The sequence below is a fragment of the Gordionus sp. m RMFG-2023 genome, chromosome 2 (assembly GCF_954871325.1).
Source record: "Gordionus sp. m RMFG-2023 chromosome 2, tfGorSpeb1-WG-v2, whole genome shotgun sequence".
NCBI lineage: Eukaryota > Metazoa > Nematomorpha > Gordioida > Chordodea > Parachordodidae > Gordionus > Gordionus sp. m RMFG-2023.
In genome coordinates, this window is record NC_088776.1 from 42,985,938 (window position 1) to 43,130,116 (window position 144,179).

The following is a 144,179-nucleotide window of genomic DNA, read 5'->3' on the forward strand; positions in this document are numbered from 1 at the left end:
ATATTTCTCTTTAAAATTAGCTAAAAAAATAAGTTTACTAAATGGAAAAAGGATCTTCCTAGTCAAAGAATAAGAACTCATCAACAAAATTAAGTTATTCATCTGCCAGGAGTAAAAGAATAATGGAAAGAAGTTGACACTTCAGAAAAATGTTTTGACTTGTCCATAACACCAAAAATGATTGATGAGATTATTTAACATACCAATAAAAAAATTAAAATGATATGTAAAAACTATGACCAATATGAAAGTTGTACTAAAGAAGTTGAAATTCAAGACATTATTGGGAAATCTTTATTTCGCTGGAATATTTAAATATAAACATCAAAATAAAAAAACTAAATATTTTTTCTCAAATATGTAAAATAAATTTATGTTTAGAACACATTAATATTTTATGTAATAAATGTTTTGCATGTCAAATTTAACATACTTCAATATTCTATTTTTTTTTATATTTGAATGTATTAGTGTAATTTTTTTTATATTGAAGAATAAAGATCCATATTATGAATCATCATGATTATATGATAGATAAGTTATTTTTTAATTTAATATTTGAAATTTAAAAAAAATAAGCTTTTTTTTAGAAAATTTTGACACAAATTATAATTATCCTCATCATCTTTATAAGCTTAAGAAATAAAAATAAATAAATATTGTATCAAGCTTAAGGTTAGTTCTAATTTATATCCAAATATTAAATAAAAATAATGAATATAACTAAAGATATATACATTTGAAATTGGGGTCCATTTACCCGTTTTGAATACTAACGTCATTTTTTTCACCAGAGTATTAAAAGGTTAATAGAAGATTCTTAAGGATCTTATTTTAATCAAAAATTTATTTACAATATTTTAAATTTTTAAGAAAATTATTAATTATTTCCGAATTCTCTTGAAGAGTTTTATATGATTCTTATTTTATTTTTTATATTTGAGGCTTTTTAATAAGGGTTTCTTATTTTAGTAATAAAATAGTGTTTTTCCATATCCTATTAATTTAATATTAATTTTTTAAATTATTTTTATTTTTATATTTTCTGAATCACATTAAAGAAATAAACTTGAATCTTATTTATAATTAATTCTTAGAAACATATTTTACACACGAAAATATAATGCTTTTTCTTTTTATACTAAGTTATCTGTTTTTTAAATTAAAAAAAAACATTTCCTAAATCATAATGAAGAGTTGAACAAGAATACACAAAATTTTTATATATTATAAGCTTGCTTCATAGAGAATTCCTAACTTTGTGGGGATTCATATTTAAATCATGCCCTAAAAAGCTGGTTTCGCTTGGAATCAAAGAAGGGCTTTAGTGGGCTTGAATCAACTTTCTAATCATCTATGCCATAGATGATATTCAAGTAGAAAAGTTTATAGACCTGTTATGTATTTTATAAGTAATAATCAATGGATTTGACGGGAATTATCATTATTCTTAAAAATCATATTATTGATAACCAATCATGTCATTATTTATTGTTAAGTGATGTGTTTGATTTCAATTTTTAAAATTTTCTGAAGTACAGATGGTATTGTTATTTGAGTTGTGTTTTGAAATTGTATTGTATTAAATCAAAGCTTCAATGTGTGACATTGTTTTTTTTGTAATTAGTATATATAATTATGAAAAGAGATATCAATAATACAAATCAAGATGTAAATATTACTTATTCTATTAATAATGATTCAGGTTATATAGGCTCCCCAAGTATGAAAATTTTCATAATATATTAATAATTAAGATAATTTTTTAATATTTTTAGTACAAAAATTACAAACCTTATGTCACGGGGAAGATATAAACTCTAGCATAAATAATATTTCACCTAGCAATATTCATAAGTCCATAAAAGAAGGTGAGATTTGGTTATATTATCAATATATTAAATTTATTAATTATATTTTGAATTTTTTATGTAATTTTATTAGAAGAATCAATTCAGGGAGCTGAATGGTACTGGGATAATATTAGTCGAGAATTTACTGATGAGTTACTTCAAGGTAAACCGGATGGCACCTTTTTAGTTAGAGATTCACTTAACTCAAAGGACAAAGGAGGAGAATATACATTAACTTTGAAGTTTGATCATTATAAATAGTATTATATTATTCATTAAATTTGGTTTGATTATATATTTATGTAAATTATGCAAAATGCAACAGAAGTAAGGAACATTATTTAAAAAAATATAAGTTACTATCATAACCATATCCAGAATTTCCTCTTAGGAATTTAAGTCCATATGTTATATTTTTTTAAAAAATAATTTTAGGTTTTCACTTTTTTTATTAAAATGCTTTTTTTTCTAAAAATTTTCAATTATATTCATACTTATAAAAATGATTAACTTTTACTTATTTTTCTTTTAAATTTTTGTTTAAAGTGATGTATTATATTAATTTTTTAGGATCTTGGGGTATATAAGGGAAATTAGCTTAAAATGATATTTATGAGACAAGGTTGGGAAATTTCCCACCCCTAGGTTATGTCTATAATAAAAACTAGTTTTTTAATTTTTTTATTAAAAATAAAGATTTATGTTAAATATATAAAAAATATATAATAACATAACAATCAAAATTTTTTATTTTGAACACTTGATATAGGAGCTAATTTTCCAAATAGTGATTTATTTGTCTACTGTATAATCTATTAATTAAATTTGCAAACAAAAATAAGTCCAGAGGAAAGTAAATTTGTCTTATAAAGCATAAATCATAAATTTTTTTTTAAAAAAAAATAGAGTTAAAATGTGTGTTAGTCTCCAAAAGATGTTTTAAAAATTGTTCATTAAATCCATAAAATTTTACAGATACATAGCTTAACATTAAATAGGAAACTATAGGTCAAAATATTGATAGTTTTTTTTATTTAATACAGTTAAATGAGTGTCATTATTAAATATACAATAAAAGGGAGTAAACAAGGTAAGATTTTATTTAATTTAATATATTGAAATTAAATATGGACAAGCAATTAATTAAGATTAAACTTCATGTTTAAATAATAAAAAGAAATTATGTTGTAAATATATAATTTGTAAAACGGAATTTTATTTTTATTTTTGAGAATGCTCAAGTAAGATATTGATTAAATTTCATCTAAAGTTCAATATTTTAACACATTTTTTTATTTTAAAAATATGACGTTTTATCTTCACTTATTACTTATCCATATTTATGTATTAAATTAAAATAAAATCTTACTTTGTTTGCCCCTTTTATTTATATTTTATAATGACACTCGTTTCACTGTAACAATGTAAAAAAATTTGGGGTGTCTCATACCCTAAACCTCTCCCTTAATCCTATGATTTAAGCCCATGAATAAAATATTCATTCTTTTACTCTAGTATATCGAAAAATAATAAGACATTAATTAGTTAAGCTAGTGTAAATAAAATTTGTTTCTTATTTAATAAATATTGCAAATTAACAAAATAAATATTTTTTTTAAGGAAAGATGGAACAAATAAATTGATAAAAATTTATCGAGATGCAGAAACAAATAAATTTGGTTTTGCAAAACCTCTAAATTTCAATAGTGTCAGGGATTTGATAAATTTTTACAAGGAACATTCACTCGTGGAATACAATAGAACTCTCAATATCAAACTCATCACTCCCCTCTCTAAAATCGAATCGTTTTCCAGTTCCACATCAAAATTTTTTGGCCAAGATGATATCTTAGATGACATTCTAGATTCTCAAGTATTTACTTCATCGTTTTTTAGTTTAGATAATTTTCGTGTACATATTTACACTGTCCACTATTACATGAATTTGAATCATACTTTTTTTCTGTTTATTCAATCATTCCATTTTTATTTCATATAATAAGTATATTTATTTCTTTACAAACGTCTTTATATTATTATTATATTATAAATATGTACTAAAGCCATTAAGAGTACAATTGGATATAACAATATCAAATTGATATTAGTTCATTACCAATTCGATATCACTAATCTAATTGTATTTTTAATACACATTTAATATCTTTTATTCAGTATCGTACTTTTTTAAAATATGTATGGTCATATAATTATACCCAGTGCTCCTAACAAATATTCGATTACTCATTTTAATATTATGAATATCATTTGAATACTAAAGAAATATTCAAATATTATTCGTACAATTATTTTTAAATACTAATTAGGAATGGGAAAAAAATTTTTTTTTCAACGAAAAATATATTTAAAAAACGAAAAAAAAAACAATGCAGCCAAATATTATTAAATATTTCGGTAATGGCTGGGTGTAATAATTCCTTATTTGTATTCGTACGAATAATAAAAACATTATTCAATTTAAGTCGAATATTCGATTTGAAAATTAAATATTTCCAAAAATTAACAAACCAAAGTATAAATGAATCTTAAAATTTTTTGAATGAATTTTTGAATTTTTTTTTAAAAAGATTTAATAGATTTCCTATGCATGAAAAATATAAAAGGTTTACTTATAAAAGATTTTATTTTAAACATATTTGGTTAGGTAAAATTTGATCAAAAATCTTTCTTCTTTAAAAATATATTCAAAGATTTTTGCTTAAAAGATTTTTTTTCAAACTCTGGAAAATTACATTGATTGAATAATTTTTTTTCTCTTTAGCTTTCACTATTTCTGGTGGTAAGCTCCTTCAATATCTCTCTCCATTTTATGTTATTCATACTATCTCTTATATCTAATTTATACTTCTTCATATTGGCTCTAACTTTATGGCCCCATTGAAGTTTTGGCCTTCCTATTTTACATTTGCTCATTACTTCCAAACTCTCAACCTTATTTCCTATGTAGTTCATAGGCCTTCTCATTGTGTGCCTATACCACCTAAATCTGTTTACCATTATTTTAGTCTTAAAAGGCACTACCTAAATTTTCTAGTATTCTTGTACTATGCACCTTATCCTTTCTTGTTACCCCAGCAATCATCCTAAGCATTCTATCTCCATAGTTTGTAGACTTATCTCGTCTGATTCTTTGGTTGGCCATGTTTCCGAACTATATAGATAGTTGGTTATACTATGGAACTGTAAATTCCACCCTTCAATTTGTGTGGGATTCTTTTGTCAAAGAGCAGTTCAGATAAAGATCTCCAATTTAACTACTTGATTAATTTTACTCTTCATCTCTTTCTCTATTGTGCCTTTTGTTTGTATAATGGAGCCCAAATATTTGCAGCTTTCAATTGCCGATATTTGCTATTCATTTATATCAATGCTCTCTGTTTCATCTCCTATCACCATATACTCCCTCTTTTCTCTATTTACTTTTAGTCCGTCTAGGATATTTATTATCCAACTCACTAATCTTTCTTTTATTTTATCCTTGGATTCGGCAAGTATCACAATATCATCTGCAAATATCATATTCCACGGGACTGTTTGTGGTAAAACGGTGCTAATACATCTATTACTATTATGAAGAGAAGTGGGCTGAGAGCCGACCCTTGATGAACTTCCTCGGCTATTGTGACTGTTGAAGTACCAGTTGTGCTACGGACCATTGTTGTATGGCCCATATACATATTCTGTATTATTCTTATATATTTTTCAAGAACCTTTTTGTGGCTTAGCCCTCACCTAAGTTTTCTTGGGATTCTATCAAAGGCCTTTTCTAGATCGAGAAAGACCATGTGTAGCTTTTTGTTCTTTTTCCTGTATTTTTCGCTCATTTCCTAATTGTGTGGATTGCATCAGTCGTTGATCTTCCAGGCATAAAGCCAAACTGAGTCTCTCCTATTTTGATTATGTCTCTTAACCTTTTTTTCTATTATTTTTTCGTAAAGTTTAAGACAGTGTGCCATTAGTTTTATGCCACTGTAATTTTGACTATTGTGTGGATCCTTTCTATTTTTGAAGATAGGAACTAGATAGCTCTGCCTCCATTTTTGAGGAATCTCTTTATTTCCCAGTATTTTATTTTACAGATTTGTGAGAAGATGTATTCCATCATCAAGTGCTTTAAGGTTTTCTATTGGAATATCATTTGGACCCCTAGCTTTGTTGTTTTTCATATGCTTGAGGCATGTGATTATTTCTTGTTCTGTTATTTGTTGTATAAGGTTTTGACCATGGGGAGTGTTCATCTAGATGTAGTATGTGGGGATTAAAGTTGAGAAGCTCATGAAAATATTCTTTCCATCTATTCATTATTTCTTTTTCCTTTATTATCAATTTCCCATCTTTATTTTTGATTACTTTCGTAGCTCCGTTTATATCCCTAGAATTTTTTTCTCGCTGTTTGGCAATTCTGTATATTTTATTTTGCCCTTCTTTATCATGTAGTTCTTCATACATGTCATCGTATGCCATAGCTTTGGCCCTAGCCACCTCCGTTATAGCCATTCTCTTGGATTTTTTGTAATTTGTCTTGTTATCAGGATTTTTGGATTTGTACCTTATTTTTTATAGGTTTTTTTTTCTGTATAGTGGTTTGTACCTCTTCATTCCACCACCATAGTTCTTTGACTTGTTGCCTCCCCTTGTCAAGCCTATTGTCGATTTGGCAGTGTCTATTTATCTGGATATTTATAGCCAGGCCCGGCCTAGACTTTAAAAAAAAATTTTTTAAAGCCCGGCTCGGAATTTTTAAATATATATTCGACCTGGTGTATACAAAAAATTCATCTATTTGGTATTTTATCATATTTTCCGGCGAGTATTATCATTTAATAAGCAAGCATATTAGCTAATGTTGTTAAATGGCTCGTTCTGAGCCGATTTTTAAAAACGGTTAACTCAATATTCTCGCCAGAAAAATATTGACTAAGCCTCGAAATTTCGATACTATTCTATGAGCAAAATTTTCAGGCTTGCATAATATTTTTCTGGATAAAAAACTGAGTTAACCGTTTTTAAAAATCGGCTCAAAACGAGCCGTTTAACAACACTACTACATATTTTTTTTATTCTAAACAGATATTTAGTATATTACAAATTGATACTATAAAAAATTTGTGTAAATAATACTATATTAATATAAAAAAAATAAAACTGATATTTTAATTAATAAAAAATATATAATGTATTTAATCCTTTGCGTATTTATTCCATGGTAGGAAAACTATAATTATATTATGTAATAGATACAATGAGTGTTAGTGTTAACTTTCACCAAACATTATATTAATCATAACTATATATAATCATTATAACCATCTAATTGACGAATATAATAATTTATGTTGTATAAATTTTTTAAAAAAATACGGCCCGGCCAGGTTATTTAAAAAAAAATTTTAAAGCCTATGCTGGCCCGGGTTTTCTAAAAAAAATGTTCAAGCCCGGTCCGCTCATATTTTAAAAATTTAAAATGCCGGACTGGGCTTAGCCGGGCCTGCAGGTCTCTGAGTTTTATCTTGTTTTGAGTGGATATATTTGTATATTTAAATCCATGACTAGTAGCTTGTGTTGCGCGGCAATATCTTCTCCTGGGATGACTTTGCAGTCTATTCCATCTTTCAATCTTCTACGAGAGATTAGCATGTAATCTATCTGGGTTTTCCTTGTACCCCTTTCATATGTAATTATGACTGTCTTTTTTCCTACAATATGTGTTGGTTAAGGCAAGGTCAAGGCTTCCACAAATTTCAGGCTCTCCTTCATCATTTCTTTCTCCATATCCAAACCACCATGATGCCTTTTGTAGCTGTCTCTTGCTTTTCCCACATGCGCATTTAAATATCTACCTAGGATGACTAGATCATCCTTAGGGATTTCCATTACAGCTTCATCAAGGATAGCTCTAAAGTCATCTTTCTCTTCTTCTTTGCAACCCGTTTGAGGAGCATATACTGAAAGAATGTGTAGTATTGATTGACCAATGCAGAATTTTATTTTCATTAGTCTATCAGATATCCTGTTGACTTCTGCCACTGAGGAGGTTAGATCATGACTGAGGATGATGCCAACACCGTTCCTATTGCTAACAATTCCATTATAGTACAATTTATACACATCTCCAATCATTAAAGTCATCTGACCTTTTTTCGTCTCTTATGCACGCTATATTAACTTTTCTCTTGTTCAACATTGATGCCAATTCTCTCGTCTTACCTTTAAGTGTACCAATATTCAAACTTGCTAACCTTGTCTACTTTGCTTTGACCTTTATTTTACTTTTCACAGGATGGAGGTCTATACCCTGCGCATCGCTTGGAGGGAACGCCCTAGCTTTCATATTCATATTTTCTTTTGTTTCCTTCATTTTTGTTTATTGGACAAGTATCCTTAGCACCCGGCTCTTCAAGCCTGTCGGTGACCGGGGTGTCATCTCTAAGCTCCGAAATTCATCTTACCATATGTTTTTATACATCAGTCATCGAAGAAAAACCTGAAAATTTTTACTTTCCTTACCAGGATTGAACCTGGGACCTTCTGTTTCCAAGCATACATCATAACCCACTAGGCCACCCCGGCGATCAATTTGATCGAATAATGATAAAAAATTATTCGACGAATAATATATTTTAATTATTCGTATTCGATTCGAATTATAGTTTTGCTATTCTTAAAATACGAATCGAATAACGAATAAATCTTTTTAGGTAAAGTTGGGTGAAAATGTTTAATAAACAATGGAAATTATTTTTCAAAATTAGCAATTATTTTTATTAATAAAATTCTATTAATTTTTTTTAAAATGACAAATATAATAGTTAATTTATTATATTTCCTAATTTTTTTATTTTTAATTTAAAATATCATCTACACATATCTCATCATGTGTACAGCAACTTTTTATTGCAATAGAAAAGGGGAAATATTGGAATTTAATTTATGAATGGGAATTTTGTTCAGAACACATTTATCCTCTAAATAGCAAGATTGATAAATGCTCGAGCAGGAAATAATATTATTTTACTTATAACATTGACATGAACTTGCACCATCCCCCTTCAATACTAATTAAAAAATTTTCTCGTTTATTATTTGTATCAATAACCTGTGTCATTCTTGACTGGTTATCAGCTAGTAATATATAAAATTATTATATATTAACCAATTAAGCGTTCATGAACATTCTTTGATTTGTATATAATTTTGTGATCAAGATAGTAGGATATAGGGCATGCTAATTGTTGATGTGTTGATACATTGTTGTGCAGATTTAATTCAAAACATTTCCATATTTTTTTGATTCGTTTGTAAGCAAAATTATTTAGCTTGTAAAATGATAAGAATATATAAATATGTTATTTTAACAATTTTTTATAAGTCAAATATTTTATCTTCAAATAAAAAAAAAATGGATGTTTTCCATCAAATCTGGTCAACACTGTAAACTAGACGTCTGCATTGGGCGGGTTTTTGGCCCATCCAATGTTTTCAAAAAATTTAACCCGCCCGCCCAGCCCGCCCATAGTTTTTAAAAAATATATACCCGCTCATTTGTCTAAAATTCCTTACCCGCCCGGCCATTAGTTTAAAATTTTTTACCTGCCCTCCCATTATTTATAAAAATTTTTTAACCCAAGCCCGCTTATAAAATTTAATTATGGTCATTCTTTCATTTTTTTAAGCATCTAATAATAATATTTCATTACTCCTCTACAAAAAGTTTCTAATTTAGGAAATTAATATAAGTATAAAAATAATCAATGTAAATTATGGACAATTTATTTGATCAAATTGAATATTTATTAAAAAAATATAAATGTAAAATTAATATTATATGTAAATATAATGCAAAAATAATAATGAATCGACATTTTCTGGATTCAAACACGTTCTTCTTTGTTCTAAAAATCTTCCAGCAATGCTAAATCCGCTTTCAGAAGAAGCACTAGTTGCAGGAATTGCCAATATTTTTCTTGTTAATCTTGATAGCTTTGGCAAATCTCTTTCTTGTCGTTTCCACCAAAGTAGGATATCCGTTTGAAGTATATCCTCTTCCTCAATTGAGATCTTTAAATAAAAGTGAAACCAATAATTTTTTTTCTAATTTCCAATTTTGTATATAATGGATTGATAAAGATATATAATCGGTTTTTGTAAAATCCTCTCACCACATATCTGTAGTTTTATCATTTCTTCAATTTTAGGAAATAATATTTCCTTAAGATCCTCAGTAACTTTGGATATGTGCCTGCTAACGGTTGTGGGGCAAGGAATAATTTTTTCGGCTTCCAATTTTCCATATGTGGCCCCTAAGTCTAAAAATCTTTGTAAAATATTTACAAATCCTGGTCCTTGAACGGCTTGAAATGGCCTAAATAAAGATAAAAGAATAATTTAATAAAAATTAAAATACCTAATATCTAGCGCAATATTCTACAAAATTGGCGATTAGACCCGATTTTATCGTTTTGTTTAATTGAGAATTGTCTTTTTATAAATATCCGGATAATTTTTTATTATCTATCAAATCTTCACAATTTGCAGATGAACATTGATGACGAAGGAAGAAGAATGTGCCACTTTTGTTATTATATTTATAGATAGACTCGCAATAATTGCAGCGAATCCAATCTAGCTTTTTGTCATTTTCATCGAAAATGAATTTAAATTGTTTCCACATTGAAGATTTTAGTTTATTATTATCTGAATTTTCTTTTAATTTATATAATTTATTTTTTATTTTTTAATAAAATTTTAAAATAAAAATTAAATTAAAATATATTTTTTTATTAAAAATTATGTTATAAAAAATAAAATTTATATATTATATAATAAAATAAAATAAAAATGACAAGGGCAATTATAAAGATAAACAATTATTACTAAAATAAAATAATACAATGCAGATTGCAAACCCAAAAAAAGGAAATTTTAAGAAAAAAGTTTTATTACATTCCCATAAAAGGAAATTTTTAATAGACAAAAATGTTTATTTATTCTAAGAAAAAAGTTTTATTGTTGTGTTTATTACATAATATAGTTGGGTAAATGTTCTCCACTTAAAAAAACACGATTGGTACAATAAAAAAAGAAATATTGTTATAGTTCATTTAAACAATTATTTTTTTTTAGTTTATTTTAAATTTCCTTAACCCGCCCGCCCATGGTTCAAATTTCTTAACCCGCCCGCCCATAGTTTCAAATTTTTTTTAACCCGCCCGCCTGCCTGCCCGTTTTTGAAAAATTTTTCACCCACCCATCCGCCTGCTTACTTTGATCTAGGGCGTGGGCGGGCTGGCCGAAACCCCGCCCAATGCAGACCTCTACTGTAAACCTCAACATGCCTTAATAGTTAATACGTAGTCAGCTATTACAGTGAAACGCGTGTTAAAAATCAACTAACAATAAAAGGGGATAAATATAATAAAATTTTATTTTAATTTAATACATATTGAAATTGAATATGGACAAGCAATTAATTAACAAGATTAATCGTTTTTAAGTTAATAAAAAGAAATTATGTTGTAAATATATAATTTGTGATAAAAAATGGAAATTTTTTTTTGATCTTTTAGAATGTTCAAGTAAGATTTTTGTAAAAAGTGTTTTTGATATTTGAAAATATTTTAGAATTTCTTAAATGTAATCTATTTTGAAATTTCGCACCCATTTATTTCGATAAAAATATGATAATATTATAAATTTTTATGATAACTTCGATAAAATAATTAATACATAAAAAATATAATTATAATTTATCAAAATATTCTATTGTTCCACGAATTTGATGATGGTACCTTTTTAGAAATTAAAAGAGTTAATATAATAATTATTAATACAAATCAATTAAAAGGATTACTTAATTAATCAGTTGCCCGCGATAACCCAACTCCAAATAGCGAATAGTCATTCTTTATAAATATGGATATTATATATGTTCATGTGATTGTAAAAGTTAGTAAAATCATAAGAAATAAATCCGTCTAAGAGCTGAATAATATTCCCAATAATCTCATTTCTTGAATTAGGGTGGGGGTTTATTGCTCGATATTTATTTTTAAAGACTCCAAAGAAATTTTCGATGGGATTTTGAGGTGAATATGGTGGTAGATATTCAATCCTATCTTTATATGCATCGATAAGATGGCTTCTATGGATAGATGCATTATCGATTACAATAATTGCATCTGGTGGTAAGACACTGATAAGCTCTGTCATAAAATCACGGAATAACAACCCATTATAAGTTCCTTCGATTATTTTATAATGGATTACCCTTCCAATTCCAATTGTACAAAGTATGCTTACATTTTTACCCTTAGAGGATGGAATTTTTATTATTGGACGGTTGTATGATGCCCAGGCGTAGATTGGTGCAACGTGTAAGTTTATTCCAGTTTCATCTAAGAAATATAATTTTTCTCTTGGGGTATTTAAGATCTTTACACAATAGATTTGACGAATATTGATTGCCCCAGGAGTATTCCTTCTATCAGGCTCCTTGACAGCTCTTTTTTTCGACCAACCTATATTTTTTATATATTTGCTAATTGTTGTTTTCGTTTTTGGACTACCAGGAGGTAAATTTTCTATTATCTCCTGGATAATAAGAGTATTATTATCCATCAATAAATTTATGATGCGTCTTTCAATTATGGAAGTATCTTTTTTTTACTTCCTCTTTTTTAAATATTATATTCTTTTAAAGGATCTGTTTATATCTGAGAATGTGTCCCGTCTATTAACTGATACTGTAGACATTTCGACGTATTTTGCAATATCTTTAATTTTCATCTGTTCTCTTTCAGGCATTGATAACATTTTTGCAACTATATCTATTTTTTCTTTATTCCAATATTTGTGTATTCTTTTTGGTCTTTGAATTCTCGACGAAGACTGGGAGTTTTCATTTAAATTGGAAAAATTAATATTACTATTGGATAATAAAGATTCTATAAAACCCATTTTTTTATTATTTAAGAAAAATTTAAAAAATTAATAAATATTTTTTGGTTCGGGTCCGCTCTATATACTCTTAAAAATATCAAAAAGGCAAATAAGCTAAAATGGACCCTATAAGTTTGAAACGAGAGATTTAAAAAAATATTAAAAATTTAACTTTTACAGATTAGATAGTTTTTCCTATTTAAGTATTTAATATTAAATTAATATCATTATAAATTTTAGTAAATACATCAAATATTTAATATAATTATATAATTAATATTAAAATCATTGAATATAAATTTTAATAAATATATAATTGTAATATTTAACATAATATATTATTAATATATATTTATAGTATCTAAATTAATTTGATATAAAGAAAAATATATAAATTGTATTAATATAAATTTTAATAAGTATATAATTGTAATATTTAACATAATATATTATTAATATAATATTTAAAGTAATATAAAGAAAAATATATAAATTGTATTAATATAAATTTTAGTAATATATAATTATAATTATGATTTAATTATAATATAGTAATTAATATTATTAACATAATTAATATATAATTTAGTATAATTTATATTATTATATTTATAATATTATTTAATATTTTATATATTTATAATATTATTTACCTATTTAATATAATTTATTTATAATTTAGTATAATTTATATTATTATATTTATAATATTATTTAATATTTTATATATTTATAATATTATTTACCTATTTAATATAATTTATTTATAATTCAATATTATATATAATACAATATGGTTAATATTACTAGGAACTCCATTAATAAAATTTTTATCGTAGAGACTTATACTTATTATTCCTATAAATATCAGATTTACTCATATTTTAATTTTTTTAAGATTTCTATTGATTAATGGGAATATGTTAATCTCTTTTCCTACTAGGAACTCCATTAATAAGTATCATAGGGATTTATACTTGTTATTCCTATAAATATGAGATTTACTCATATATGTTAATCTCTTTTCCTGCTAGGAACTCCATTAATAAAATTTTTATCATAGGGATTTATACTTATTATTCCTATAAATATCAGATTTACTCATATTTTAATTTTTTAATGGGAATATGTTAATCTCTTTTCCTACTAGGAACTCCATTAATAAAATTTTTATCATAGGGATTTATGCTTGTTATTCCTATAAATATGAGATTTATTTTGTTAGAGGTTTCTAGTCACTTATCTTACTAGGAAATCTATTTATCATACGTGTTTATTCATATAAATATCTGATTACTTAGATATTACTTAAAAATATTGTTAAAAGGCTCGATTTGAGTCGAGTTTTTAAAAACGGCTAACTCGAATTTTCGCTAGCAAAATATTGAATAATCCTCGAGATTTAGCTAATAGATGCCAAACCTTTATGTAACCTCTGAGCAAGGTCTGCTAGCTTGCCTAATATTTTTTCGGATAAAATATTGAGTTAGCCGTTTTTAAAAATCGGCTTAAATCGAGCCGTTTAACAAAATTACTTATAAATAATATGTAAGAATAATGAAATATAAGCCTAACAATTTTATTATTACTTTTGCAATTATATCAATAGTATTATAAATATTTATTGTGATTGATAAATATAAAATAATGATTGCAATTGTATAATAATGCTATATAAAATAATGATTGCAATTTATATATCAATACTATATAAATTTATATTTATTGAGACTATATATTGATGAAGGTATATAAAATAAAGATTGCAATTTGCATATCAATTATAAAATTATATTTATTAAGACTGTATATTGATGGTGGTGTATAAAAATTTGTATATATTGCAATTGAATATTAATTGTATATAAAATGATGATTAAAATTTGTATATCAATAGGTGGTATATAAAATAATGATTGCAATTTGTATTTCAATAGTAATATATAAAATTATGGTAATTACTTTTTGCATATCAATATCATATAAAATGGTGTAAATTTGAAAAAGCATTAAAAAATGAAAATTTTGACAGCATGATCACAATATTGATAGAGTGATGTGAATTTTTAGGTAAAAACCTAATAATTAATAAATATCTATGTATGCATATAATAGTTTTCTCTATTTTGAGAATATAAATAATTATTAGAAAATAGTAGATTTTTATTAAATTTAGATTTTATAAATTTATATTAGGCATTTTGCTTTAAAAAAATTAATTGATTTATTAAATAATCTTCAATGGCTATAAAAGATAATTTCCAGATAAAACTAGTAGCATATTTTAATTTATCTTGATTGGTTGGAGTTCCTGAATGGATTATAAATGATGCTAAGATTAAAATTTCCAGGTTAACAAGATAGCATATTTTAAATTTTCTTTGGTTGGTTGGAGTTCCTGAATGGATTATATCAAGTGATGCTAAGATTAAAATTTCCAGGTAAAGATAGCATATTTTAAATTACTTTGGTTGGTTGGAGTTCCTGAATGGATTATATCAAGTGATGCTAAGATTAAAATTTCCAGGTTAACAAGATAGCATATTTTAAATTTACCTTGATTAGTTGGAGTTCCTGAATGGATTATATCAAGTGATGCTAAGATTTTCCAGGTTAACAAGATAGCATATTTTAAATTTACTTTGGTTGGTTGGAGTTCCTGAATGGATTATATCAAGTGATGCTAAGATTAAAATTTCCAGGTTAACATGATAACATATTTTAAATATACCTTGATTAGTTGGAGTTCCTGAATGGATTATATCAATTGATGCTAAGAAGAAAATTTTCAGGTTAACAAGATAGCATATTAGTAATATATTCTAAGAAGAAAATTTCCAGGTTAACAAGATAGCATAATAGTAATATATTCTATAATTTACCTGGGTTGGTTATGGTCTTAAATGATGCTGGAGAAAATATTTTAGATAAACTTTCTAAGCAGGCAAGAGCTATAATATGATTATTTTATATAAGATTAACAAAAAATATACCAGTGCATTGTTTGGATATATGAAAGATATTGTTTTTAAATATCCCTTTACCCACACATGATGGCCTGGTGCATTTGTAATACATAGTAATATTATAACTATCATATTTTCTAAAATGTGAATGAATCATATAACACATTTTTTTATTTTTAATTAAATTTCCAACACATTTCTTTTCAACGATTAATCTTGTTTTAATTACTTGTCCATATTTAATTTCAATATGTATTAAATTAAAATAAAACTTTATTATATTTACACCTTTTTATTGTTGATTTTTAACACTCATTTCACTGTATTATTTATTCCGTTGGTTATTATTAATAAACATTTAATGATTACATTGTATAAATTGATTTTGCTATTTTTATACGCCTAAAGTAGAACAGTATATTAATCTAGATTGTTTTTCAAACATATATAATGGAAAAACGACTATAAAAAGAAAAATATTGTTAAATTTCTTATTTTATATTGAAACATTAATAAAAATCTTATTATATACTTAAAACTCTTAAAATTAATGATGTTTGAGTAAAATATCATCGCTTTCTGCTCGAGCATTTATCATTCTTACAAAATTTATCGCGGCATATTTTAATTTGATATTTGTTATTTAAAAAAAATGAATAATATTTTAGTTATAAAAATAGCTAATTGAAAAATAATCTTCATTGTTTATTATACATTCTTACCCAACCCTTATCGAAATGCTAGTTTTAAAAATTTACATTCTTTCCTCGATGTTAGGACATTTCTATTTTTCGTATTTTTTCTGTTGTTTTTATATATTTTTTTTCTCATGATTTTGCTGAAAAAAATATTTTTTAGTTTTGTTTTTTCGTATAATTATTACTTTGCTTATAATTTTTTAATTAATGACTAGCTTATTTATTTAAATTACAAAGCTTATATTGTAAGTTTAATTGTTTATAATCATTAATGATGCTTATTTATATGTAAATGTATAGACATAAAAAAAATACTAGCTTAATTTTTTACTTTATTGATATTTGCAATGTCTATATTATAATTTGGGTTTAATTTATTTTTGTATAGATTTTGTAAAATATATGTTTGTTTGTTTTGAGAATCTATATATCGTCAATAAAATTTTTGATCCCTTTGTCAATTTTCTTCTAAAGGTATTAGAACTAAATGTTTCATATAGTTTACACAAATGACGGGGAATCATAAATGATGATGAATTACAAAGAGTTATGATCAATAGTGATGATAGTGTTGTTAAACGGCTTGTTTTGAGCCGATTTTTAAAAATGGCTAACTAAGTTTTTTATCCAGAAAAATATTATGCAAACCTGAAAATTTTGCTCATAGAAGGAGCAAAGGTCTAGACATATAGTATCGAAATTTCGAGACTTAGTCAATATTTTTTTGGCGAAAATATTGAGTTAGCCGTTTTTAAAAATCGGCTCAAAACGAGCCGTTTAACAACATTAGTGATGAATGACAAATGATCAATGATGGCGAATCTGAGTTCAAAAATAAAAATTATTATATTAAAAAAAAATATATTATATATTCCATTTTAATTTTGAAATTGTACTATATTATTTAACTCTGATTCCGCATCAATTATTATTCACAACTATTAGTGATGTCCTGTCATTTGTATAAATTAAAAATCTTAAAAAAAGGTTTATAAACTACTATTGTTTTATAATAAAAACCAAAAATTAGGCTTAACTTCTACACTCGTTTTATTAATTTTTTGTTTGCTTTTATGATAGAACAGGAGTAACATCCTTTTCACACAAGTATTTTTAAGTTATATATTTCTAGGTCTCATTGCAGAATTCCATATCACCACCTTCCCAAACATTTTTGCGATCGGCTTTAAGCCGAATAACCAAAGATCACACAATAAAAGCGCGGGCTTTTGATTATGCGTATGCAGAATTTGCGGCGCACCGTAACGCACTTTCAAAAGAGCGCACTGCCCTGACTTGCCTTCTGGATGTGGCAGAGGCTTTCAAAAGACAGGCATGCCGCCTAGACCGAAATTTGGAAGCCTTCTATAATGGTACCAGTAAGAAGACGGAGTTTAACGAGAGGGATAAGGAGATGTAAGTTTAGAAACGATATACTTTTATAGGCAAAACAATCGGTATATTTATTTTAAATTCTGTACTATAGTGTTTTATAATTATGTAATTTAACTTCTAATATTATGCAATTATATTGACCTCCATAATATAATATCAAATATCTTCAAAATATATAAGATATTATAATATAACATAATCTTCTTTCCCACCAAGTTAAGATCGTCTATCAATCTTTTTATTTACCAAGTTCAAGTTCATCTATTCTTGTTCTAAAAGCTTGTAATTTTGGTGCTTGATTTTATATATTTGTACCATTTATTAATATTTTTACTTTTCTTAAAATTGGATCTTTCGCGGTTTCATCTCTAAGTTCTTTTCTTGATAGAGTTAATGTGTCATAAGTAAGATTTCTTATATATTTCACTGTTTTAGTTATTTTATCATCATTTTTCTCTATTGGGTTTCGCGATAAAGCATCTGCAAATATTATTAGGGGCATTCTATTATATCATAATCATATGCAAATAATTTATAAGCCCAACGTAATAATCTTTGGGTTGTTAATGAGCTTAAATCTCTATTACCATATATCTTTATTAAAGATTTGTCAACCGTTCGTATTTTAAAATTTTCGTCCATACAAATAGTTATAATTTTTCTACGCCGTTTATTTTTGCTTTGGCTTCTTTGTCGATTGTTGAATAATTCTTTTCAGCATCTTGTAAAGTTCTCGAGGTGTAAGCTATTGGGAATTCGTTACCATTATTATATTTTTGCATGAGTACAGCTCCAAATCCTTGGTGTTTCTATTATTAACTCAAGGTCCGGTTTATAAAACTGTTTAGTATTTTGTTCTGTTACTATTATCAAACACCGTAGCGAATTATATATATAATTTGCCAATATTACGTTACCATTACCATTATTATTATATTTATTGTTGATAATATTGATTTTTACATTTGTTGGTAACGATAAATCAAATTCTATAGTCCATGGAAATTTAAATAGTGCTGCAACATCTTTTACATAAGCTTCGCCCATAATTCTTATTGTATTGTTTCCATATGTAGGTGGAGCTCTAGCCATTCTAAGTTTTGGCCTCCCAATTTTATTCCATATTGTTGCATTAATAATAGTTACTGCTGAACCTGTATCATATTCCATTTTAATTTCGTGGTTATTTATTAATACCGAAATTGTTGGGTGCTGTCCATATTTGTAGACTTTTCTTATTGAGAAATCTAAATCGTCGTCGTTATTATTGTAATTTGTACCTTCTTCTAGTTTTACAACACATGGCAAAGTGGTTTGATTACTGCACGTTTTTCCTTATGGTTGACAATTTCTAATAGCATGAAAACGATTACAAAAATAGCACGAGTTTCTTGTATTATTATTGTGTGGTAGTTATTATAACCTTGTATTGGTTCTCTTTTTAAGTATGTTTTATTATCATTTTGATAGTGCCGATTATCATTATCATGTCGATTATCATTAACATTATACTGTCGATTATTATCATTTTGATTTAATCGTTTATTATTATCATTATATTTGGTCATGTCTTTGTTTTATAAACCATTTTAGTTGTACGTTCCATCGTTAAAGCCATTTCAATAACTCTGTTTAAGCTTAACGGTTGGTTTTCGTCCCTAGTATCTGGGTATCTTAAATGTTGTTCTTTATCTAGTTGTGACATCTTTAGTCCAGCGATTAATTTATCGCGAATTCTTAGTTCTACATTATCTTCAAATTCGCATCTTCGGGCTAGCTCCTTTATAGTTTTTAAATGACTCAAAACGGATTCTGTAGGCCCGCGACTTAATCTAATGATATCACTTCTAGATGCCAGAACAGTTCTTTCATCTTTATAATGTTGTTTTGCAATTTTGAATATATCTGCCCATATTACATCATCAATTTTTCTTGGGAAGAGTAATTTTTTTTATATCAGTTATAATATTTATTCCTCCATAAGCTATAAATAATTTTTTCAAAGTGGCGTCGAGGAATATTTTTAACGTTCAGTATGTATTTTATGTAGTCAAAATAATCGTCAATAGAACACTCATCTTTTTTAAATTATTATTATTATTATTTTATCCATAATTTCTAAACAGATCTATTTTTTTTTATAAACAAAAAAATTATAATTCTATATAATATTTAATTTGACCGAAGACCGCATTTTTTATTTCGTCATCATATTAGTCAAAACAATCGTTATATTTATTTTAAATTCTGTTCTATATATAGTGTTTTATAATTATGCAAATTAACTTCTAATATTATGGAATTATATTGACCTCCATAATATAAAATTAAATGTAGGAAAGTTATAATGATATAATATTCAAATAACTTAACTTTAAAATATATAAGATATTAAAATATAACATATACTATTCGAATATTTACGAGATAAGTTTTATGGGAGGGGCATAGAATTAGTCTTTTCCCGAAACATAACAAAAATCCTACGGTCTCTGGAAAACAATCTTTTAGTGGTCCTCTGACTCTGGAAAATGTATTGGGTCCTCCACTTGCCAATTTAAGCTTCTGGTCATTTCTTTTATGAGGTTTATACTTGAGTGAAGTTTTTGTTTAAAGTTTAATTTCGTTTCTTTTTCCCTTTTAGATAAGTAAAAAGCTATTTTTATGATATAAACAATTCTCGAATGTTATTAAAATGATTTATCATTTTTTGCTTAGAATAAGACAAAACAAACAATTCCTATCCCATAAGCTTGAATCAATATTGGAATCTAAGCATAAGCTCGAAGCTCAAATTATTGGAGTAATGACTAGATGCAATGATTTGGAAAAAGAGTTTAACGGCATAAAACCAGAAATTTTAGATTTACACAAGAGAAGAGAAATTTTGCACGGGTTATAAATAGTTTAATATTTGAAAGGTATCTTGAGAAATCTAAATTTTATTTGTTACATTGAGAAAGAGATGTATCATTTTGAGTATTATTTTACAGGCTCTTTCATTTAAACATAACATTTTATTTGGATTAATAATATATATATCTATAAAAATACATTATCTTTCTTATGTTTAAAAGTTTAAAAATTAAAACAAAAAACTGGGTAAATTTATAGCGTATTTTTTTAGTAATCCAATATTTTAATTTAAATTAATTCAGCATATTTTAAGGTGTTTATATTTTATTGTATTTGGCGGAGGGGGGGTCTTATATAACCTTTTTTAAATTATAACGAGAGAGGGTATAAACTAAAATGTACCGAATCCTCAAAAGGCGTAATGTAATTCTTGTTCAAGAATAGGTTAAAACAAAATTGACATGTTTGATTGCTCAAATATTTTTATTGAAATAATTATTTTACTATAACATTTTTTAATGAAAATCTTAAATATATTAGAGTCTAATTTCATTTTAGTTCTCGAGTACTAATAATAAAATAAAATATTTCTTTTTTAAATATTGTAATTAAGGTATTTATTAAATCGGGGCTTCAACCAAGCTACCATAGAAAAGTGGATAGCCGAAGATGAAGATGATAGTACTTTACTCAATAACCTGAATATTTCGAATAACGACACTTTTGGTACTCCAAATTCCAAAAATCATGACACCTCAATCTTAAATAATCCTAACAATATCACTCTAAAAATTGACGATGACATTAAAATGGCATCTGAAAAGTTGTCTAAGATTATTGTGCGTTTAAAACCAGATGTAAAAATGACTCCTATAGAAACATTTTACGAAATCCAAGATCCCATTGACCCTTGTGATATTAAATTTAATGGTAATGAACAAAGTAAAGAATCCGCTAATCAATTTTCTCGAAAACATTTTGATACACATCTAAATAATGGGAACAATAATAATTTCAAAATCAAAACCAGCATTGATAATTATAATCAGAGCATCGATGAAATAAGTGATGACGATTTTATGAAGTGTAAAAATAAAGTTGTGACAACCAATTTCAATAAAAAGAATATTCAAAATATCGTAAATGATCAAAATAACACTAACTTAATAAAAGACTGGGATCCGATGGAAGAAAGACTTTGGTTTGTTGGCAGTTGTGATAGAGTTACAGCTGAACACCTGTTAAAGGATAAACCACCTGGAACTTTCTTGGTGCGCACATCTAGCAAAGCTTTTCACGCTTTATCTATAAGGTTGCTTTGCTAATAATTGTTTTAAAACATTTTATTCTTATTGGGTCAGGAAATTAGAGTTTATTTTCTAATTACAAAATATTTTAAAATGTAGTATTTATTTTAAGAAAGAATGGGATGACCTGACGGTTTGTTTTTTTAGGAATTTTTTTACTATTTTCTTCTGCATCAATTTATTTAATATACAATTTGGCTCTAGGAGTGCTTTTCGGTAAACTGGACAGAGTTGTTAAAATAGAGAGCTATCTTTTTTAGTTGCGATATCTAATAGCGTGCTCCTTTTTTGGCGCTACTTAGCTACTTTTTAATGTAACTATAAACATGAAATGTAAATATAATATCATAATTAATTATAATTTTTATAATTTATTATTTAATTTTAAATTTTTTTTATATAATAAATATTTATTGATATTAAAAACTTTTTTATAAAAATTAAAACATGAACATTTATATATTGAATTAAAAATATATATTAAAAAAACAAATAAAGATATATTAAAAATTAAATATATATAAAAAAAATATATATAATCTATAAAAAACATAAAAAAGAACCAAGAAAAAAAATATATGAAAAAAGGGTACATATCACCCTAGAGAAGAGTGAATGCTTGAAATATTGGACCGGCAGATTTCAAGGGAAATCTGTGAAATCTGCTGACGAAGGTAAAATCCTTCATTGAGGTCCCCTGAGATCTGTCTCATTTTTTCCCTATGATTTTAATGAAATTGATGGCCTCACTTTCAAACATGGCGGGGGACCAAGTCCAGGGAATGAGGGTTATACCATCGGGGCGTTTTCGTTTGAGAGACCCACTGGTTCGAGGGTGGATGGAATATTAACTTTTTTAAGGGCAGCTAGGAGAATGTTGTTGATAGATTATAGATGAGGTTGTCGTTCACGAGAGAACTTGCTGTGCAAGAGATGGTAAACTTTTGATTTAATGGGATGGCCACAATCGATGCAAATGGAGGGAACTACAGCCAAGGAGGAGGTCTATGGATATACGTAACTGTTCGCCAGTCACGAGGAGGCCAAGATTAGAACTGGAGATGGCTTCGAACCATTCATAGCCTGAGTTTGCTTATAATACTATGTTATTGGCAGGGATTTGAACCGAACCCAGAGAAGAAAGCCCGGGTTTTTGAAAAAAAATCTGAACCCAAACCGAATTTGAACTCTGTTTATAAAATTTTCAAAACCTCGAACCGAACTCAGGAATTTCCAGGGTTCAACCGGGTTTAGTGTATTGCTTAAAATCATATAAAGATATTTGTTTTGTATATTGTAAATACAAATATTAATAATTTAATTGAGATTTTATAATATTTTCAAATTTCCAATAAAGTGAAGTGTTAATATATTTTAAACAGCTAATTCATTTACGCCAATTTTAATTTTTTTTTAGTTTATTCTCAAGTTTCTTATTGGAATGTTAATAAATTAACAATTAAATTCATTTATGCCATTTATTTTTAATTTTTTACTTTTTCTCAAAGATAAAGTGAACATGTCAAAGTTAAAATTACTATATTAGATATTGTTAATTTAAAAAAATCTAACTTAAAAATCGTTAAACCAAGATATAAGACAGTTTTTGTAAACTTTTGTATTTTTAACTATATTTTGTCTATAAATAAAATAAAAAATCAATTTTTTATAGCATCAATTCAAAAATTCTTAAACCCGAGCTGAACCCGAAACCTAACCCGGGTTCAAAAATATTTCCCTGAACCGAACCCACCTATTTTTTTAAACTTTAAACCAACCCGAACCGAACCCGGGCTAAAATTTTGACGGGTTCGCATCCCTGGTTATTGGGATTGTCCTCAAAGGGCTTGTTCGAAATTAGGTATTCAACGGAACGGGCGATCAGAGGAGGAGCATTCCATTCTTTTTGAATGCTGGAGGCAGGACGGCAGGGGGTGGATGAGCAATTGCTGTCCCAAAAGTGAGGGTCTGGGAAAGGTCAGGATCTAAAGGAGTGGATCCATTATTGATAATAGATTGAGTAGCCAGGCGAGATGAGATAAAGGCTGATAGGGAAAGTTGTATCGAGTATTGAATATCAATACCACCAGACTTGCTGGAAAGGGTTGCCTGAAGCCAAAACGAATTGGAAAATTTTAAGTTTAATATATTTTTAAGGACGCCCTTGATTTGGGTTTCATGGGAAACTAGCAAATCGCTGCATTTAAAGATTGGTTAGGATCTCAGGGCATAAAGGATTTTGGTATATTAAAATAGTTTTTGATTAAATATAAGGATTGATGGGCGTGAAGGTATTAATATATTTAATTTAGATAAATTGTTAGGGGATGTTTAAAAAGTTTCGTTGGCCTTTTTACCCCCTATCGGTGATCCAAGATGTGTCATCTCGTGGTATGTGGTGTCTAAAGGAATGGATGTAGGATTTAGGAATTAAATTTCACATTTGGGGAGATTGAGTGATGGTCCTGTAACATATGAGAGATTCGCAATGATGGGAGGAATGGACAAGATTGAGGAGAGGTTCTCCGAGACAATGTCATCATCGAGGTACCAGGAATTTAAGGTAAGGATAGATTAGATTGAATTTCCTGGATTATTTTATGGATCCCAATGCAAAAAAGGGCAGGGCATAATAGGTCTTCCTGTTTAATTACCTCTTCAGATTTGATTATGTTATTATTGTATTTTAGAAAAGTAGAACTTGAATAACTGTGGAGAATGTATGAAGTATTCAGGATATTTGTTGCAAAACAAAGGAACGAAAACGAAGTGTTGACGTTTATTGTATTAAAGGCATTATTGAAATCGAGTTTTAAGACAGTCGTCAGGAATACTGTTTGCGATAGTCATACGGTCAAGATGAGCACAAATTTCAGTGCCTCCGGAACACCAAACCCTAATTGGAGTTGCCATGAATGAGGAAAGAGATTCCTTGATCCGTGAAGCAATGATCTTATAGACGGCTCTTCGTAAGAATAGGCGAATACCTCCATCCATTTTTTTTGAGAGCTATTAGACGGGCGTCAAAGAGGATAGGATGGGTGATGGAAAGGACCCATTGAGAATTATATTTAATAGTAAAGAGCTTTACATGAAACGTTATTTTCAAAATGTCTTGTATGAAGATAGCACGAATTCCATCAAGGCCTCCAGAAGAGTCTTTTTTAAAAGATCTTAAGGCTTTAATTGTCTCTTCAATGTTAATTTCGGGACATGTATGATTGTTTTGGTTTGAATAGACAAATTCTGAGTCACATCTAGGGTGTTTTTGAAACAAAGCTTCTAGGGTGGACTCGTTGTTGGGAGATAAGGGGTCTTCAGAAGTCATGGAACGAAGGGCTGAGTTTATGTTAAAGCTATTTATTTTATTTGAAACTATTTTGGCCTTACGGGCAATAGGGAGTGGATTTGATTTGTAAGTGTGGGGTATAGAGGTTGGTATTATATCTGGATTGCAGAGGGATATTGAAGTTTAGTATATTTGGATAAGATATTTTTATTTTCGGGAGTTTTAAGAGTGAAATTAGGAAGCTTAATAAATTTTTCCAATTTGAAAGGTTTCCAGTAGGGGTGTACCGTACCGATACCACTTTTTGGAGGCCAATCCGATATTCCAGTATTAAATGGATATTGACCGATTACCGATCCGATATCATATCTAATTTTGTATTCTATAAAGATACCATTGGTTTTAATTTTTAATATACTTTTTATTAGTATAACATCTATATTTTAACTATACCATAACATATATCATTTAAATATATTATAATGATCAGTTATAGTTTATATTCAATTCAATTGCAATTCTTATTTTTATTGATAAATCACTAATATATTTACATAATTAGAAATAAACAAATATATTATGAAATTTGAAATTAATATTTAAAATTAATATATCGAAATTTATTTTTTTAGAAATACCAAAATTTCCAATTTATCAAAGATCAGTCTGCGGTAATGGGGAGTGTCAATATCACTAGCATCACTAAAAACAGATTTTGAAGAGATTATTGCACACTTTTTTAAACAGAATGCGTAAAAAAATAACAATATGGCAGAATATTTATTAACTAATTATTACTATTAAAAAAAATAAATATAGAAATGGATTTCGATTTTATTTATAAAAATAAATGGTTTTTTTAGATATAACTTTTTTAAAAAATTTTATAATATTTTTTTTTTGTTAAAAGTGTCATTTTTTATCGGATCGGAAAATTTTATAATATTTACCGATAACCGATATTTTAAAATGTGTGAATATCGGCCCGATGTCCCTTATAAAATATCGGCCTAGTTTTCGTCTACAGTTAAATGGATTAATTTGTTGAAGGAATCCGTGAAAGAATTACTTGCACCCCGAGGTATACGGGATTTGGTGGGATAGTTGGGTAGTGATAAAAATTTATTGGCCCATGATTGTAGGTTAGGTGTTTGTTGACTTGGAGGTGAGTCAGTAGCAAAAGTTGAGGAGGGAGGGCTTACTAAATTTTATAAACTGAATGAAGGAGGATCTGTAGGTGTTATACTTGGTACCCCTGAACCTCAGTATTGTGGGAAAATTTTTTGAATTATAAACCTAAATCATCTGGTGTAAATTATTTAAAATATCATCGCAAATGGATATCCAAATCGATGTAAGTGAGTCAGACAATTATAATATTAGTGAAATGAAAGGTACTCTGTAAGAAAATGTTCTTGATAAAAATAATACACATTTTTCATTTTCAAAATTTGACAAATATTTTCAAATTAATGTAAAAACAAAAGGTGGCTACAAATTTATTTGTTTAAAATGTAAAAAAAATAAATCTAGTAGCTATAACTTCAAAAAACACCTATAGGTAATTGTCATTTTTAATTCTAATAGTATTTATTTTATAAGAATGTTCATACAAACAGTTTTAAAGAGATAGAAAAACAATAATTTTAGTATAGGGGAGTCTACATCCAAAAAGACCAATTCATTTCAAGCTAAATTTATAATATTGCTCATGCCAATATTTCTCAGAAACTGTTTGATAAAGTTATTGTCGATTTCATAATTGATATAGTTCAACCAATGTTATTGGTCGATAATCCATCATTTACTATAATAATTAAAACTCTATTCCCTGGTACAACAATATGTCGCCAGAATCTAATGATTGAGATATTAGAAGATGCCCTAGTTTGAACCATAAAAACGACTTACACTGATAATTTTTTTTGATATAAAGGATACTAATTTAATAGAAAATCCCTAGACGCGTTTTTTAAATCTAAAAATAATCAAATGAGTATTTTTTATAATTTTTCTTATATTTAAAATATGTAATAAAATTAAATACTGCCTTGCCCTCAAGTGCTAGTGTTTGGAAATTATTTAGTAAGGCGAAACTTAGGTCTTCTGATCGTCGCTTTAGACTTGGGGGTGATATAGAAATGATTTTATTATTAAAATACAATAAAATTAATAAAAAATGAATAGTACCATAAATAGTTATTTTTATTACATAAATTATACTTTTTACATAAATTTTTTTATAATAGATTTTTATGTATTATATACTATGCAATTACATTATAAGCAAAAAATGAAATAAATATATTTCTAAATTTTTTTTATAAAAAGTGGCCTAAGCTACTTTTAATAAATAGTAGCTAATGACACGCTACTTTTTTTTTGATGGTTAGAGATAGTGGTAGCGTGCTACTTTTAAAAGTAGGGTTTAACAACTCTGTTTGTGGGGTTAATTTTTGTTAAAATGAGTTCCTTTATGCCTTTTTGTTAGATTCAATTTGCACATATCCCATTCTTTGTGCAAACTAGCTTAATATATATTTAACTTATATAAAAGTGCCAGTTTTACTTTATTTAGACTTGTATTTTATTTCTACACTTATTCTAATCCGAACTCTTTTATGTTAGTTCCTTTATATATAAACACTAGAATAATTAAATTTATTTTTTATACTTAAATAAAAAATTCATCTAGAATACCTAACAACAGAGTCAGACATTGTCTTATAATCTACAACTCAGACATTTTGTGTTATGGCTTTGCAGAACCTCGCATTATATTTCCTAATCTGGCAAAATTAGTGGCATTTTATCGTACCCATTCACTCGAAGAGCATAACCCAGAACTAAAAACAACTTTACTATATCCAGTATTTTATTCAGATAAATAATGAATCATTTCAGCATTATGTTAAATAGTGTAGATAATACTTGTATATAAATGTCAGTGTAAAATATTTTAGAAATTTGCTCAAAAAGTTTATTCATTTAAATATTTTATATTTTTAATATTACAAATATAGTAGAAGATGAAAGATAATAAAATACTTTTTTATTATATGTTTTATTGTTAAATATAATTCGATTAATTATTCATTAAATTTAAATATTAAATATTATTTACATTACATTTAAATTATGATAATAGGTTGGATTAAAATTTTAAAAATTGCATATATCATTTTCAATAAACTTATTAATAAATCATTACTTTCTGGCGAATTTTCAGAATCCATGGCTTTATTTGCCTCTTGGTATTTACTTTATCTATTGGAACTGTCTTGAGCCTCGCTTAATTTAGAAAATATAATAGATTTATGGATAGAAATTTTGATCGAATTTTATTTTTAACATTAACCTCCACAGAGTACCTTTTAAGTTTTAATCTCTACCGGTCCTCAAAAAATGTTGTCACTTCCCTTCAGGGGTTCGAAACGAACCGCAAAACCGGAATGAACTGTTATGATTTTCTGAACCTTAACCGAACCGTTATGAAGAAAATATTAAAAGAGCGAACCGAACCGTTATAAATATTTTGAACCGGTTCAAAACGGTTTTAAAAATAATTAATTTTAAATTATTAACCTAAATTTAAAATTTTAATTTTCCTTGGGCATTTTTTAAATTGGTGATTTCTTTTCAAATTAAATATTTCTATATTATCAACATTATATATCAAATTAAATATTTTTATATTATCAACATTATATATCAAATAATACCAGGTTTGTTGTTTTTTCTTTAAATACTTAATTTATAAGAGATTAGACAATTTATCTGTTAATTAGATAAGATATCTTAAAATCAGACATAATTATTCTTGGCTAAATTAACAAATTTATATATAAGATATTAATAAGCTTTTAGAATAATACCTGCTAATAATTAGGAAAAAATTATATAAATCTATTATTAATAAATAACATCTAATAGAAATCAAGTACCTTTTACATTCATTTTTATATTTTATGGTTTATTTTTTATCTCATTATAAAAACTTGGATCATAGAATTTAAATGACAATAAATAAAATAGTCAGCAATACTTTAATGATATAATAATTTTTTATTTATAATAATTGTTTTTTTAAATTCAGAATTCTAATATTATAAATTATTTATTATTATATGTTAGTTAGCATTTACCATTATCTTATATGCGAAATAAAAAAATATGATTAAAGAATGGTATTTGTAATGAATATTTTTCTAAATCTGTATTTTTAAATAATAAAAATCTTACTATAAATCTTCTGTTTAAATAAGTTAATTAACATTGCATTAAATTATTTTTACACTTTTATTTATTTATTAATGTGTTTTATATTTAAATAAACTTACAGTGAATTAAAAATAGGAATTACATTTTGATGTTAAACTAAATATAAATACTATAGTTTAACTTAAATTACCTATTCTTTCATATTATATTAACATCTAATAGAAATAAAGTACTGACCAATTTTTATATAATATTGTTTTACAATAATTTCTTAATTGATATATTCAAAAAAAGTTTATATAGAATATATCAGAGTGGGTAATTTGAATTAAACTATACTAGTTATATTTAGTTTAACATCAGAATGTAAGTCTATTTAATATAAAACACAAATAAATAAAAGTATAAAATAATTTAATGCAATGTTAGTTAACTTATTTAAACTGAAGATTTATAGTAAGATTTTTATTATTTAAAAATACAGATTTAGAAAAATATTCATTACAAATGTTTTTTTTTATTTTGCATATATGATAATGGTAAATGCTGACTAACATATTATTTTAATAATAAATATTAGAATTCTGAATTTAAAAAAATATGATTTTTATAAATAAAAAATTATTATATCATTAAAATATTTATTGCTGACCATTTTATTTTGTCATTTAAATTCTATAATCCAAGTTATTTAAAAAAATAAAAATGAAGGTAAAATTGTTTCTATTAAGCTTTTTTATTTATTCTATTTATATAATAAAAGATTTTCATCTATCATCATATAGCTTTTTAGTTATCCATTAAATGGTTCGTGAAAAGTCAAATCCTGTGCGTTCCTATTTTAAATTAGATATCAGAAAAAATCAATCTATTTGTAAAATAGAAGATTGTGGTAAGGTCTTAACTGGGGACCATGCTGCAAATCTTGAACGACATATAGAAAGATTCCACAATAGGGAATTCAAATTATTAAGAAAAAAGAAAGAAAATTTGACTATTAAAAAAATTCAAATAACGAAAACTGCAAACCAGTATAATACAATCCAAGATGCTTTTAAGTCCAACACTACTACAATACAAATCAATATAAATAAAGAAACTTTAATCCGCTCCTGCACCGAGCTAATAACAGTTCACGGTAGTAATGTTGTTAAACGGCTCGTTTTTAGCCGATTTTTAAAAACGGCTAACTCAATCTTTTAGCCAGAAAAATATTGCTTAAGCCTCAAGATTTTGATAATATATGTCTAGACCTTTGTTCTTTCTATGAGCGGAATCTTCAGACATACGTAATATTTTTCTGGATGAAGTAGTGAGTTAGCCGTTTTTAAAAATCGGCTCAAAACGAGCCGTTTAGCAACACTACACGGTAGGCCAATAAAATCAATTGACGACAAAGCATTTCGAAATATTATAGATCCAATAATTATAGGATTGGGTGGAAATTTAACTATCAATTCGGAAAATATACGCAATAATATTTAAAAAATGGCGTTAGATTTTTCGGAAAATATAAAAAAGGAAGTATATCAAAAACTTATTTCGTTAAAATTAGATATAGCAACTAGATATGATAGGTCCATATTGGGAATCAATATTCAATTTATAAATAACGGAAAAATAAAATTAAGGACTCTATGCATGAAAGTGATTAAAGAACGACACACATCAGAATATCTTAAAAAAATTATTCTAGATGTTCTAAAAGAATATGAAATAAAAATTGAGCAGATTTACACAATAACCACCGATAATGCAGCAAATATGATTAAGTTAATTAAGCTATTAATACTACACGATGAAGAAGATGATGACCTTAACGATTATTTAATTAATGATGATTTAAATAATAATGATATAGATAATGATGATTTAAATAATAATGATATAATTCATGATGTAAATAAAGAACCTTTTAATATTGAAAATATTAATCTTGCATCAAATGCCAGATCCATATTAATAGGTATTAGATGTGATTCACATACATTTCAATTAGCAATTAATGATTGATTAAAAATTCAAATGAAATTGTCATTATAAATAAAGCAACATCTGCAAAAAAATAAGAAATCAGACAACAATGGCTATTCTGTCAAAATTAAATTTGAAAAAACCACTAATAGATTGTTGCACAAGATGGAACTCTATCTATTTAATGTTGGAGAGATTACTAGAGTTAAAAAGCTTTTGCCAAGAAATATCGCTCCAAAGCGATCGCGAAAAATGTTTATCAGAGAATGAATGGAAAATAATTAGTGACATATTAAAAGCTTTATATCAAGCTTATGTTTTGACAAAATATTTACAAAGTGAACAATTGACAATGGGCGATTTTTATGCTGCGTGGATCAAATGTCTCATGCAAACGAGTAAAGTAGACACTCCATTTGCCAGACTTTTAGTTTCTACGATGAAAGCACGAGAAATAAATTTCAAAATGAAGTTTCTTGCTCTGCTATTTATCTCGACCCTAGATACAATGTATTTTTAACTTTTGAAGAAAGAGAGATCGCCAGAAAACATCTTTGTAAAACTTGGAACTTGATACAAAATCTAAATAATCAGAATATTGAAATTCTAAATACTATGCCTACGTGTTCGTATTCGAATGATAATTTAGATGATGATTTTGAAGATTTATTAAAGTCGCATGAAAGTCTTAATAAGAATAATTCTCAGGGCATCGAAAATTATAATAAATGTATAGAAATAGTATATATAATTCGGTCATTTGATAATATAGAGAGATTAGAAAAAGATACTAATCTTTTGAATTATTGGGAAAATGTAAAGAATAGTATGCCAGAACTTTATAAGTTAGCTATAACTGTGCTAGCAGTTTCAGCTACGCAGGTCTCCGTAGAAAGAGCATTTTCAAGCCTTAAGTTTATACTCTCTGCGCAGAAAACTAAATTAAATCCTGAAATATTAGAAAATATTCTTTTTAAACCTAAATAGTATAGTATACATATTATTTTATTCATTATTGTATTTACGCATGTTTGTTTTTATTAGTGAAGGTCACGGTCCGGTCTTTGGTCCGGACTGGACCGATACCCTCGGACCGGACCGGACCACGGTCCTTAAGAAAAAGATCGATCCAGGCCGTGGTCCTAAATAAAAAGACCCGTCCTGGATTGGTCTTTTTATTTGTTTAAAAAACATATTTTTTTAACCTAATTCGATTTGTTTTATCATTTTATTAAATATAAGAGTATTATATAAACAATAAAATTTATCAATGATATTGAAAAAAATGATTTTGTGCTTGTAGAGGGCATATTAAAATTAAGAGTAGATTGTGTTTTTTGAGATATTTTCATCATTAGAAGTATATATTTTATGTTTTATCAGATGTCTGCTTAAGGTACCTAATTATTTTATTAAGAATAAGGTTAAGTAATTTTTACAATAAATTATACAGACAGTTTCTTTAAAAAAAATAGAACTATATAATAACTAAAATATTTTAATAATATTATTGCTTATTTTGATTAATTTATTGCTTAAAAAATTATAAAGTAAAGCAAACTTAAACAATAATAAAAGACCGGCCCGGACCGCGGTCTGGACCGTTAAAAATAAAAAGACCGGCCCGGACCACGGTCCTCAAGAAAAAAATCGGTCCAACAATCGGTTCGGTCCGATCCCGGTCTAAGACCGGACCGTTGACCTTCACTAGTTTTTATCTTATTAATTTATGAAATAAAAAAAAACTAATTTGTCTAATTTATATTTCCTAAATTTAATAAAAATATCTATTAGATTATCATGGATAAATTAAATAAGAAATTATAAACTAAAAAGATTTTTCTCTAAAATCTTTATATATACATGGTTAATGATTAATTTTTTTTTAAATTAAATTTATAAAAACTGGAACAAACCTAAAAGAACCGTTATAAATTATAAACCGAACCGAACCGTTATGATTTTTTTTTAAAAAACCGAAATGGAACAAAACCTTTATAAAATTTTAAACTAAAAACCGGAACGAACCGAACCGTTATACTAAACGGTTCGAAACCCTGCTTCCCTTCCAGCATTGGGAGTGATTATACTCCTATTTTTTTAATACTTGGACATATAGATATCGCCGGGGTGGCCTAATGGGTAAGATGTACGCTTGGAAACACGAGTATGAACAAGGACGCAGGTTCAATCCTGGTAAGAACCATAAAAACTTTTAAGTTTTTCTTCGATGACTGATGTGTAAAGACATATGGTATGATAAATTTCGGAGCTTAGAGATGACACCCCGGTCACCGACAGGCCTGGACAGCCGGGTGCTAAGGATACCTGTCCAATAAACAAAATGAAGAAAACAAATGGAAATATGAATATGAAAGATAGGGCGTTCCCTCCAAGCGACGCGCAGGGTGTAGACCTCCATCCTGTGAAAGTAAAGGTCAAAGCAAAGAAAACAAGATTAGCAAGTTTGAATATTGGGACCTTAAAGGTAAGACGAGAGAATTGGCATCAATGTTGAACAAGAGAAAAGTTAATATAGCGTGCATAAGAGACGAAAAAAGGTCAGAAGACTTTAATGATTGGAGATGGGTAGAAATTGTACTATAATGAACTTGTTAGCAATAGGAACTGTGTCGGCATCATCCTCAGTCAAGATCTAACCTCCTCATTTGTAGAAGTCAACAGGATCTCTGATAGACTAATGAAGATAAAACTCTGCATTGGTCAATCAATACTACACATCCTTTCATTATATGCTCCTCAAACGGGTTGCAAGGAAGAAGAGAAAGATGATTTTAGAGCTATCCTCGGACCTAGTCATAATTGGTGGTGACTTAAATGGAAAGCAAGAGATAGCTACAAAAGGCATCATGGTGGTTTTGGATATGGGGAAAGGAATGATGAAGGAGAGCATATAATGAAATTTGCTCAAGCCTTCGACCTTGCCTTAACCAACACCTACTATAGGAAAAAGGATAGTCATTTAATAACATACGAAAGTGGTACAAGGAAAACACAGATAGATTACATACTAATCTCTCGCAGAAGATTAAAAGATGTAATAGACTGCAAAGTTATCCCAGGAGAAGATATCGCCGCACAACACTAGCTACAGTCATGGATTTACACATCTCAAATAAATCCACTCAAAACAAGATAAAACTGGAACCATGCATCAAATGGGGCAAATTAAAAACAATGACAGATGCCTTTGCAATCAATGCAAACATTGAAACAATAGATTCCTCAAAAGTCAGTGAAAAAATGTGGACAGACCTTTCATCTAGATTAATAGACACTGCCAAATCGACACTAGGCTTGACAAGAGGAGGCAACAAATCATACAAAGAACTATGGCGGTGGAATGAAGAGGTACAAACCACTATAAAGGAGAAAAAAGCCCTTTATAAAATATGGTACAAATCCAAAAACGCAGATGACAAGACAAGATACAAAAAATCCAAGAGATTAGCTACAAAGGTGGTGGCTAGAACCAAATCTATGGCATACGATGACATGTACGAAGATCTACATACCAAAGAAGGGCAAAATAAAATATACAGATTAGCCAAACAGCGAGAAAAGAACTCTAGAGATATAAACGGAGCTCCGAAAGTAATCAAAAATAAAGATGGGAAATTGATAATAAAGGAAAAAGAAATAATGAATAGATGGAGAGAATATTTTCAGGAGCTTCTCAACTTTAATCCGCACATACTGCCGAACACTCCCCTTGTCAAAACCTTGTACAACCTATAACAACAAGAAATAGTCACATGCCTCAAGCATAAAACAACAAAGCTAGGGGTCCAGACGATATTCCAATAGAAAGCCTTAAAACACTAGGAGATGATGGAATACATCTCCTCACAAATCTATGCAATAAGATACTTGGAAATGAAGAGGTTCCCCAAAAATGGAGACAGAGCTATCTAGTTCCTATCTTCAAAAATAAAGGGGATCCACATAATTGTCAAAATTACAGGGGCATAATACTAATGTCACACTGTCTAAAACTATACGAAAAAATAATAGAAAAAAGATTAAGAGATATAATCGAAATAGGAGAGATTCAGTTTGGCTTTATGCCTGGAAGATCAACAACCGATGCTATCCACGCAATTAAGCAAATGAGTGAAAAATACAGGGAAAAGAACAAAAAGCTACACATGGTCTTTCTCGATCTAGAAAAGGCCTTTGATAGAATCCCAAGAAAACTTATCTGGTGGGCGCTACGTCACAAAAATGTTCCCGAAAAATATATAAGAATAATACAGGATATGTATATGGGCCATACAACAATGGTCCGTAGCACAACAGGTACTTCAGCAGGCTTCACAATAGCCGAAGGAGTTCATCAAGGGTCGGCTCTCAGCCCACTTCTCTTCATTACAGTAATAGATGTATTAGCACAGTCTATACCTCAAACAGACCCGTGGAATATGATATTTGCAGATGATATTGTGATACTTGCCGAATCTAAGGATGAAATGAAAGAAAGACTAATGAGTTGGATAAATATCCTAGAAACGCACGGATTAAAAGTAAATAGAGAAAAGACGGAGTATTGGTGATAGGAGGAGACGAAACAGAGAGTATTGATATAAATGAATGGCAGATATCGGCAATTGAAAGCTGCAAATATTTGGGCTCCACTATACAAACAAACGGCACAATAGAAAAAGAGATAAAGAGTAAGATTAATCAAGGGTGGCTAAAGTGGAGATCTTTATCTGGAGTGCTATTTGATAAAAGAATCCCACACAAATTAAAGGGAAAAATTTACAGTTCCATAATACAACCAACTATTCTATATAGTTCGGAAACATGGCCAACCAAAGAATCAGACGAGAGAAGTCTACAAACCATGGAGATGAGAATGCTGAGGATGATTGCTGGGTTAACAAGAAAGGATAAAGTGCGTAGTACAAGAATACTAAGTAGTTTAAAGGTAGTGCCCATTAAGACTAAGTTAATGGTAAACAGACTTAGGTGGTATGGGCACACAATGAGAAGGTCTATGAACTACATAGGAAATAAAGTTAAGAGTTTGGAAGTGATGGGCAAACGTAAAAGAGGAAGGCCAAAACTTCAATGGGGCAATAAAGTTAGAGCCAATATAAAGAAGTATAAATTAGATAAAAGAGATTGTATTAATAACATAAAGTGGAGAGAGATGTTGAAGGAGCTTATCACCAGAAAAGGTGAAAGCTAAAGAGAAAAAAAAAACTTGGACATATAGATCTCCAGATGGAAATTATTATTTTTTTAATTTTTAAGATAGGCTGGGAAATTAATTTCGGTTGGGGAAATATTGATATGCAATTTTAAATTTAATCAGTGATGTTGTCAGAGAAAAAATTTAAGAGAGTGGTATGGAAAATATTATCCACAACTTTTGGTCAGGTTGCAAGTATTTGCAGGGGCGTCACTAGCTAGGTGCTTTGGGTGTTAATGCACCCCCTTTTTGAAAATTAGCACAAATTTTGAAAAATCGATTATTGCGAATATCATAGGCTCTGCGATTAAGAGACATATTTTAGAGGAGGGTACCTCAAATAATGGAAATTCCAAAGCATTCCCAATAATTCTGCGCTTTTCTAATAAAGAAACAATAGTTTCAATTTCAAGTAAACTTCTAAAAATCATCGAACTTGGAGAAATTGAAGGATATTCTTGATTTTAAAACAAAAATTAATTAGCAATTTAATTAATAATATAAAATATTCTAAAAAATATGAATGATTTATTTGATGTATTTATTTTTACAATATTGTATGCATATTTTTTTATATAAAAGTGAATAAAATAATTTTTAGAATTATGGTTAAATTCTCCCCCTTTTTATTGGAAAAATCTGGCAACCCTGCTTAGCATCTATTTTTTTTTAAAATAAGCACGCAATTTTTAAATAATTAACACCATTTAAACAAAGACATTAGTATTTATCTAAATAACTTTTTACAAAATATTCAAACGAGTGGGAGGAGGGTATAAGGCAAAATTATCATGAAATTAGTGGGAAGCAGGTACTTATAATTTAGCTATCATTATCTGAACAAAATTGGAGAGAGGTACGTTTGATTTGGATTTCCTTTTTGTCGATTTTTGACTTTTTTTGCTAACTTTATTTTGATAGGGAGAGGGGAGGGTAAAATTAGCATTAGCTATGGGGAGGGGGGGGGGGTAGTATAAAGGTCCCCGCTTGAAGTTGGAAATTTGATGGTCTATATAAAACATATCCTTATGGGTGCACATCAAAATGACATATTTATTTCAAGAAAAATGAAACCTTTTGTTTTATACGAATTTATGTCTTTTTAATAAGGCAAATAAATAATAAAATTTAGAACTATGAAATAATAATGACGGGTCTAGACTATGTCATAAAATATTTTTTAAAGATCTGGCATTTATTTTAAAACATTTTTCATTGAACCAAGACATGCCCTAAGGCTTTTATCTAAGACTTTCTTTTTCCATAACTTACAAATTTTAGAGTTTTAACAAATGCTACATTTTAAAATTTTCTAAAAATATGTTTTGTAGAGATGTTTTCTTCAATTGAAGCAAGCTTATTTATTATTTTTATTTGAGTTTTAGATGTAAATTCATTTTTCTTCAATTTTGGACATTTCTTAAATAAAATAGTTAATGAAAAAAGAAATATAATTGCGAAATATCTAACAAGCTAAATTTTCAAAAAAAAAATCCTGTTTTCTATCAAATGTAATTAATGTATACTATCTATACTAATAAGTGTATATTAATGCCATTTAATCGAATTGCAAACCATAAAATGATCTACCGTTGTTGATGCTATAGACATTTCTAAATGCATCTAATAAAAATCGCCAATTTAGTAGTAAATATATACATCATTCATTGATTCGAATATTAATACAAATACTTTTAAAATAAAATATTTTTAAGTAAATTCCATACAATTTATTTTAAAGAAAATACTTAAATACAAATACTTTTTATGAATAGTCTTATAATACCAATAACAATTTTTTCATTTAAAGACATTTTATTAACCATTTTTAAAAATTATTTTATAATGATATCGTATTTATCCACCTTTTACCAGTGTTGTTAAACGCTACTTTTAAAAGTAGCGCGCTATCGCTACCGCTATTTTATAAAAAAAGTAGCGCGCTATTGCTACCGCTATCGTTTTCAAATGAGTAGCGCGCTATTAGCTACTTTTTACGCTACTTTGATTTTTTTTTAAAATATTTTTTTTACGTAACTTTATTTCCACAAATAAAATATTGATATAAAAACATGACTATAATTTGTTACATATATATATAATTTATTTATTATTGCACTTTAATAATAATAACATTTCGGTACTGTCATCCCCAAGTCTAGAGCGACGATTAGAAAGTATAAGCTTTGCCATACTAAATAATCGTTCAGCACTAGCACTTGAGGGCAACGCAGTATTAAATTTAATAAACAAACTTTTTATATGAAAAAAATCATCAAAAATATTTAAATTAGTATTTTTAGATTTAAAAAAAGCATTTAGAGGTTAATTAAAAATACTTCAGTATATTCTTTAATAAAGGTATGCTACTCCACATTAAAATACTGTATTCCCATTTGATCCAATATATAATTCATTTCCATTTTTTTCTCATCTAGAAACAATGCTAAAAGTTTCATAGCATTGTAAACACTATTCCATCTAGTAGTGTTTGGTGTCAATAAATAACGTCCTAATTTTTTTTTTTGAAAATATCAGACGTCTTTGATGACTTATTTTGTTTATTCCAAAGAGCTTGGCATTTAGAAAATGTAGATCTTGATACTCCTTTAAAATCCTCATTTAATAATGCTTCTTCAGCATCCACTGTCGCAACTAAATTTAGGTAGGTTGTGGCAGGAAGAACGATGATGGCTAGGTAACGTAGAAGACTTTATTGAAGATCCTAAATATTATAAATTTTAAATTTTATTTTATATTGGTGAAAAATTAAATATAAAATAATTTAAAACCAAGGATGTCATGAACATCAATTATCTCAAACTCCATTTCATCATCCTCTTCTTGTTCTCCATCTTCAATATTTTTTTCAGGAATATTACTAGTATTGTTATTATTATTATCCTCCCCAAATATTCCATATTATTTATATCATATTATAAAAAAATTATAATAAATTTAAAACTTGAAGGCCTTTAGGAAATTAGACCCATTATCCGTAATCATCTTACAAACCTTGTTTTGAATTTTGTAAGGCCTATGGATTTCTGCAATAATATTGGCTAGAATGTCATAAGTCTGACAGCCAATTATTCTCTTTAGAGCTTTCAGATTTTCGTTTAAGATTTTTAGGATCAATTCAATGTGCAGAGCTCTAAAAATATGACATATTATAAATCAGAAAATAAACATTTTTACCTTTTATTGTGAGTCCAGCAATCTGCCATTGTACAGACGTAGGAGACATCTGATAGATTTAATATCAAAGATTCTTTCATTTCCTTAAAGCTCTCCAAAATTCTTGCCATCAATGTCTGCCGGCAAAATATCTTGGTCCGTGGAGAAAAATTGTTTGTCATCTTTATAAAAGAATCATTATCCACCAAGGATAATAGTTGAACTGTATCTATTATAAAGTTTATAATGACTTTGTCAGCCAATTTTTGGGATACACCAGGTGTTGATGAATCCAAATTGGTTAATTTTGTTTGTATTAAATTTGATTTGGAAGTGGGTTTATCTTCTTCCATTACCCCAAAACTTTTGAGATATTTTTCAATCTCTTAATAATTTGAAGTGTGCACAGTCTAAAATTATAAAATACTTAGAATAAAAATTATGTAGGAGATAAGTACATAAAAATGATTGAAATAACTATTTTTAAAATGTTTTAAATAATTTAGATAAAATTTATGAATATATAAAAAAAATAATTGGTTTTTGATTTTAATTTTTAAAAATTAAAGATTAGCCTACACATTGATATTAAATTTGTTTAATATATTACCTTTAAATGTTTTTTCAAACTAAAGCTGCTCGTATGATTTGAAGAGATAATTTTGCGGCACATCTTGCACCGAAACCGATATCCAGTTATAATTTTTTCTTCAAGGTTAAAGTATTTCTTGAATTTTGGGAAAGGATCATCTATATTTTGCTCATTTTCCAAAGAAATTTCAATATCTTCAACAATCTCACACATAACAAGATTTATAATGCTTAATATAAAATGTAAAATAAAATAAGATAAAAGCAAGGACATACAATAACGGAATTTCAAAAATATATAATTTAATGAATGCGCGAAATATAAATTAAATACAGATTGCTATTTAACAACTGTTTATATCTAATATATAACAATAATGTATATTTTTAAATATAAATATAAATTTCAAAATTAAATTAAATAAAAGGATTATAATTTTAGATTTTATAAAAAATATATTTTAATAATTTTTAGATGTATTTATTATGTAAAATTGAACTTTCTAAATTAGTAGCGAGCTACCGCTATCGCTATTTTTTTTAAAAAGTAGCGCGCTATAGCTACCGCTACTGAAAAAGGTAGCGCGCTAAACACTGCCTTTTACTTCATTATTGATGTTAGAAGGTATTTTGAATCACCTTCAGTCTAATATGAGTTGTCAACCCGTATAGAATGTGGAGGTACTTGAGGATCTGCTGTTAAAAATACCTTATATATAGATATAATATTTTAATTCGGTGGAACATGCATCTACAACTTCTAATTCTATATCTTCAAAAAAAAATTTCTTCAGTTTTATTTTCAGTATGAACATTGCTCATTTAATAAAATTGGATGGACCAGATAAAATTTTTATAACTTTCATTTATTCGGAAATTAATAATTGTGGATTTGCATAAATAAATTAAAATATATTTTAATTATTCTTCGCAAAATAGCCCCTTCATTTAAATATATACTTTCAAGAGAGTCATCTTTGAATATGAACAGCCTCGAATTCGTAAAAAACAAACACGTATATGAATGGCTGAAAGCCCTACCATGAAAACTTGAACCTTGTTTATCCCCAGAAGCACTGGGGATAACTATAGGACTACAAACAAATTTTACTGCATGCTCCTTCACAATACATGCTTTGTAATTGTAATTTATAAGTTGCATCTAACAGACAGAACCCATTCATTATAAATGCTAAAGGGCAACAATTAAACCTAAAATTATAACATTCGCCAGACCTTAAGAGACAAACTTCAACTCTAGAACAATAGGGGTGAACTTAAGGAATAATAAACGTATTCATGGAATATCTCTCAACCTTTGTTAATTGTGTTGGCTTCTCGCTTGGGAATTCTCACGTATAGATATAGTTGTAACATCTAATAATAACAATCAATCCACAGAAATTACAGATAAAATACTATTTATATATTTTTTTAGTTTATAAATTATTATACTTTATATTTATATATATTTTTAATATTTTGACTTTTAAACTAACTAAATTTTTAATAAAAAAAATATTATTAATTTTTATTTTCTATCACCTCTCTCATACCTCTTTATATAATCTATATCAAATTTTTTAAAGAATAATAAGTTATATACTTTATACTTTTAATCTATATAATATTAAATTTTATTTATTAAGGAATTATTTTTATTTAAATTCCTCTTGGATATAAAAATTTTAATTTAAATTTCTGAAATACATATGAAAATTTTAAAATATCGCAAATATTTGCATATGCAAATTTTTTAAATCTAGGCTAAATTATGATGAATTATTATTTATAATATATTTATCTAGGTAATAATATCCAAAATTATGGCTGTTATTTGTCCTGAACCAATTAATATTGATCATGATTATCAAATTTTTAAATACGATATTGTTCAATTAAAATCAGGCTTAGTTCAGAATCTTCGCAATAAATTTATGGCTATCATCGAATTGGAAAAAAATACCCAAAAATTAGATGACAAAAATAAAATAAGAAAATTTAAAAGTTTAGAAAATATTGATAAAAAAGATAGAAACAAAGATCAAAAATTTGTTCATCAAAGTCTAGAAAATTTATGTAATTCAGAGCAATTGAATTCCAATATTTCCATGGATACAAACTATAAAACTTCATATCAACCCATTGAGTATTCACATAAATTGCAATCTCATGAATTTAAGTTAGTTGACCCAACTTTTTTTGATTTTGCATCTATACAAAGTAAATTTGGTGAGCCCATATGCACTATTAAAAAACGACAATTTATTAAACCTGATATAAGACTTAATGAAAATGAAGATGATAACCAAAATGATTCTCTATCTAAAGTTCAACAAATTAAAAAACTATTTTCAAAAAAATTCAAAAATCTTGAAAACAATTCCAACCTCCTAAAAACTATTCCCAGGATTTCATCAAATCAAGAAATATTAAAATCAGTTGTTAACTCAACTCATGAATCTCATAAAGTTATAACAGAGTTTAAAGTAATAAAAAATGGGTATATAACTAATAATAGTGCAATATTAGCTAATCCATCCTTACCTGGAAAATCAATTCGAAAGTCTGCTGCAGGAGTATATTTTTATTACAATAACTCTGATAATAGTTTTACTAATAATAAAAATGATTTAAATCATAGACTAGTCAATATTAAGCACAATAATGATGATTTTAAATACAAGTCAACAATAGAATCTCATACCAGCAAACATATTAAACTTGGCATGCCCACAGCAGATTTAAAGTTAGTTATACCTCAAAATACAATGGTATATCATCACAAACCCCCAAACATTATCCTTAATAACACCTTAAATGTTATCAAACCTACTGCTGATCCAGATGGATATTGGAGGGTTACAAGAGACCTTGTTCACAAAATCAGAGCAAAGGGACGTTCTTACAGGTTTGAAAATGGCAAAAAACAAGAATTACCTACAACTATATTTCTTTCCAAAATAACAGATCCATATGAGAATTATAACAATTCACATCAATCTTTACAAGAAAAATCTCCAGAGGCTGATTTACAATGCTGGGATAACATTGTTCCTCTTCCTTCATTTATCAAGCCCTCATTTAATGAATTTGAAGAGAAAACTAAAAAATCCTACCTTCGCCAAAGTTGTCTTTCTATTGTATCACCCTTAGCTCACAAAAACAAAGACAAAACTGATTCAAATATAATGAGCAGCATAGCAAAATCATCAAATAATAATAAAGTTTTGAACACCTTTTTTGCTACATTTTTACCAAACTCTACTGAAAATAACTCCCACTCAGATGGTGATTTTACTAATGATGCCAAGCGCTGCAAAATCCATCAAAATAATCATGGTTCAATTTGCCTTAATGAAACCACAAATAACCAAAATACATTGTCCAGCCAAGAGAATGATGATAGATGTTCATACTTCCCTAACAAACAACAGGCAGCCCAAATTTATCATTTTAATGATAATGGCAATAGTAATTTGATGGAAAATGACATTTGCTTAAGTGAAGGAAACTCATGTGGGGATGATGAGGGGAGTGATCAAGATGATGACAAAGATGAAACACTAACTGAGATGGAATTCATTGACTTGTCAAAGCGAATCCACCTGATTGGGGCTTATGTCAAGTTGGACAAAAATAGCTTTTTGAGTCTTGACCGAAAAAAAAGCGTAAAAAATTATTTGTCCATTCTTTTCAATATTTATATAATATTGTTTATGGATCTTCAAACTTATGAGGCTTACACTGCCAAGGAGTGGAAAAGCTCATTAAAATAATATTTGGTCAGAGCGTTTTTAAGCCATTGAAACTTATGACTAGTGTTGTTAAACGGCTCGTTTTGAGCCGATTTTTTAAAACGGCTAACTCAATATTTTAGGCAGAAAAATATTGCCTAAGCCTCGAGATTTCGATAATATATGTCTAAACCTTTGTTCCTTCTGTGAGCAAAATCTTCAGGCCTGCGTAATATTTTTCTGGATATAATATTGAATTAGCCGTTTTTAAAAATCGGCTCAAAACGAGCCGTTTAACAACACTACTTATGACTAATAGATATTATTTATTTGGTCAGAGCGTTTTTAAACCACTGAAACTTATAACTAATAAATATTATACTTTAAATTAGTAATATAAGTGAACTGTGACTAAAGATTTGCAATCACGGCTCGTTCGAGCCGGGATTATTTAAAAAATATAATTTTGGACTGCGTCAGGCCTAATATTTTTTTAAAAATTTCAGGCCGGGTTGGGCTTAAATTTTTAAATATGATATCATTATTTTGTCAAATAAATTGATATATTTTAAAATTCTTGCCATAAACTAGGCGTTAATATTTTTTATTTATAGAATATTTTTTTTATAATTTAAAAAAGATTAAATTTTTCTGTATTTAAATAAATTCGGGTCGCACTTTTCGGGACAAATAAAACAAAATTCATTCGAGATCGGGGCGGGCCAGACAAACTTTTTAAAAAAAATTTCTGGCCGGGTTTGAAAATTAGGCCCGATGCAGATCTCTAACATGGGCTAATAATAAATTTGATGGATCGACCTAAAACATGCTTATTTTCACCCAAGTTATAATATTGGCTATTTAATTGATTCTCATTTAGAAAATTTGATCTCTTCTTTTCGCCTTCTATGAATACAAATAGAACTTGTATCATTTATTATCTAATTACGATAATTATCCATGCGATACCATGATAATTATTCGTTTCCGATTTTACTAATCGAATAATTATCTGACGAATAAAATATTTGATCGGATGTACCATATTTCGTACATATTCATATTTCATAAAATTCGGAATTATTTAATTTTAAGACTTTTACTTTTTTCAATTTTCACAATATCAATGTTGTATTCTGCGATGAAAATATTAAATTCAATAAACTTATTATTTGTATTTGAACTCTAGTGGATTCAATTATTTTATTGAAATTAGAGGAATCATATCACATATCTTTTGCATAATTTATATCAGAGACCTGCGGGTTAACCATTTGCATGGCCTGGCCCAAATTCGAAATTTTTTTTTGGCCCAGCCCTGGTTTTATATTTTAATACCCGTTATTTTTAAAAATGCATATTTACACACATATTTTTTTAACAAAAAAATTCCACACAGTTTTCGTCAAAAAAAAATTTTCAGGCAGGGTATATAAATTTTTTCTATGGGTTTAAGAAAAATATTAAAATATACCTATTCAGCATTTTACCGATCGTTTTTCAACAAATATGAATTTCAAATATAATAACTTTTCAAATTATCTTATCTCCCCGCTTGTCGTAAAAGGAGTGAGTTTGAATCACCACACTTTCTATTCGACTGGTCGATGGTGATTTCTCTATTTCCTTTTCTTCTTATAATTTAATATATTTTATATAAGTATCAGTCATTTTGCCCTCTCTCCCTGGCACCATAATTGCCTGAATCTGAATTTGTACAGAGAAAAAGAGAGATAAAATGATACTTAACTAAAATAAATTTTGCCCTTAAAAAGTGTATTATATTTTGAATATTGAGCTATTTTTGTTGCTTTTAATTTGATAGAATATTACCTAAAATAATGATTAGTTGAAATTCGAAAAATATTTTACTAGAAATATTTTCTAAGAATCGAAAAAATGGAAATTGGAAATATGTTATGAATGAATGTGATATACAATTTTTAAAAACTTTTTATTTATTTTTAATTTTTATAGATTAATGGCTATACTTAAAATTTTCGGATAATTAGTTCTGCCCGGTCTGGTTATTTTAACAATATTCGGCTTGTGTACATTTAAAATAAAAAATATTGGCCAGGCCCAGGCCTGCAGGCCTCTTATTTATTTATAAAATTAAAATAATCTATTTTTTCATTTTTAAAAACATTAATTGAAATAAATATTCTATGAATCGAATAATGATTATATAATTCTTGTGAATATGAATAAATTATTTGATTCTTATTTTGGTTGGCCTAGCTAAAAATATTCAAAATATTGCGTAATATTTATGTTATATATACCAAAAATTATCTTAGATTAATAAAAGTTAGTTTGGGGGCATTATATTATTATTTCAAAATGTCAAAATTTTGAAACAATGTTTCATATTAAGTATAAATCTCGGAGACCATAGATGCGTTTGTAAGGATTAATGATGGAATTAAAAAGATTAATTATGCACATCAAATAATTTTTTATTGATAAGAAATCATACTGATAACTAGCTTTTTTACAATTAAATGAATACATTGTCTACCTTAGTTTACACTATATAGAAATGTTATTGGTCACATGATTTCGATTCATAAATTCCTCCTCTCGTTAATGTCCATAATTATAAAAACTATAATCCACATATTTGCATTAGCTTACTAGCATATAACTTACGCACATAGTAATGTTATAAGACGTAATATTGTGGTTACACTTGTTGCGATAATAATTTACATAATAATAACTATTGGTTTCTATTTTTTATAAAATGCCTTTCTCTCCTCGTTTCGATACATCAAATGATATAATTAGTAGTATTATTTGCGGTATGTGTTCAAAAACCTGGAATGCTCTTCTCCTTTTTATGTATATATTATCATTGGACGAGAAATATTTGATCTCATAAATTAATATAACTTATTTTTTTTTGTTTTATATTATATTTTTAAGATATATACCTCCAAATGGGAATTTAGATAAGTATTCCAGTTTTTTAAAATCTTTATTTAAAAAATATAGTGCAACTTTTTTTAAAAAAAAAACTAATTTGCTTCGCGCTTTTAAAATTCTGATTGTAAATAGTCGCCTACGTCGCAAGCTACATGTATTTTTTTTGGTGCACTAATTATTTTTTTGATTTAAAAATTTGCACTAGTCACCCTCTGCAACACCCCCCCCCCCCCAAATTTCTCCTGAAACTTTTAGATTTATTTATAATATCCATAAGACCAGCTTATAACTGCATTCATAGTTCGCGCGAATTCGCGACGAAGTATACAAAAATACAGCATATTCTGAATACTTCGCCGCGAATTCGCGCTAGCTGTGATGAAGGGTAAAGAGGACTATCACCTTAAATTATAGTTGTAAATAATAAAAAAGAAACAAGATGTTGATTGTTGGAATATAAGATGATAAAATAAAATCACTTAAATTAATTCACGGTGTTTTCTATTTTTTTTGTTAACTCAACTTTTAAAAACGGCTAACCCAATATTTTCGCCAAAAAATTATATGCAAGCCTGGAGATTTTGCTCATAGATGACAGAAAGATTTGGGCATCAATTAACTAAATCTTAAGACTTGAGTAATATTATTTGACTAACTTATTTTTAATATGCCAAATTGAGCCGTTTAACAACAGTACTATTTTTATTAGAATTATTTTTTTAGTTTATTCAAATAATTACTTTGTCACAACAAAATATTCAAATTAAAATTTTTTTTTATTAGGTGATTTAAATTATAAAAAAAATTAATTTCTATTTTTGTTTTGTATCATAAATTGTCCTAATTTTATCATTTTATTTAAAATATTTAAAGAATATTTATTGTTTGATGAATTATAAACCAGATTCATTGTTTTTTATGAAAAAAGGAAATGTATTCTATAATTATCATATTAAGGTATAATACTCCTTAGACAATATAGTTTATTTATTTCAACATAAGTATTTAATAATTTATAAGGGAAATTATAATGAAACATTACTTACCAAAAAAGTTTTTCTTTCCTCTAAAAAAAATAAACAATGCTTTAAATCATTGACAAAAAAAATCTTTTTTTACAAATACAAATAAAGTTATTTGAAAAGGTTTTTCAACTTTAGGGAAAAGATAAGTGATACTATTTAAAAAAAATAATTTATTACTGATTTTTTTTAACACAAATAAATTTACACGTAATTTTTCATAATTAGATAGAATATTTACAATTTATTAATTTATAAATCTTGGTGAGAATGAACGTTTATAAGACTTGAAAATTGATGGATTAAAAGATCTGACCGGACACAGTGATCCTAAATACACTAACCAATATTAACCGTATTCTCTTTATAATGATTGGCATCGTCCTCAGCTTAGTTCGATTTATTTTAGGTTCCAAAACAGATTTGTATCTATCTGCTTATGATTAAAACTTAATATATTTTTTCTAATATAATCTAATACTGAGATTTTTTAACATCATATTGATAGTAGAATAACTCAAAGACTGAGCATCTAAGGGACATTTTTTTTAATTAGATGATATATATATGTAGGATTAAAGGTTAGAGAAATATGGGGATCCTAACTATGATCGTAAAGTCATTTGATTATAATTCGTCCACATTTCTAATTGGTTTATTAATCATTGTTAAAAATTAAATAATGATAGCATCCAATTTGACCGAAAAGAGGCCAAAATTCTTACGATCAAAGGAGGCCCTCTTATGAGTGAGGGTTAATAGTTTGAGAGATGTGAGTTAGGGTAAAGATATATTTTAAATGGTTTATAAAAAATTTTAATCATTTTTTTAAATTATTAATTTGTCAAATCGGACAGATCATATTATTAAAAATCTTTGATTTGAACCATAATCATTTAAATTTAATAATATTAACAAAATTTATCCTTATTTGATTCTCAATATTATAATTATGATGTAGAAAGAAAACCCTTTTTTAGATATTCTATTACTCGTGATCCAACTATACAACATATGGTGTTGTTAAACGGCTCCATTTGAGCCGATTTAAAAAAATGATTTTAACCAGAAAAATATTTCATAAGCCTCGAGATTTGGCTGATAGATGTCCAGACCTTTGTACCATCCATGACCTAAATCTTCAGGCTTGCTTAATATTTTTCTGGATAAAACATTGAGTTAGCTGCTTTTAATCAAATCGAGCCGTTTAGCAAAAGATTGTTATCTTGTTTGAATTTGATAAATCTATGCTTTTTTTGAACTGTTACTGGCTTTAGATAATAAATGAAAACTTGATTATGATTAAAAAAAGAAAATCAAACGGTTCAGAGATATGGATTAAACAAATTGGCCATGGTTCTAATTTCTAATACCGAACCGAATTGAATAATCATTTACCTTTATTATCTTAAAATAATTATAAATCCTGCTAGTGGGGTAAAGTATGGTAAGATTTATATACCTTGATATATATAATATTAATTTTTTTAAATACTGTTTGAAGTTCTTTGTCTATCCAAGAAATGCAAGACTTTTAGTAGGATTAGAACTTCTTAGTAGAATGGATAATATATAAACAACTTAAAAACGTACAAGAATCCTATTATTTAATATCATTTATAAGAATAAAATATTTAAATTTGTAAATTCGAGAAATATTTAATTTTTTGGTTAATGAAAATTATTTCATAACGAAAATTGTTGATGCATCAACTGGCACTTTTCAAAAAAACTAACAAAAAGTTCTGCTATTTGTCTCTTTCTTACAACATTCATGAAATGTTAATTACCCCTCAAAACAAACCATTATTAATCAAAATCATTAAATTTATAAAATAAGTAGATATTCAAAGGCTTATTTAAAAAATCAGTAAATTTATTAGACCTATCTAATACTGATATTAATATCTCTGCAGACCAATAGCCGGACTGAAAAATTATTATAAATACACTACCACTCTTACTTTAAGACGTTATATCATTCTATAATTTTATTTAATATTAGAGGTGACAATTAATTTATTTAAAGATAAACTATTCATTTATTTTTTTTTGTATTATTAAAATTAAAATATGCGTGACAGTTAAATCCGCGATACAAGTTATATTAAATTATACAATAAAATTTAAAAAAAAATGTTATAATAGGGTTGTCGAACCATTAAGTATACCGGTTCAGTTCTATTCCGGTTCAGTTCTATTCCGGTTCTTATTTTAAAATTTTAAAAAGTTCAGATATTTTATCGGTTCTTTCGGGTTTTTATATTTTTCGGATTTTTTAAAATGAATCATATAATATATATTTTTTTAATAATCTGATAAAAATATTTTAAAAATTAAAATGAAATAAAATTAGTTGAATTTATTTTATTTTATTATAAAGCGATTAATTAAGTAACATAGAATAAATCAACATAATAAATTTGTACTATTTTATTTATATATTAAAAATTGAATTAAAATAAAACTAGAACGAATTAATGGAGTATATACTCTATTAAAATAAATAAATATGGAATATATTATCAAATATTATTTTTATAGCCCTTTAAACTTAATTTCCGTTAAGGCTATTTAATGTTAGTATTATTAAAATTTTAAAGATATTAAATAACTTATATTTCGAATATATTTCAATGGACCAGATTAAATGTTAAACCCGAGAAATACTATAATTATCTGGGATCCGATATTTCAAAAAAGCTTAAATACTGGAAAATGTTTGGGATGTTATGGATTCAGTAAAAAGAGTCAAAATAAGGACTTAAGCTATTTACTAACTTATAATGCATTATAGTCATAATGAAAATTGATATTTTTTTAATTCAATTTGACGCCTGTTTTTTATCCATAATTTTTTTTTAAAAAGGAATATGAAAACCAAACCATTACAAACTTACATTAAATTTTTCCACTTAAAAATCACGTAATTTGAAGTTAAACAATTGTTAGTTTTAAAGCACTACATCGTTATTTATTATTTTTTATCATTTATATAATAAGGCATCACATGAAAAGGGGATGTAGAAGATTTTATATTAATTTTATCATTATGAACAATTATTTATTTTATAATAAGTATTTTATTGAAAGTAAAAAAAAATAACTCGGTAATTATTAAAATAAAATGATTTAAAAAAAAAAAATTATGGCAGGCAAATGAAGCTGCCTGCCTGCCCCCTTATCTTGGTTGGTATTAGTATGTAATATATTATAATAAATTCGTTCTTAAATAAATACCTATAATTTATTATTACTTTTTAACGTTTATGTAATAATTTTTTTTTTAAAAAAAATACTAATTCACTTACCTATTGAATTTCCATAAAAATTCATTGATCTTTGCTTTTTTCCCCCACAATTAACTAATTGTTTAAGTATGCAAAATAAATATTTGTAATATGGCAAAATTAATTTTTTTTATATACTCAATTTAAAGTATATAATGATTTGTGAGCTAGCTGTTAATAATTAGCATGAACCTATTTTTAGCACCCATAAATAATAAATGTTGATGAAGGGTCATGCTAAGGCTTATGGGAGTCCCTAAGAGAAAATGAATTTGGTGCCCTCAGATTAGGAGCTATGGTAAAATAAAATAAATAATAAATTTAAAGTGTTAAATAAATATTGTATTGAATAAAAAGTAATTATAAAATTATAAATATTTGACAATTTATACATAAAAACTAGAATTAAAATGAATATTTGTATAATAAACTGCAACTCTTATTAGTGTCAAAAAAGTGAATATTAATAACAAAGGCAGAATGAGATAATCATAAATTTTTTTTTGTTACCTTAAATTGAAACAATATTATAATAATTTTTTTTATAGGAGAAATATATTATAACAAAAAATTAACTTCAGAAAAACATTATTTTGAAGAAGTTTTGCGTTAATAAATTAGATAAAATTAAATTACGAATTTTATAAATCAGGGCTTGATAGGGGTTCGGAAAAAAATGCTTAGATTTGGGCTTCACTTGTCGAAATTTATTTAGGCTCAAGATATTATCCAGTACATCTCTTTTTTTTTAACACCCCAGTGGGGCTATAACCATTAATAAAAATTTAATTATTGGTTTAGATAATTTTAATAAATTTAACATTTGTTGTACAGTTATAATAATTATGATATAATCCATTTTGATATATTTTTTATTAATTTAGGGAACACAATATGTGATTATTATCTAAGTCATATAGTGTAGTAATAATTAATCTAATCCAGATGAACATAATAAAAAAAATATAAATGAACTTTCTTTAATAATTATGTTTAATTAATTCTATATTTTGAGAATTAATTGAATTTTTTTAAATATAAAAATTGAAGGTCCTCTAAAATATCATAAGAATGATTATTTCTCAAAACAGCTCTCGTGCCCTAGAGCCCTGTATACAACTTTTTTTCAGGTTTGGACCGATCCGAAAAAAAGTTTTTGAAGATTCGGCTAGTTAGATATCTGAACTAAACTATTATCTTAGAAATAGGTCGGTTAGATTCCCCCCTTTCCCAAAATGAAAAATATTGGATAGGAATACAATTTTTCAAGGTGAAGCGATAGAGGAAAATAATGAAAAAAGTTTATTTTTATTGAAGAGAGAAAATAGCCTAAAAGAGCATTCGGTAAAAAAATAATATAAAATTTTCTTAGATTCTAGCCTTGCGCGAATTGATCTGTTAAAATGGAGGTCCGGCGAGATCAATCGGATCGGACTTGAAGAATTTTATTAAATTTTTGTTGTCAATTTGAACGGTATTATATTGAAAGAGTAATTTCTCAAATATTTTTGATATTTTTTACAAACATCCTTTTAATTTTATAACCATTATAGAAGAAAATAAAATATCACTCCTTTATAAACCATAGTTTTCATTTAGAACATAATAATCTAATATAGTATATTGATCAACGATACACATAGATGATATTTTCCTAAAAGTCTATCTATCTTTAATTGTTTTGGCCCTAATGTTATATTTTTTTTCAAACATACAATTTTTGAATAAACAAATCTAGTGTATTATGTAATGTATATCTTATTAATATGCCTTTATTATTTTTTTAAAGCTTTTTTTACCCTTTATTATTTATATTTTCATTTTTCCTCTTTTTTTCCCTTGCTCTTCTCTTTGCCTCTTTTACCTCAAAAAAGGTAAAATAATATATTTTTCACATATAAAAAAATATAAAAAAGAAGACACAAAATTTTTGCCGTCAGAGAAATTGTCTATTTTAGAAAAAATAAAATGAAAATTAATTATACTAAAAAAATATTATTTTTATTTTTTGTCTTTACCATTAGGATGTTATTTTTTTTTTATTTTGTCATTTTTAACAAAATACTATTTTTTTAATATCACCTATTTTTTTCCTTCTCATTTTTTTAGCTTTTTAAAATTAAAAATTTTCTTTTTATGTACGATATTTTATTATTTTAAAAAAATATGTTTTTGATGTGATTGTGATGTGACATAAATAATTTGCAAATTTTTTAAATATTTTGAACGATAAATCAGGTATCTTGTAAAAAAATTTTTTTTTTTGATTTATGTGAGTGGAGGTTGCTGGTATTTTCAAATTTTAAATAAAAGTATCCATTATTCTATTTCGCATCGATATTTTAGATGTCTTGCTGTTTTTAAAAAATCTTGAGAATACATTTTTATATAACGATCAATTTAATTCGTTTATGAATCCGGAAATAGTGATAATTTGATATTGTGAAAACCAAATTAAAAGGCCGACCGAAAGTTCTATTTTTATTGTTAAAATTACGTATCTCTCAATTGTGAAAGCTTTTTTAAAAAAATAAACCTTGTCTATTATTTCATAATGGTTCATTATAATGAACTGGCCTCAATGTCAAGGTATAAGTAGTAATGACCAGAAACCCGCTGAGATCGGTTCAGATCTAAAAATAGAACCTTTAGATCGACTCGGGTTTTTTATTTTTAAGCTCGGTCCAAATTTTTAAAGTTTTCACAATGATAAAAAGGTTTTATCTAAGAAGATATTTCTGAAAGGAGAGGACTATAAAAGTGACCAAAAAATATTAAATAATATTTAAAAAAATTAAGTAAGAAAGGATTACCAGTAATTATATTTATTATATGAAGATATGTTGTTGGATCATCCAAAAATAGAACATTAGCTTAAAAAAGTATTCATATTCAATTATAAAAGTGTAGGTATTAAAAATATATTTATCAACTATTTTAAATTTCCTATTAAGGCTTCAATATATAATAGTTGTCAAGATTGGTTTTATAATATTAAATTTTTAATGTTTAAATATTATTTCAAATTTTAATATTATTGTAAGTAGAGCTGTGCCGATCCACATATTTTTCACCAATCCGATATTTTCCGATATTGCTTCAAACCCCATCCGATACCGATCCGATATTTTACTGATTTTTAATCACCCCCTTTTGAACCAAATGTAATTAAGAAATCAATATTTTTTATGCAAAAAATCGAATTATGAATTATGAATTTAATTTTAATTTTTTTATTTCTACAATTAAGACTATAATAAAAAAAATATATATTTAATAATATATCCATTTTATGTTGGATTTATAAAATTGTAATATTTAATATATAAAATTGTTACAAATCCTTATATGAATTGTAATCAAACTGTCGAAGGCTCGTGGGAGAGACTTGAAATTATATGAACCTAGTATTAATAAAAAAGAATATATATAAAAATTAAATAATTCGGTAAAGTCTTACGCGAAATTTATACCACAAAAATAAGTTTCTTGAGTTATAAAACCATTCACTGACTTTTATTTTAAAATTTTTTCATTTATATACATTTTTTTAATATGCAAAATTACAATTATATTAAAAATTCATAAAAATAATAAAAATTACAAGTATTCATAAAAATAATTAAAATTACAAGTCTATTCAAGTTCATAAAAAAAATAAATTCCTAGACTGCATATTCAAATTAATATTTAACAATCGTCGATCATATATTCACAAACTAACAAATTATATAAAAATATAATTTATATTCAAATTAATACTTAACAATCGTCGATCACATATTCACAAAGCGAATATAACAAAAATTATAATATATTAGATTTTTTTAATAAATATGAGAGCCTTTACATTTTATGGGAATAAGCTTATACGATATGGACTATATATCTCCTGCCGTACTGAAGTCAGACTCAGATGATTCCGCAGATAACGCATTTTGCAAAATTATCTTTGTATTTTGTAAATATTTCCATAATTCAGATATCATATTTAAAAAAATTCTTTTATTAAAAGTATAAATAAAAAAATTGGCGTTATTTAAAAAGATTTAAAATAAATAAAACTTTGGGTGTTCCTTTCTATTTTTATAAAAAAATACTTTTAAAATACTATTATAAAGCTATTTTAAAAAAGTAAAAAAATTATTTAGAAAATATTATAATAATGTAAAATAAATGTACATAACATAAAATAAAATAACAAAAAAAAGAAAAGTAAAAAGATCGGATCGGATCGGGTTTTTACAGATATCGGCCAGATCCGATATTTTTAGGAAACGCTAAATATCGGTACCGATCCGATCAGATATTTAATATCGGCACAGCCCTAATTGTAAGTATACACCTTATAAAGGATATTACGAAGGGTCATTTAATAAAATGCCGCCTTATAAAATCTTGCATTAGAAAGTGTCCCATTACAAGGTGACGAGTTATCAAATGACAAATTAGCCATATCAAGTGTCGCATTGTAGAAGTGACCAATGACCCCTACACTTTCTGAGCGAAAGAAGCAGAATACCCCCTAAAATCCCCCCCTTTAAAAAATTATTTATTATTTTTTGACGCCCATTTCAAAAATAATTTAAATCCATCTGAATTTTCGTGATGGGAGGGGGGGTTGAGTTCTTGAGAACCCGGATTTAATGGGAGTGTTTTAACCATCTTCTAGAAGGAAACTATAAATACTAACTAGGGGAATACGGGAGTTACCCACAAGGCGCTACCAAGGCCACATCAAAATGCAACCCATGTCTATTAAGATAATCATCAATATAAATAAAATGTAAAAAAATTTATACTTAAAAAATATTATTTTTAAATTAATTATTTAGACAAATTAGGGGAAGAGAAAGCGATAATTTTATCAATATTTAATTGTTTAAATAAAAAAATTTCCATTGATAAAATGGTTAAATTATTAAGAAATGGATCTTTCATGGTACTACAAAGTCTTGTTTTAATTAATTTAATTTTACTTATGACCCTTTCGGCAGTACTTGAGGTAGTAAGAATGGTTAATAAATATTTATATAAAATTGCTAAATTAGGGAAAGCAGAAAAATTTTAAAGTAGAAGATAAGGTAAAATAAACGAATAGTTTTTCCAGTCTGAATCATAAGTCTCAGAATCATCAGAAAAAGATGCTAAATAATGTATAAATATTTTTATTAAATAAATTTACAAATCTCAAATTCTGACAAATCTTTAGATTCTTTAACCTTTAGGTCACGTGTACTAATTGCATCCTCGTTTTAGCCATCTTATAAATATTTCGAAACTTCAAAATTTCTTCAAAAATTTGAAATTTAAATGGTAAAATTCACAAATATCCTATCTTTAACGATTAACTTTTCTACCATCCTTTGGTGTAAAAAAATGATGTTTGATTAAAAAGTTTCATCCATTCATTATTAAAAATTACTTTGCTAATCATCAAGTTTTGAGAAATATTCTTAAAAGCTACCATTTCAAAGCTTTTCTTTTATCATATTATATGTGCAATTATTAATTAAGCATTTGTATTTTTTGGTTAATAATATCTTTGAGCATATTTTGAAATTGGAAAAATATATTTATGACAAGAAATCTCGGATAACAACCTAATTTACTAAACATCGACCAAAATTTATTAAAATGTAATAATAAGATCCCCCCCCCTCCCCTCCCCTACTTATTATTTAATTTAATACTAACGGAATCAAGAGGTAGAGTCTGATATCACGAACCAGAAATTACTTGGTTATGTATGAGTGTAGTAAAACAATAAAAGAATTAAATTTTAAAAAATAAAAATTAAAAAAAAAATTTGTTTTTTAAAAAAAGTACCTCCACTCAAATTTTAGAAGCAGTTGCTTCGGACTCCGACCCCTTTTTCCCCTGTTGTAGGGGCTACTGGAAGGGACATCAAAGCTAATTTTAAAATTATTTTATTAAAATAATCAAGTACGGACAGTTGTATCTTAACGCATTAGGGGGAAAAACAAAATATTAAATTTGGACATAGCTTAATACATTGGTTCTTTTAAGACGGACGCGTCCATCTGACCATTATCCAGAACATGTTCATAATAAATAAGCCATTTTGGAGGACTGGGCAGGACCAATAACATATAATAACCTTGACCCACGATTCATAAATTTACATCAATTCAAATAAGCGGGTGGCACACCATTTTGATCTCCCGTATAAAAAATCTTCATTTAAATAAAAAAAACAGTATGATTTATAATAGAAAAATTGTAAAGGAGACCTAAATGGCGTGTCACCAACTGATTTTTATTCAACGACGCTTCAGAATGCATTTTATATGTAATATCGTTAGTCTAGGTAGTGTCATTGGGCCAGATGGACTTTTGAGGAATAGTTCACATAACAATATTTTTTATTATTTTTATCGAATATATATATAACAGTTGCGCATATCGTTTGATCAAACCGAACCCACAACTTATGAGTACCCTTCTGAACAGTCGTTGTTTGATTTTCATTTAGAAAACGAGGATGTCAAATCACGTATAGAAGCTTTTAATATCAAAGCTGCAACAGCAACCATTTCTCTCACACCTTATAATAACAAAAAGGGGAGCAGTAAAAACAAGCAGTCTAAATTAGGTGGTAAAATTAAAAGTTGTGACTTTAATAATAATACAGATGAAGGGAAAAGCGAAGATGTTTATAGTGATATTGGTAAATGAAACATTCTTTTTTTTTTCCAATTTCACAAATAATCATTAAATGAATGAAAGAAATGTCAATAAATTTTTCATATATATTAATTTACTAGCCATTAACTCAATACTAGACTTAAAGTTGATGTTTTTTATATTATCATTTTGAATTTGGGATTTAGAGCTTACAAAATGGGTATGTAGTTTATCATTTATTCATAAGATGTAATTATACTTGCCAGCTATTAAAAATTAATTAAGTTAATGCGTTCTCATTTTTAAACTAAATAAATCAAATAAATTTTTCCCACGGCTTCATGTCACTTAGATGCGATTGTTGATTGTTATTTAATTTCAAATTCCTCTTATTTCTTATTATTATGTGGTAGTATAATAATTTATCTAAATTTTTTATTTATTTTTTAACAAGTTACCATGATTTTAAAAATGACGCCTTTCCTCTTATATGTATAACAGATTATAATCCAGTAAATCAAAACGATCCTTCTTCAGAATCAAAACTTAGTTGCACTTCACCCACATCTCTTACATCGATATCTTCTTTATCAATGATAACAACGAACCAATCTTCTCCTAAACCAAATAGCCTAAGCCTTTCGCCCACGCATATAGCCACCAAATCTATATATTTGCAAAATTCCCATAATCTAGTTAATTCGAATGATCGAAATCCCTTATTTAGCCATGAGGAATTTAAATCTTCAGCCCATACCCCTAGTTATTTTTACGAAAAGCTTTCTCGATTCACTCCCAAACACCTTAAACTGAACCGAGATTTATTAGTTAATTGCTTTACACATGAGGAATATTCTATGACATCACCCATCCCTCAAGCGAGTCCTACTTATGAAAAAGATTATCTTAAACCACTATCCATCGAGGAAGAAGCAACTGCCAAATGGTCTCAAACCGTTCAACATTCCGATTTATTGTTTTAATTACTATCTAAATATGCAACTTTGGGCAATGAAGAAACTATATTATTTTAAAAATATTCACCTTTTAATTGATGATTTATCGAAACGGTTAACGTTTAAATTTTGTATAAATGTGACTAAGTATTACCGCAATTTTGTTCATTTATTAGCTAAAAGATTTCTTCTTTTTAATTACACCTTTAAATAAGGATTAATTAGATTAAAAAAATAATTATCCGGTTTTAGTCAAAATTATATCTCTATTATATTTTAATGATCATTTATAGAAAATGATAATATTCAATCTTTTTTAATATATAGTTACATTAATTATCAAATTTTTGTAATTTCCATTTACACTTTATATGAAATAATGCATTTATTAATATTTAAATGCACCTCGGTAGGTTTTTAAAATATAACGTGTTCAAAACTTTATAAGTGCATTTACTAGGGAGAGTTTGACCTTACTTAATTTTTTTCCCCACCTGATTTTTATAAGCTCATTTTAATTGTCTACCTTTCATTATTCTATTGTAATTTTGTTAATCGTGATTACTTTTAATTTTTTTTCCCTCTAAATTACACATATTTATATATATTATACAATATATCACAACAATAATATATTATATCGATTTTTTTTAAAATCTTACATTAGCTAGCTTTTATAACATTAAATAATTAAAGTAGATGGATAAATAATAATATACATTGAATTAGTATAAAAAAAAATTTCATGGTATATTAGCATATATAATCATTTTTTATTTTTTCTCTAAAAAAATTCATTATAGGGTGGCGCATATTATTATGTTATTTGAAACATTTAATAGGTAGTAAAAAAAGTATTATTGATTTTTTCAAAAATTGTGTCATTTGCGAATCAGCTATTTAAAGGTTTAAATATACTTTTTAATATAGTGAAATGTTCTAATTAGTGATCTGCATCGGGCCTAATTTTTCAAGTCCCGGCCCGAAAATTTTTTTAAAAATGTTTTGCCGGCCCGGCCCGAATTTATTTAAATATAGAAATTAATTTTTATAATTATTTAATATGTTATATGTCGTTTAGTTTCAATAAATAAAATCAAATATTTTTATTTTACATAAAAAATTCAATATAAAATTGATAAATTTAGATATATTTAAAAAAATTCCAAAATCCGACCCGAGCCTGCCCGAATTTTTTTTTAAAATATTAGGCCCGGCCCCGATTATTTTAAATAGAATTAGGACCGGGTACGGGCCGGGCCTAACTTTGCCGATCTCTAGTTCTAATACCCAAAAAATTGTGTAGAAAAGAGGTTAAGGTAAAAAATGTTACTTTTGTCTTTCTTTTTAGAGTTAAATAATATGAAATATTCACATGTCATTTTGGTCAATTTTTTTTAGAAAATTATATTTAAAATAACTAAACATGGTTTAAAAACAATTGTATCATGAAATATACACTTAAATATAATGTGTGCTGTGACTTAATCACCGATCGCTAATTATGAATGATACTATTAAAATATCGTGATTCATTAGCATATATCATAACTTTAAATCTTGTAATAAATTTCTCAAATTATATATATAATCTAATCACCTTAATCAAGAAATGAACGTTTTCTTATAATCTTAACGTTAATTTTTATTTTTCCTATCAACTATCCTATCATCTTAATGTTAAACAAGAAATGAACGTTTTCGTATAATCTTAATGTTATATTTATTTTTTCTATCAACTTTCCTATCATCTTAATGTTAAATAAATCGATGGAGACTATATAGCTCTAATGTTAAATTTTAAGAAAATTTTTGTACATCACGGGATTCGAACCTATGACTTAACGTTTTAAAGGCAAACGTTCTTCCACTCAGCCACCTTCTATATTAAAATTTGTAATATAATCTTTCTTATATATATTATTATTTTGCTATTAACATATTTTTCAATTAATTTATATAATTTACATCTTATTGTGTTATATTAAAAAGAATACTAACCTCACCTCAAATTATGGTAAGAATAAATATTATCAAATTTAAAATAGCAAATTAAATTATATTTAGCCAATTGAAAAATAAACATTTATCTCATATTACCACCCCAAAATATGCCAGTATAAAAATTTTATCTCAACAACAATATTTGATCTCTGAAAATGACATATAATACCAATTTATCAATATCTACCCTACATTTTTGATTAAAATTTCATATATTTTACGCTAAATTTAATAAAATGAATAAATAATCATTAAAATTTGTCATTTATTTTATATAAACTATGTATTTAAAAAAAATTTCATATAATAGTTCAAGATTTTATTATTCTCGTCATTCTTGACGGGTTATCAACTAGCTTAATAAATATAAATGTGTCTTTTTAAAACTATAAAATATTTATCCATTTTTTCGAAATAATGCACCGCAATTAAATATTTAATAATAAAAGCAATTAACTTATAAATTTATATAATAACCAGAGTTGGGCAGTACCGCGAATACGTGTATCTAAGATACAAGATCCTTTTGTATCTTGTACTCAGTATCTTATTGACATTTTTAATAAGATACTAGTATATCCAGAGTTGGGCAGGTCCTCCGGAAAAAGAATCTAGATACATATACAGATTCTTTATAAAAAAATGAATCTTAGATACAGATACTAGTATCTTGTTCAAAATATCAAAAAGATACAAGATAAAAGATACTTGTATCTTTTACTAAATTAGAGTATCTTAAATACTAGATACTTTTAAATTATCATTACCAATTAAATTAGAATAGTTTATAAAATATACAATTTTTATTATTTATATGTGAAGAACATAATATTACACATATAAATAATGAATATTTGCAATAATTAATAAAATATTTATTGAAGAATTAATTATAATAACCAGGGATTTTAATATTAATTTTTGTTCATTAATAGCTTAAACAGGGAAGTGGAGAGTAGTATATTTAATGGGAGTTGAAAATGTGCAAATAAGAAAAAAAATTAAATCAAATGATTTATTAGAATTTGCAGTTTATTTTTTGTGTTGTTTTAAATATAGCTTATATTCGAAGTATATGGCTAAATAGAATCTTTAAAAAAAAATAATACTAGTTTTATTTTATTCATTATCTTTAATAAGTATTTTTCATTACTTGTTTGTGATATTTATGTATTTATTAAATTAGTTTTATTTTCTAGTATGACTTTATAAATCTTGCATTTGTAATATCATATATATACATTTAAATCTCTTTTCAAATTTTTTTAACATATTTCTTGCAAGATCATTAATTATAAATAAAAAATATGAAAATAATGTGCAACATTATATTATTTAATTATTAAATATATAACAATTTTCTTTAATGCATTTTAAATTGATTAGAGTTTATAGATAAATACTGTAATATAATTTTACTTATATCATAAATAAATAAAAGTAACTAATAAAGTTAAATTCTACCTTATTATAATTATTTTATTAAGAGCCTTTTAAAATTATCTAATATTATATATCAATTGTAGCTTAAATATTTCCTCTAATAAGAACTTGCTAAAATAATTAAATATAAAATATAATAGGGATGTTCCGATATTTTTTATCGAACCGATATTTCACCCATTTTAAAATATCAATTATCGGTCAATATTATAAAATTTGATCCTATATAAAAATGGCTTCTTTAACAAAAATAAAATGTTATAAAATTTAAAAAAATAGTTATATCTAAAATCATTTATTTTTATAAATAAAATCGAAATCCATTTTTATGTATATTTTTTTAATAATAATATTTAATTAATAAACATTCTACCATATTGTTATTTTTTTGCGCATTCTGTTTATAAAAGTGTGCGATAATCTCTTCAGAATCTGTTTTTAGTTAAGCTGGTGATATTGATAGTTACTATCGCCGCAAGCTGACCTCTGATAAATTGGAAATATTGGTATTACTAAAAAGAAATCTTTGCTATATTAATGTTAAATATTATTTTAAATATTTATTTAAAATTTCATAATATAATTGTTTATTAATTAATATGTATATAGATTATTGTTATTACTTGTTATATAAAAGTGATTTAACAATTAAAATATTTTATATACTTTTAGAATTGCAATTGAATTGAATATAAACTATAACTGATCATAAGTTATGGTATTGTTAAATTATAGATGTTATACTAATAAAAAGTATATTAAAAATTAAAACCATTGGTATCTTTACAGAATACAAAACTATATATGATATCGGATCGACCTCCAAAAAGTGGTATCGGTACACCTCTAAAAATTATATATCCAAAATAATAGTTCTATAAAAAATTTTAATAACAATTATCTAGGAGGGACTTAGGTATAGGTATTATTATGTTAATAATAAAATTAAAATGTATAATATACTTTAATATGTTTAACAAAGTTTGTAGAGGAGTTTGTTCAACCTTTAATAACTTTTTTACTTGTGCAATTTTGACATTCGGCTTGTACCTTGTCCTTTTTCACATGAATTACTTTATAAAATTTTCCATCTAGAATTTTAAGATTCAGATTTGATTCAGGAGAACCTATCTCCATAATTTCATCTTCACCACTATAAATGTTATACATTCTACAAATTAAAAAATATTACATATAAAATTTAACCTATACTTATTTAGTTTTGGTGTTGTTATTTTTAATCTATCTATCTTTGTGATCTGTAAAATTTCCAACTAATCTTGGTTATCAATATATTTAAAATATAGCAGGAAATATTAAAGAAAATAATACAAGATTTCACGAAGAAAATAAAGTTAGATTGTGTGATATTTAAATGTTTTAAACATGAATATTAAAAAGAATCTTGTATCTTTTTAAAGAAAATAAAAAAGATACAAGATTCTTTTTAAAATAAAGGATCCTAGATACAGATACTAGTATCTTATTAAAAATGTCAATAAGATACTGAGTACAAGACACAAAAGGATCTTGTATCTTAGATACAAGTATTCGCGGTACTGCCCAACTCTGTCTGTATCTAAGATCCTTTATTTTGAAAAGAATCTTTTTCATTTTCTTTAAAAAGATACAGATACAGATTCTTTTTAATATTCATGTTTAAAACATTTACATATCACACAATGTAACTTTATTTTCTTCGTGAAATCTTGTATTATTTTCTTTATTTTTTCTTGCTATATTTTAAATATATTGATAACCAAAATTAGTTGGAAATTTTACAGATCACAAAGATAGATAGATTAAAAATAGCAACACCAAAACTAAATAAGTAAAGGTTATATTTTATATGTAATATTTTTTAATTTGTAGAATGTTTAACATTTATAGTAGTGAAGATGAAATTATGGAGATAGGTTCTCCTGAATCAAATCTGAATCTTGAAATTCTAGATGGAAAATTTTATAAAGTAATTCATATGAAAAAGGACAGGGTGAAAGTCGAATGTCAAAATTACACAAGTAAAAAAGTTATTAAAGATTGAAAATACTCCTCACATACTTTGGTAATCATATTAAAAGTATAATATACATTTTTATTTTATAATTATTAACATAATAATACCTATACTTAAGTCCCTCTTAGATAATTGTTATTAAATTTTTTTATAGAAGATAGTTGATTATCAAATTAAAATCATTTTGGATATATTTTTTAGGGGTGTACCGATACTACTTTTTAGAGGTCGATCCGATCCGATATTCCCGATTATTCTCTATTCAAATTAATATTCAATTATAACATCATCTATAATTTAACGATACCATAACTTATGTCATTTAAATATATTATAATGATCAGTTATAGTTTATATTCAATTCAATTGCAATTTTAAAAGTATATAAAATATTTTTATTGTTAAAACACTTTTATATAATAAGTAATAACAATAATCTATATACATATTAAGTAATAAACAATTATACTATGAAATTTGAAATAAATATTTAAAATAATATTTAACATTAATAGGGAAGATTTCTTTTTAGAAATACCAATATTTCCGATTTAACAGAGGTCAGTTTGCGGCGATAGTAACTGTCAATATCACCAGCTTCACTAAAAACAGATTCTGTAGTGGTTATCGCACACTTTTATAAACAGAATGCGCAAAAAAATAACAATATGATAGAATGTTTATTAATTAATTATTATTATTAAAAAAATATACATAAAAATGGATTTCGATTTTATTTATAAAAATAAATGATTTTAGATATAACTATTTTTTAAATCTTATAACATTTTATTTTTGTTAAAGAAGCCATTTTTATATAGGATCTAATTTTATAATATTGACCTATAACCGATATTTTAAAATGGGTGAAATATCGGCCCGATCCGATAAAAATATCGGCCCGATCCGATAAAAATATCGGCCCGATCCGATAAAAATATCGGCACATCCTTAATATATTTTATATTTAATTATTTTAGCAAGTTCTTATTAAAGGAAATATTTAAGCTACAATTGATATATAATATTAGATAATTTTAAAAGGCTCTTAATAAAATAATTATAATAAGGTAGAATTTATTTAACTTTATTAGTTACTTTTATTTATTTATGATATAAATAAAATTACATTACAGTATTTATTTACGAAATTTAATCAATTTAAAACGCATTAAAGAAAATTGCTATGTAATTAACAAATAAATAATATAATGTTGTACATTATTTTCATATTTTTTATATATAATTAATAATTTTCAAGAAATATATAAAAAAAATATGGAAAAAAATTTAAATGATATTTATATACTATATATGATATTACAAATGCAAGAATTAATAAGTCATATTAGAAAATAAAACTAATTTAAAAAATACATAAATATCACAAACAAGTAATGATAAATACTTATTAAAGATAATGAATAAAATAAAACTAGTATATTTCTTTTTAGAGATGCCATTTATCCATATACTCCGAATATAAGCTATATTTAAAACAACACAGAAAATAACCTGCAGATTCTAATAAATCATTTGATTTAATTTTTTTTCTTATTTGCACATTTTTAACTCCCATTAAATATACCACTCTCCCTTCACTGTTTAAGCTATTAATGGGCAAAAATTAATATTATAATCCCTGGTTATTATAATTAATTCATCAATAAATATTTTATTAATTATTGCAAATATTCATTCTTATATGTGTATGCTATGTTCTTCACAAATAATTAATAAAAACTGTATTTTATAAACTTTTCTAATTTAATTGGTAATGATAATTTAAAAGTATCTTGTATTTAAGATACTCTAATTTAGTAAAAGATACAAGTATCTTTTATCTTGTATCTTTTTGATATTTTGAAAAAGATACTAATATCTGTGTCTAAGATTCATTTTTTAAAAAAGAATCTGTATCTGTATCTAGATTCTTTTTCCGACCTGCCCAACTCTGATAAGATAATAACTCATCTATTTATGCATAGTGATATCGAATAATTTTTTTCTATCATATTGATGCATAAGAAAATTGTAAATGTTTGTGGTTTTTAAGAAAGTATCGATTTGTATTGGGCTGGAAAACATGAGAACGTGCTTCGAGAAGCCGGAAAAATTTAGCCAATAAGCCATTTGCTCAAGTTAAGCTATTTAGTAGCAATAACCGGGCATCCTGCCATATTTAATAACAAATATGCCCCAATAAAATCGATATCTTAACTTTCTACCCAGCCACTGGCTGGTACAGGCGCGTACGCAGGAATTTGCTGTGAATGTTATAAAATTATTTGCAATTTTTTGCTTTTTTATAATATGACTAGGATTTTCATCGTCATCAATATGTTTAAAAAAAATTTCTTTGTCCATAATTATTATTTGACTAGAAATTTGTAAATGATAGATAAATATTAAGCCACTAGAAATTTGAAAACAATAGATAAATATTACGCCAAGGAAAACTTAATATCGTAATTGATAAAATTAGTAAATGAATGTGATAAATAAATGTAATTAAATATATATTTAAAAAGAAAGAGGTAGGAATAAATATTATAAAATATAAATTAATATAAACAATAATATTTTTGGAAAATATATCCGGCATCTGCATTTTTTAGCTATGGAAGGGGGGATTTGTCCCGCGTCAGGGCTGTCACAAGTGTTGTTAAACGTTACTTTTTAAAGTAACCCGCTACCGCTACATAGCAAAAAGGTAGTAGGGGAGACCGGGATGAAATGATTGGTATTTTGCATTTTTACCATAAATTTTGAAACATAAAACAAATTATAGATTTATATAGTTAAATCCCTCATTTACAAAATTAAAAATAGTGTAGCTCTCTACCTAAAAGGAGCTGTGATAAATTATGTGAGGTGTGCCATTTTTGCCTTACATACCCTAGGTAATGGTTAAAATAAAATAGAAAATAACTATCAATTTTGATACATATTAATCACCTTTAGCGTAAAGTAAAATAATATAATTTCGGAATGTAAAAAATTATATCTAATGTAACACATTTTGAGTGTGCTCATTTTCAGGTCGTACATTTTAATTATTCTTTCCTTTGCGACTATTTTTAAATTTTATTCCAAATAACCAGTGGTGTTGAACGGCTCGATTTGAGCCGATTTTTAAAAATGGCTAACTCAATATATTATCCAGAAAAATATTAGCAAGTTAGAATATTTTTCTCATAGATGGCATAAAGGCATCTATTAACGAAATATCAAGGCTTGGGAAAAATTTTCTGGCATTGAGTTAGTTGTTTTTAAAAATCGGCTCAAAACGAACCGTTTAACAACACTATAAATTATAAACTAATTATTAATGTTTCTTATTGCTAAAAAGTATCTTTTTATATGGTATAGATGCAAATATTTAAAAATTATCCTTTTACAGCCTAAATCAGACTGAACATTTTAACCGTTTTACCCATAACAACTTTACCTCAAGGTAATATATTTGTACAAATCGCTTTTGCTTGACTTCTCACAAAGCTATAAACTACCGATAAATTTTATTATATAACTATGGCTTTAAGAAACATTTATACAAAATTTTAAATTTTGAGCCTTAATATATTTTGTTAAAAGTAAAATAAACTAGAGGGTGATAATTTATAATTTTATAGTAAAAAAACGGTTTTGGGAAAATATGTCAAACCAGAAAAGTTTGATGAATATAGGTAAGAAATAGATATAAAAATACATCTTCACACCAAATTTAAGGTCTTTATGCTCAAGGGTTAAAAAGTTATCCACTTAACAGTTAATCCGGCAATCGCTTTACCCCGGTTTCCCCTATAAAAAGCTACCATTTAAAGAAAAGTATATAAATTTTCTTTAAAAATCTAAATTATTATACATAATCGCCGGCTTAGAATTGTAGTACAGGGTTGGGCAGTATCGCGGATATTTGTATCTAAGATACAAGATACAACTTATATCTTTTATTAAATTTTGGAAAGTATCTTGTATCCAGTATCTAAGATACATATTATTTAAAAGTATTTGTATCTTAACCAACTTTGTATTCAAAAAGATACAGATACTTTAAAAAAAATTTATATTAGTTAATTTAAATAGTATTAAAATTTAAAAAGATATTGTTTTAAAATTTAAATGAAAAATTTAATCAGAAGTTAGATATTTTAAGGTAATGTATGATATACGACGTTGGTCGTCATATAGCAATTTGCTAACAATTAGAACTACCATATTTTATTTGAATCGTTTTATATCCGTCTATTAAAGTAAATAATAATATGTTTATCTTCATCTTCAGATGATTCTCCAACCAAAAAATATAACTATAAATTTAAATTAAGTATTTTAAATGGGAATTTTTTTCAAGTACTTCAACATGATCATAATAAAATTACTACAGAATCTAAAGAATGCCACAAATCTATAAGTGGTTCTGCAGACTCGTCATCAAATTTTGTCAAGCATCTAAAAGTATAATATATAATAATATAATAAATCACATTTATAGTCATATTCATATCATTATCATTTCATATTCCATATCTGTTGTTAAATTTATAAGTATTTTAAAATAAATTTTTATATTATTGATTGATTATGAAATTAAAATGATATATAAAAAATCTATGAAAAGAATAAGAAAACTAATATTGATAAAAAAGAGGTTGTTAATTTGAATACTAGGCCAAAATATAATCCAAATTTTTGGGGCACCATTTTTATATGATAGATAGTACTTAGCAATATTTCATCCACCTTTCATATGTATTTTTTTTAATTTTTACATATATGCTTAAAATATAATTTTCTTTATAAAATTAATTAAAATAAATATTTATTAAATATAACACAATATTAACCTCCTCTGCCCCCGTTGAACGATTATTTAGCTTTGCTAATATGGTCAACAAACCAAATTGTCAAACATTGAACGATAAATTATTTGAAAAATTAATAATATTAAAACAATGCTGATTTATGATGCTGATATATTAATATACTAATTATATAATTATTAAAATAAATATCGCATTATCTTATATAATAAATTTGTTATTTTCTACAATTTATTTTCAAATTTTTTATAAATTTATATTATAGATAAGAAAATAAAGCTTTATACATTTTGATTTTGACTATTTAAAGTTTTTTTAAAAAAAGTATCTTGTATCTTAGATACTTTTTTTAAAAAAAGATACAAGTATCTTGTATCTTATTAAAATTTTTCCAAAGTATCTAGTATCTTAAATACAAAATTTTATAAAGTATCTGTATCCGAATACAATTTTCTGAAAATTTGCCCAAACCTGTTGTAGTACTATATCTATTTTTTTCCATTATTACAGGAAACAACAGGTCATTTTTAAATACCTATCATAATTTCAATAGGAAAATTCGTCGAATTTAATTCTTATTTTAACTATTAGAAAAATTGCTAAACCCCAAAATATAAGGGATCTATTATAATAATCCACAAAAAACGTCAATCAAATTTAGCCAATAGTGTTCTTTAAAAAAAAATTTGTCCAATAAAAATGATTATAGGGTAATAGGTCCAATAATGATCTTGTAACAACCTTAACATTCATTCAATTTTATAACACATTTTACCATCTTCATAAGGTTATAGAAAACGTTAATTAGGGTTAAATTTTTTATAGATTATATAGTTAACCCAGCGTCTACATGACAAGATTTTCACTGGATGCAAACCCCCTTCAAAAATCTTTGCCTAGCCCCCTAAAAAAATTTACCACCTTCGGCGGCGGTGTCTCCCTATTATTATTTTTACCTTTTAAATTTATTGATACTCTTTTCAGAGAATTTATAAAGGATAACTTAAATTAATCTTTCTCTACTACCAACTATCCATATTTTGTGAATGTAAAGAATTTATTTTTTAGATAATAAATTCAATTAAAACCTCCATCATTTACAATGAATTAATTATTATGGCATTATGAACTTGCTGAAATGATAGCAGAAAGTTTTATTTGGAAAACAATGTGTATGATTGTTTGCAATATATAGATTTGGTCGATGAATTGTATTATAATAATTCTATTATAAAAGTATTAATTTTTACAGCAATAAATTTTATCCTATTTCATCTCAAAATTTAAGATAATCCCCCAAAAAATTAATCTTATCACCATTAAAGCAGCCTACCCCTTACCTCTATTAAAGTAGCCTACCCCCTCACCCCCCTCATAAAAATAGGATGCAAACTGTTCCTACCCCTCCCGCTCATGTAGACGCTGAGTTAACCTACAGATAAAATTGGCTTCAAAGATATCTAATCAAACTGGGTAGAATTAAGGAGTTTTAATGTCATAGTATGTCTCTAGGAATTTAGGGAAAAACAATTTTGTAAAGTATACTTTGATAAACATTTTGAATATTTTAATTTTGCTAAAACTTTAAGGATTTTTTAAAACATTTTGGATGCAGCTTAAAATAAAATTTTAGTTAATTATTATTCAATAAATTTTTTGGATTTAAAGAAAAGTTATTTGGAGAATAATATTTCTTAAAATTATAAAAATAAAATTTGGTATCTAATCTATCTCCAGTTGTGGAATAATAATAAAAATGATTATTTTAGAAAGGAACTATTAAATATACACATGAGTTTCATATAAAACCTACACTTATCATAAAAAATTATTTAAATGCTTTTAAGACCTTTATGAATACTCTTTTAAAAAAAGACCTCCTATCATAGATTTAAATCAAATATGAGGTCAACCTGGTTGTGTCACAAATTCTATGGTGGTATCCATTGGCTATTTAGAGGCAAGGATCAAAATCCAGGGTCTTAATTTATTAGGTATACATAGCAATTAAGATTGATTGTTAAGGGAGAAGTTAAAAGAGTATTTATGAAGGTCTTAAAAGCATTTAAATAATTTTTTATGAAAAGTGTAGGTTTTATATGAAACTCATGTGTATATTTAATAGTTCCTTTCTAAATAATCATTTTTATTATTATTCCTAAACTGGAGATAGAATAGATACCAAATTTTATTTTTATAATTTTAAGAAATATTATTCTATTCTCCAAGTAACTTTTCTTTAAATCCAAAAAATTTATTGAATAATAATTAACTAAAATTTTATTTTAAGCTGCGTCCAAAATGTTTTAAAAAAATCCTTAAAATTTTCACAAATTAATAACAACATTTTCTTTTAACCATATATATTGTTTGACATATAGTAGATCCTTATTTTCTAGCACCTTTTAATGTTACGATCTGAGTTATTGTAATATATTTATTGTATGGTTTAAGAGAAAATTGATAGATATTCCAAGAGAAATTGCAGAGATTATTAGCATAATATTTTGAAGGAAAAATAAAGAATTAAATAATTTTGTATAAATTGTAAAAATTGTCCACTTACTAATACTTCAATTACCATTAAATAATTCAATCTATTATAATATAGTTTTGTATATTTTCTCATAACTTCATAATTGTAGAATGTATGTTATTCATAACTTATTATAACATTTTTGATGAAATGTATAACATTTTTGTTTTACTTATATATAATTTGACTATGATTTGTAGTTAACCTCCTATTATTTGATAACTTAAAATATCTTTTTATTTTTTCTATTGTAATTTAATATCAATTTCTTAAATTTAATTTTATAATTTGTAACTAAATAATAAATCATTTGGAAAGGTGATGGTTTGTTTAAAATTTAAATTAACATGAACATATTTTCAGCATGGCATGAATTTCATATAATGATAGGTAAATCAGATATTTCCCCTTCATTTGATGATAATTTTGAAAAATTTTCCCAATTAATATATACATATATTAGAGAGATTTAATTCTTATAAACCCCTTACTATTTTTCAGGATCCAAGAAAAAAATTAATTATTCTGAGTTTTCCTGGGCATGGTAAATATTTTTCACAATTAATTTGGACTAAAAAATTTTTTAATTTTAAATATGGGCTAGAAATTGGCCTGAAAATTTTTGAAGATATGGCCAGGCCTGATCACAAAACAAGGCCCATGCAACTTTCATATTCTGATTGTATTTTTAAATGCATTGTGACTTTTTATATATTTTATTTCAGTTCTCAACTACCAAAATATTATGGTCTTTGGCAGGTTTGAGAAAATTTTCCCAAGTGCGTGGATCTGGCTTGGGAATTTTTTTAATATTAGGCATAGGTGTAATATTTAACACAATTTATATGGCCCTCAGGTAAAAGCTAATTTAAATATTATTTTTATTCAAAAAAATAGTATTCACTCTTAGTCTAAATGGGTTGGCCTTGGTCTGAAGTAGGGGTGAGCTGGGTTAAGTTAGAATAAAAAATAGATATGGTTTTTAGAGATTTATCTATCCCCAGGTTTATAAAAAAATTTTGAAAATTACTATGGGTTGGCCAGGCTTGAGAAAATTTTTTATAAAATTATTATAAGTTGGACTGGGCTTGGAAAATATTTTATAAATTATATTGGGCTGGGCTTGGGGAAAATTATTATGAGCTTGGACGTTTAATATTTTTTATTATTAACTATGAGTCAGACATTGGCCTAAAATAAGTTATTTTGCAGGTCTGGGCTCGGCCTGATCAAAAAACCAGGGCCCATGAAAATCTGATTTTTATTGTATTTTTAAATTCATTATGATTATTTAAATGTTTTATCAGTTCTCAACTACCAAAATTATTATGATCTTTCATTGGGCTTGGATGAATTTTTCAAAATTATGATGGCATTGTACTTTACCAGGGAATTTTTTTAGATATTAAATACTAGGTATAAATGATCAGTAAATTTAACATATTGGTATTATCAAGTAAAAGCTTTAAATTTATTCTTACTCAAACCATAGTATTTAGTCTTAGTTATAATGAATTTCATTTAAATACCAGGAGCTAACCAGTAGAATGATAGGTAAATCAGATATTTACCCTTCATTTGATGATTTTGAAAAATTTTCCATATAAAATGGCAAAAAAATATGAACATATTAGACAGATTTTTTTATAATAAACCCCTTACATCAGACCTATTTTTCTGGATCCAAAGAAAAAATAATTATTTTGGGTTTTCCTGGACTTGGGAAATATTTTTCACCATTATTATGAACTTGGACATAGCTTGAGAAACATTTTTCATAATTATTATAGTTTTAGATTCCTGTAAATTTTTTAATTTTTAATAAGGGCTAGAAATTAGCCTGAAAATTTCTTTTGAGGACATGGCAAGGCCTGATCAAAAACCAAGGCTCATACAACTTTCATATTCTGATTGTATTTTTAAATGCATAGTGACCTTTTATATATATTTTATTTTAGTTCTCAACTATCAAAATTGTTATGGTCATTGGCGAGTTTGAGGAAATTTTCTCAAGTGCGAGGACCTGGCTTGGGAATTTTTTTAATATTAGGCATAGATGTAATATTTAACACAGAATATATATGGCCCTCAGATAAAAGCTAATTTAAATATATTTTTATTCAAAAAAATAGTATTAGTCTTAAAGGGTTGGCCTTGGTCGGGGTGAGCTGGGTTAAAATAGAATAAAAAATAGATATAATTTTTAGAGATTTACCTATCTTCAGGTTTGGGAAAAAATTTTTAAAATTACTATGGGTTGGCCAGGTTTTATAATAATTTTTTTATAAAATTATTATGGGTTGGGCTGGGCTTGGAAAATATTTTTATATTGGGCTGGGCTTGGGAAAAATTTTTCAAAATTATTATGAGCTTGGACGCTTGATAATTTTTTTATTATTAATTATGGGTCAGACATTGGCCTAAAACACCAAGGCCCATGAAAATCTGATTTTGATTGTGTTTTTAAATTCATTATGAATTTTATTTCAGTTCTCAACTACCAAAATTATTATGATCTTTCATTGGGCTTGGAAGAATTTTTCAAAATTATTATGGCTTTGTACTTTGCCTGGGAATTTTTTTAAATATTAAATATTAGGTATAAGTGATCAGCAATGTTTAATAAATAATATTGGTATTATCAAGTAAAAGCTTTAAATTTATTCTTACTCAAACAATAGTATTTACACTTAGTTTTAATGGATTGAACCTGGCCTGAAGGGGGCAGGAGATAAAAAGAATAAAAATTGGATTTAATTTTCAAATAACATCTAGCATAAAAGTAAGAAGAAAATTATCATTCCCCGTCATTTTTGACGGGCTATCTATTAGTATAAATATAATATTAATAATCTAGGATTATAATGAATATACGGATATTAGAACATTATTTTTTTAATATTAAGAACTCATCTTCTTCCAGTGTAATTTCGCATAATCATCCATCACTATCTGACATCTCAAATCAATATATAGACTAAATTAGATCTAAAAAACTAATTTTATATAAATTTATAAAGGTCTAAGTTCTTATTATTTTAATATGTATATTTTTTTAAACTTTTTTTTCATGTAAAATTAATTTTATCTCTTTCGGTTTATTAATTTTGGGTAAAACATACATATATACAGTTAGGTATTATTTTTTTTTGAAATTTGAGAATTATATTATTTTAGTGGAGTTAATAATATTTTCTAAGGATTTATTTTAAAATAATCTTTTAAGTATATTACGCAATAAGGAAAGTAAAAGTAATTTTTTTCCCAATAACGTGAAATAAGCCAAAAATGAAATTTATATAAAAATTAAAATCGCATGCATAATTATGAAATTATAAATTCATTTTCGTATTTATAGTTAATATTTATTATATTTGATTTAAAAAAGTAGCGATATTATCTCTACTCATTGGCGTACGCAGAGGGGGGGGGGGTGAACAGAAAGACCAATCCACCCCCCACCCCCCAAAGCCAAAAAATGCAGATACCGGATTATATTTTTCAAAAATATTATTGTTAATATTAATTTATATTTGTTAATATTTATTCCAATCATATTTAATTACATTTATTTATCACATTCATCTACTAAATTATTTTATCAATTAATTTCGATTTCAAGTTTTCCTTGGCGTAATTTACCTATATTTAAAAATTTTAGTGGCGTAATATTTATCTAAATTTCTAGTCAAATAATAATTATCTCTGAAACTCCTTGTCCAACAGGGAGATTGCAAGCTTGTCCAACGAGATCAAGTCTCCGCCATCAAGCAGTTACAGCTTTTATGGTGTTAGAAGAGCCGATTATTAATGCTATTACTTAAATATCACAATGGCTTGAAAGAAATATTTCCACAGAAGCAAAATTATTGGATTCAATACTTATTCCATATTTTTTTTCTCATTAGAATGTATTATTTAATTATACAACTACTTTATGTAATACTTTTCAAAAACATAACATTGACTTGATTAAGAAGATGAGAATAGCGGAGAGCATTTTATAAGAATTCAAGGAAATTAGAGCTAATGTTGATAAAGAATTTCATATTTTATATGTTATTGTTGAGTCAAAATCAGAGGTATACGTGTTTAATATTTTTCCCCCTCGACTTGCAGCAAGCAAGCTCATCGTCAAAACATTAATATAGGATCAGTAGAAGAGTATTATAAAACAAATGTCCCCTCTCCCAACCTTTTTCATATGGTGATAGAAAAAATAAATAAATATTTGTTAGATTTTTATCATGAAGATGTTAAAATACCTTATGATGCCTTATTAGCTGAATAACTATGATTTAAAGATTAACTATGGTTGATACAGTCCCAAAAAATGCTATGGAATGCTATGGATGCTTTGCATTATTTCAAACACATTTTAGATTATACTCCCAATGTATTAAAATTGTTAAATATATATTAGCAGCTCTTTAGTAAACTAATGAGAGAACATTCTCTTTTTTAAGAAGAATAACAGAGCCTTGCAGAGGTACTACTTGCAGGACACGGCCCAGATTTTTTTAAAAAATTTTTTCCGGCCCGGGTGTTTTTTTAAAAAAAGTTTTCAGGCCCGGCAGGGTGCTTTTTTTAAAAAAAATTACGGGTCCCGCTCGGGTATATTTAAAAAAATTAAAATACGGTCCGGCTCGGGGGCCGGACCTGAAAGTCTGTGAAAAACATACCTATGAAATACAACATCTGAAAGTAGATTGAATGATTTGGATCTTTTGAATATTCATAGGCATTTAACGCCAAGCAAGGATAGATAATTGAAAAATTAGCTCAAAACATACAAAATACAATTATTCCTAAGAAACTTTTTGTGTATTAATTTATATTTCCAACATTTAAATTTTATATATTTTAAAAGCTCAAAAAATTCAAATTTCAATTTTAGGTCATTTAAGTGATTCATATCGTGGGTTATATATTTTATATTTTATAATTCACATTTATTTTATAGTTTTTCAATGCCGGTTTATATATATAATTTTTTTAATTCACATTAGTTTAAAATTGTGTATTAGAAAAGTTATTAGTCCTAATAAATTTATGCTTAGTATTTTTAATTAACAATAATATTTCTTAAAATTTTTTATTACCCCCCCCCCCCCCCAGACCAAATTCCTGCGTACGCGCCTCTCTACTTATTAAGTTCAGATTTCTTATGTTATAATATATACAAGTAATCATTAAATTGCAATATATTTAATTATAAAGTAATATAAATTAACAATTACGTTTCATTTAATCTTATAATAATAGATCGTTTAAATATTTTAATATAAATATAGTTAAAATAATTAGAATAAAATTATAATATTTAATTCGCTAATTGACATGTTTTTAAATAATTTAAAAATATTAGATGTTGGGCATTACTCTAAATTTAGTTTAGATTTTGAAAAATATATCATTTTAATTAAATAAAAAATAATTTTAATCCAATAATCAGCTAAGTAGTCCTAATGTTCTATAATTTGAATTATTAAATTAATTAATAATATCTACCTTACCCAGTTTATTATAATAAATTCTCTATTTAAATTTAAAAAAAATTATATAAATGCTTCTTAAACAATATAAAGCCATTACTTGCTCGTTGGTTAGTAAAATTTTATCTATAATCTCCATAATCAAAACATGATCGTTTTCGTATCTTCCTAATGTATTTTATAATTAAATTTAAAATATTAATTATATATATATTAATCAATAGCTGATATTTTGAAAATTCTGCCGTTTTTATTACCATATTAGCTGACGGGGTTGAAGGGTAATTATTTAGTTTGTGTGTATGGTACTAAATACACTTTATTAATAAATTTTATATAAATATTAAAATTTAGGAAAAAAAGAAGTAAAATTGTTGCAATGTATACCGTGAGCATGTATTAGAAATATCAAAATTTAAATTCGTGATGGAAATCATATTGGTTAAAATTTAAAATAGAGATGCTTTAAGATTTTTGAATTTTAAATATGTGTTATACATTGGCCTGGAAATTTTTTTTTGCAGACATAGCCAGGCCTTATCAAAAAACCAAGTCCCATGCAACTTTCATAAAATGCCATTTATTTTTATTGTAATTTAATAAAAATGTCATAAATTTAATTTTATATTTAGAATAAAATTTAGATATGTGATAGAAATTTTATTGTGTAAAATAAAAAATAGAAATGCTTGAAAATTTTTTAATTATAAATATAGGCTAGACATTGGCCTGTAAATTTTTTTTGCAGAAATCGTCAGGCCTGATTAAAAAACCAAGCCCATGCGCAAGGTGTAGATAGCAATTTTATGGTATGTGTTGACGCACTTATTAAATTCCCTATTATTAGAAGAATGAGAAACATAACTGCTGAGTCAACAATTAAAGAATTGATGAAAATAATCAGGTATACCTAATAAAATAGTCAGTGATAATGGTACAAACGTTATTAGTAACTTATTCAAAAAATTTTGCGAAGATCATGGAATTGAACACATTCTCACCACGCCGCACCATCAACAGTCCAATGGTCAGTGTTGATAAGATCAATGAAAATAAGCATGAAAAGGAATATTAGAAAAGTTCTTATTTAACTATCGTAACACACCAAACGCAACTACCAACAAGATACCAAGCGAAGTGGTGTTTAACAGCTCTATAAGAACCAGATGGGATTTAATTAAACCACAAGATGATAAAGTGAATGAATTTAATCGTAATAAATCGTCAAATAGAAATATCATGAATGGTGACAAGTTTGGTATAAAACTTTCTAGGATTATATATGGGACAAAGGCACGTTGAAACGCAAAAATGGGAATTTATTATATGAAGTAGATACAGGAAACAGAATTATTAAAAGACATTTAGACCAAATCAAAAAAAGGTCAACGAGTATACCTCTTAATAATGAAACGACATATTTGAAAACAAATACTGATAATACAATACCTTTTACTCTAAGTTTTAGAAGAAGTGATGATCAAAGTATAGGAATACAAGAACAGAGTCTTATTAGTCAAAGACCAAGCAGAAATATAATTTTGCTAAAAAAATTAGATAATTTTATAATGAATATAAAAAAATAAAGACTAAAAAAAATAAAAAAAAAATATATATAATAAAATATTTTTCTTTTAAATAAACTTTCAATAACTAAAGCTAATGAAATATACTAATGATGTCAATATAACTATCAATAGGCCGAATTGAAATAAAACGTTGCCTGCGCGTTATCAAGTTATAGCATGAACTTATAAGATTCACATGCAAGAAGAACCTGAGTGGAGATCATTTCTTAAAGGGTGGAATGTTGAGATGACCTGATTAATTTTTTTATATATTTATTTTTCATTATTAACTTAATACTAAAATTGATTTTTCGTTTATATAAATTATTAAATTAATTTTTTTATATAAATTATTAAATTGATTTTTTTTATATAAATTATTAAATTGATTTTTTTATATAAATTATTGAATTGATTTTTTTTATATAAATTATTAAATTGATTTTTTTATATAAATTATTAAATTGATTTTTTTATGTAAATTATTAAATTGATTTTTTCATGCTATATAAGCATGAAAATATATTACATTTTTAGTTTAAATAATTTTGAAATGAATTAAATAAAAATAAAATTTAAAAATTTCCTTTTGATATTGATAAATTATATTTCTTAAATGATGTCTTGAATTATGTTATACCTATGACCAGCAACTCAAGAAAACTTCAGACTTTTATATATTTTATTTCAGTTCTCAACTAACAAAATCATTATGGTATTTGGTGGGCTTGAGAAAATTTTCCCAACAATATGGTTTTCAGCTATTTACCTATCTCCAGGCTTGGGAAAAAATTACAAAATTATTATGGGTTGGCCAGGTTTGAGAAAAAAAATTTCAGGCCAATGTCTGGTCCATATTTAAAATTAAAAAATTTTCAATCATATCGATTTTAAATTTTACCCAATATGATTTCTATCACAAATTTAAATTTTATTCTCTAAATATAAAATTAAATTTAAGATATTGTTATTAAATTACAATAGAAACAAATGGAATATAAAGTAAATTTTAGACATTGTAATTAAATTACAATAGAAATAAATGGCAAAATTTTATGAAAGTTGCATGGGACTTGGTTTTTTGATCAGGCCTGGTTATGTCTAAAAAAAATTTCAGGCCAATGTCTACCCCATATTTAATATTAAAAAATTTCCAAGCATCTCTATTTTAAATTTTATTCAATATGATTTCTATCACAAATTTAAATTTTATTCTAAATATAAAATTAAATTTAAGACATTATTATTAAATTACAATAGAAATAAATGGCAAAATTTTGGGAAATTTACATGGGACGTATACCTAAAACGAATTATTTGTTATTCGATATTCGATTCGATTCGTATTTTACGAATACGAATATCACAATTATTCGTCGAATAATTTTTTATCTATTATTCGATCGAAATATTCGAGATTATTCGATAAAAAAAATAATATTGAAATATAATCATATATTATTAGTAGGAATTATTTGCAATTATTCCTATTTAATAAAATTTCCTAGTGGAATAATGAAGAAACATTTTATATTTCTAAAATTGTTGTTAACGGCTTTTTTTATTCGAATAACTCATAATACAAAATTAATCCGAAAATTGTTTTATGATGGACGAAGAAAGTATTTATTTTTATATGCAATTTATAACACATACAATTATAATAAACTAGTAGTTAACCCGTCAAGAATGTCGGGCGAACCAGATATTTCTCCTTCGTTTGATGATGGAGAAATCATAAATTTTACTTTTTGCAAAAACTTTTTGTTTGAAATTGTTGTTGGTATATTTGTCTTCTAGATGATATGAATATTATATTGATTTTACTACATTATATATAAAAATATTATATATATGCTTCTATATTATCTTACTAATAAAATTTGTTTGTCTTTTATCCATAGTTTTACAAAATAAATTTAATATTCTATCTTTTTTAACTTATGGTTAAATAAAATTTTCCAATTGAATCGAATATTCGACGAATCGAATCGAATAATCATTTCATTATTCGTACGATAGGTATAATGGGACATTTAAAATTCAAATTTTTTGAAGAATCTCTATTTTTAATTTTACCCAATATTATTCCTATCACAAATTTAAATTTTGATATTTCTAATACCCTATGCTCACGGGTTACTTTGCAACAATTTTACCTCTTTTTCTCCTAAATTTTAATATAAAGCATATTTAGTACCATATACACAAACTAACTAATTACCCCTCAACCCCGTCATTCTTGACGGGTTATTAGCTAGTTATAATAAATTAACCGACTCATCTCTGGTGATGTATTTTCTTATTCGAAATATTTTCAATAATTATATTATACTAAATGATTTAATCTTTTTATTATTAGATCAAATGAAATTAATAGTACTTTATTATTAAATATATCCAGTAATTTAATATACGTGATACGTGATAAAAGCGTTTTCGCCCTCTGGTTGTGGATACAACAGAGCTACGCTAGGTTTTCCTCAAAATCCATCAAACTGGATAGTTAATTTAGGGGAGAAAAAAAATGAGGAGCCCTTCACACGTTTGTGGGCAAGCCGCACGTACTTGTACGCGCAACAGTCCGAGAACTGTCGCTTAAACGTCTATAGGCTAATCAACAAAAGAAATGGGCAAAAACAAAAGCCTATACCCATGAACTGCCAAAATAATTTAATTACTTTAAGGGTGGGTGGTGGCTAATTTTAAGTTTAACATCTAATGTAAGCCTTGATAGTTACTTAGAACTAATTGAGAATATGTTCATATCCATTGAGATTAGAAATTATTCATGAAAATAAGGAAAAGCTAAAATGGGTTTACCACAAGAAAATTCCAGTGAATAGGCAAAAACTAGTCAGTAATCGGTTTATGACTATCCAGCAACGAACACCACACAAACGGTTATTATTTCCTTTTTCCAGAGAAACAAAAATACTCTATGGAGTGATAGATAGATTATATAGCGAAAAAGGTCTTTGATAGTGATAACGATATGAGAGAAAGGAAACTATGACGCAGAAATAGGAACCAGTTCCGTAAGTTTTAGGAAAATGGAAAAGTAATTGTTGGCCAGGATTAAACAAAAGGCATTTTGGCTTGATTGTTATATGATAGTCTATCATTCACGGAAAGACTCTACCAACAAAACATATTTACAAATCTCGCCACCCCCCTGTCGACTGGTTTCTCCATAAATGAAATAACAAGTGAACAAAGACTTAGAAAAAAACACTGCAAAAGCTCCAGGGCCAGATAATATCACAGCAGAAAATCCAAAAAATAACTAGCATCTATAACAATATCGCTACCTATTTGCCCTCATTTAAATAGTAAATATGGGAGAGCGGAACTACTGCAGTGGGATGGATCAAAAATCCTACCTAAGTAACTACCCAAAAACTAAGACCACAGAAATTTAAGGCTTATTGAGCTATAGCCATCACATCCTATAGCATGGAAAAAAGCATATCACCCACACCAAAAATACATAAGTATATACAGGCCAAGAAAAGAAAATACTGGATCCAAAAATTAATTTAGAAAAAAATAATCATGCAGAAAAAAAACCCCCTTCTGCTTTACATTTGTGAATTATAACAGAGCTATTGATAATGTTAACCATGCAGTTTTTCCAGAAAATAAGATAAATAAAAGCTGAAGTCAGTGGAGTAAGTAATTCACAGAAAAGGTGAAAGACAAAATCAAGAGGTAAAATTGAGAGATGAAGAAATTAAATAACCTGAAAAATACAGAAAAAATTATGAGAGGTTTAGGTAATTCGATTTAATTTTTAGTAGTTTTTTTATAGATTTTTTGTTTTTATTTAGCCTTAGGAATTGCTTCAAATTTAAGTTTAGATCCATTATGTCCTTCAAGGCTCTGTAGAACCATAATGTCTTATATTTGCAATATGTTTTCCCATTAAAGGAGTATAACCAATTAATGGCATCAATAACAAGGCTATTGTTGCTATGATTTCTTAAAATATGGGCAAAGAAAGTAAGACGTTTCTTTTTTAAAGATACGTGAACCTGGGTATGGTTAGATTTCTTCCAAAGATTTTCATTTGAGATAATATTAGGGTAGAAGATTCCATTTATTATTCTAAGGCATTTATTTACAAACGTTTGTAATTTCCTAGTTTCGGTCTTGGTAATCTCCCATGTATCACCGCCATAAAAGAGAATCGGGATGATGGTTGAGTTGAAAATACAGAGTCTTGTGAAAACGGATATCTCTCTAGCTTTCCACAGTTTAAAAAATTTATAAAAAGCCGCCCTAGCATTTTGTAAACGAATTTTTAGTTCTTCTTTACAACTACCTTTATTGTCAATGGTTACGCCTAGATATTTAAAAGATTCTACCACCTTAACCAACTTTCCCCCTATCACCAAATTATTCAGAAGAGGCGCCTGGGACGAGGGCATTATCACTGTTTTATCAAAGTTAATATCCAGGCCAACCTTAAGACTAAAGGAGTTTAATATAGCGATCAAATTTTGGGTTTCTTCCAAACTTTTTATTATCAAAACTATGTCGTCAGCATAAGATATCACCCTATTTTCCAAGAAAAAAGACTGACTGGAACTTAATTCTAAGAGATTCGCAGTAGCCAGCGTATCTACTATGATTTTATTCATAAGTATATTAAACAAAAGCGGGGAAAGAACACATCCTTGTTTTACCCCTTTTTTTGTCCTAAAAGATGGAGAAACCTTATTATTGATTTTTAAGGAGGCAAAAAGACTACTATAATGTGTTTTAAGGATCCTTATAATATTAGAGTCAATGCCACATTCGGTTAAAATCTTCCAAAGCGCATCATGGTTAACATTATCAAAAGCACGTTTAAAGTCGATAAAAATAAAGTAAAAAGGTAATTTATACTTCTGACATTTCTGCATTATAATCTTTAAAGCTAATATTGGTTCGTTTATATTTCTACCTGGACGGTAAGCACAAATGTATTTAGACAAAAGGTTTGGTGTAGAGGAAAGAATGCGATTTTTTAAAAGAACCATAAAAACTTTTGATGCAATAGACGTGAGAGCGATGGCTCTATAATCCTTGAATTTAGATGGATTTGGAATTTTCGGGAAGTTGCAAAAGATAGTCTTATTCCAATCCGCTGGCATCATCCCAGTCAACCATATCTTGTTAAACAAAGGAAGTAAGAACCGAGAGATCGTTAAGGGAGCTGCTTTCAGATGTTCTCCTGTAATGTTATCTGTACCCGGAGATTTATTATTCCTAAGCTTCTTAATAGCGGCCACAATTTCCGCCGATGAAAAGTTTGCGTCCAATTGTCCAGCATTTTGACTAGTGGATGGGATTAAGGTAGGCCTCCTAGAATCAAAGACTCCCATATAGTGGTCAAGCCATAACGCTATCTGTTCGTCGGGGTCAGTAATTAACCTATTATTATCCAGTCTTATAGTTGGAAGTGTCTTGAACACTTTGGCTTTACAAAAATAATTTAGTTTCTTGTAGGCGTCGAAAGTTCTATTTTCCCTCATATCCCTGTCTATCTCAAAAGCCTTTTTAGCAATGAAGATCCTTCTATCTCTCCTTAGGAGTCTATGAATTGAGGTCCATAATTGACCATCGCGCTCACCTCGTAACTTGAGTTGAGCTATCATACGAATGGTGTCCTCGGATAGCCATTCCTGTCTTGGTGGAGAAATGTTGATGTTAGGGAGATGGTTGTAGGCATCGAACAAGTTGTTTTTGAAAGACGCCCAACATTCTTCGACAGATTGAGACTCCGACGAGGATAAGAAAGTTGCCTCCCTATCATTTAAGAATAGATCGAGCTGTAGTTTGACTGCAGGGCGTTGCAGGTGTGTTGCATTTCTCTTCCAGGACAGGTATCTCGGCTGGGGTTGAAGAGAAGGACGCCGAGAGTTTCCCCATAAATTTTTCACAGTAATACTGGCTCTGATTAATTTATGATCAGAAATATTAATATTTGGCATTACTTTTACATCGATAAACCAACTATGGATGTTCGAGATGATAAAATCAATCTGAGACTTGATATTATTTCTACTGAAGGTTAGGGTATTTAATTCACTGTGTGAAAAGAAAGTATTTTCGACCTTGAGGTTTATACTCCTGCACATCTCCAATAACTTTCTGCTGTCATCACTGTTTAATTGAGAGAGAGTTGCATTCCCAATTACCCCATCTCTAATAAAGGAGTCATCTTTTCCGATCCTAGTATTTAAATCCCCAAGGATTATCAAATTACGACTCCTAGGAAGAGAGTTTACAATGTTTTCGAGGTCATCAAGGAATGCGAGCCGTTCGTTTCTTCTAGGCGGGGCATAGACATTAACTAAGATTGTTTGCCTGAAGCAGGTATTCAGGTATAGTAAACAGCATCTCTCCGAAATGGGCACAAATTTATCCACGTATTTGCATAATCTTTTGCTGATAAAGAAAGCAACCCCCGACCAATTATTGGAAGTGGTGCCAGAACTATACATTTCAAAGTTATTAAAGGTAGCCATATTATTATCTTTTGAGTGGGTCTCCTGTATCGCGATCACATCCATTTTTTCGTCGACCATGAGCCTTAGAAAAATGGTTAATTTATTCATTAAACCATTTATATTAAGCGAGGACATGATAAAATTTCCTTTCAAACCACTCGGGCGCTATCAGATAAAAGGATATACGTATACAAATATATGTATAATATGATTTATTACAAGTGGTTATACTATAGATATTATTTCTTACAGTTTTGTTTAAAAGAAAAAGGAAGAAAAATTGACAAGGATGTTTGTAGGCTTTAAACCAACTCGGAAGAGAAAGAGTAGAAACAAAGTGAGGTAATTCAAAAGCAATGCCAAAACAAGGGGGTGGAAAGTAATTTTGGGTTTATCGATTTTAAAAGGATATTGTCTTAATTTCCTAAAAAGGAAGGGAATAGTGTAAAGGAAATTCCTAGGGAAAATTCCGATAGAAGGAAAACATTATGTTAGGAAAGGAATAGTGTAAAGGAAATTTCATGGAATTCCGATGAAAGGAAAACATGTTACCTAAAGGTGAGCCAATCAAAAATAAAAAAATGAATAAATAAAATTATGAAGGAGTTTTCTGGACTAATTTAATATAAAAAGACCAAAATGTTGGAAGATGAGGTCACCTAAAAACTTAAAGAGAAAAATAAAAACGAAAAAGATAAAGATTGTTTAATACAGAAAAACAAATAAAATTTAAAACTGTGTAGAAAAAAATTTACCTCCATATCTCTGTGCACATTTGGAAAACGAGTTGACATGGACATTTATAGAAAAGATTTAAAAATTGAAGGGAAAATAAAATGTAGCTAAGCGTTTGGAAATAAAGTAAAACTTTACAAAAAATTTTTTTTATTTAATAGAAGACTATGGAAAAGGAAAAGATTAATAAAAATATATAGGTAAAACAATAATAAGGGGGGGGGGGGAAATTCAGGGCGGGATAACCTAATAACTTTACAATAACCAAAAATAAAAATTATATTAAGCTCTAAAATATATAAATATAAAAATATTAATAACAAGTTGTATAAGACATTGTCAAGAAGCAAGAAAGAGAAAAATTTAAATGTTAAGAAAAGAGAGATCGATGGCGCCCAATATTTGGAAAACTTTTATTTTAAGAGAAACAAAAGAATTAATATAACAAAGGCGCCTAGAAAGTTAAAAATATGAAATATTGAAAATAAAATTTTATTTATTTGTTTTATGTTTGAAAATTAAAAGAAAACATAAATAAAATTTATAAATAGACAGAAAAAGTAGAAATAGAAACATATTTGGGAGGGAATCATAAAATATTAGCGAGTGAAAGAAAGGGAAGCAAAAATTAATAAAGTCAAGGACTACATTAAAACTAGTAAGTAAGTCGATGTCAAGGACTACATAGAAGCATGTAATATGGCGATCAACTAGTAATATGTCCATTCTCATAAATTTGATAGCTTTTTACAAGTTATATCTTAAATTCAAATACAAATTATTTGATATTCAATGGCATAAAATATTTATTCTAGAGATTGCATTTATAAATTTCTATTTCAAAAATATAAGACCATAAGGGGGCTGCTAAAATTTGATAGCACAGATTATTTTATTCTATAAATTGTATTTATAAATTCCGTTAACAAAAATTTAAAAAACTATTAGGGGTTTCGGAAAGAAAGATCATTATACCTATTGTATTAGTAATTACAAGTTGTTTTTGATATAAGTTCTATTTGTTGATTACATTACTGAAATGAAATCAGCAAGAAAACTTTTGGAAGAGGAAAATAATAGATAAGGAAATAAAAATATTATACATTTTTCCAACAGTAAAATAAAATTACTTCCATATTAAAATTATGAAATCCATAACTACTAAAGTAAGTTAGTTGGAAGGTTTTATTGAAAAATAATTACTTAGGAAAAAGAAACATAAATTAAAATAATACTTGACTTTTTATTGAAACTAAAAACATGATAAAATGAAAAATAATAACGAGTAACTTCCATATTAAAATTATGAAATCTATAACTACTAAAGTAAGTTAGTTGGAAGGTTTTATTGAAAAATAATTACTTAGGAAAAAGAAACATAAATTAAAATAATACTTGACTTTTTATTGAAACTAAAAACATGATAAAATGAAAAATAATAACGAGTAAACACTAGGTGGAATTTTTTACTATTTAAAACAAAATACTAGTAGTTAAAGATGGAATATAGTTTTGACACTTTATATTTATATTTAGACAAATAGTAGTTAAAGATGGAATATAGTTATGACACTTTATATTTATTTTTAGACAAAAAATTATATGAGGAAAAGAATTTTCCGAAGTAATATTTAAATTTAGACAAAAATTATATAAGGAAAAGAATTTTCCGAAGTAATATTAAAAAATAAACACGAGTTATGACATTATATATTTTTTTTTTTTAGACAAAAATTATATAAGGAAAAGATTATTAAAAATAAGCTCAGAAACACATCTAGACATATTTTTATTTTATTCATTTTGCATTTTAAGAGATGAAACGTAAGGACAAGAAATATATATTACTGCGTTAAGAGAGGAGCAAATGAGACAAGGACTAAAATTAAAATATAAGAAAAAAAATATTTTATTTTCATTTAAACATAAATCAAAGCAAAAATCCGGCTGCTTAAAAGATTTAAAAAAAATAAAAATTTGGGAGGCGCCAAAAGAAATTAAGAGAAGTAATATAAATAGTAGAGAAAATATATAAATTTAAGAGAAGTAATACAAATAGTAGAGAAGATATATAAAGTAGGCACCGAAATAAACTAAAAATAGAAATTTAATAAAGAAAATATATGAAGAGGTAGATGAAAGCAAAATTTTAAGAAAGTTTATTTCTATTTGAGATAATATATTAATAGAAGAACAAAGTAAATATTAACAAAATTAAGATTTACTTAATTACAAGTAACAAAATTAAGATTTACCTATTTACAAATCCTTAAAGGGTAAAAACAAATTTACATTAGAATTTTCATAATATCATATATACACGCTATTTAAGTTTTCCAATGATATTATAGTTAACCAATTATATATTTATATAAGTGTAGATATAATCTAATCAATATGTAATATGCATAAATGACAGTATAAAGTAATGTAAAAATGAAAGACAGATATGTTCAAAAATAAGGTACCTTGATGTTTGAGCTCAAAATTTTGTATATGACCATAATAATCATATAGGAGATGTTAAAAGTTAGAAATATTTATAGTTAAAGTTACAAATGTATACTAAAATTCTAAGCAAGATATAAAAACTAAAATTTTAAGCAAGATATAAAAGTCAAATTTAATTAATATGTTTATTAAACTAAAGTTCTGTGAAGCTGGAAAATTTTGAAGTAATGTTTTTATATGCTAGAGATCCAGAAAATAAATAAGAGAGCTAAGTTTAAAATTATCATAAAAGGCTATTTACCTTGTTCATAAGTTTAAAATTATCATAAAAGGCTATTTACCTTGTTCATAACAATAACAATTCTTATTAACTAGAGATCCAGGAATTTATAAAAGAGCTAAGTTTGAAATTATCAAAATCCTAAATTAGCTAGAGATTAATTAACCTTGAATATTATCAAAAATCTTAATTTACTAACGATTTATTAACCTAACTTGAAATATCAAAATCTTAATTAGCTAAAGATTAATTAACCTAAAATAGTTCATAAAAACAAGAAAACTTTACAAGTATTTATTTATTCTTTTTTATTAACTAAAATATTACGAATAAGATTTACAAATTTTTTATTAACTAATACTTATTTATTTACTTAAATATCTCAAATAATATCAGCTATTGATAAACACACTGTAGATCAATAATTAACCAACTAAGATAAATTGAAAGTAAGGTAAAATAAGCAGAAAAAATATAATAGAGGTCAACTGTCGATTAGAAATGTATGTGAAAAATATACATGTGAGGAATATAAAAGGAAGAGGAAAATTATTTATTTTATTTTTTTTTTTTTTTATAAAGAATAAGTAACCTCCATATCGGTGTAATTTGTTTGAAACCAATCGACGTAAAAAGGAAAATTTTGAAAACTACAATAAGAGGAAAAATATTTGAAACCAAGAGACTGAAAACGACGAAAAAGGAAAATTTTGAAAAATTACAACTAATGCAAATATTTTGTGAAAGGAAAATAAAATACACTAACAAAGAAAAGACAGAAAGCACTGGGTGGGAATTTATTTCATGTTTTTATTTTATTTTTTTTATTTTTTTTTTAAAAAGAATAAAAAGAAAAAAACAATCTATAATTAAACTAATTGTGAATCGTTTTTGAAATAAAAGAAAAAAATTAATTTCTATAATAAAAACAAAACTTTTCAATGCTATATTTAACTACAAAGTATAAAGGATATACTCAGAAGCGAAAAGGAAAAGTATAAATATTTTATGAGCGATAGACAAGATAATGAAAATAAATCATATACATTCATCAAAAACTAAGGAAAAATTTTTTTTATTCTAAATAAGAACAACACGCTTCAAAAATTTAATGAAAATTTTGAAGGAACAAAAACATACGGCAAAGTAAATCAAAACTTATAAAAAGGCAAGACAATTTCTTTAGCAAAAATTAAAACAAGGCAGCTCCCCTTGCGAATAATTTATTTATAAGACAAGTCTAGGAGGAAAAATTAAAACGATTAACAGTGATTAACAGTTATTGTCAAGGGGAAAGTTTAAACAAAATATATATAAGTGATAATGTTATGTTAGACAAATCTACATAAGTTAGACAAATCTGCATATAAAATACTATACTTATACATAAATAGAATTAATATGTAAAATATATATAATAAAATATTACTATACTGGATATATAAATGCCCAATATATAAAGTAAAGACATAATCTTAAGAAATATATATGTAGTATGTAGACTAATTATGGAAGATGTAATATAAAATAATGATACACATGTAAATTATACAAAATGTAATACAAATTTAAGTGTTGAAAAATCCAAAAAATCCAAAACTCACTTTAACAGAAAAACAAATAAACTATAATGTGTAACCTAAAATGTAGCATATTTATACTAAAAGTTTAATACACATACATTAAGGTATAATATAATAGTACACATAACGTAAAAAATAATAAAAATAAACATAAACAAGAAAATATATATAATGAAATACTTATATAGTGTTGATAAGTATAGTGTTGATAAGTCAAAAAGCTCTAGATTAAATTTACCAAATATGTCAGTGTATTTAGTGTTGATAAGTCAAAGAAATATATATATAATACAGTACTTATTTATAGTGTTGATAAGTCAAAGACTCTAAATTAAATATACCAGATATGCTAGACCTACATAATATAGGCTGCAATATGTATACTAATAAGTTGTATTTTATTTTACGAAAATGACTAGAGGAGAAAACCTCTAAAAAATATACAAAAATCTCCAATACTATACTAAAATAAAGGTGATAAGACAAAATAAGTAACCAAATACGCTAATATAATGTTCATTAAGAAAACTACTGTATCATTCTAAAAAAATGACTGAAAAACTTCTAGGAATTCTAATGTATTTTTTGGGAATGACTAAAATACGCGTCCCCAAAAACTACGCGTCCCTACGCGTCCCCGGTCAAAACGATTTATTTTTATTAATATTAATAGGAAATCTTATTAAGCTTTATAAGATGAGTTAGAAAATGTTTTTTTTAATTTAAAAAAAATACGGTAACTATATAAAATTTACAAAAATTTATTTTTTTAAAAAATAAACTACGCGTCCCTACGCGTCCCCGGTCAAAATACAGTTTTTTTTAAAAAATCAAAACGGATTCATATTTAGCTTATTAAAAGAATACAGAATATGTAAATATTATATTTTAAACTATTTTATAACTTAGTGATTTTTTCAAAAAACACTTTTTTTTCAAAAACACTACGCGTCCCCGGTCAAAAAACCTTTTTTTTAAAAAAATAATAGCAGATTCATGTTTAACTTTTTAAGGAGATTCAGAAAATGGTATTAATAATAAAAAAATTTAAAAAAATATTTTTTCCTAAAAAATTTTTTTTTGGCTAAACTACGCGTCCCTACGCGTCCCCGGTCAAAATACAGTTTTTTTTAAAAAATCAAAACGGATTCATATTTAGCTCATTAAAAGAATACAGAATATGTAAATATTATATATTAAACTATTTTATAACTTAGTGATTTTTTCAAAAAACACTTTTTTTTTCAAAAACACTACGCGTCCCCGGTCAAAAAACCGTTTTTTTTTAAAAATAAAAGCAGATTCATGTTTAGCTTTTTAAGGAGATTCAGAAAATGGTATTAATAAAAAAAAATTTTTCGAAAAATTTTTTTTTTGGCTAAACTACGCGTCTCCGGCTAAAATACAGTTTTTTTAAAAAAATCAAAACGGATTCATATTTAGCTCATTGAAAGAATACAGAATATGTAAATATTATATTTTAAACTATTTTATAACTTAGTGATTTTTTCAAAAAACACTTTTTTCGAAAACACTACGCGTCCCCGGCAGGGTTGCCAGGTCAAAATTTTCAAATTGTGGGAGAAATTAGGTATTTTGTGGGAGAAATATAAAAATTGTGGGAGAAATTGCTAAAAAAATTTTTTTGTCCGGCCTGCGGCCGGGATTGACTTAGTTATCCGCTTATTATTTTTTATAAATATAAAATCTAATCTAAAATAAAATAGGTAATTATTTTTCAAAATAAAATAGCAAACTATTTAAAATAAAATAGCTAACTTTTTCCAAAATAAAATAGCCAACTATTTTTCAAAATAAAATAGCCAACTATTTTTCAAAATAAAATAGCCAACTATTTTTCAAAATAAAAGAGCCAACTATTTTTCAAAATAAAATTTCCAACTCTTTTTCAAAATAAAATAGGTAACTCTTTAAAATAAAATAGCCAACTATTTTTCAAAATAAAATAGTTAACTATTTTTAAAATAAAATATCCAACTCTTTTTCAAAATAAAATAGGTAACTCTTTAAAATAAAATAGCCAACTTTTTCCAAAATAAAATACGCAACTATTTTTCAAAATAGGTAATTACTGTACGACACAAAATTTCTTAGAGTACTATCTTTATTATTAAAATAACATATTGATTTATTATAATATATTAATTTTGTTTAAAAATAATAACCAACGATCTTTTTTAATTACAAAAGAATGTAAACAAGATAAAATTTTATAAAAAAATTGGAATTTTACAATGTAAAAAAATAAATGTATAAATAAGATTTTATAAAAAAACAAACAATTTTAAATTTACAATGTAAAAAATATTTATAATCAGTGCGGGGAAGTTGTTCTACAGTATTTAGTAAATACAATGGGGGAAGGGAATATGATATTTTGAGGTATCAAAAATCTTCAAAGCATAAATCAGTACAGGGCATTCTATAAACATCTATTGCAAAACAAAAATATTCTTCAAAAATTAGAATTAATATAGATGCAACTACAGTTGCGGAAATGGTAAATACCTATCATGCAGTACAACATTCAGAGAGTTACTCAACATCTCAATGTTGGTAGAATCTTTCCCCATAATATTTAACGACTAATATAAATGAAAAGTATACTTTGTAGAACACAAAATGAGCAAGGCTATCAACAATGTTTTAGGATATAAATCCAGAAGGTCAATTCTTGACGATTTGAAAGATGTGCAAACATATGCAATTATAACAGATGCATCTAATAAGGAGATATCAAAACATTTCCCTTGATCCTCCCCTATTTCAACAAAATTAATGTCATTTCAATAAAACTATTAAAAAAATTTTCTCCAGATATGAAATATCCAAAGACATAGCTAACCATATATAATGGTAAATATGGCAGATTTGGCATTACCAATGAATTGCATGGCAGCTTTCTGATCTGATAATTCCTCAGTGAATTTGGCAAAAACCATAGTGTATTTACAGAATTGAGTCAGCATAATGTTGGTTGACAGGTTCCTCCTAATACGCGCCATCGTAGAATTTTAAAATTTTACAAACCTTTAAAAAATAAATAGATTATAAAAGCTGTCCTATTTGAAAAAAAATTTCAAATATAAATGGCAGAAGTTAATTTAGGAATTTTACATATAGGAAATCTACTATATGCTGTTAATATGCAGTTGCAATCAGAAGAATATAATTTAATAAAGGCTCACTAAATTATGCTGCAGAAATACCAAAGTAATCCACTTCTAAAAGTTCTATTCTTCTATGAAAATGTTGAGTGGAGCACTGCAATTATAGAATCTAGAAATTTAAAATATATTTATAATAATTATACATAGATAAAATATAATTACAAATTCCGAAATATATTTTATAAAAAATATTTATATCACATTTTATAAATCTTTAGTTAATAACTATCTCAAAGAAATATAGTACATACTCGGAAAAAAAAAATATATATATTAAAACATAAATGTTTAATTATAACGAAAAAAAAAATTTTTTTTTGTGGTTAAAATCTAAATATAGTTGCGATGCAAAATATATATAAAATTAACAATGACTATATTTGATAAACTAGGAGGGAAATGGGAGTGTTTCGAAGAAACATTTGTAGTTCCCCTTTAGGATTTCAAATTGGACTTTTTGTTTAAGAGATAGGGACTCGTTTTTGACCCATGTCCTTAACGAAATTCTTCTACCCAATTGATTTAAGAACTTTAGGGATTGGGGACCGGGGTTTCCAAGGACGCTAAAAATTAGGGGAATAAATATAAAAGAGTTAGGGAGGAATCTATATTTATTAAACTTATTAGTTTCTTGTAGTTCCAAGGGGTCGGTATTTCCGTTAGCCGGAAAGGAGGTAACACAAGAGACGTCCCAGACAAGTCTTTTGCCGCCGTGCCTAGACGTTAAAGACATGCCGTCAGGGCGCTTACCGTCAGCATTTAGGAGACCCAATGCTCCAAGCTATTGGGGAAACCGGCCGAAATCAAGGCTTTGCCGATTAACCTATTAAGGTTGTCGTGCCTCAGGAAACGGCCACTGACTTCCTCGTCTGTGAGTAACGTTTCCTTTTTACCACTCGGAATCGCGTCTAGCCATTCATATCCGTTAGAGTTTTTTTTTGCGTTTCTGAGCAGTTGAAGGTTAGTTAGCTCAGGATACATACAAAGTTTTTTAAACGAGCATTGAAGCATAGGGACCAGATACTATTCTAACTTCAAATTTTGAAAATGTCGAATGGATTGGATTGGATGGAGAATTTAAAATTAGCGGAAAGATAAAATAAAAGAACTAGACATATTTTTCGAATAAATATTTAAAATTTATTTTAAAAATATAAAAATAATCAAATACTGTTTCTCAAAATTATTATTTATATGTTAAAAACATTAAAATGCTAAAAAAAAATTTGTGGGAGAAATTAAAAAATTGTGGGAGATTTTTGTGGGAGATTGTGGGAGATTTCGAATTGTGGGAGTTTTGTGGGAGTGAGATGTATGTGGGTAAACTAAAAAATTGTGGGAGACTCCCACTGATGGGGGGAGGCATGGCAACCCTGGTCCCCGGTCAAAAAACCGTTTTTTTTTAAAAATAAAAGCAGATTCATGTTTAGCTTTTCAAGGAGATTCAGAATAATTTTGGTAGTTGAGAATTCAAATAAAATATTTAAAAAAGCCAATGTCTAGCCCATATTTAAAATTAAAAAATTTTCAAGGATATCTATTTTAAATTTTACCCAAGTTGATTTCTATCATAAATGTAAATTATGATATTTCTAATACCCTTACATTGCAACATTTTTACCTCTTTTTCTCCTAAATATTAATATTTTTATGAAATATATTAATAAAGCATATTTAGTATCGTATACACCTAACTAATTAGTAATTACCCATCAACCTCGTCATTCTGATTAAATTAAATTAATTTTATAGATTGATGAATTAGAAAATATTATAATTATTAATTTATTTTTCATTTATGTTAGTAATAAGTTTTTTAAAATAACTTTCTAATCTTACATTAATAGTTAAAATTTATCATTTTATATGTTTTGTATATGGGAGACTGGGGTTAGGACCCCGGGCTTGGCAAACCACTTAATCTCATTTCAAAATTAAATATCCTAATATAGTTTTTATTAGTTTACATCTATAGACAAAAAATCTTTTGAAATATTTAATTTATTAAAGATTTTATTTAAGAAATAAAATTTTGATGAAATTTTCAAAAAATTTTTACATGACAAAATTTTAATTTTTATTAAAATATATAATCATTTATATCTAAATTAAATTTTATAGTTAATTTTAAACACTCTTCTATAATTTGGAAAAGTTCAATGTGTATTTATTATATCTAGATAATATTTCAATCATAATTTGTCAATAATAAAATACCATTTATATTACATATTATTATATACAATCGTAATAGGTAAAAAAATGTAAATATTCGTTTGTTGTAAAATAATGTGGGTGTTTCAATCACGGTAGTCTTTATAGAATGTTGTTTCCGACGTATCACGATTTAGTTTTCCAATTTCAATCATTGACCAAACTATAATATGATGTTGTTTTCATCTTCGATATCTATTTATAGTTTATATAATAATATAATATATTTATTTTTATATGCCTTTTTACCTTCAATAATTATAGTCAAAAATTTCAAATTATAGGACTTTAATAATTGGTAATATTTAAACTTAAAAATAACTATTTATATTGTTATTACAAAAAAATAATTGGATGCATTGTTCTAACTGTACAAACTTTCTCTAATATTAGCTAAACAATATTACATTATTTATACTATATTAATGATTTGTCCCGCTATTGCTTTTGATCTTATATTTAATATATTTTATAGTTATAATATTATGGTTTTAGCCATAAAAATATAAAAATTAATTTTAATATTTTTATGGCTAAAACCATAATATTATAACTATAAAATATATTAATATAGTATAAATAATGTAATATTGTTTAGCTAATATTAGAGAAAGTTTGTACAGTTAGAACAATGCATCCAATTATTTTTTTGTAATAACAATATAAATAGTTATTTTTAAGTTTAAATATTACCAATTATTAAAGTCCTATAATTTGAAATTTTTGACTATAATTATTGAAGGTAAAAAGGCATATAAAAATAAATATATTATATTATTATATAAACTATAAATAGATATCGAAGATGAAAACAACATCATATTATAGTTTGGTCAATGATTGAAATTGGAAAACTAAATCGTGATACGTCGGAAACAACATTCTATAAAGACTACCGTGATTGAAACACCCACATTATTTTACAACAAACGAATATTTACATTTTTTTACCTATTACGATTGTATATAATAATATGTAATATAAATGGTATTTTATTATTGACAAATTATGATTGAAATATTATCTAGATATAATAAATACACATTGAACTTTTCCAAATTATAGAAGAGTGTTTAAAATTAACTATAAAATTTAATTTAGATATAAATGATTATATATTTTAATAAAAATTAAAATTTTGTCATGTAAAAATTTTTTGAAAATTTCATCAAAATTTTATTTCTTAAATAAAATCTTTAATAAATTAAATATTTCAAAAGATTTTTTGTCTATAGATGTAAACTAATAAAAACTATATTAGGATATTTAATTTTGAAATGAGATTAAGTGGTTTGCCAAGCCCGGGGTCCTAACCCCAGTCTCCCATATACAAAACATATAAAATGATAAATTTTAACTATTAATGTAAGATTAGAAAGTTATTTTAAAAAACTTATTACTAACATAAATGAAAAATAAATTAATAATTATAATATTTTCTAATTCATCAATCATCAGATTTAGAACCCTCAACTTTGTTTGATTTTTTAGCTTTTTAACACATTGATTTAATATGATATATATCTATCTATCTATAAATGTAATCAAGAAATGAACGTTTTCGTATTTTTTTTCTATCAACTGATATTTTTTTAACGTTAATTTCACTTTCCTATCTCCTAATGTTAAAATTTTTTTTTTCTATCAACTTTCCTATCATCTTAATGTTAAATAAATCGAGAGCTATTATTATCACGCTAATGTTAAAAATTTTTTTTTTAAATTTTTTATGGCAACACGAGATTCGAACTCGCAACTTATCGTTCGGAAGGCATACATTCTAACCATTGAGCCCCCCCGTCAATTTTATATTTTGATATATTTGTATATATATATATTAAAAAAATTTTTTATAAAATTAATTTAATTTAATCAGAATGACGAGGTTGATGGGTAATTACTAATTAGTTAGGTGTATACGATACTAAATATGCTTTATTAATATATTTCATAAAAATATTAATATTTAGGAGAAAAAGAGGTAAAAATGTTGCAATGTAAGGGTATTAGAAATATCATAATTTACATTTATGATAGAAATCAACTTGGGTAAAATTTAAAATAGATATCCTTGAAAATTTTTTAATTTTAAATATGGGCTAGACATTGGCTTTTTTAAATATTTTATTTGAATTCTCAACTACCAAAATTATTCTGAATCTCCTTGAAAAGCTAAACATGAATCTGCTTTTATTTTTTAAAAAAAACGGTTTTTTGACCGGGGACGCGTAGTGTTTTCGAAAAAAGTGTTTTTTGAAAAAATCACTAAGTTATAAAATAGTTTAAAATATAATATTTACATATTCTGTATTCTTTCAATGAGCTAAATATGAATCCGTTTTGATTTTTTTAAAAAAACTGTATTTTGGCCGGGGACGCGTAGTTTAGCCAAAAAAAAAATTTTTCGAAAAATTTTTTTTTTTAAATTTTTTTATTAATACCATTTTCTGAATCTCCTTAAAAAGCTAAACATGAATCTGCTTTTATTTTTTTAAAAAAACGGTTTTTTGACCGGGGACGCGTAGTGTTTTTGAAAAAAAAAGTGTTTTTTGAAAAAATCACTAAGTTATAAAATAGTTTAATATATAATATTTACATATTCTGTATTCTTTTAATGAGCTAAATATGAATCCGTTTTGATTTTTTTAAAAAAACTGTATTTTGACCGGGGACGCGTAGTTTAGCCAAAAAAAAATTTTTTTGGAAAAAATTTTTTTAAAAATTTTTTTTTATTAATACCATTTTCTGAATCTCCTTAAAAAGCTAAACATGAATCTGCTTTTATTTTAAAAAAAAAACGGTTTTTTGACCGGGGACGCGTAGTGTTTTTGAAAAAAAAAACTGTTTTTTGAAAAAATCACTAAGTTATAAAATAGTTTAATATATAATATTTACATATTCTGTATTCTTTTAATGAGCTAAATATGAATCCGTTTTGATTTTTTTAAAAAAACTGTATTTTGACCGGGGACGCGTAGGGACGCGTAGTTTAGCCAAAAAAAAATTTTTTAGGAAAAAATTTTTTTTTAAATTTTTTTATTATTAATACCATTTTCTGAATCTCCTTAAAAAGTTAAACATGAATCTGCTATTATTTTTTTAAAAAAAAGGTTTTTTGACCGGGGACGCGTAGTGTTTTTGAAAAAAAAAGTGTTTTTTGAAAAAATCACTAAGTTATAAAATAGTTTAAAATATAATATTTACATATTCTGTATTCTTTTAATAAGCTAAATATGAATCCGTTTTGATTTTTTAAAAAAAACTGTATTTTGACCGGGGACGCGTAGGGACGCGTAGTTTATTTTTTAAAAAAATATATTTTTGTAAATTTTATAGTTACCGTATTTTTTTTAAATTAAAAAAAACATTTTCTAACTCATCTTATAAAGCTTAATAAGATTTCCTATTAATATTAATAAAAATAAATCGTTTTGACCGGGGACGCGTAGGGACGCGTAGTTTTTGGGGACGCGTATTTTAGTCATTCCCTATTTTTTTAATAAAAGACCAGCATAATTTAGGTTGCGATATATTTACTGATAAAAATCACTCTCTTAAATGAAGAAGTCTGAAAGAAAACCGAAGAAACTGATGAAACATTCTTAAAGAAAGACAAGCATGATGAAACATTCTTAAAGAAAGACAAGCATAATTTATGGATACTGATAAATGAACTAACTTTTATGAAATTGACTGAAAAACTGCTAAAAAGAAATATACAAAAATAATTTCTGGTACTACCACGGAAACCAACAAAGAAACCAATTTCAAGGTAAAAAGGGATAATGTATAAATCTATAACCATTTAGCACATAAATTACAACTTATAGAAATTAATGTCAAAAAGTTTAAGGAATTAAGAGAATTACAACTTATAGAAATTAATGTCAAAAGTTTAAGGAATTAAGAGAATCATTAATTTAGAAGGGACCTAGATTTATTAAGTAATTATGTAAACTAAAACGTGTTTAAACCAAAAATTCAAATTAAGAGAAACAAAAATAATTAACTACTTCTGTATTAATAATATCAGACAAAATCTGAGTATTTATATAACCAGACAAAAACTGATATATCATGTATATAAATGTGGAGAAATTGGCCTAATAAATGTGGGACATCGGATATTTAGTTCCAATACTAACTTTCAAACGTAAGAGTTTCTATTTGAGAGGGGATATCAATTAAATTAGTATCTATTTAAGAGGGGATATAATATAATCCTCAAAAATAAAGTTACTGATAACTTTATATTATATGAATTAACAGTGTTTAAGTTTATGGTGCTAATATGTGTAAAAGGATAAATTAAAGTTTATGGTGCTGAAATTTCAAATGTATCAAAAATATACATAGGCCAAGAAAGAAGGACCACCCACAGACTAAAAAATTAAAATATAAGAGAATCATTTAATTTGGAAGGGACCTAGATTAATCTGTAAACTAATTACGTTTAAACCAAAAATTCAAATTAAGAGAAACAAACAAAAAAAAATATTTAACTACTTCTGTATTAATAGTACCAGACAAAACTGAGCTTAACTACTTCTATAATAATAATACCAGGCAAATCTGAGTATTTAAGTATTCTGAGTGTTTATATTACTAGACAAAACTGATATATCATGTAATAAATGTGAAGAAAATGGTCCTATAAAATACCCAAATTTAGCTAATATTAAGCCAAAGTATTAATAAATATTGGATATTGGATATTAAGTTCCAATACCAACTTTCAAAAACATAATAAACAGTAAGTGTTTCTATTAAAGAGGGGATATAAATTTACACAAATAAAGTTACTGATAACTTTAAAAAAACAATATGAATTAAAAGTATTTAAGTTTATAGTACTAATATGAATTAAAAAGATAAATTAAAGTTTATGATGCAACAATATAGATTAAAAGTATTTAAGTTTATGGTGCTAATATGAATTAAAAGGATAAATTAAAGTTTATGGTGCAACCCACAGACTAAAAATTAAAAATAAATATACCTGAAATCAAAGGAAAAAAATCACAGAGTTGTAGTCATCCATGTCCATAATGCAGAAAGTCAAAATTGAAAAATTCCACTTCGTAATACTTGTTGGAACTCATAAAAATGCATTTTCTTTGATAATTGTTTTTCCCCTTTAAAGTTGAACTTTATTTTAATAAGTCAGAAAATTTTTTCAAAATAATAATAAAAATAAGAACTTACTTAATAAAGTAACACAGAAAATTTGACAGTTAACTGAGCGCATAATTCATAAATCAGCATGCATAAATAAAGCAAATAGATAATTTTTAATAATAAATATACAAAATTTATTTATATTTAAAAAAATCTCAGCAATCTTCACGGTAAGGTAATTCCAAAATTTATATTCATTTATTAAAATAAGCTTCATCAAAAGGAATAGATTAGGCCAGGCTTGTTAATCGATCCTTTTAAAAAGATCGAATCCTGATCACGATCTTTTGGGAAAAATAGGATCGAAATCCAGGATCGACGTTTTTTTAATAAAAGGATCGCGATCATGATCATGATCCTTTTCTTATTTAAATTTCTGATCGATGCAAAATTAACTAATATAAAAATTAATTAAATATGGTATAAATTTATTGTAATTGAATAATATAATATAAGTATAACAATTAGAATATATTTATTTATAATTAGACATGTGCGCCGATAGCATTATCGGCGGCGGCGTTTCTTTTTTTTAAAACGATCGGCTGGCGGCGGCGATTCGATTTAGACGCCACCACAAAATCGGCGGCGGCGCGGCGGCGTTATGTATTTCTCTAACTTGAAAATTTTAATTAAAGTTATAAATTCATTGGAAACATTTTTAAAATAAAATTTATGCTTTATTATGTTTATAACTATAATTTAATGATTTTATTAAATTATAATTATCATGTATAAAAATTATTTTATTTAGATTTATAGGACAGAGTGAGCCCAGCTATGAAAAATATACACTCGCCGGGTGTGCTCGTAGCTGAAATGCACAGGACCTTTCTAACTGATATTGAAAGTTTTAGAAGATCCAATTATCTCTAAATTATAAGGCGAAAATAATAAATAACACTCTTTTTCCAGACTAGTTAAATAGTCTTGTTGTTCCAGATTATTGTTATGAATAGATAAATGTATCGTAGCCGACTTAAGATAATCGAATTCTGAAGCAACTTCCGTCGTTTCATATTCAATTAATTTGTTCGTATAAACAGCGAGATTAGCGTGTTGACATCGGAATAATATTTTTTTCCTTTAAATATTCATTTACTATGTTTAAAGATTGAAAACGAGGATTTAAAAGTGTTCCTAACACCTAAGTAAAAAAAACTAATTTATGTATTTTAAAATACTACCTGAAGATCGGTTACTGGAAATCTATGATCATATTTAATAAGCATATTTTATTTAAGGGATGCTATGGGAGGACTATCACATAGATTAAATGATACCCGTTACTGGTTAACGGTGCATATATGCACCACCTCCTATATACCTTATTTTAACATAGTAGTTTTTATTTTAAAAAATAATAAAAAAGATTTTTATATAGTTCAGACATTGTACTTCAAAACTGGAAAAGAAAAATATAAAAAAAATATTTTTTTATGTTCCTAAGAAACCCTCAAACTTTGCGAATTTATGAGGTCTAAAATGCAAAATTTTCTAAGTGATCTCACAAGCATATTATAAAATTATTTCGATGAAAACTAGTGTGTATATATTCTTTATAGATATATCATTTATCAATCATTTTTGAATTTTTAAATAATTAAAATTGGTAACCACATAAAGTTGACTGGTGCATATATGCACCGTTAACCATTAAGCAATATAAATTATTTTAAAAAATTCAAACAAATGAAATTTAACATAATGAATTATAATTTTTTTATATTATACTTAAAACCACTACCGTCATTAAGGGTGGGGGAAAAAGGGGTGGGTGGCTCGAGCCCCCTAAGAATTTTTTTTTAAAAATTTTATACCCAAAAAAGACCTTTTAAAAATAATTAAAAAATTTTTTTTAGCCCCCTGAGATTAAATCGAATAAAATATTGTTCCTATTATAATTTTTAATCCCGATCAAATTATATGAAATTATTAGGTTCATAAATATTCAAAAGTTTAAAATTATTTTTAGCCTCTTCCTTTCTGAAGATTTTATTTTATTTTATTTATATAAAATATTATGCACCTGTTTTGTCAATTCAATCAAAATTATCAAAATAATAGATGACTAATAAAAAAATCAAGATTCTACGAAAAGATATTTAATTTTTAATAAATTTTTTTAATGAAACGTTTTCTAACAATTGAACAAGCGCTTGCTCAACTTTTTGAAGAGGAACCAATTGAAGAAAGAGATATGGTTATAATTCCGCCAAACCCCTCTGCAGTTAGTGATGAAGAAGATTTCGATAAAAATGACGTAACAAATGTCGGAGTTTTGCCTTCAGATACAGCTGGAGAATTGGAGATTCATAATTCAGTTGATGACGACCTTTCAGAACCATATTCTACAAGAAGCTATTCTCGAATTTATCACAATTTAAAATGGAGAAAAACGGATGCAATATATTCTTCAAGCCCTTTCAATGGAGAAAAGGAAGATGTAATAAAACTTGAAAATGATTTACATGGTAAAAGTCCATCAGATATATTTTCTTTATTTTCGACGAAGACTTATATTCCCTAATTGTAGAACAAAGTAATATTTATGCTAAACAAATGAATAGACCTAACATATGCATAACCATCCAAGATATTCAGAGATTTATTGGAATTCTATTATTTACTGGATATCATTCTCTCCCACAAGAAAGAATGTACTGGTCTAATGATAGCGATATTTCTATTCCAATAATCTGGGATACAATGACCCAATTACAATTTCGAAACTTGAAATATAATATCCATTTGGCAGACAATACAAAAATAGATATACATGATAGATTTTATAAAGTTAGGCCTTACATTATTAATATATTGAATAATAAATTTCAGCAATTCGGAATTTTCAAACATCATTTATCAATAGATGAACAGATGATACCATATCGAGGAAGACATTCTTGCAAAATGTTCATAAATAGAAAACCAATTAGATTCGGATACAAGTCTTGGATATTTGCTTCTTCCGACGGTTACGTATTCTCATTTGATATATATCAAGGAAAAAGCGAAAATAAATATGAATTAGATGGAAATGTAATCATAAAATTATTAAAGGCATTGCAAAAACCAAATTATCATAAAATATATTTTGATAATTTCTTTTCATCATTTAAACTCTTGTCATACTTAAAACAAATGGGATATTTTCCAACTGGAACTGTGAAGGACAATAGAATAGAGCATTGCCCAGTTGAATCTATAAAGGTTGTAGCAAAAAAAAGAAAGAGGATAATATGATTATAGGTTTGAAAAATTATACGAAATATTTGTAGTTCGTTGGAATGATAATTTGGTGGTGACCGTTGCATAGACATGCCACACGATCTCTTTGCTTTCTAATGTTTCAAGGTATTCTAAGAAAATATCTTCTAAAATAAAAATTCCTCAGCCAAATATGGTAACTGCTTATAACAAACACATGGGTGGAGTTGATCTATGAGCATTAATCAATATAATTTGAAAAAATTGAGCATTTTTATCCACTAGAAAAATCTTGACCATTAATGGGTTTCACTACGAAATAATAAAGGTAAATTTATAGTAACTCCTTTTTGGACTGATAGAAATTCAACAGTTTTTGAAGGTTTTAAGAAAATTTAAAAGTTCATGCCCAAGTCCCAATCGGAGTTAAATAAATTAAGATCCGGTTTATCCATTCTATTTAATAGAATATTTATAGGATTTTTGTTATTGCCACTCACACTTTCCAGCAATATTATAATATTATGCCAAAGTGTAGGCACATTTAATTTTAAGGTTTTATGTTTTTTCTTGATTTCACTATCATCATCAAACCTCAAATGATCTTCATAAAAAGGATCATTATCATCCAAATCTATACTCTCCGATGTAAATGATATTGATTCGAAACATTTCCCATTTTCGATATCGTTTATATTTTCAAAATCCGCTGTTTTGAATCTTAAGGGAACTATAATTTCTCTCACTTTTTTAATGAGATTTTCTATTTTTTTAACATTTTTTATTCCATCGACTGTCACTAGATTATGTAATCCATCCCCAAATATAAATGATGGTCATATTCTCCTAGACAAACACTTTTCTTTACATTGGGTCCTGCATCCGTAACAAGGGATCCAAACCGAACCTGAACCGTTAAACCGCTAAAAACCGGTATTTTTTCAAACCTGAACCGAACCTAAACCGCTAAAAAATTTCTAGCCGAACCTGAACCGAACCGCTAAAATGCCTCTGAACCGGTTCGAACCTCGTGATTTTATGCTGCTAAAATAATGTGTAAGTTCTAGTATATTGCAAAATATTTTAATTATATTCGAATTGTTTTAAAGATTTTTATCAATCACATTTGATTGATAAGTGTCAGTCATAATTTTTATGAACTTTAGTATATTGCCATTATACAATATTTTTTAAATTTTTTAAGCTTTTAAATTATAATGCCTAGAGCAAAATTAAACCCCATATACAATTATTTTACTTATAATATTATTAATGACACATCAAAATGTAATATTGCTGATTGTTAAATAAATATGAAAGGTAATCATGGCGCAAATTTGGAGCGTCACATAAAAAGAAACCACCCTATAGAATTCAATAAAATTAAAATATAACAACAACAAATTCCTAATAAAATAAAAAGGTTTAAGATGCCATCAAACCAACAGACATAGAAGAAGTATTTAAAGAACAAACTACTATATCAGTGAAGCTAAATAAAAAAAATAATAATTGATGCTTGTACTGAGCTGGTAACTTTTAATGGTAGACCATTCACATTAATCGATGATAGTGGCTTTAGAAAAATTCTGGATCCTATATTAGAAGGTTTAGGTAATATTAAAATTAATTCCCAAAATATTCAATCGAATGTTGCAGAATTAGCCTTAGATATTCGGCAAAATATAATCAAAGGAATAAATGGTAAATTATTATCTCTAAAAATTGACTTTGTTCTCGGCTAGACAGGTCCATTATTTGGATTAATCTTCAGTACATTCAAAAAGCAAAAATTCTGAGAACACTGGCAATGAAAGAAATTTTTGAACGGCCCACTGCAGAAAATTTAAAACTCCTTTTAATAAAAGTATTAAATGATTATGAAATAAAAACATCACAACCGTACACTATAACAACGGACAATAAGGCAAATCTAATTAAGATGGTAAAATTATTTAGGGAGGATAGTGATGATGACAATCAATTGCCTGAAAATGATGAAGAAGAACAAATACAAAATATAGATAATTATGATATTTATACTAGTTTCACAAATGTACCTGATGAATTAGCAAGCAATCTTAATGATTCTCAATATGATATTATAAATATAAGATGTGCTTCTCATACCTTACAACTTGTGGTAGCTCATGCATTAAAAAATTACTCCATTTCTAATATTATTATCAAAGCTCGTACTGCCTGCAAGAAGCTAAGGACAAAATCGATATCAATCATACTAAAAAAATTAAACTTAAAAAGACGTATATTGGATTGTCACAGATGGTTATCAACCTATGACATGCTAGAGAGATTGAATGAATTAAAAGATATTTGTGAGGAGTTATCAGTATCATATAGTGAACTTTGTTTTGCAAACTCTGGAATGGGAAGCAATTATAGGGTTGGTAAATATACTAAAACCAATGAAAGTAGCTACCAAGAACTTACAACTTGAGCAGCTAACTTTAGGGGATTTTTATGGCATATGGCTGAAAGCTAAATTAGAAATTTCCATTTTTACTTCACCCTTTGCTGGTTCAATAATTGATGCTATGAATTTTAGAGAGAAGCAACTTTTAAACAACAATGCCTTTTTGTCATGCACATATCTAGATTTAAGGTATGTTTTAAAAATATTATATCTTATATAAATTTAATCAATAATTTTATTTATTTTAATTAATAATTTTATTTCACTTTATATATTTTTCTATCTATACATAAATATAATAAGATTTTTTTAATGATATTTTTAATTTTTATTATATAGATATCAAGTGCTTTTGACTGAAGAAGAAAAAACCAAAGCTAGAGAGCATATTATTAAAATATGGCATAACATGGAATCGAACTTTGTTATAAAAGTGGAGGATTTTAGTGAAGGTGAATCAACACCGGTTAATGGATCTTCATCTGAAGAGGACTTAGTAGAAAGTCTTCTTAAAAAAAAGATGTGAACAAACAAAATCTCTTACAAAAATCGGAGAATATTAAAAATATTTTAGTTAATTTTTCTAAAGAACCTAGGTTAAATAAAAATATGAATATTTTAGACTATTGGAGAAATCAGAGTAATCGATACCCTGAATTATATAAATTGTCTGATATCACTGGCAGTGCCAGCTACCCAAGTTAGTGTAGAAAGATGTTTTTCTACAATTAAATTTATACTATCCCCTTATAGATGTAATTTGAGTGTGATAAATCTTGAAAATATATTAATTGTACGGCTTAATAAATTTTTTTTAAATAAATAAAGTTATAAATATTGTTCATATTATAAAATTAATCATTGATATCTATTTGTTATATTTATAAATTAAATATTATTTTATATTATGCAATTAATAAAAATGAAGGTTTTATGTAAGTGTTTTTTTATTTTAATGATAAAAAAAAATATTTTTCCTATACATAATTCGAATGTAGGTTTGAATACAAAAATGTTCAAACCGGTTTATAGAGGTTCGAACCGAACCGTTATTTTTTAAGAACCGAACCTGAACCTTGAACCGTTATTTTTATCCGAACCTGAACCGATATTCGTTTCGGTTTGGATCCCTGTCCGTAACCATTTGAATTTTCTTGGACGCTAAATCAAATTCAATTTCAAATTTTTTTATCTCGGAAAGAATAGTTTCAGTGGTATGTTTTTGAGTGACATGATGTGTCGCCAATGTATAAAATACAATATTAAAATTATTATCTATTTAGTGAAATGTAAAGGTAATATAATTTCGCCGTCTATATTTGTCGGTCCACATATTGGACTTATAGTAATAAGAATGAAATATATAATAATATTTCAATACCTTTTCTGTAAATTACTAGCCTAATTTTATATTATCTAGCACGTTGGTCACAGACCTGCTCAAAGTGAGCGAACGTGTATTATGTGGATTGTTACAAATCAAATGTTTTTATAGCAAATAATATTTATTAATTTAAAGAAATAAAATCGCATTTATTAATGATTCAAAAATGATTTAATATTATTTTTCTTATAGTTACAATTCATGCAAATCTTATATTGCTGATAAAGTTTCAGCAATATATATAAAAAATATTATTTTAATAATAAAAAATATGTATCACGCCGCCACGCCACCGATTTTTTGCATTGGCGGCGTCGGTGTGGAAAATCACCGGCGGCGGCGTATTTGACGGCGGCGTACATGTCTATTTATAATTAAAATTAGCCTTTAATAATTAAAATTTTTCTAAATGGTAAATGTGTGTTATATTCAATAAATGTTTTTTTTAAATTAACATAATTATTAAAAATATTCACAGAATCATCATTAGAATAAAAAAAATTATTAATGGAAAAAGCATTTTGTGACAAATTTTTCCCCAAAAAGGTATCGATTTCATCCATGCACTCATTTGAAGGATCTGCATGTGGTTGACCCTGTATATTTTCTAAATGGGCAATTAACCTTCTTTTAGCAACAAATTTTGTGGCAGATTAATAAAAGGCCGATTGAGCCTAAACTTTGGGTGAATTATTGATGCCAATATATTATTCTCATCATATAGTGAAGGGAATCTATATTAATAAATGATAATTAATTTATTATTAAATAAGTGTTCATTCATATAAATCAGGTATCTGCAAAAGTTAGCCCTTTTAAATTTTACAGTCAGGTCTGACCAATCATCTGTATAATATTGATTAAATTTAATAATTTTTAATGCCTATGATGACCCATTAAAATTTTACCAGATATCAGAGGCTTAGTAGACCAGGCCTGTTAAAAATATTTTACTAAATTTGCCAGATCATGGCAATTTTTTAATAAATTTTGAAGGTATCTGATATCTATTAATATAAAAAAATTGCATAAAAATTTATTACCTTTTATCAATACCTCTAAGAACACACTCTACAAGGGGCTGACAATATCGCAGGCAGCTAAATTTCTTTAATTTATCTATAAGTATGGTTAGAACTGGGGTTAGATATCCCTGCTCCATGTTATCCTCCCGTTCCAATATCTTTAATGATATAGCCAAGGGTTCCATAACCTTTAATATTTAAATTTTAGTTATTATAAAAATATAATTGTATTACTGAAGCATATTCTTTGACATAGAAACATTCTTCTTGCCTAAACATTGTGAATCCAATTTTATCACAAACTTCTTCTACTTCTAAAAACTTTTCAGAGAGCATCTTGGCTATTAATTTCATTGACTGAAAATAGGAGTTCCATCTGGTCTTGTTGGAGCTATTAGGTATCTTCCCAATTCTGCAATTATCAGCCATTTTGGGGGACATATTTTGTTTGTTAATTAAGGCAAAACATTTAGCAAATGTTGTTCTTGATATTCTCTTATAATTAATATCATTTTCTGCTTTCTCAGCGTCATTAGTTGCAATAAGGTTCAGATTATGGAAACAACAACGTTGATGTTTTGGTAGGCTGATAGTAGGATTATTTGAGTCATCAACAGATAATATGTCATCCAAATTTATTAATTCCATATCCTCACTATATTCTTATTTTCTCCAAATACTCTAGAAAAAATAAAAAATTTATTTTAAATAATTTTTTTGTTAAATATAAATATTACTTGAATGCTTTTACAAAGTTGGTTCCATTATAGGTCACCATCTTCACCACCTTATTATGAATTTTATAAGTCTTGTGGATATCCATAATTTCCTTAGCCAAAACATGATATGTTTGCTTTCCAATTATACGCCTCAATGCCAAAGCTGCTGATTTTCTCTTGAAAGTTAATGGGTCCAGCAAATGGACAGTAACTCCAGCAATAAAAGCCCTAAAATAAAATATTATAAAATTTATATTAATATAATTTACCTTCGATGACCACTCCAAAAATCAGCAGTGGTGCATACATAGGAGACTTCAGACAAATCTCTTATAAGATTTGTTGTCATATCTGTAAAGGCAGTAGATATTTTATTGCCTAGAGTTTGACGACATATAACATTTGTTGTTGGAAAAAATGTTTTAATCATTTTCTTGAATGAAGGATCATCAGCCACTGAAAGTGGTTGAAATGTGTCAATAAAAAACTCCATTATAACTTTGTCTGCTGTTTTTCGCGATATTGATGGCATGTTAAGATTATAAAAAATTAATTTGGTTTGTTTGAATCTGCAACCAGGAACACTTTGCTTTTGTAGAGATTTATTTGTTTGTGTAGAGAATTCATTTAAGTGTTTGGCAATCTAATTTTTGAATTCACTGTGCTTTCTCTTTATAAAAAAAAATATATTATGTAACAGAGTTGGATGAAAATAACTTCCCCTGAATTAAATCATATTTTTAAAATTTTAGTTGGAAATTTTTTAAAAATATAAGTTAATAAAACAATGTATAGACTGAATGTAAAACTTGTATAAACAAAAAAAATGATAAAGGGTTCAAAACAAATTTTGTTATATATGATAAAGTATATTATTTATATGGGGTTAAAAAGGTCATATAGGTTATCTTAAAAATCCAAGTTTACAATATTTTCTACCATTTTAAAAGCTTCCCATGATAGGGGCAAAAGATTTTGAGAATATATTTTCCTATGATATGAATATACTGAGGCTTTTTTGGCATTTAAGAACTAATGAATAAAGGGTTTAAAACAAATTTTATTAAACATATTATATTAAGGTAATATTATTTATAAGTGGTTAAAAGGGTCATAAATAGGTTATCTTAAAAATTCAAGTTTACAATATTTTCTTCTACCATTATTAAAAGCTGTGAGAAAATATTTTCCTATCATATGAATAATTCTGAGGCTTTTTAGATATTTAAGAACTTATGAATTAATGGTTCAACCCAAATTTCTATTATTTACATGTGGTTAAAAGGGTCATATAGGTTATCTTAAAAATTCAAGTTAAAATTGTCTATCATTAAAAGCTGCCCAAGATGATATGGGCAAAAGATTGTGAGAAAATATTTTCCTATGATATGAATAAAATGAAGCTTTTTTAGCATTTCTTATGAATAAAGGGTTACGCAAATTTTGTCAAATATATAAAGTTAAGTATAGGTTGAAGGGTTTTAAATACTGAAAATTGATTTCAACTCCCATTAAAACTACTAGTCTTCCTTTAATATCAATGCTAAGAATGGGCTAATAATAATATTAAAATTCCTAATTATTATAATTAAGATTAACACATCAATAAATATTTTATTAATTATTGTAAATAATTCTTATTATATGCATATTGTTATGATCTTCACAAATTATAAAATTGTATTTTAAAAAAAAATAATTACTTGTAAATGCCTATTTAGGTTTGAAGTGCTAATCTTTGAAGAAGATATTTTGTTTTTGCATAAAGAGCATTTTGCATAGATCATTGTATGGTTACTTCCATCCGTTTTACAAGTAAAATACTTACGTATATTATGAAATGGTAAAAGATTCTCATTCTCACTTATATCTGCTGTCACATCAATAGAAGTAGATGTATCATCTTCTAAATCTATAATGGAGGACATTATTAAAACCTAGAATTTATTTATACTATAATATAATTAATAAATAAATATAACTTGTTCGTACAAAAAATTTGGTAAATTGTTGAAATATAAAACCTCGTGGAATGGTGGTTGATAAAATATGATGTGGATAGATATATTTTTTTAAATAATATTTTAATTTAATTTTCAAATTTTTATTTTATTTATTGCTTTTTAAGTAAAAAAATAATTTTTAAAAGGATCGGGATCGAATTAAAAAAATGATCTCAATCACGATCCATAATTTAAGGTCAGGATCTTAAATCCGAGAAAATTGACAAATTTAGGATCGAATCCAGGATCGGCGATCTTTTGATTCGATTCTTTAACAACTCTGGATTAGGTCTACAACAATTCTTAACAGATTTTATGCAATATCCAAAAAAACACCGAATATTTTATACTCTTATTTTTATAATTTATTTGAGTTATTTACATAATTTCTTGAAATATATTTTTTTTGATTGCGTATTATTTTGGGTATTTTTAGAATCCTTTCGTTTGGAGCAATCATTCAATCAAACGAAAAATATGGTTCAAGTAGTCAAGCACCGACACCAAATCAGGGATTACTTAAAAAAAATAGCATATAATTTATAAACTGATGTCTAAAATACCAAATTATTGCTATTAATTATGACTAGAAAGGGTGTATTCGTTAATAGATTGGATTATTTTAACAAAATATTTAGGTCAAAAACCTATAAAACTACCGTATTTAATAAAATTTTTATATTATCGCTTATGGAACAAGCAATTATTGTTATTTGATAGTACCCTCCCCCCCCCTGCATTCAGAAAAATCTTATCAAACCCATTTAACTTTACTAGTGCTATTTATAACGCATTATAAAATTACCTTTTCCCCAAAAACAGGTAATGATGATAGTATTAGAAAACAATATTTTAATAATTTTTGTTATTTAGGTCTAATATTTATATAAAAAAATTATATAAATAAACCGTCTCTATATATATTCATACGAAATATTTATTAATAGTAGGAGGAATAGGCCTCCTAAAATATTTTATGCTTAAAACACTTTAAAGTGTTTCCGATTGTGAAGAATTTACATAGAATTCTCTAGTTATATTATTGGAATAAGACAGAATTTTCTTTTATTTTTATAAATTACATTTTATTATCTCCCTTTTAACCAAAAACAATTTTCCTTTTATATCTTTTTTTAACAATAAATAAATAACCAATTATGTAAAATAAAAATGTTCGTTTAAATTTAAATTGATATCAAAAAAAATGTAATGTTAATATGATATAAAAAAAATGTTAATATAAAAAATAAAAATTATTTCACCGAAAGGTGTAACAAACAAAATCAGATTATTTAACAGATTGAAAATCATTTTAACCCATGTTTCACATAAGGAAAATGTGCCATTATGTGAAGACTGGCCACCACCCTTTGACTTTTTCAGAGTTGTTAAAGGATTAAGATCCTGTATCTAGATAGATTTTTTTTGATTAAAATATCTTTATATAGATATTATTTTAGACGATGTACCTGTATCTAGATCCATTTAAAAAGTATCTTTTAACAACTCTGGACTTTTTATCTATTGGACCAATTCCCCAATAAAATTTACTAATTTGCAGACATAGTGATTTATAATTTATTCATATAATTTTTGGACGTGGGCTATTGTTTTCCCAACCCCTTTTTAATCAGTCCAGACGTTTAAGTAATAGTCCTAAGACTATTTCGCGTACAAGTACGTGCGACATGCCCAGCGTCTACATGACAGGATTTTCACTGGATGCAAACCCCCTTCAAAAACTTTGCCTACCCCCCCCCTCCCCCAATTTCCGCCTTTTTAATTTATTGATACTATAACTTAAATTAATCTATCTTTACTACCAACTATCGATATTTTGTGAATATAAAGAATTTATTTTTTAGATAATAAATTCAATTAAAACCTCCATTATTTACAATGAATTTATTATTATAGCTGAAATATCGAAACCTTTTGAATTACATTTAAAAGGATAGCAGAAAGTTTTATTTGGAAAACAATGTGCATGATTGTTTGCAATATATAGATTTGAATTGTATTATAATAATTCTATAATAAAAGTATTAATTTTAACAGCAATAAATTTTGTCCTATTTCATCTCAAAATTTAATAAGATAACCCCCATTAAAGCAGCACCCCCCTTAAAAAATAGGATGCAAATTGTTCCTACCTCTCCCGCTCATGTAGAAGCTAAACATGCCCACAAACGTGTGAAGGGTCCCTCATTTTTTCTTTCCCCTAAATTAAATATCCAGTTTGATGGATTATGAGGAAAACCTAAGTCTGTTGCTTGTCAACACTAGAGGGCATCGCTGAAATCACATATTTTAGTTATAGTTACATCACTAAAAAGTAAATGGTTCTAATTATATTTTTCAAAAATAGGTGAATTTAAGCAAATTGCAAAAATTAGCTTAAAAAGGAGTTAGAATACATTCACAAGCATGTGTATATAATTAATTATATTTTCCCCAAAAAGTAGCTAGTCATGGATAACTTAAAGGTGCAATATTCTTATATATTTTTAAATCTAAATCACATTCTATTTATACAGCTATTTAGAATTTAAAAAAGAACAAAGCTTAGAAGCCTAAATGCTTTTTCTGAAAAATGTAAAATATAGTCATTATTTTTAAAAAATTATTTACTTGAACACTTATTTTTTTTAGATTATATCTTATGACATATTGTATTAAGGAAGACGAAATTGTGTAAAAGACTAATTTAATGTTGATTTAATTTTTCAGTTTGATAATAGAGAACTGCAATATTACTTCTTGTAGGAATTCTCAAACTTAAATTTGGAGAGAGTACTGGAAATATTTAGGGATGAAAGAAACCATATTTTTCATGGAAAAAATACGAAGAAAGCAATTGTTTTTTTTCGTTTTTAATTTTATTTATTTTCACAATCCTTTAAATAAAGTTTTAAAATACAATAAATTTAATAATACAAATAATAGACATGAAATATGTTATATTATAGGAATTAATAAATTAAAATATTATATATTTTGGTTAATGAATAGTAATATGTTTTAATTTATGTAACGCACATTCATTTATTCAAATTATATTTTTATTTTAGTTACTTTTATTTTATAACTTAACCTTTTTAATATTATATTCTAATTTTAGTTTGTAAAAAATATATAAATAGTAGATTGAAAAAGAGAAATAAAAAGAGATAAAATAATATTTTTACTTTTTCTCCAAGGACGTCCTTCCTTCTTTCTTCAAAATATAAATTGGTTGCATTGAATTTTGGGCATAAAATGCATGCTCATAATGTTAAAAGTAAAATATCATTTTCTGCTAAAGCATTTATCATTCTTACATATATGATTCTTTAGTCAGCTGCTACTTGAGAAAAAAAAAAGTGTTTTGAGCAAAATTTACATTGATAAATTCCAATATTTCTCCTTGCAATAAATGTTGTACTTTGTAACGTGACATTTTAATATAGAGTAAAAAAAGAAATTAAATGCTATATTTGTTATTTTTTCGTTTTTTAAATATTTTTTCCCATCCCTAAGTATATTACATAATATAAAAAATTGTTATCGAAAGTATTAGGAATATAAATTCTAAAAGAAAATGAAAGATGACTATTTTTTTTGATAAAACCTGTGCATTACAGAAGAATATGCAAGGTAAAGGTTATTGATAATATCTCAGTACTCACTATAAATAATTCATCAAGGATTTAAAAGTATTAAATATATTATTAAAATCTTATTTTCGTATGGCGCATTTATAGTGTAGTGATAGCCTGATCTGATTATCTATTATGTTGATCATTGATCTAAACACCCTTTCTGGCTATAAATTTATTTATAATTTCCAGGATTAACAATTTGTTGCTTCAGTAGTTATCAATCTTATACAATTTTAGAATTAATAATATCTGTAAAAATCTACACATCAATTAAGCACCAGTTATAAATACTATTGATTCAACTCCGATTTCGTTCCCAATGTTTTCAAAGCTAACATCATTAATTTTACCATTAAATGAGTCATGCTTTCTACGTTTTATATTATCCATTGAATTAAGCACCATATGCTTGGCTCTATTTATTCCGAGTAGGGCGGATATCTTAAGCCAGTCAAATTTGCAATCATACAAAACAGTCATTTTTTGAAGACTATCCCTGATATTTTGACTAACTATGTGCGAGTTATCGAATGAAGATGGGGTTTTATTAACGTTAGAATTTCCACTCACTATACAATCATTATACAAATCGAGATAGTAGTCAGGGTAAGTAGGAAGTTCATAAAATAAGCATTCATAAACGCATTGAAATCTAGGTTTGCGGAAAAAATAGCTCCTTTCGGTGTTTAAAATGAGCAGAGTTTTATCGATGGTAACAGAGATATCATGACAAGGGGTTGATTTTATATTCGCTGAGGCATTTTGCTGATTCTGATAAGAGCTTTCAAAGATTTTTATAGCTTTTCTAACTTTTCTCACGTGTTTTTCGTCGTCGTATCTTTAAAAATATAGCATTTAATTTAGTTTATAATAATAAAGAATATAATTAGCAAATCCTTGCTTAATATCATTAAAATAATAATTTTTATAATGTTCCAGAACAGGAGATAAGATCAAACTTAAGAAGGAATAATATAATTGTATCATTTATCTTAAACACGAATGATTATCAAATTTTTGTGTATTTGTTTAAAAGTTTGAAGAAAACAAAATAAATAAAATAATCAAACTCAGTAATTGAAAAGAAACCAATCTCCCTTTCAATAAGATAATTTCTGATTCTCACGAAATCAAAATACGAAGGAATAAACAATAAGGTTCTTCTGGCGTAACGTCGATTGCCTTCCAAAATTCGCTGGACTAAAATTTTTTCCGTAAAAAACGTAAAGCGAGCATCTACCAAAGAAGACGCATTTTGAGCATTCAGTCCGATCTTTAAAAATGTCTGAAAAATTCTTTAATATAATATATGAACCAAAAAAATGCAAAAATGCGCTTTAGGAGCTTGAAATTTTTCATTGACTGGAATGATAATTATATTTTAAATTTAGTCATTTAATCTTTTGTGATAAATTACTATTTTTGAATGGAATTACATATTTTAAAAAATATAGACATATTTTAATAATTAACGAAGGTTTTGAATAAAAATTGAGTGTTTATGAATATATTTTAAATTAAAATTTTTAAAAAGCTAAAAAAATCAGAGTGGTAGTGTATCAATGAAGTTTGGTGGTATATTAAACCTAGCTCTTATCTCTCTCTCTATGATTGCAACCCTATTTCTTTTCCTTAACGCTCAAGAAATTGGCACCCCTACTCTTTTACTCCAAAAGATTAGTTTAAAAAAAATATATAATCCCACCCCTAATCCTCGGCTACTTGCCATTGCTTCTACCTAGTTTAGGTGGAATTAAGCAAAACTATTGAGTAATTTTTCAATTAGGACTTGCAATTTCCGCCCGAGCTCGAGGTCCGATAGCGATTCTTTTTAGATTTAATAGTATCCCGTCAAATTTTAAAAAATGCTTATAGGGAAGAAATCTCAAACTCAATATTATTTTATTTACCATTTTAATGTTGTTATGCATTTAAATATTCAACAATAACTTTGATAGTTTATTGATGTTTTAGGCGTATTTCAATATATAATATGAAAATGGATAATAAATATTTCCACCTACAATTTTTTAAGCTGTTCTTATTTTTTAAATTCATTTTATAATTGTGGTATTCAATCAGACAAAAAAGAATAGGAAGAAATAAATAATATTATTGCGGCCAAAAGCCGATCTTATTTTTTATTGACGAAATTAGTGCCAGTTTGGCCCTGCAGTACTCTAGCTAAAATAAGGTCTTGTTTTGATCAAGAATCAGAAAAATCCCATGTATAATTTAATTTACGGACAATATTTCAACTTTATGTGGATTTTTTTCAGGGCTGTGCCGATATTAAAAACCTATTTATAACTGAGTTGGTACCAAATGGGCAGATAATTTTTTATAAACATCTTGTAATGTCGATATAACATTACAACTTGTTATAAAACAAAATTATAAGTAGCCGTCAGAATTGACCTATCAAAACTGGTTATGATGAACAAAAATTGTTAAAAACCGAACCAAAACATAGACTCATTTCATTTGCCGATGCTGGCTTTTCCTTAATATATTTTTGTTTGATAAATAATTTTAAAGTTTTATAAACATTCTAAGATGATTATTATGCATTAAAAATTTACTGCCCATTAGTGGCAATTCTGATATATGCATATTTATGTCCATATCATTTTAATGTCAGCAAATACATCGGCGCAGCCCTAATTTTTGTCCAAGGATTTTGTATTCTCTCTCCCTGCGATGTTTTTTCCTAGGATTTTTTTTCACTTCCTATCATCATCTTAAATTAAATAATCCTAGCCCTTACCCGGTAAATGCGAGAAGATATTTAAGATTTAAAGATCCATAGAATTGTCATATTAAACTTTTTTTAGAAAAAAATTTCTAGGTGATTTTTCTGTTTACCTAAAATAAAATAATCGCCCAGAATACAAAAGTAAGATATTAAATTTGTATTACATGTGTAATGCTTGATTTAATCCCATCTAAAATCCCGCGAGTACAAGGCTCCATTATCATAACCTTCCCTTCATGATCTTGTAAATATAAAATAAATTTGAAGAATGATATTTAATATTTGGCATGTTATAAATGGGGTTATATTAATAATAGGTAATCAATTTATTTAAATTGTAGAAAATTTTTTTTTTAAGTATAAATCATTTAAATACTTTTATGTTTTGAAATTATATTGTTATTTCTTGTTAATTCCCTAAATATAATATTTTATTAAATATATATTATAATAGTTTTATGTATATATAATATATCTTTGTCTAATCCATATTGTTAATATAATTTGATATATTTTGTTATCATATATCTACCAATATTCCAAAAAAAAGAAGCATATTCAAATTAAGTAATTGAATAAATAAATGCTTCCACAATTTTTTTTCGCAGGTCTTCTCGTTTCTCTCTTTTAGTAATCTTCACCTCATATATATACTATTCGATGTCTTTGTTCACCCTCGTTATAAATTCGTCTATTAATATTTAATTTGTGGACCTCTTTTTATGGTAACTTTATCAGCTTCATGTCTCTCTCATTCTACTATCTCTGTACCGTATTCCCTACAATACAAATTTTGCAATCACTTTTCTAAAAGTTGTTTTCAATACTTCTCTGCACTTGATGTACTCGTACACCCAGGCTATGGCTCATTTTGTTCTTCATAATATTTCGACTACGACAATCCATTAACTCATCCATCACCATATTCCTTTTTTTATCCCTTATGTTGTTCACTCCTTTATCTTATCATACACCCCCCATTTATCGATTCTTGAGTTCTACCCCATTTTGCTTCCATGCCAATCTTTTGTTTATTCGTACTCTAACGTTTCCTTTTCTCCTCTATTCTCTCATTTCCTTCTCTCTTTTATTTTGGTTGCGATGCTTAGTTTTGTTTATGTGTGATTACTTTATAATACTATATATATCTTGCTTATGTTTGATTAATAATAGTATATGTTTTGTGATAAGTATTGAATTGTTATTTTTTGTAAAATGTTTATTTTCATTATAATATATTATAATATGAATTTGAATAACAGAAAATTATATCATTATTTTGAAAAAATAAAATTGAGAAAATTCTATTACTACAAAAAATACAATACAAAAGATTTCTATATTTCCATAATTATTAAAAAAGACACTTAAAAATGGCGCAGTCGATAAAAAGTTCAAACTTGTGTTACAAAGATTGGTACGACTTATTTAAAGAATTTAAAAACACACAACCATAGTTAACATCATCACAAGAAAAATCCCTGTTATTACAACAATAGGATGTGATACTAATAAAATATTGGTAAGTTTATGCGCACCAGATAGTCCAGGAAATAAAGAGGTATTAGAAATACATAACATTTTACTCAAAATTTTTCATCCTACCCCTAATATAAATGTAGAAAGATATAATTTTTATCAATATAATAAAAAAAATGAGGAAAAATTAATAGACTATATACAAAATCTTCGAAAATTAGCAACGACTTGTGAATTTGAGGACAGATAAATTTATATTAGGAATAAAAAATCCTAAAATTTTACAAAGATTATTATCTGAAGATGATATAGACATAAATAAAGCTATTCAAATAGCTACTGTTTTTTGCAATATATATGTTTTGTTTATGTGTGTTTAGTATTAAAATATTGTATGTTTTCTATGTGTGTTTAAAATTACAATATTGTTTATACTGTTTAATATAATTTAGGTTACATGTGCAGATGATCATGAGAATTATTTATATAAAATATTATGCTAGCGAAAACATAACTTAAAAATTATATATAATTGTGAAGAAAATAAATTATTTCAAATTTATGATAAAATATCAATAAAATTCTGATTTTTCCTTTACCATGTTCTGTGTAATTTTATACATCCCTTCTTATCAACTCTTATATTCGGCAACTCTTAATCTTTTTCTACTCTTCCGTTCCCTTGCCTCCCTTCCCCATTCCATTGCTCATTCCTTTAACTTCCTTTCCTTTTTTTTCCAATTCAAAAATGTCAATATTCGAGCCATTCTTCTATGAATACTCCTATCATTGGAAAATTCTGGCTACGCCACAGGGTAGTAGGAATGTTACTAAGAAGTAGAAGTAGAAGAAAGGAGATTAGGAAGAAGACACAAACGGGTACAAAGAGAAAATATCAAATGTTTTAACTGCAATGAAATAGGGCACGTTGCGAGTGAGGGCAGAGGGAATAGATAAAAGAGATGATCCAGGAGAAGGAAGAAAAACAGGAGGTAGAACTTAAGGTAAAGGCATTACATTAAAGATTAGGAATATTTGTGTAAATAAATTCACTCATTTTATAAATATACATTTTACATATGATATAAGAATAGTGGACAACATATGGGATAAAAAAAGGAATATATGTTGGTTATGGATGAGTTAATGGATTTTCGTAGTCGAAATATTATGAAAGAAATGAATCATAGCCTAGGTGTATGAGTACATCAAGTGCAGCTAAGTATTGAAAAAATAACAACCTGGAGGAAAGTGATTGCAAAGCTGGAATTTGGGCTGTAGGGAAAACGATACAGAGATAGTAGAATGAGAGATATGGAGCAAGTGAAATTACCATAAAAAAGGTCCACAAATTAGAGATTAATAAACAAATTTGTAACGAGGGTGAACAATAACATCGAAGGAAAACGAGCAAAGGTATAGGGAGAGATCCAAATAAAGGGAGATGCCATATATAGGGGATATATGCTGTGACAATTAGTAAAAGAGAGAAACAAGAATACCTTCGAAAAGAAATTGTAAAGCACTCATTCAATCAATTACTTAATTTGAGTTTTAATTTGATTGTTTTTATGGAATATGTTATACACGTGATAGGAAAATATCTATATCAAATTATATTAACAATATGGAATAGACAAATAAATGAAAGTTCCAAAATATAACAAATGCTTAATTATGTTTAAGCAGGCAGATCAAATTAAGCTAACGTTTAAAAAAAATTCTCCTCTTATATATGCAAATTTTTTGGTGAAGACTATACTTTTTCCCTCCCAACCAAAACAACTTTTAATATTGAAAATTATAATTTTAGCAAACTTTGACAATAGGCATGAAATAAGGAGTTGATTTGAGGAGAATTGACTCGGCTCAATATAATGGTTTGCCTGTAATGCTTGGCCAACCCGTTAAGATACCAATCACGTACGCGGGAAAAATCAGCGTCATGAGCTTTTATGGGTCTTTTATTCATCATTTTCACCAAATACTATTTTTTGTGTATGTAATGAATGAAAGTTGGCAAATTAAAGGAGAAAAAAATTTCTCTTTTAAATATCAAACGTTACTTAAACTAATATATTCTCATGACTAATTTTCAAAAACTTATCATTTGTATAAGATCCTTATTATTAAAAACGAATGTAACGCAATATATAATTACCATCTACCGTTCAATCCAATTCACCAAATATTATTTTTAAAAAATATTCAGAATTAAATGCTTTTTATCTAGAGACACATTTTTTTGTATATAGAGATACTGCCAGATATTGGACCATTAATTAACTATATTATAGACCTATGCGCGAGCCAGCTGCCGATATTTTTGATCACGCCGAAAATGCCGCCGTTTATGAAAATCCCGCTACGCAGGTTTTCATAACGCGGCGCACAGCCAGCGCATAAATTTTTTAAAAATAATTTTCATATTTTATATATATTCTAATGATTGGTCAATATCTTTGAAGTTGTATAATGTCATCAGAGTAAATACAATAGATCTAACAAATGATATGCTAGAATTTGTTAGCAATGATCCATACCCTGATGCCCATCTTCAAATTGGCGATTTAATGATAACTTGCAACAATGCCCCAAATAAAATCTCCCAAATAGATGGCACAGCATATTAATTTTGCTCGATTAAAAATTTCGTTACCCGAACCTATAAAAAGGTTGAATGGTATGAACTTTTCATATATTAACTCCCCTTTAATGGTTATAAATACAGTTTTGTGTGATAAGTATTAGTATCTATTTATAAATTGTAATTTGACGGTGCCATCTACCCAGGTTAGCGTATAGAAGCTACTCTTTCTCCTTACATATACAAAAGAGACTCTTGAAAACATTTCAATTGCATATGGCTACAATACTATTTTTTATGGAATAGTGATAAATTTTAAAAAATGTGCTTCTCTTTATACAATTTAAATAGATTTATATATGAAAAGATTTGAACAGGGGTTTAAAGGTTTAAACCAAACCGAATTTATTACAAATAACTTAAACGGATATTTTAACCTGAGCCTAAACCTAAACTGATATTAGTATGATCCCTATGACTATAAAAAATTTAATAATTTTTCAAATATAAAAAAATGATGCAGTAAATCTAATATCTTTTTGCCTAGCGTGATAAGAACAAGAATGTTACACTCTGACCATGAGTGATTGGACAGATCAATTTATAGCTCTGTTTAAAAATGCTTCAACTGTCATCATTTCGAACGAAAAAATATTTTAAAATACTAATTACCAAAACATGGCTCCAATTTTGCATCATGAATGTGTCCGTCTGTTCCATGATCAGGATTTCGATGGAAGACAAAAAATCTAACGTTTCATCGGCTAATTCCTTATTATAGATATCTTTTTCATTTATTATGCTATTTTTTTAAAAAAAAAATAACGTAAAAATAAAAATAATTTATTAGCTAATCTTACCCCTTATTCAAATCTTCCAAATGCTTATTTGTGACAATCTTTTTGGCACTAGATCCTAATGTCTTAAGACCCAGGGGCGAACATATGATAATGTCAGAAGAGTAGAAGTCGGTATAAAGCTTAAGGCATTTTTTAGATATGCTGAGTCCTAATTTGAAACAATCATCAACATTGCCGCTAAACAATTCCTTCCTATCCTCTACATAATTTTAAAAATGAGAAATAATAAGGATTTTAATCATATAATTTCAGCATAATAATGTCAATAAGCAAGAAATTTTTAAATTAACTACTCTCATATTATTGGTCTAAACTGCGCTCGAATAAGCTTAAATTTTCAGGATTAAATAGGGTATCATTTATTTATATCGGGCTGCTTACCCCTAAATTCACAGTTAGCGCGAAGTAAAAAATTTCGGGGAGAAGAATATAGAAATATGCATATTTTGTATACTCCGCCGCAAATTCGCGATAACTGTGAATGAGGGGTAAGGGAATCCAAATACCGAATCATAAATCCGATTTTCTTGTTCAATCCAATACTGATAAAAAAATATATAAAGCAAGAATTGATTCATGGTAGCCCACCCGACGTACAATAAACCGTGTAATTTGAGCTTTAAAGTTTAAAAATCATCAAAAATGATAATAACCTATAATAATAAAGTAAATTATTTTCTAAGCTTATAAAACTATGTTCATATTGTAAAGAATTACAATTAAAGATTTTACTCATCACTGTACATTAGTGTTGTTAAATGGCTGAATTTAACTAATTTTTCAAAACGACGAACTGAGATTTTAGCCAGTAAAAAACTCAAGCTTGAAATTACCTAGAAAGATTTGTACATCTACTATCAAAATTTCGAGGCGTAGGTTATAATATTTTGGCGAAAATCTTGATTTAGCCGTTTTAAAAATTGGGTAAATCAAGCCGTTAAAAACACCACTGTACATCATAAGCGTAGCCAAAGGAGAGGCGTTTCCCTCTTTAAGAAATTAAAGTTTTGGTAATCATTTATTAACAAATTGCCCCCCCCCCCCCAATACAATATGTCATTATAAACAATCAATTATTTTATGAGAATGACTAAAATTAAATGTTTAGGGAAAAAATGTATACCAGTTAATTTATAATGATGGAGCCTAAAGTTCTCCATTTTATGGTGACCCCCCCCCCCCCCCAAGAATAATGACAACATATGGGATATATTAATTATCTGAATATGACATTAAATAGTAGAGTACTAGACTACCAAATAATGCATTGAAATGGGCATTCATTTAAATGAACTGAATAGTCCAAGGCACCATTTTAGTCAGCATCAATTACTAGGGGGGGGGGAGTCCCAGCGTCATTGGATTAAAGAAGTCTAGGGGGTTCTGATGGTTGGTAACCATTTTATAAGGGTAATGAATAAAGTATATAAGGTTGTGTAATTAATATATTTTCTATTAAAATTTTATTGGAAATTGAATATCACAAATTATTTTAGTTTGAGAACCCATTTTCAGCTAATCAAGTTACTTTTACAGTAATTATTTATAACTTTCTTTCTTATTGGCAAAAGAATATATCAAATAAATTATTTAATCTCTTTTTAAAATATAATATTAGGGATGTACCGATATTTATTATAGGATCAGGCCGATATTTCACCCATTTTAAAATATCGGTTACCGGCCAATATTATAAAATTTTCCGATCCGATAAAAAATGACGTTTTTAACAAAAATAAAATGTTATAAAATTTTTAAAAAAAGTTATATCTAAAATCTTTCATTTTTATAAATAAAATCGAAATCCATTTTTATGTTTATTTTTTTAATAATAATAATTAATAAGCATTTTGCCATATTGTTATTTTTTTTGCGCATTCTGTTTATAAAAGTAAGCGCTAATCTCTTCAGAATCTGTTTTTAGCTAGTGATATTGACAGTTACCATCGCCGCAGACTTACCTCTCATAAATTGGAATATTTGGTTTCAAAAATATTTTATATACTTTTAAAATTGCAATTGAATTGAATATAAACTATAACTGATCATTATATATTTAAATGACATAAGTTATGGTATCGTTAAATTATAGATGATATACTAATAAAAAGTGTATTAAAAATTAAAACCATTGGTATCTTTACAGAATACAAAATTAGATATGATATCGGATCGGTAATCGGCCGCTATCAATTTAATATCGGAACGGATTGGCCTCAAAAAGTGGTATCGGTACACCCCGATATAATATAATAATTTAAAAACATACTTTTTCAACTAATTTACTAATAAGGTAACCAAACACCATGATAAAAAAAGCTGTGATAGAGAAGGTCTATAAAAAATATTGCTTCCGAATATTTTCTAAAATATGAAAGATTCTTTTTTTCTATATTGTACTTATAAAGTCAATTAAGGTAATTTTTTCTAAATATATTGATTACTAATTTTGATAAAATTTAGTAAATAAAAAAATAAGTTAAAATAAAATATTGATTTTCCGTCATTATATTTAAAAAAATAATCTGACTGATTTAAATTTCTTACCCTACTATAAAAACTTGAATTAGAACCCTTTAGATTCTAAGCCAATAAAGCTAAGACTCCTCCCCTAGTGATTACAAATAATTAAATTATAAGAGATACAAAATGTGAATGTTGACAATAATAAGGCTACACCTTGATATTTAAATGACGCAATCTTGGTAGTAACCAAAGGGGGAATACTCCCTTCGCAAATTTATCAGTTTTCGTAAATATCATTTTGAGATAATTAAAAAATTTCCCCAATATTCCCCCCGTCCCTCTGTCATTATAAACCATATTAAAAATAAATAAATAAGATAATAATTTTTCAAAATAATTATCATCAGGGTTTGATAAAAATCTTCAAATGAATCCCTGAAGATTTTCGACCAAAATTTTGAACAGAAAATCTTTGAAGATCAATAAAATTGAAGATTTTTTAAATAAAGATCAAAAAATTTTTACAAAAATTTGTGATTTCATCATGAAAGATTTTTTACACATAAAAATCACAAATTACTTGCTAAGATTAAATTATATTTGGAATTTTAGTGAAAATTTGATCAAAAAGATCTTCCTTTAAAAATCTACCGAAATTAAAATTTTAAAAGATTATTTTTTATTGAGCAAATGTTAAACTTTGGATTATGATAATATATATTTTGTAAAAAACCTAACTCCTCTCCCCTTACAAAAATTCTGAAAATACCAGCGGACACAATTATATCGGATTCGGATCCTTGTGTGAGAGGGCACTGATTTGATTAGCTAAAAAAAAATTATATGACAAACTATTAAAATTATAATATTTTATTCTTTTTAGAACTGTGCCAATTAAAGGTATTTTCCTATATTAGAACAAAATTGATTCGGTAACCAATGTCGGCTATTGGATAGGTTTTTGGTGAATATCGGATCGGTAAAAAATTTAGTGATAATTTGTAAATCATCAGAGCCCTAATTCTTTGTTTTAATAGAGATTTTCAAAATAATTTATTATTTTGTTAAAAAAATAATTAATTAATGTGAAGGTAACATAATTTTAAAAAATAGGTTCTCCGATTATGATATTATCGATTTTCTTAAAATAATTTATGTAATATTCATTTGCCAATAATTATAAAATAATATATTAATTACTCCTCTACCTATGTTGGTTAATGTACCATCATAAAATGGCTACCAATGAATGTTTTGACTTCAATTTGAAATTTGATTCCACTTTAAAATGATATCTTAACGAATGAATTGACAGTCTAATGCTGTTAATATCATTGATATGATCAAAATATATACTTTCAAAACAAATAGTTTTACTCTAAGTATATAAATTAATTAATCAACGCTTATCAATATAATTAATATTTCACTTATTATAAGGCATGATGTATTAATATAAAAACACAATTAAGAATGATCATAGAATATTATTAACTTGATGGATATTTGATTTCAGCATTTTGATCCAAATCACTGTATTCTTGATAAAATCTATGCTTATTTGTGACTAGACTCTAGCAAAAAAATATATATAACAAATTGAAGGTAATAAAACATAAACATTAAATAAATAATAAAAACAAACTTTTTGTGTAAATGTGCTCGACATCAATGTCATCATGGTGTGAACAATTCTAAAAGCCGAATTTTTAAAAGGCACTAAAATCAAAATCTTGGGTCTTGTAAAACCTCTATCTCTAAAACTATCATAAAAATGATTAAATTAAGTTTAGAAAATGTTATATAAGACAAATATAATTCTATCAAATCTTATTATTTTGTAAATATTAAAGTTAAATTCAATTTATTTTTCATTAGAATCGTGATGTTAATTGTGTAAAATGTTATAGTAAAATATATCATTATTTTATATTCTAAATGAATAAGATATACAGTAATAATATGATCCGTTGCAAAACATTTCCATATATTTGTAACAACTTTCTTATAAAATTGTTTGACTTGCTGTAATTATTGTAAAAAAAAATTAAATATTGATAACATTAAAAAAATATAGCAAGTCAAAATTTTTTAAGAAAGTTATTACAAATGTATGGAAATATTTTACAACAATCATTTTGATACTGTATTTAAATCTTTTATAATATTAAGTAGTTTTAGAATCTGCATTGCCATACTGTTTAAGCATAGTGGCAGCGGAGGTTTAAAAACAAAATTTATTCTGAAATCTTTTTTAGTGAAATCAATAAGTTTGAATATAAAAAGTAGATTAAAATTATAAAAGGTAATTAAAATTCAATCGAAAACAACAGACCTTAAACAAAATCCAAAGACAATGATAATAACAAATTATGATAAAGATTGAACGAGACAACAAGCTACCGATAAAGCAACCAAGGATTATGATGCGATAATTAACAAAATCGATAACAAACCAAAAATGAACTCGATAAGGAATCAAACTCTATAAACCGAAAAACCAACTCGAACCGATACAAACAACTGCAATGACAAATAACGAGAAAGAATTCATTCAATTTAAAAAAAAGGGTTTTCCGGGTAAACCCGACTTGTAAAATGATAATATAAGTTTTATACATAGGTAAATTATCAAAATCTTATAAATCACAGGCAAAAGAATATTATGTAAGCATCGAGATTTGGCAAATAGAGGTCCAAAGCTTTCTGCCATCTATTAGCAAAGTCTCCAAGTTTATATAATATTATTTTGGTTAAATCTTGCGATCAATATTTTCCCAAGGAGAAAGAAAAATATATAGCATTTATTTTTCTCCCCCCCCCCTTCCCCATAATACAATCATCAACTATAGACAATTCCTTCATGTGATTTTTAAAAATCGACCCAAATCCTTAGGTCATTTCCATTTTATTTCGAATATTCTGCAAATTCGTTTTATTAGGCTTTTGGCAATTTACCTGTAAAATGATTTATTTTTTTCGATGACCCTCATATTTTACATGTAAAGAGGTAAAAATTTTAGGCTTAGCACAGATGTGAAAAATAATTTCTTTTAAAGAAGGGATTTCCACACTGAATCTTCTTGGGCTATCAGGTCAGGCTACATTAGCCTCTAATCCAAATTAAAACTACTCTACTACCCCTCCCTCTAATTTTATTCAAATGATACTGCATCTTCATACTCCATTCCTTACCATAGATGATGCGCAATGGCTTATTCATAACCTTTTATGACTAAGCTGTATAAAAAATACAATAGCTATTAGCTGTGGTCATAAAAAAGCCAGTTATTTTTTAAAATAAATAGTTAGAGCTATTTAATTGACCAATGACTACAACTAATAGATATAGTTATGTTGGATAATAGTATACTAAGCTTTGGCATAGTTTAGTTAGTTAAATTTAGTCATTTTCCTGCCTGTATTCTTAATCATATTCAACGATGATACTGTTATATTTGAATATCTTATATATTTTAAAGGTTATGTTATTTGTATATTATATTATTATAACTTTCCTACATTTAATATTATATTATGGAGGTCAATATAATTGCATAATATTCGAAGTTAAATTACATAATTATAAAATACTATATATATATAGGAAATAATTTAAAATAAAGTTACCGATTATTTTGACTATAAAAATATCATATTCCCTCCCCCCTTGGTATAAGCCGATTTTAAAGGCCAGATCCGATATAATTTTTAAACATATTGGCTGTATTTTGTAAATTGTTTCAAAGGGAAATTAAAAAATGTGGAGCAAAGAACATTAAATGCTTATATATGATTTTCCTTAATTTAATTTTTTAAAATTTGCTATGTCCACATTTTTAAGTTTTGGGTTGGGCCTGCAGGTCAATGATATTATTTAACTTATCATGGAATTTTCCAGACCAGACCACTTTAAGATGCTTTACATGATTCCATTTTTTTTAATTTATAAATTCCAGAGTTGTTAAGGTATCTAGATATAAAAATGTGATATCTGTATCTAGATAGATTTTTGATTAAAGTATCTGTATCTAGATATTATTTTAGAGGTATCTGTATCTGTTTTTAGATACTTTTTAAGATAAATTTTGATATGCTTCTATTTAAAGCTTTTTTATATTATAAATAAAAATACTTGAATGTAAAATTTATTTTATTTCATATGAGCATATAACTTAATATTAATATATATATTAAAAAAATTATATATATATGTAAAATATCTTATATAAAAAAGAATATATAAATATTAATTAAATATTATGTCCGAGTTATCAATAACAAGCAAATTCTGATATTACAATCCATCTCAAGGAATTTGCCATTTTTAATTGCAATGTATAGATAGCATTCAGCCATTTTCAATTCATTTATAAAAATGATCAAAACATTACACAAAAAAAATATAATTTGCCGACACAGTGGTTGCTAGAATCTCCCAAAGATGGGAGAATGAAAAGAAAGAAATTATTGAAAGTCTAATAGAACCATCGTTAATATGTACAACAGCAGATTGTTGGAGTGCCTATTGCCGTTATAGCTAACATTTAAATTTGTATAATAATTTAATTACAAACAAATTATTTGAGCAGTTTTAAGAAATGTTAATTTTTAGTTCATACATAGGAGTCACTGTACACTATATAGATCCAACAAGTTTGGAAAGAAAATGTAGCGTTGGTTTGTAAAAGAATGACTGGTAGTCATACATATGATAAAATAGCAAAAAATTTACAAGATATAGCAAAGGATTATTGCATACAAAATAAAATCTCAAAGACCATTACTAATAATGCCAAAAACTTTATTAAGTTTTTTAGGTTTATATAATATTACTTATTTATGATAGAGTTTTCCAGCCAATTGAAAATATTAGTGAATCCATAGATGATCTGGAAGATGAAGAAACAGTTGCACCAATATCAATATCAGATCTTTATACTATTGCTCAGGATTTTGGAATATCAGAATCATAAACCTGTGAAAAAAAACCAATAATTTAATATCCGATTTTTTCAGTATCCCACAGGAGGAGATATGATTGTTAATGATTTAAATTCTAATAATCAACAAATTTTAAATAGTTTTTCCAAAAATGAATGCCGAGATTTTGGTATTTTTAAACAATATCCTGATATAAAAATGTTATTCATTAAATATAACACCACAATCCCTTCCAGCGCCCCTGTTGAAAGACTTTTTAGTATAGCTAAAAATGTCTTTACAAATAAACGAGGACGTCTTAATGACCAAAATTTTGAAAATATTTTGTTACTGAAATCTAATAATTATTTATAATCATTTAATCATATATTGTATTATTTTATTAATGATATAAAATAATTATTTATATTAATCATACATTATATTAATATCTAAAAATCTTTATTTTAGTTATATTTTGATAAATGTGATATCGAATCAATAAATTTTTTAGATCATTTCATGAATATTCACAATAGAATCCTAATTTAGGTTTATTCAAACCTTATCTAAGAGTATAATAAAAATGTATCTGTATCTAGATACATTTTAAATTGTATCTGTATCAAGATAACTTTTTAGAAGCTGTATCTGTATCTAGATAAATTTTTAGACGATGTATCGGTATCTAGATCCATTTAAAAAGTATCTTTTAACAACTCTGATAATCACCCTATAAATTCAAATTTTTTTCCAAGCCTGCCAAATTTATTATTGATTTTTAGCAGAGTTGTTAAGCCCTACATTTAAAAGTAGCGTTCTACCACTATTTGTTAAAAAAGGTAGCACACTATTAGCTACTATTTTTTAAAAGTAGCTTTGACTACTTTTCATAAAAAAAATTTGTTTTATGGTAATATTGTTTTTTTATATATTTTGTTGCATTTTAATAATAAAATTATTTCTAAACTATCATCCCCAAGTCTAGAGCGACGATCAGAAAGTGTGGATGACAAAAATTTTATTTGCAAGTATAATGTGTGCCTGAGATCCTATTATCCTTTTGAGGAATGTTACAGATCTTCTTTTTAAAAACTTAGGGCCTAATGGCCTGTGATTCAAAAATAAGCTCTAAAAGATCAATTTATAAATATAAATAAGTTTGTACCCTCTGTAATGTGTCCAACGATCTGCCGTGGTACATATATAGGATATCTCTGATAACTGCTATTAGAGCATCTTTCATCACTTCAAAATTATCTGCAATCTTAATCATTAGTGTCTGGTGAAATAAAATTGTTGTACCAGGAGATAGTTTTAAACTTCATGGTAAATGATGGATTTTCAACCAAGGACATTGGCTTAACTGTATCAATTATAAAATCGACAATAACTTTATCAGACAGTTTCTGAGAAATATTAGCATGTGCAATATTATTTATGAATTTAATTTAAATTGAAATGGTCTTTTAGTATATAGTAACCCCTATACTAAAGTTATTTTGTTTTTCTATCTTTTAAAAACTGTTGGCACAAACCTTCTTAATAAATACTATTAGAATTAAAAAATGACAATTACCTTAAGATATCTTTTGAGGATTTAAACAAATAAATTTGCCACCTTTTGTTTTTACATTAATTTGAAAATATTTTTAAAATTTTGGAAATGAAAAATTTGTATTATTATTATCAAAAACATTTTTTCCCAGAGCTTCCATTTCATTAATATCATCATTGTCTGACTCACTTACATTGATTTGGGCATCCATTTGGGATGACATTGCAAATAATTTACACTAGAGGATTTCGGTTAATAATACAAAATTGAAATTATAAATTTCAATATTAAATAATAAAAATTTAATATCATGTTTATAGTTACATTCATTATATTTTTAAAAAGTGGCACATTGAAAAAAAAAATTCCGCACTATTAGTTATCGCTAGGATAGCACACTACAGTAGCATGCTCCAACAACTCTGATTTTTAGGTCATAGCCTGGCCTAATTTTTTTAGTTTATCCATAAATGATAAATTAGACATATTTTTAGGAGTTGGTAATAATCACAATGAGAGGTTTGAAAACCCCGACCTGTTACCTGACTCATTTTTGTACATGTATTTGATGAATTCTGATATTTTATAGAAGTGATAATCCAAAAAATAGCGTTATTAATTTAACCACTTCCCAATCATAAATAGTTATTTATTTTGGTGTTCAATAATATATTTTTTGGTTTAAGCCTTGTATTTAAAAAAATATTTCAAAATCAGGCAAGGCAACCTTAGTAAAAAATGAAACTGTGCCTGGCTGGGCAAGGCCGAAACTAAATCACCACCTGGCCATGCATAAAAATCTTCCATTTGCCGACCTCTAATCACAATTATTGGGTAACAGGAAACAGTGGCGTATCCAGGATTTTCTTATGGGGGGGGATTTTCCCAAACCCTTTTTTACCTGCCAGCTTTCCCTCGGCCTTTGGCCTGGTCTTATGTTTTAGCTATTCTATAAATCATAATTTAACTTCTATTTTTAACTTTTATTTACTAATTTGTGCTTATGGATATTACAAGCCTATTTTTTATTATTTTAAGTTAGGTATATTACATTAATAAAGTTTTTTTAAATGTAAAGTTTAAATAAAGTTTAATGTCATTTTTTTTATAAAATTTGCTTTAAAAACTAGCCTCAGCTTAAATTCTCATACAATATAGGTAGAATATTATTTTTTTTATTGAAAATACTAATAGTAATGTGTATAAAATATTGACTAGAAAATAATATAAAAAACAAGTTTTTTTAAACTTCTTATCAAATACAATATTATACAATTTTTTTTATTAAATACTATAATTATAATGTGATTTTTAATTTTCGTGGGAATGTTACCAATTCATCAAGAATTTCGTTTGTCGTTGGAAACAAATCTCTGTGGATATTTAACAGAGCTAATCCATTTAGCTGAGATTCGGAAGTAGTACCTTGTAAATATGTTTTCAACCTTCTCAAGTTGGAAAAAGTCCTTTCATTTGTACATGTTGTAATAGGCAAACATGCAAGAATATAAAACAACTTCAAAATATTAGGAAATTGAGCCAAGGTTTCTTTACACCAATTGAGCACATCAATAGCATGCTCAGGTAAAATAGCTAAACATAGTAAATATTTATACCACAATTTGAATTCACTGATTAAATTTATTTCAGTATCAATATCATAGGAATAAAATTTTGCTAAATATTTAATTTTATCAATAGTGGCCTTAGAAAACGAAGAAGGATCTTTGGGTAATAAAACTTGAAGATTGCTAAAGACATGTTTTTTTTATCTAAAAACCGTACTTTTATTTGTGATCAAAAGGTATCTAAGAATGGGATGAAAATGGATATTTTATAATATTCTTCAGTTGAGCCAATATTTATATTAAATCTCAATAATTGCCTAGGTGCTAGACAAGGTTTAATTAGTGTTATATCATATTAGTCTTCGATTCAATGTCTAGACAAATATTATGAAATCATTCACCTACATTCATTCTTATTGTATCTACCTGTTCATATATATTTTTCGCCAAATCAATAACCTGAACCAAATCTAAATTTGGTTTTTGTAAATTTCTATAAAGTAGTGAGCTATAAAAAAATAATTTATTGATGCAACTAGCAACAATGATAAACTCTGATTAATCAATTGAATTATAATGATATCACTTCTGACGATACATTACTTTTTCATGCTCAGCCTTATTTACCTTTTGTATTTCTATTTCTTCTGTTCTACAAAATGGAAGTAAAAATGGAAAATATTTAAAAAATTATAGATATTTATTAATAATTAAAATATTATTAAAATCTAACTCACTAATAATTTGACTAGAAATTTTTCCATTTTATTAATATTTTTGAATAATGTTAATGTACTCACAAGGAAAGAAATTTTAATAAAATTAATTATAAAAAATAAGTTTTATGTTAGAAAATTGATATTCAAATATTTGTAAAATTTTGATTGGGGGGTGGGGATAAATTTTTATTAGCTTAAAATGATATTTATGAAATCAGTCAAATTTGCAATGGGAGGGGGGATTTTATTTTTCAAACAAAGCCGACATGATTAGAAAAAAAATTCTAGCCAGAGTTGGCCCAAACTATTTTAAAAATTTCAATCCTGAGCTCAGTCTTATTTCTGTTAAAGGTTGGGCCAACTTTAAAGGTTTAACAAATTTATAAGTGTATTTTATGTGATATATAATTTGGCAGTTTTAAAAATTTATTTAAAATATTTTATATATAGTCAATTAATAATAAATAAACTTACTCTTTTTCTTCAATATTTTGAGAAAAGTTAGTTTTTTCTAGCTTGGTATTATTGCGAATTATCAAATCACGAGTTTTAATAGCATGATTAAGGGCATGCAAGCAATAAATTTCCCTTATTTCTTCACAATTAGACACATTCCTTAATGGGTAATATACATCTTTATAACTCCAAATAAGAGAAGAGAGCTCTAGTTGAAACTCTGAAAATGCTAATAAATCCTCAATTTTTTCTCCATCCTTAGAAATTATATTTTCATATGTATCATCTTGTGGACTTGAATGCAAGTCTGAAATTATATTATGATAGTTTTGTAAAAGTGATGACTTTATCTAATGTAAAAGAATTATTAATATAATCTAAACTAATATACTTTAAAATTTTTTAATTCTGTTTTTTTGCATTTATCCTTATTTTTATAATGATAGTAATCTAGTTTAGATAATATAGGCCAATCTTCAGAGTTTTTGTTCCATAATTTATGCTCAGATAATAAAGGTATATCAATTTCAACAATTTGATAATTTATGTGTTCGTCAAAAAAATCTAAAAAATAAACAACAATCTCACTAAAATATGATAATACCTTTCATGATCCTATCCTATCCTATATTTCGGTATGAATATTATAACTGTCAGCTATCAAAACTGACGGATAACATTATCAAATAAATTTCTCTTTTATTTTTTAAATTGGGAGTGGGAGGGGCCTTAGCCTTCGGTAGTCCCCTCCTTAATACACCACTAATCTATATATATTAAATAAACGGAAAAGAACAGATAATTTCTATAAAGATCATAGAATTATTAAAATTAAAAACGCACTCATATATTCAGTAAATTTTTTCTTATTTTGACAATAATTCGTACTTTAAACTATCTACCAAATAGGTTGAAGCACTTAAATATATTAAATACAGTAAGATTAAGAATTAATAGTTCCAAATGTTTGGCTAACTCTTAATGCGTTATATCATATTTTTTATGGCTTGCAGTTACATTTCTTTGGTTGATGAAATTGATTGAGAAATTATAATTAATAAGTAAGACACTAAGTATCAATGTAAACATATATTTATAACTATATTCTCAATTATGATGCTGATTTTTTCTTATTTACCAATATTTTTTCCTCCCTTTGAACCATCTATCAAACAAAAAGCAATAAAATTTACTAATTAAGAACTACTTAAGTGTTTGGTGTAAGTTTCTAAATTAATGTTTCCCAAAGATTGGTTCACTTCACACATAAAAAGTGACCTCATAGTTTCCATTTTGTTTATGACTCGATTTCATTTTTGTGTTTCGCAAAAATTGATTGAGGAATGTACTATCCAGGCAATATATATTAACGCATATTTCTTCTATATTTTTCATTCTGTTGTGCTGTCAAGTCAATTTAACATAACACTAAACATTTATAAAATTTTGAAAACAAAAGCTTTCAGTCTTAAATAGTAAAGGTGGCCAAAAATTTTTTGCTAATAATTTTTTCCTTGGTTTCTACACTGGTTAAAGTATATATAGGAACTAAGTATGAAACATTGGCATAGATTTTAAAATTGATGCTCTCAATCTTTCAACAAACGTCAACAATACATAATTATAATTTATTGAAGGCGGGACCCATATGAAACCCGAAAAAATAAGAGTCAGGAGGGAAAACCCTTCAAAATGTACCCCACCCCCTCACGGATAAATGTGTTAATAATTATGCACGTTAAGCGTGAACTGTTTTTAATGATTTTCATAAATTTCCAATAATACAGTTAAATTTCAAAAATATTTGAATAAATTTTTTTATTTCATTTTTTTATTCATTTTTTTATTTCATTTTTGAATTTAAAATTTATTCTTATTTTTTTTCGATTTAGATTACAAATTTTATTTTAAATTAGTTGTTTACAGTTATAAAAATTTAAATTATTTATTTTATAAGGGTTTAGTTTTCAACAGGCATTGAGCCAGGTTTACATAAAATTATCATTAGTTGTGTTTTTAAGAGATAGGGAATCTAGATTAATGGAAAAAATCAGATCGGGATAGCGATTCTTTTAAAAGGGATCACTTAACAACCCTGCTACTCCTTAAACTTTGGTCCTTAAAAAAACATTAGTTGGTAATATCGTTCCTCTTTATTTGAAAAAAAATTCAATTAAAGTCATTATGCCATCTATCATTTTCTTGACAAATATTTTAATATTTTATTAATATAAACCTTATTTGCCAAAATAATTAAATGGATTATAATAAATAGAAGTCTATCCTAATAAAAAGTAAAATAATAAAAGCACAAATTTTGACAGACAAATTATTTTATCACAAATGTATAATTTGAATAATAAAGTATGATGAGGTATATAATTTATATAAGCATATAAAATTTGTCTATTGAGCTTTAATTAAACATAAAGTGAGCATATGAATAATATAATTAGTTGATTTGGGGAGTAGGGCGTTAAAGCTAATACAATATGGAAATCATAAATATTTTTCAAATGTATAGAGGTTAATTTAAAATATAACATAAAAAGCTAAAAAATATGGAAACACGAAGAGCTTAAGTCATATATAATCAAATTCATTTTTATGAATGAAAAATATTTTTATAGCAGAAATTTAAATTCTATCTTTCTTATCCTAATGAAGAGTTATTTATTTTTTTATATCCTCTTCAGTCAGCTTCCAGCTATTTCCCATATATTATAAATACATATCATTCTTATTACTGGAGGTCTACAATGGGCGGGTTTTTAACCCAAAAGTCCGACCACCAATTACAAAAATATTTTTTAACTTACCCACCTGGCCTGCTCATGATTTTTTAAAAATAAATATCCCTCACCTACCTGTTGCTTAAAAATTTTTCAACCAACCTACCCGCCTATAAAAACATCAGCTCGCTTATTTTTTCCAATTATGATAAGGTTTTTAATTAATACAAAATCTTTGACAATTTCTTTATTTATTTTTAATGAATTGAAATAAAAATAAAGGGTGTATACTTGTTTTTGATCATGCATGTGCCTGGCGAGCGAGGAGATATAATTTTTTAAAAATTATTTTAAAGAAAAATATAAAAAAATACAAAGCTAAGATGAACATGAAGCATGATAAAATGTAATTATGTGCGATGAACAAGAATTAATTATTATTTTCCCAAAAAAGTTAAAATACTGATAAAATGTTTTCACTTTAAATTTTGATAATAAATGATTCATATTTATTTTAAAAATATGTATAACTTATAAAACAAAAAAATCCTTTTACCCGCTCGCCCATTAAATATTTTTTAGCCAACCTGCCAGTTCATTAAAATTTCTAACCTGCCCCCACCTGTGTTAAATGGGCTAGGTGGTTAAGAACTCACCAATTGCAGACATCTAATCCATACAACTTTAATGATATATACAATCATCAGAGACCTGTAAGCTTGACCCTCAAACATGGCCCGGTCAAAATAATATGACTATAAAAATCAGGGCCGGTATAATTTTTAAAGAAAATTATACAAATAAGTAAGTCGGAAAATGTATGAAAATTTTTTGAAAATAGCGTTTAATATTTATTGACTGTTCATATTTTCTATTTTCCTTTGAAACAATTTTCAAAATATAGTCAAAATTATTTAAAAATTTTAGGCTGGGCCAAATTTTTTTTACTAAAGATATCTCCATTTAAGGCAGGCTTAAAACATTTTTTTTTAAATGGGGCCTGTCTTGGCTTAAAAAATTTTTTTTTAATTCGAGCTGGACCTAAAATTTTGACCTCTGCAGATCTCTGATAATAATCAAAACCCTTTACCTATGCATAAAGTATTTTTAATCAACCGGTATTATCGAAGAGCCCTACCATTTACGATTTTATATTAATTTAAAAAAGATGCATTAATGGGCTCTTTTACAACACTTGTAAACAGATTTTAGAATTGTGCTGTATGCTTTCCTGAAATCGTTGTTCCACACGGCATAGATATAAGGATTGAAGCACGAGTTCATGTATCCCAACCACATTATGGAATTGAGGGCGTGATCCGACAAGCACCAGCATGCGGATTGCCACACAAAGAGAAAACAAAACGGTGTCCAGCATATCACGAAGGTCAAAGTTATCATACCAACTGTTTTTAGGGCTCGAACTTGCTTTTTGAGACGGGCTTCGGCAAGGAACGAATTCAAATTTTGCGCATTATTGTGGTGACTCGTGTCGAAAGTATTGACAGCATTTTTAGCAATATTATTTGGCCGGAGAATGTTAAGCTTATTATTAGCAGCCTGATTATTATCTTTATTTATTTTTATTTTGATGAATAAAATATTTTGACTATAAAACGATCTATATAATGTAAAACTTCTCTTTTCCAATTATACTTACCATTGATAATATTTATGGTGGTCATTGCTTGCCCTTCATAGGAAACTTGGGTAGAATTAACAGAAATTATAGATTGAGTTTGGAATTTTATTTTCCTGTTAAATTTGTTACCCTTAGTATGGATTGTTGGTATGAGCGAAGGATTACCTTTTTTTAAAAAAATATGGGTGATTTATTTTTTTTAACTATTTAATAAAACTAAATAAAGAAATTTGGAAATTAAATTTAAGTTTTATTTGTATTACCAAAATAAAACTTCGAAACTATATCAATCTGTATAAAAAAAAACTTAGAGATTATTAAACTAAAAACTTTAATGTATCTAATTTATAGATCTAACATAATAACCAAACAGATGTGTTCAAATTAAATTAATTATATTTTACTCATAACTTCTACTTTCGAATTCCCACCAATAAATTTTACGGCTAGTTCAGGGCCTATTTTATTCACTTTGATGTGTGTTTTACCTCCATCGATATGTTTTATACTTGTTTCCAACCCATTTCCACCACTTATCTCTTCTCCTTCGCATCTTCCACTGCTATTCACGTTACTGGGTTTAATAACATGCATTTTTTTGAGGAGAAAGTTTAGCCCCAACATTAATAAAACTTTTCTGTACTTCATTATATTTTCTCTTTCATTTTCATTCATAACCTCTCCCTGGGATTCCACGCTTTCCAACTCTGTTTTGTTTTGTTCCTTATTAGGTTGACGCTTTTGGACTTTGTTCTTAGGTTTAGTATTATGATATTGTTGCTCCGTATAGGAGATATTAGTGCCCAAATCTGTTTTTCTTTTACGTTGATTGATAGTAATGTTATTATGTCGAGAGAAGGTTGAAGGGAAAAAGGTGATGCTGCACAAATTACTTGTAATGCCTTCGCCTTATTAATTTTTCGAGATAAATTATATATTTTTTTAAATATAATGAGATTAAAATTACGAGTGAAATTCAAATATTAAAAATAATTCTCATGAAATTTATCTTCACTTAAAAGTTTCCTTATCTGATAAAATTATTTTTTAAATTAACGAAAGTATTAGGGATTAGAACCCTACAAAGATATTATAGAATGTAAAAAAACTTTCAAACTAACCTTTTATAGGTCATTAGCAATTTACGTAATCAATCAAAGATAATGCACTTATTTCCTGGAAGTTTTTATGATTATCAATTGAATGAAATTATTTCTAAATATAATCTCAATAAATATATGTCTAATAACTATTTTTATGTCTTTAATTTATAAATGATAATTATGATCTACAATATTTGATTATTTATATATTTTTTAAATAAATTTTAAATTATATTGCAAAAAACTTGTCTAGTTTGTCATACTTTAAAAAAAAATATAACTTGTCAATTTCATTATAAGAAACATTAATTTATTCCTATTTCAACAAATGCTAAGCACAGATATGCTATAAGTCTATTTGAATACCTTTTTATGCTGCAATTAAATATAAAGATATCAAAGCTACAACCAAGTCAAGTTTCATATTTTAAAAGATGAGATTTTTTGAATGATAATTAATAGTAAAACTTATTTTAGATATTTCATTTATTTATTTGCTTTTGTGCTTCTAGAATCTTCTATCTTGAATCTTGATATCCATTTTAGTAATTTTCGTATTTTGTTAATAGTTTTTTTATTTATACTGTTTACCAGGCGGAATGCATTCTTAAGCATTTCATATTATCCTAAGCTTTAGAATTAGTGCTTTCAAAAGTTTGGCAAACTTCATGTCTGGAACTGTGTCTTAATATCAGATTTATAATAAATTTTAAAATACTCGATTTAAAATATAATGAGATTTAAATTACTTCCATATTTATTAAACAAACAGAAAAGAAAAATAACATCTGTGAAGATCATAGAAGATTCAAAAATATCTTGAATCGGGGAAAGAGAAACTTAATGTCTTCAGCCAAATTGATTTAGGAATCGTAATTTAATATTTTATTTTTTAGATTCAACCTAAGACTTGCACTAATTTTTATTTCGCTTATAACCAGGTTTGCCAGTTCAAACAAAAAGCGAGAGAATTTAACAATATATATAAAAAAAAATTTTTACAACAAGAATTAATTTTCTTCCCGGTTGTATATTATTTTTTTAATATAAAATTAATAGTAAAAATCAGTATATATTTTTTTTCGTATTTTTCCTTAGATTTTCCATTTATTATTTGTAAATTCATATTCTTTTTCTAAATACGAAATGATTGTTTTAATGAGTTTATTAGCTTCATTTTGAAATGATGATTTTATGATCACCATCATATTTTATAAGATTGGCTACAATTTTTAAGACTTTGCACAAGCATAGACGCTATGCTATATCCTTCGATTTCTCGACTGATGATTATTTTTAGAAGTTTACTTGAAACACCTCTTTCTTTTTTAAAATAGCGCTACATTATTAGATGTTTTAGTATTTTGATTATTTGAAGCATCAGTTAATAGAGAAAAATAGATGATTTACCTTCAAATCCTAAGATATGTTTTTTAGTTTCAGGACCTAGGGTATTTAATATCATGCTTTTGGCTATTATGTTTTATCGTGTGATAGATGACTAGATGAATGTCATTTCGCTATTGCAGTATTATCAACACATTTGAAGTACGGTTGGATATTATTTGATGATTCTTTATTTTTTAAATTGGATATATTTGCTATGTTGAATGTTTTTATCACGTCATGGACTCCTCCATAGCTGATATTAAATTTTGCATTACATATTATACAAATTGTATTTAGGCTACATTATTTATCTTCTCTGACCCATGAATAAATGGAATTCCAGTTATTTTGCTATTGCGATTTAAAAAAATTTTTGGATGTTAAACATGTATATTTGTTTTTTCCTTTCTCAAAATATGGATAAAAAAATAAACAAAAATAAGATACCTTTTTTAATGTATGATGGAATTAAAAGAAAAAATGATAGCGTAAGTTTCTGATTAAGCTATTAATTATTTTATATTTTAAAAAATTTATAAAAAAATCGGGAGAAAGCTTAAATCAATAAACGGATGACGTAAACGAAAGTAAAAAATAGGGAAATTACGCCAAAAGCGGGAGATCTGGCAACCCTGCTTATAATTGGTTTTATTTATTGACTAAAAAAACTGATCGATGAACTAGTTAAGGCTAATCATGCATTACATATTGCTTCTATAATTTTCCTTCTAGTAAATGATTATTTTTATTTTGCTAAAATGTTTTCGCTTTAAAATACCTACCAAAGGGTTGTAGCAGTGCAGATGTATGAAATACGCACTAATTATTGACATAAATTTTAGAAATAAGCATCCAGATACTTGAATAACTTACGTTTAAGACATGATATCATAGCCATTTTTTAGTTAAAAATTCGATTACTTTTTTAATGGCTGGCGAAATTTATTAAAGAATAAATAAGGCACTAAATATAATGCAAACAAGATTCTTACAACTTCTATATTATCCGTTCTGGCATGATGTAATTTTGACAATTTTTTTACCAATAATTATTTTCCTCTTTAAACCAACTATTAAACAGAATAAAACAATAAAATAAATAAATAGAGCCCTACTTAATAGCTTAGTATAAGTAATAAGTGTTTCTAAAAGCTTGGCTCACTTCACGTTTAGAGCGTGCCTTCATAGTTTTCATTTTGTTTATATAACTCAGTTTCTTTTTGTGATTCTCATATATGAGTAGGGAATTGAAAGCACTAGTCAGACATTATATATTCGCACTCAAGATATATAGTTTTCTATATTTTCCATTTTAGCATGACATCTTTTTTGGCAATTTCCTTTTTTTAAAACCAACTACAAAACGTATTAAATTGATAAATTACCAGAGTTGTTAAAGTATCTAGATATAAAAATGTGGTATCTGTATCTGTATCTAGATATATTTTTGATTAAAATATTTGTATCTGTATCTAGATATTATTTTAGACGTATCTGTATCTGTTTTTAGATACTTTTTAAGATACATTTTGTTATACTTTTATTTAACGTTTTTTATATTATAAACAAAAATACTTGAATGCAAAATTTATTTTATTTCATATGAGCATATAATTTAAATATATATATTAAAAAATATTTAGACTACTCGAATAAAAAATTATATATATATAAAATATATAAAAAAATAGATATATATTCATTAAATATTCAGAGTTTATCAATAAACCAGACAAATTTTGATATTACAATGCAACTCAAGAAATATGCCATTTTAATTTTCAATGGAATTAGTTAATTTTATTTTATTATACTAATTTTAAAAATTTATTTTAGATTAGTAATAATCAATGAAGCATCGACAAGTTCAGATATTGTTTTCTGGGCCAATATATAAAGCATATTTTAAAAAAATATCTCAAAATAAAAAAAACAAATCTCTGTAGTAAAATGTTTGCCATATCTATAAAAAAATACGAAAATTCCAGTTAGCATTACCTCAACTTGCAACATTGTAAAACATTTAAGGTTATAGTATAGATACTAAATAAAATGTTTAAAATTGTAATTTTCAATTTTAAGAGAAAAAATCAAACACTGTTAAATAAAAAAAAAACATATAATACAAAGATTAGTTGATGAATTATCAAGATCTTCAACTGATAACAAATACCCTGCGAAAATAAAACAATTAATTTAATATCCTATTTTTTTCAGTAACCCGCAGCAGCAGATATGATTGTTAATAATGATTTAAATTTTGATACTCAACAAATTTTAAATAATTTTTTCGAAAATGAATGCCCAGATTTTATATTTTTAAATAATATCCTGATATAAAATTGTTATTCATAAAATATAACACCACAATCCCTTCAAGTGCCCCGGTAGAAAGGCTTTTTAGTATAGCTAAAAATGTCTT

At 26.4% G+C, this 144,179-nt stretch overlaps 6 protein-coding genes across 8 annotated transcripts in view; 3 read left to right on the forward strand and 3 right to left on the reverse strand.

The window, feature by feature from the left end:
- The first annotated feature begins 1,538 nt into the window (after window positions 1–1,538).
- LOC135923439 (phosphatidylinositol 3-kinase regulatory subunit gamma-like) lies at window positions 1,539–28,326 on the forward strand. 2 transcript variants are annotated; one of them, XM_065458179.1, is made up of 8 exons: window positions 1,539–1,723; window positions 1,779–1,871; window positions 1,945–2,095; window positions 3,474–3,726; window positions 17,609–17,892; window positions 20,590–20,766; window positions 21,341–22,039; window positions 25,956–26,082. In XM_065458179.1, exons 1-8 carry the CDS (start codon window positions 1,639–1,641, stop codon window positions 25,996–25,998), a joined length of 1,785 nt encoding a protein of 594 aa, XP_065314251.1. In that variant the 5' UTR covers window positions 1,539–1,638; the 3' UTR covers window positions 25,999–26,082. The 2 variants fall into 2 exon arrangements, with proteins under 2 accessions (XP_065314251.1, XP_065314250.1); XM_065458178.1 differs by lacking the exon at window positions 25,956–26,082 and adding an exon at window positions 28,019–28,326 and having other exon boundaries at window positions 1,540–1,723.
- Window positions 28,327–31,032: 2,706 nt separating this feature from the next.
- LOC135924356 (uncharacterized) lies at window positions 31,033–32,668 on the forward strand. The gene is made up of 3 exons (XM_065459413.1): window positions 31,033–31,510; window positions 31,671–31,989; window positions 32,563–32,668. Exons 1-3 carry the CDS (start codon window positions 31,033–31,035, stop codon window positions 32,666–32,668), a joined length of 903 nt encoding a protein of 300 aa, XP_065315485.1.
- A 9,868-nt stretch (window positions 32,669–42,536) lies between these two features.
- Window positions 42,537–59,751, forward strand: LOC135923751 (general transcriptional corepressor trfA-like). Its single transcript, XM_065458673.1, has 3 exons — window positions 42,537–44,175; window positions 57,899–58,172; window positions 58,631–59,751. The coding sequence occupies exons 1-3, from the start codon at window positions 42,616–42,618 to the stop codon at window positions 59,110–59,112; spliced, it is 2,316 nt and encodes a 771-aa protein (XP_065314745.1). The 5' UTR covers window positions 42,537–42,615; the 3' UTR covers window positions 59,113–59,751.
- A 49,000-nt stretch (window positions 59,752–108,751) lies between these two features.
- Window positions 108,752–109,805, reverse strand: LOC135924357 (uncharacterized). The gene is made up of 3 exons (XM_065459414.1): window positions 109,392–109,805; window positions 109,176–109,345; window positions 108,752–108,866 (listed from the first exon to the last, which is right to left on the reverse strand). The coding sequence occupies exons 1-3, from the start codon at window positions 109,803–109,805 to the stop codon at window positions 108,752–108,754; spliced, it is 699 nt and encodes a 232-aa protein (XP_065315486.1).
- A 5,208-nt stretch (window positions 109,806–115,013) lies between these two features.
- LOC135925343 (U3 small nucleolar RNA-associated protein 25 homolog) lies at window positions 115,014–135,557 on the reverse strand. 2 transcript variants are annotated; one of them, XM_065460611.1, is made up of 11 exons: window positions 135,496–135,557; window positions 135,283–135,455; window positions 134,910–135,241; window positions 127,313–127,430; window positions 127,163–127,241; window positions 123,202–123,400; window positions 123,014–123,143; window positions 121,573–121,741; window positions 118,440–118,516; window positions 116,591–116,805; window positions 115,014–116,358 (listed from the first exon to the last, which is right to left on the reverse strand). In XM_065460611.1, the coding sequence occupies exons 1-11, from the start codon at window positions 135,500–135,502 to the stop codon at window positions 115,791–115,793; spliced, it is 2,067 nt and encodes a 688-aa protein (XP_065316683.1). In that variant the 5' UTR covers window positions 135,503–135,557; the 3' UTR covers window positions 115,014–115,790. The 2 variants fall into 2 exon arrangements, with proteins under 2 accessions (XP_065316683.1, XP_065316684.1); XM_065460612.1 differs by having other exon boundaries at window positions 116,181–116,358; window positions 116,647–116,805.
- A 1,814-nt stretch (window positions 135,558–137,371) lies between these two features.
- Window positions 137,372–144,179, reverse strand: part of LOC135923170 (5-hydroxytryptamine receptor 1A-alpha-like) — a 16,023-nt gene continuing 9,215 nt past the window's right edge. Inside the window, exons 3-5 of the mRNA XM_065457769.1 lie at window positions 139,670–140,173; window positions 139,284–139,430; window positions 137,372–139,194 (exon numbers count right to left, since the gene is read on the reverse strand). Coding sequence (XP_065313841.1) covers window positions 138,797–139,194; window positions 139,284–139,430; window positions 139,670–140,173 — 1,049 coding nt within the window. The 3' untranslated portion in view covers window positions 137,372–138,796. The remainder of the gene's footprint in view (window positions 139,195–139,283; window positions 139,431–139,669; window positions 140,174–144,179) is intronic.

Bases quoted from the DNA above. Each gene is read 5' to 3' on its own strand.
- LOC135925343 (XM_065460611.1), bottom strand. The intron at 118,517-121,572 runs GTTTGCTAAAAT...TATATTTACAAG, and splicing joins ATTTCATGCCTATTGTCAAA to ATCATGAAGGGAAGGTTATG. The intron at 116,359-116,590 runs GTTTGATTATTT...ATATTTTTAAAG, and splicing joins GGTTTCTTTTCAATTACTGA to ATACGACGACGAAAAACACG.
- LOC135924356 (XM_065459413.1), top strand. From the start codon at position 31,033: ATGGCGTTAGATTTTTCGGAAAATATAAAAAAGGAAGTATATCAAAAA. The intron at 31,511-31,670 runs GTATTAGATGTG...AACCACTAATAG, and splicing joins TGCCAGATCCATATTAATAG to ATTGTTGCACAAGATGGAAC. The intron at 31,990-32,562 runs GTTTCTTGCTCT...TGTTTTTATTAG, and splicing joins GAAATAAATTTCAAAATGAA to TGAAGGTCACGGTCCGGTCT.
- LOC135923439 (XM_065458178.1), top strand. From the start codon at position 1,639: ATGAAAAGAGATATCAATAATACAAATCAAGATGTAAATATTACTTAT. The intron at 2,096-3,473 runs GTTTGATCATTA...ATTTTTTTTAAG, and splicing joins GAATATACATTAACTTTGAA to GAAAGATGGAACAAATAAAT. The intron at 22,040-28,018 runs GTTGCTTTGCTA...AAATTCATCTAG, and splicing joins TTTCACGCTTTATCTATAAG to AATACCTAACAACAGAGTCA.
- LOC135924357 (XM_065459414.1), bottom strand. From the start codon at position 109,805: ATGGAATTAATAAATTTGGATGACATATTATCTGTTGATGACTCAAAT. The intron at 109,346-109,391 runs GTAATACAATTA...TAAATATTAAAG, and splicing joins ATGTCAAAGAATATGCTTCA to GTTATGGAACCCTTGGCTAT. The intron at 108,867-109,175 runs GTAATAAATTTT...TTATTAATATAG, and splicing joins CTTAGAGGTATTGATAAAAG to ATTCCCTTCACTATATGATG.
- LOC135923751 (XM_065458673.1), top strand. From the start codon at position 42,616: ATGGATACAAACTATAAAACTTCATATCAACCCATTGAGTATTCACAT. The intron at 44,176-57,898 runs GTAAAAAATTAT...TATATATAACAG, and splicing joins GTCTTGACCGAAAAAAAAGC to TTGCGCATATCGTTTGATCA. The intron at 58,173-58,630 runs GTAAATGAAACA...TATGTATAACAG, and splicing joins AGATGTTTATAGTGATATTG to ATTATAATCCAGTAAATCAA.